General features: G+C 35.1%; 2 protein-coding genes and 2 long non-coding RNA genes across 8 annotated transcripts; 1 reads left to right on the top strand and 3 right to left on the bottom strand.

Annotated features, from left to right (window-relative positions):
* Positions 1 to 54,567: 54,567 nt before the first annotated feature.
* Positions 54,568 to 65,096, bottom strand: LOC126812766 (uncharacterized). The gene is made up of 6 exons (XM_056102087.1): positions 63,334 to 65,096; positions 58,474 to 58,646; positions 55,949 to 56,509; positions 55,322 to 55,386; positions 54,827 to 54,911; positions 54,568 to 54,628 (listed from the first exon to the last, which is right to left on the bottom strand). The coding sequence occupies exons 1-6, from the start codon at positions 65,054 to 65,056 to the stop codon at positions 54,584 to 54,586; spliced, it is 2,652 nt and encodes an 883-aa protein (XP_055958062.1). The 5' UTR covers positions 65,057 to 65,096; the 3' UTR covers positions 54,568 to 54,583.
* Positions 65,097 to 80,988: 15,892 nt separating this feature from the next.
* On the bottom strand, positions 80,989 to 103,076 carry LOC126813025 (flotillin-1). 3 transcript variants are annotated; one of them, XM_056102074.1, is made up of 12 exons: positions 102,930 to 103,076; positions 100,074 to 100,149; positions 97,793 to 97,883; positions 96,609 to 96,752; positions 94,322 to 94,441; positions 91,524 to 91,619; positions 89,540 to 89,692; positions 87,283 to 87,510; positions 85,744 to 85,881; positions 83,464 to 83,628; positions 82,684 to 82,741; positions 80,989 to 82,372 (listed from the first exon to the last, which is right to left on the bottom strand). In XM_056102074.1, the coding sequence occupies exons 1-11, from the start codon at positions 102,973 to 102,975 to the stop codon at positions 82,715 to 82,717; spliced, it is 1,284 nt and encodes a 427-aa protein (XP_055958049.1). In that variant the 5' UTR covers positions 102,976 to 103,076; the 3' UTR covers positions 80,989 to 82,372; positions 82,684 to 82,714. The 3 variants fall into 3 exon arrangements, with proteins under 3 accessions (XP_055958049.1, XP_050395080.1, XP_050395081.1); XM_050539123.2 differs by lacking the exons at positions 80,989 to 82,372; positions 97,793 to 97,883 and adding an exon at positions 98,890 to 98,980 and having other exon boundaries at positions 82,451 to 82,741; XM_050539124.2 differs by lacking the exons at positions 80,989 to 82,372; positions 91,524 to 91,619 and adding an exon at positions 91,875 to 91,970 and having other exon boundaries at positions 82,452 to 82,741.
* Positions 103,077 to 110,875: 7,799 nt separating this feature from the next.
* On the bottom strand, positions 110,876 to 127,553 carry LOC126813199 (uncharacterized). The gene is made up of 6 exons (XR_007676551.2): positions 127,311 to 127,553; positions 123,115 to 123,190; positions 122,676 to 122,769; positions 122,125 to 122,268; positions 120,986 to 121,105; positions 110,876 to 112,113 (listed from the first exon to the last, which is right to left on the bottom strand). It is a non-coding gene; the product is annotated as an uncharacterized LOC126813199 (long non-coding RNA).
* Positions 127,554 to 132,487: 4,934 nt separating this feature from the next.
* On the top strand, positions 132,488 to 143,819 carry LOC126813221 (uncharacterized). Of its 3 annotated transcripts, XR_007676585.1 has the most exons (7): positions 132,488 to 132,634; positions 133,267 to 133,342; positions 135,276 to 135,369; positions 136,322 to 136,465; positions 138,589 to 138,708; positions 139,283 to 139,531; positions 142,877 to 143,819. It is a non-coding gene; the product is annotated as an uncharacterized LOC126813221 (long non-coding RNA). The 3 variants fall into 3 exon arrangements; XR_007676579.1 differs by having other exon boundaries at positions 135,276 to 135,363; positions 139,283 to 143,819; XR_007676573.1 differs by having other exon boundaries at positions 139,283 to 143,819.
* The last annotated feature ends 360 nt before the right edge of the window (positions 143,820 to 144,179 follow it).

Raw genomic sequence — 144,179 nt, 5'->3', positions numbered from 1 at the left:
AACGTATATGTAAAGATAACCGGGCATAAAATTAGCCAAAGCTTCGAATAAGGAAGTGGTTGTAGTTTCCGAAGCATCCCGATTAGGGTTGAATGTGGTTAGAATAAGCCAAGCGACGATAGTATACTCAAGCTACTAGAAGTTGGTAGGGTTCTATAAACCAAACTATTCAAATGAAGTGAAATGGGGTTTAACGTCCTACAGTTCTGCTCCGATTCAAACTACTACATGTACTTAGAAGGATATTGTAGTTTCCGCGCATTGTGCGACTGAGTAGACGGGGCTTGTGGTGTTAGTGGTCGAAATAAGGTTATTCATATGAAAAAGAGTGTGGTATCAAGTAGTCAAAGCTACTCACTGTATGCTTTCTTGGGCGTTTGGTTGCTACGGACATTGTAGTTTTAAAAAAGCGAAAGATACCGTGAAAGGACTGCCTGGTTACGAATCTCTGGAAATCTGCTGCGTTATGTCAGGTAGACCATTAGTATTCAAACCGTATCTGCGATACCACCCTCGCTGGTATTAAAGGTTAAGTCTCACGAACGGTACTCAAAAACTGTACCAACGTATTAATAAAGCATTTGATACCATAATTATAGGGAGTATTTGATTATTAATTCCCTCTATGATAATTAAACGTTGCCACATTTAGCAATACTGGTTTAATTCATTGTATATAGAGTATAAGAAATGTGATATGAGATGTATAATTATCAATTTAAGTATTTAATACGAAATATGAAACATGTTATTTGTATACACAGAATTTACCTCCTGTTAGTAACAAACGTGTTATTAGTATTATTCGTCAAACAATAATTTTAGACAATGTTAGTTTTCGACTAAGTGCTATTTAGTGATAAGTTGAATGTATATGAGATTTTAAAAAATATATATATTTAATGTGTACATTAATGTATAATTTAATAGAGTCTGTACCAAGGTACAGAATTTCCCACAGATCAGTTGACACCTAATACAATTTGCTATTTGGGGTCGTAATCTGTTGGCTGTATACACTAGTTTGGTGCAAAACTGTGGATTAACTAGACCGTGTGCTACATCTGATAATTTCTTATTTTATATACACTGCCTTGGGTTCACAACTGTCTTTTAATACATCATTTGACATAATCTTTTAAAATACTTATCTTGCAAAGCAGCATAGCTGGTATGGCTTACAAAATCATATCTCAGGGTATTTTTTAACTTTTGAGAAATCAAATAATCTTTCAATAGCGTTTTTCGAGGCACATGCCAAGCTTGTCTCTGCTTGGATCTCCTAGTTAGTACCTTGACCGGAAGAGTCCCACTTGGTTGAAATAACTACAACTATTGCAACTATATCAATTAACTATATTACTTCACTGACTGGGGCTAGACATAGGGATGCTGGTACAGTACTTTAAATGAGAGATTTTGTTGTTTAATACAGTGACTTATCCGTCGCGCTAATGTGTTTAAAACACCACATTCTAGCTATATAATTATAGGAAATCTGGTATGCAAAAGAGGCAGAAAGGCGGGAAACAAAAACTGTCCTTAATACCTTCTGTGAAGCTATGTCATTTTTTATTCAACTACGGAGCCTGGGTAAAGTATGATAAAAGTATTTTGAATATTCGATACAGTTCATGTCAGTTTGTGAAAGCGAGGAGGTTACGGTTGCTTAGGCAAGGTCATACGCCACAGACGCAAAATGTCTGGAGTAAGCCTATAATCAGCTCCGATGGTGTACTATATCTTAAGGGTATTTACGGTGTTTTGAACAAAAGACAAGTTCAGCTCGCTTATCGCTCTCGTTTACTGAAGGTAAATTCCGTGTGAATGCGCGAAGAGCTACTCTGAGCAGAATTAGAGCCCTAAATAGAGTATATCTGGGGTTTTGAGGTAGATACACTAGACGAAGGGGCGGGCCATAGATCAAATAGATAAGATCATCGTCGCCGTTACTGAAAAAAGCTGATATTTTTTCGAAATATTGAGCGATTAATTACCCTTTTCGTCATTGTTATAAGTGGAATATGTAGTGCAACCTGATGAGGCTATTAGTAGATTTATACAGCTGTTTTGTCGGTGTTTTGTTAAATATCTACTTACAATACCCACTAAGTGGATAATTATGACCCTTTACCTTAGTCACTCTACTAATATGACTTTTTTGATGTCAATATGTGGTGTTTTATAGGGTATATGTATATATCTTATGCAGCATGTACAGTGAAATATTCCCAATTTTGTGAACATTATGTTTTTTGTGTGATTCCTTTGTTGAGTTGATGGTGGGGGGTAGGTATTATCAACTAAATATGACATTTTTCTACATTTATCAATGCATATTTGTAAAAATAATTCACATTTATTGCACGAATTGGAATGTATGTGCGTACAATATTAGCCAGGGGTGGTATAAAATAGAATATTCATATTTATGTTAGTTCTGCAGCCAAAAATTAGATCTAATGACTTTATAAAGGGGTGTAATTTTTCTGCCCAGTTATGTATCCACGGTTTCTAAAACGTGTATTATGCATTACATGACGGACAGTGTTATTGACATTTTGAGATACCCTACATGTAACTTTTTCACCTTTTTTTAATGACGAAATCCAAGATATTAAGTAATTTGTTTGAGAATGGCTTGCACCTTTTCATTCATATTTTTGTATCGAATTCAAATACTGTCCAAATTAAGAAAGATTTATAAATTTAAGGTTAAGACGAACCTTTATTTTACCAAAGTGGCACACCTACTTAGAGTATCCCCACTTTAGCAGATATTCTTTGATTTTCTTTCAGGGTCATGGAAAGCAAATAAAATGTCTATACATGAATATTTTACCCTATATAGGTCTCAGGCCATCCAAAAGTCCCCTCAATTGTTGTTTCCTTTGTTTATAGTCGTTCATCCACTTTCCAGTTTTATCCCATTTGCATGGCGATATTTGTTGATCTAGAATAGGTGTTTAAAGTAGCTAAATCTCTAACTCAGTATCATCTTCTAAAATCTTCGACATTGAAAACACGAATTATTTGTCAATTTAAATCAACATTGATGGTGTCACCTTACCGGGAAAAGATGGGCTTCTGATATCCAATATTTAAGACAAAATAAACATTTTACCATCGGTACACGAATAGTGTACCATAATGCGTTTCAGTGCCATTTGTAACAAGGGATTCGAAGAACGAGGCTAGACATATTCCACAAGTCATGGTAAACGGTGACGTCATATTCTTAACTGGAGATTATGCACAATAAATACTGTCGGTGTAGACCGGAATAACCAGACGCTAGAGATTGCCATTCGATTGAGACTTCTGGCGTATTTCACCGGACATAATTGATCTGAAATTAGAGTAAAACGGAAACGATTGAATGTAAATCAGTTTACATACATTTATATTACATTATTATATGTGTTACGATCCATTTGTGCCAATTTCTAGGTCCCAAATATTAGCGATTTAGCTCCTTTAATTTATAAATACCATCAAATTTTGGTGAATATACATAATTTTGAGGCGATTAAAGTGCAAATTTCAATCGCCAGTCTTATAAGGTTATGTGGCATGGCGCTCCATCTGTGTTAGAAAGCGTCAAACCCAACAAGACGAGAAGAGACGAGAATTACATTAAAGTCAATGGTGATATGTAGCCAAGTTATCACACCACCACAGACAGCCATTTTCTCATAATTTTCGTCTCCTTTCCCGACTCCCAAAATTTTCGTGGCTAACCAATTTAACGGAATCTTTGGTGGTCTTCATCCTATACAATTTCAATAGGTTTGGCAAGAGTTATCGTTTCTACGACGACCAATTCTTTTGATCGCTTTCCCGTTTGATTAATTGGCGAAAACAAAGAGGAAAATGGCTTTTAATTAACTTAAATTAATTAGCTTTAAACTAAATGCAATAATCGTATGTCTTCTACAAGTTATTATTCGACTATTTTTATTCTGCTAATAGTGAAAGTTATCGGGTGTTATTGAGCTTTGACATGCTAACAATAATTAAAGTTGTTTTCGACCATATGTCATTCCACAGGGGGCCGCACTGTCCCGTCGACGATTTTATCATTGCAATAATGACTTTATTAGCTCTTATAATCATAACATGGATGACTTCTTCATCATGCAATATATTTTATTGCTTTATGAATATTTGATAGAGATAATAATAGTAATATTTATTTTGATGGTAATTTGATAAAGATTCCTTTTATTAGTTTACCGGTACTTTTTATGGTCTTGTCAATAATTCATTTTCGTCGACAGAACGTGTCTCATAATCATAACATGGGTGACGTCTTCTCCATGCAATATATTTAATGTTTTGAATATTTGGTCAAACGTTTCAGTTCATTTGAACATTTGACAGAGATAATAATTGTTATATTTATGTTGATGGGGATTTGATCCAGATTTTTATTTATATTTATTTTTTTTTTATTTCTTTTTTTTATTATTATTTTTTTTTTAATTGGTACTTTTTTTTATATTGTCAAGAGAATTTGTAGGCAAATTGAAGGAAAATATTAGTTATAATGAAATGGATCTGGCCAGACCTGTAATAGAGAATAAGTTTACTCTGACATGAAGATAATTAAATTAATATAAATTTTCGTCAGAATTATATCTACATCTCTATTACTTAAGTTCTATTGAATAGCTAGCAGGGGACCGAGAAATATAATCCGATCTAGAATGGAGCGAAGCGTCAACATGCCTTGCATGGTTATTCCTAATATCCATCTTAAAAGAGTAGTTTTAATATCCACACTATATTTATTTTAGTGTAAATGTTACAAACTTTACGTTTTGTACTCAATTTTAATAAATAAATTGTTGTTATTTAGTTCTAATTCTAAAACTCGTATTCGTTGTACATATAGTGCAAGGTATACAGTAGATTCCTGTACTACTTGTTAAAGGAGCTGATTGGTATGTTTATGCTTGGTTATTACCTTTCTTGTGGTCATTGTTTCAGACACGACCTGCAAGGCACTTAATCATTCAACTCAAAAGAAAATCTTGTCTTTGTGTACCGTTTGTAAGATAATTATTTCGCCAGGATTAACAAATAATCTAGTATTTAAAGTATCATTTTATGCATTGGATTAACCCATCTCATTTATCATGTAGATATTCATCAGGAAAATACTGTTGTTAGGCATATCGTTTAATACAATACACATCATTATATTGGTGAGTCAACTGAAAAGATCCATGTTCTACTGAAGAGTAACTAAATAAATATTAGTCCACAATTCGCCCAAAATTATACTGAGCTTTAATGGTTCATTCCATACTTCCTTATCTGAAATCCAAGTCTTCCATATCTAATTATCTCTGACTTCAAAAACTACAATAACAAATTTTTTAAGTGTGCCAACAGATTACGAGTGAGAAAGGGAATATGGTGTTCTTCCTGAACCAAGACAACCACCCCTACATAAAACGATGGTTTGGGTTGATTTTAAAAGTCAATATTACTATAGCTGATACCATTAGTTTATATGGCCACTAGCTGTTTAAATACAAAAGAATAATAACAACGACAAGGGCGTGTAAAGTAAATAAATTTAAAGTTAAAAATATATTTGTGATATATCCGATGCAAATGTCTCGATGATATATAAAACCAACTTACAATTACCAAACACTGTAGTAGTATTATTCTAAAACCCATCTTCTGAAAAGATATAATAAATCTCCATTTTAAAAAAAATATATGCGAGGCACCGGTCTTCATAAATTACCCCCTTTAAAAGCATACAAATCAGATGCGTTCTAAAACCCAAACCCTTAATTATATCTTAATAGTTATACGCATCTATTCAAAATATCCAACTTGTAAAAATTCCCACCAGTTTGTTAAACCTGAGAAACAATTTAGTAAAATTAAAAATGTATTATGTTGGCATTTTGAGCTTTAAACATGGGTTAATGTGGTTGGGTATTGCGGGCAGTAAATACATGTTGTCGCGACTGACGACCGTCTACCCCGTAATTTGGCCGCGAGTTACAGCCACGAAGCGTTACACTGACGTTTTAACGGCGAGATAGCGAAACCCTCTTAAACCCTTAAAATATGGCTTTTCTTTATCCCTTTATGACAACATCATTTGTCATGTGCGTATACATCTGAGCTCGTTAAAGTACCATTGCCATTGTTGGTTTATAAACACCGTTGAATATTGGAAGATAAAGAAGACGTTGGTACCTTTAAGTGGGTTGGTACGATAACAGACATAACACTGTCACCAGGGTCATAACCGAAGTAGGATATCTTTAGTTGGATGCTAGCGATTAAGCATCACATGAAATTGATAAGTGAAGACTATTTTAATAGTCAGCCAAAGATTTGACTACTCCTTTCCACTTGTCCGGGTCTGCGTTTCCGAAACAATTTCCCAGGACTTGAATATTTAGCTTCTTCTCTGTCTACAAGATAAATTTATCTTTTTTATTACTATTTTACAATATTTCAAAAGATTTTATAGGAAATAATCAAATCGGAAAGAATTACGATTAATAAGAAAGAAGTGTCTTGGATAATATTTACATAATAAACAACACTTAAGATTACAAAACTGATTTACATATCTTCACACATTTGCATAAATTCTGTTAAGGTTATACGGTAATGTTTGTGCACCAAGCGAAATCGTGACCAATTATTCTTGTTTATTGTCACTCACTGATTTATAAAAAAAAACCTTTTGCATTAAACAAAGAGGATAAAAGCATATTTTCTTTGTACCCATACTGTATATTTTCTGCTTTATTTTACCAGCACGCAAGAACAAATCTTAATTGGTCATATAGCGTGACGGCAGGTGATTTTTAATCGGCAATTGAATTAGCCTAAAAGGTAAAAACATATTCCCGCGAGAAAATGAACTCAAGATTGATTGCCTTTCAAATGCCATTTACCAAATAAAATGAATCAGATTGCCCTAAATTTACTGATTACAATTTAATAAGCAATCCTTTTGATTTTTGAGTTCTCAGTTATCCCCCTTAATTAAAGATATACCGTTATTACACACCTCTTTGGAAAGGGTAAGCAAACAAAGCAATATTTCATAGATAAACCACAATTTCTTCTTTGAAAGAAATCTTTATTTAATTGTTAATCAAACACCCAATCTCTGTTTTAATTCAGATATTCAATTTCATATTCAGTTTAAATATTCAAGTTCAATTGTAATTCAAATTTAATTCTTATGTCCAATTTTAAACCACATGCAAATGCTTTCGTTTGAATTCAACCTAACTGTTCAATTTTGAAAATCAAACCAAATATATAATATCAACTTAAATTCAAACGTCTAATATCAAATAATTTCAAATGTTGAACTATCAAGACATTTTATTTATGTTGAAAAACAGTGTTTAATCATCGAAATATAAAAAAATATCGAATTTTTTAAAATTAAAATTCAATACTGAAATCCCAAGTTTAATTCAAAACTGAAATATGAAGATTAATTTAGTACTGACATATCAAGTTTTAAAATTTGATTAAAACGCGTTATATCTGAAATTTAATTCAAACTTTAAATTTAATCCATTGATACATTTGACAATAGCAATATATCATAAGACACTAATCCAGCATCCTCAACATAACTCTGATTTAAGGAAACTTTTTAAAAAAAACAAGTTTAGAGGAGACATGATAATTTTCACGATATAACTATAAGCTTCGCTCTATTACAAACCATCAGTTATAGAGTGACTATAACTGGTATTAGTTACACTATACATCATGGAGTATTGTTTAAACACAAAACAAGAAAAAAGACAGCAACCTAAAATTAATTTAACCCTCTTTCAGAACAACGGAAATATCTCCACGGCGTTAATTGACAATTCTTAGCTAAATCCCAGATAATCTTTTCAATATTTTATAAAAATAACGATTGGCACGGACTCGGGAAACGAATCTAACACCGGAAACCTGTCCCTGAGTTTACCGTGCCATTTCGTCTCCAATTCCGGGACGAAATTTGGCTTTAGCGTCAGAGAGCATTTGATAGAAGTTGCTTTTGTCAACAAAAGAGAAATGAGTCCAGAACAATTGCCGACACAAGGCCGACGATCTTTTGACTTGAGAGTTCTGTGAACTTTGCAATGAAAGACGTGGCCAAACACAAGTTTATGACTTCATACGTAGCTTACTTTAGGCTACCGCTGAGTTTGAGATATCCTAATATTGTGATGGTGTCAATAATTTCAGTTAATCACGTTATTACTGTGTTGATTGCAGAGGTTGTTCCCCGAGTTGTATTTTTTGTCTGCTGTCTGCATTATATTTTTACCTGTAACCATGCAAGAATTAGGAAAATACTTGGATTGAAATGGAATGAAATAGAGTTTAAGGTTCTAATAATTTCAGATGTATGCCGCACATTGAAGCAGAATTCGTGGTTAGAAGATGATAACTAAATTTCTAATTCACACACACACATATATATATATATATATATATATATATATATATATATATATTATTGTATATATTGTTGAAATTCTCCAGTTATCTATACATTTGAAAGTAAAGTCTCTTAATATTAGATGGTTAATCTGTCGGAAGAGCTACCGTTAAGCACGTTCAGTAAACATTAGAGACAGAAGATTTTACTTTGGTCAAGAGGCGTTTTGTTACAGAAGGCCGTCATATCAGTTTCTCTATATTTTACTTACGGGTTTGTCTAAATAGATTGCAATAACAAAATGAACCAAATACATTTTCTAGTCATTTAAACTTTCGGTTATTAACTTACAATATGGAATTATAATGATATGATTATATTACGGAGTATATATGAATCACGGACATTGAATGGAATTCTACATGGTTATGTACTAGGTCAATTCATTTACATTAAAAATAACCGTAGTCGCTTCGATTGTAATTGTATACAAACTAATATAATTATTACCAACGTGAACCTCAAAAGATGGTGTCACCCGATTTGAGTTTCCCTGAGTGCCGAAGCTAATTGATTGATAGCAACCTCAAGGAAATTGCAGTCAGAAGAGTCACCAGATAAAATTAAAGCGGAAACTCTTCACGTCATCTACCAACATAAACATACAACACTTTTATTAAGATGAGAAATTATTAGAGCTCCACGTACAATAACGTACTACTGCAGGGTTGTGTCATTTTTTAATATATTTCTTAAAATCACGGCTGAAGACTTTCTATAAATCTAACAATATACACTTAGATTTCAATGAAAATATCTCTTCAATGGCGCCTGTACGTGTGGTAAGTAGAGTATGTTCAAGGACAAAACAAACTAACTAACGTTTTATTAGATTCACAGTATTAGGAGAAATAACATAAGGCGGTGTGGTCCTCTTGTTTAAACTGACTTCATGTACTCTTGTGATGTCTCCTTTTAATATCAATTTTACTTGTTGAGTGTTTAGGCTTTCTTTCTGTACCATTTAACGATATGAACCAATCCTGCCTTTCAAAGACCACAATTTCTTGTTGACACACGAATAGAGCTTTTAAAGGGTTTAGGGCGTGCGTATTCAACAGGTCTTTCTATTGTAAAATCATTGGACACGACTCTCTGTATTTATTTTTCTTGTAAAATAGACAGTCTTTTCATTAAATAAAAATTTGAACATGAGCATACGCACTGCATAATTCCCATAACCTGCATTATTAACCCATTCAAGTGTTTATGAAAATGGGGTTCGCTTTGAATTTAAATGTAGGACCATGATGGTTGTGGACGATAGGTTTTTATTCTATGCCTATCCGTATTTACTATATACCAATTTACTATATATGTTTTGTTGTATTAATATTAATTCGTGCACGCCTTTGAAAAATTTGATACTGTGCACCTACTGTGCTCTGGTCAAGTATTTGGATAGATACCCAGAAGATTCCCTTGCTGTTGGAGCCATGTCCCAATCTTGAAATGGAAACCACAGTGGATCGACGAGCATGACATTAATTCACAAACCACCGGAATATTCCAGTCTCGTTTCTCCTTGCCAGTGGTCCAGGAAGACAGCCTATCAATAAATAAGGTCCAGTCACTCTGATGGGACAAAAAACAGAGGTCGCGCGTATACCATTGGCAGAACGTTAAAGATCCCCTGACAGTTGGAAATCGATATAAGAGTAGGCCGTATCCGCTATTAGCTCACACTGTCCTTATAGTACACAGTTCCCGTCATTAGCACCGACTGTAGCAGACAGGTAAGTATAAGACATTAAACCGGAATTAGTTTTAATTTGAAATGGGTTTGAAATTAAACTGTATTGTGTTTATCAAAATATCATACTCATTTATGTTTACTGTCGGATGAGATATGAACAGACATTTTCCAAATGATACTAAAAAATACTCCTTCCTCTTCTGAACTTCCGAAGAAATGCCAAACATTGCTGGGAAAGTCAGATAATGCCATTCAGTCGAAATGCTAGCCGAAAAATGTTTGAGCGATTTTAAAGTAAAAGGTCGTATCTGATTTCTGTAAATGAAACGAGAAAACTAGAGATAAGTAACTACAGAAGCGGAACTAACTAGTCACGTGATCACCATATGTTTACCGGGTAATGAATATTGCGCGCAATAATGCATCCAGTGTATTGCTCGTGCATGTGATCGCCTGCACGTGTTGCGCATTGTTCTGGGTTATTTGTGAAGAATCGGTGACTCGTGTGCATGTATTTTCTGTAAACAGTCTTAATTTGGTTTAATTGGCCTTATTCCAGGAGATAATCTGCTCATTTATTCTATCTTGTAAGATCACCATATTTTCCCTGTCCTCTCAACTGCGTTTTATTCAGTACTTTCAATTTGTGCAATGCTCTGAATGAATGGTCGGATTAAACGAAGCGGATGCGCCAAACGGACCATACAGAGCAGCACAAAGTATTTCATAACTGAAATAATATAGTATATGAAGACAAAAAATAATTCTATTTGATTAAATAATATTTCTATGAAAAGAGTAAACGAGATGTTAACATAAAGAAACATATAGACGATAAAAGTCAAAAAGATAAAAGTCAAACAACGTATTTGAGGATTTTCGTTTTTATATTATTAGGTCATAAAATGGAAGCTTTGGATCTTTATAAAAGATACTTTTAACAATGCTGATGAATATGGTTATATTGTTGCTTCTAGTCAGTTTAGTACACAGGTGCATCCACCCGTGTTATTGTTATGACTCTTGTACAATATCCTCAACTTGATTGAAGGATTTAATCGAATTTCTATGATAGATCTTACTTTGTCTTTATTTAGTTTTAAACAGTAATCGTTACAAAAAGGGCCAGGCTGTTGGTGCAATATTAAGTCCATTTAATCATCTTCTGTTTTATCGGGTTAAGAAAGGGCTACATATATTTTCAAAATACAGTAGTTACTTGTTGGTGACTGCCCTTGTTTTGTACATTCGTCGAAAAAAATAATAAATGCAATAGAAATTGTTAAATATGGCAATCGTAAGTGAGAAGTGGTACTCGAGTTCTACAAAGAGTAGGCATAAGCCTTTCCGAACATACTTCTTATGACAATATAGAATTAATTTTAGTTTGTTTGGGTTTATTTTGTTTTGTGGGGTTTTTTTTGGGGGGGGGGGGCAAAAACGAAAAAAGGCAGTGATCAGATTTGTTATTCTCGCTTTCAACGTTTACCATGTGGTTTATGTTCATGTCACTGAATTGTACGTTGGTATAAAACTTGGCTTAATTCTTAGTGCAAACACAAGCTTAAAAACCGCGTCATGAATGGCGCTGCTGGTGTAACTATAGTGTTACTGTATTAATTGGTCATTTTAAACACACAAATATCCCATAAATATTCTCTCAGATAGAATAACAGCTTTAACTTTACGCAACATGGATAGCATATCACCTCTTATTCAATGCCAACATGGTCGTTTGACCTGAAATGAATTGTCTCCCTTTATATAAACCAAATGACAAAAACGTACAAATATTTTTGGACAAGAGATATAGCTCGGTGTTATCTCGAACTGATAGGATTATCGTGTTGACACAACGAGAACACCATAGATTACGTTACGACAATATAGCTCATGTTATTTAATTTGAAATAATAATTAAATATTGTAGAGGGTAGTTTGCAGTCTGGCGTGATATTGTTAGTGAAATGGGCAAGAAGGTTGCTATACTATCCTGTCGTCTGTTATTTTTGTGTAGTTAGCCCTATGAATAAAAAACTGATTGTAATAAACGCTCCGTTCACCCGACTAAAAGGTGAGCGGAGAATAAGATTAGAGTAATTCACCCTTTTCAGACGACAAGTTAACTAAATACAGTGTCAAGTACTGCTGTTTACTCTTCCACTCGGGTTTCCTTGCAAAACGTGCTCATGATGTGATCCTCCGTCCGCCATATGCATGCTTATCTGAATCAAATGATATACCTATGGTTAAATAGGCCTTAAATAAAGGATCTACCTTTAAGTGAAAACTAATCTTCCTTTGTGCTGTGTGGCAGCCCCCCTCATTGACGGGTCAGTCCTGTCTAAAGATTGATATTAAACGAGTAATTGTAATACAACAATCTAACTTCTTTAGAGAATAAATACGGTAGTTATACGGGAGAGGTCTTGACGCCAACTTCTTTTTATATCTTATTATATAAAATTGCAAATGGTTTTTTTTTTTTAAATATCTTTTGTCTGTAACTTTTCGACAAAAAAAATAATATTTAAATAAAGACTATCAAATTTACTTCGATAAAAAAAATTAATACAGTGGCTGTAAAGGAGAGTTCTTGTCGAAAATGTTAATCTTTATTTTATATAATTAATGATTCTAAAATATCAGACAGAAGCCAACGCTATAAAACACGACACTGTCATACACATAACACAATTCTATTGGAATACAGTACCAGTTTGTTACTTCGCGAAGTTTTAAGATTCCTTAGTCTTTATCCTACAGTTGATACAATTAAAAACAAAAATATTAGGAAATACTTAAATACACAGGAAGAGCAAAAATAGTTAATGATGAACAATCAGAGACATGCTACTAATTACCATGAATATCTATTATGACGATTGTTAAAGTTGATGTGCTTATGCCAAACATTTGATAGATACATGTACACAATTTCTGTGAGTGGTGATGGGAATTGTTAAAATTATTTTTTGGGTATAACAGTTTAAGTTATGTTGAACAATACGTAAATCAGTATAGTGATAATGATTTTTTAATCATGTTCTAATAATCGAAACCACCATTCTCAAACCCCTGTCCGTTGAAAGCGGAATGCCCTATACCACGTTTTGAATTCTATTTCACTAATTTTATCTTTTTGTTTTCGGATTTATGCCCTTTTGGTATCGATGATGCTGTATGATTTTGTTGTCTTTGTAGATTCAAAGCCCCTTTGTGTTGTTTTTTGATGTTTTAGAACATATAAAGAGTCGATTTCTTTTAAATGGAGTTTATTTCAAATCCAGCTGAAACATGTGCCGGTATAAACATTTAAAAGGGTTCAAAGAGAAATTTCGTATTTTTACAATGTATTCATTTTAACGACTGAATATTAACACATACAGTTTTTTAAAGACATAAAGTGTGGATATTTTAAATGTTGTGATTTTATCGATAAGCACCATATGGGTACCATAAACTTAATACATATGGTTCACAAACAATATTGTTAACTTATAAACTACAAAACTATATTAATGACTTTTTGTTGATTGGTTAGAGTGCTGATACGAGAAATCAAAAATATTAATATCACGGTAGACAAGCATGTAAGTTTTTATTGTAGTTGACAGAAGGTACATGTATTTATTTATTGTATTTTACTCCGCAAATCCGATTAACTTTTTTTTATGGAATTGCAGTTAGAATAACAAAAGAAAAAATTGATCGGTAGTTAAAAATTTGTAAAGACGTTACATATTTTAAATATTAAATGACAGTGGTGTGGTGTTTGGTTATATATTTGTTTCTGTTATTGATTTATTGGAAATAAAAGAATGACTTTTTGTATGAGTCACTTAATACTTTGCTACACCTATTTTGAAAGTATTTTTACAAAGATTATTCTACTCGCCATAATAGTAAGTACAGGGGGACCACATCACACATAAACAAAGTCGATAAGACAAACACGCGGACAGAACGCACAATAAACACATACATTGCAAGCGACAATCAACAAACGCATATATTAAAGTAAGAGAATGGATCCGGGGGCTATTCCCCTCTCGTTGTATCATTCAAGTATAAGTCATGATCGACTATGAGTTACATGAAACCTAAATATCGACGGTTTATAACTGTTAATGGTTTTAGACAGTAATAGATAGGGAAAGGGTGTGAAAATATATGATTGTTGTGTTAAATACACAAAGTTAGGATATCGGTCCTTATTTGTAAGTTGTGATTGTCCACGTGGTCATGAGTCAAACTTGTATATAATAAGGGGGTTTGGAAGATACCACAATAATCCAATGTATCATTTAAACGTATGTCTGAAAAATTATTATATTTTATTCGAACATTGATTATACAATGATTCAAATATACTTGTTTACCAGTGAAATCTTTTTGATGGGTTTTACCAATTTGCTATAATGTTGCAATAATGGCAATATATTGCAGATTTTTATATCGGGTTTCGCTGTCCACAAGCGAATTATGAAATGTCTAGAAATGACTTTGTATGTATTGAGTATTAAAAATTCTTTTGGTGGTGGGGGGGGATCCCTGCATTGGTTTCCCCTTGTTAGTGGTTCAGTCGTTCGGATGGGACGAAAAACCGAGGTCCCGTGTATACATTGCCGTGCACGTAAAGGAATCTTTGACAGTTGGAATTCGATATAAGAGTAGGCGGGGCAAAATGACCCTCTTTGCTCATGTATGGCGTATAGATAGATATAAATGGGGTTTAACATCCACTCGACACAAACTAGGTCATTTCGGGACTAACACGTGGTTGAATTTTATTTCAATAATTCGCTTGCGCGTAGGGTTCTTTAGCAGTGGGAGGAAACCGGAGGACCCGGAGAAAACCCATGAGGTTGGACAGGCGACCCTATTGCTTGTCACGTACAACCGGGGAATCGAAACCACGCCAGATGACTCAATGACAAACTTTATGATACAGCGCGCACGTTCTAACCATTTTTGTTTGCCTGTCAACAAATACTTTATAAGAAGAAGAATCAAGGGTTATTAATAAAATTATAATTATAATGCTTTGTATAGATATGGTCATTTCGTATGTTATTTGTTTCCCGCCAAAAGTTTACAGGTGAAGTTTTGAGGTATTTTATGTCGCTATTACGTCCTTTCATTGAAGACAAAATGGACGAATTTTTTCTGATTAGCGTAAGTGTCAACTCGCAATATACACTTTTAACTAGCAAACATTTTACATGGCCAGTCTTTTCGCTGAAAATCTTTCGCACAAATTTAAGGCCAATATACAGACCATGATGCTTATTATACATGCGCCTAAAAGACGAGAAGGCGTAAATTTTGACAGGAAATCGTTAAAACCCCAAACATATCTTTTGAATAGTTTGTTTGTTTCGACTAATTTATGTAATGTACTTCTAACCCTAAGCAAAAGGTTGATGGCACCGGGCCCAAATTAGAGGCAGATATACACCCCAGACAATTAGTTCAGCGGATCGATTTTGTCACTGTATGAAATACAGACTGCTTTATTAAAAAATCAACTCTTTTAACGAACAATTTGATAAATATATACTTTCAAAATAACTGAGAAGGCTGTGGCTATCTACAGCATAGAACATTCACTACTTTGAGATCTTAATATCATTTACAACGCCGACGATTAAAAAGGTCAACAGTGTTCTTTGAAATATGAGTACTACAAGGATCTGTACCTTGACCGGTTTTGTTTTCTACATGCACCGCTTCAGTTGCCAATGATATTCATATTTCCCCACAATATTATCTTAAATATTATTCCTAAATATAGCCCATCTAGATGTTCTCACTCTTAAAATAGAAACCTCATAAAAAATTAAATATTGCCCATCTCCGTTTGGTGGAATAAACTGCAAGTGGTATTGATATGAGACGCGCGCCAGACAGGGTATGCTTACTGTGTCTCGGTTGAAATGATGGCTCTCTTATTTGTTTACTCCTATGATCTATTTATTAATGTCTTTATACTGGAAATATATACTCTTAAAAAAAAATGAAACGCATAGTGACATTTCCTCGTCGGTATACCCTCGCTCTACCATTGCCTCATTACAACAGGAACCGCGACTCGTCGCTGAACCAAGCTGTTCTCCAGCGTTGCTGTGGCCATACCCTGTGGGTCGGAACCCATTCAAGTCTGATTTGACGGTGTCGGCGTATTTCAAAACAGCAGCTCTAACGGAACATTTGGTTCGTAACCCGGTTTCACGTAGGCGTTTACGGCTGTCTGGTCCGAGATCCTACGCCGTCCACGAATTGCTGCTGCAGTAGAGGTCGCTGTTGTGAACGGTTTCCGCAAGACGTAACCGGATGGGACGATCCAGGGCAGGTGGACTCACTCTTGTTTGGCCTGAGCTGGGGGTGAGGGGCACGTGTTGAACTTCGCTGTCGGTACCTATCCCAAGGGCGGGAAATGGTACTCTGGGAAACATTCAGCAGCCTGGCTACATCTGTTTTGAATTCCCCTGATTGTAACCGACCGATCCCGTTCAAATAAAATAATATTGAAAAATGGGCTAAGCGGTTTTGGATTTTTTTTTTTTAAGAGTATATATCAAGTAATAAAATCATGTTTTTAAAATGTCTAAAATCTCTGTTAAAATTAGTTTATAATTGAATATGAATATTATATTTATTTTACATATGATTTTAACAGATACCAATATTATATTTTGTGATATTTTGACAGTTATTTTTTATGTATGTAATTTTTATTTTTATTTGTTAAACATTTTGTGAATTTTCCCGAGCGCTATATAAGATAAATGTTACTTTTTTCTGGTACCTTTTTTTAAAAAAAAATGAAAGGAAAACAAATAGTTTTTTCATAAAAACACAATTGTTTTTCATTGTTTAATAATAGAGCAGCTTTTGGTTGGGTTGTTACCTTTTTTCTTTGCGTGATGTAAATGTATAAAATTGCGTTTGATCAACCAGTGGGCAATATTTTTTTTAACGAAGCTGCGCCGAAAATAACTGACTTTAAGGGGCTAACTATCTTCGTGATGAATTCTTTTGTCTTATTACCGACAAAACCAGCGACATGTTAGTTTTTTGTTTCTCCTTATCTATTATTAAAGCTTAATTTGCCTTTTTCCTGGTTTCACCTTCCCTCAAGAATAACGCTCGCGTTGGAAAAACAAGATTTGATACCGCCATGGCGAGAATCGGTTTCAGAAATTAATTACTTCTTCATTAATTATTATTTATCAGTAATTAGCTACCATCTTTAATCTCGATTGCCTCTAAGCACGATCATTGGGTGTTTGTTATAGTTTTTATAGGTCAATTACCTAGTTTTTATCGTTGAAGCTTCTGTTTTTTAAGCTTTTTCCTTCTCGTTCAGATCTTTGCTCGCCATAAAGGATGATATCTTACAGTTGTCGGATTCATTTCTCCAATAAAAATATAATTTAGACAAATAAAATATTCAAGTATTAATAATTAAGGATGAAGACATAAAATTACAACAACAACGAGAAAAAATGTTAACTATTTCAGGGCCGGCGGAAGCAATTCTTGATTGGGGAGTACCATCCTAGGACTTTAGGCGAGGCTGCAGGGGCCGCCTAGGCCCCGGAAGCTCCTGGTGATCTAGATCGTCAGAGACGCTTTCTGGCTAATGAAATTACTCAGCAATGAAGTGAAATTTTAATTCTTTTCTAAATCCCTTACCATCCAAACACAGTCGATGGCGTTTTCCTGCGATGCTGAACTTGACATATATATGCATAATAATACCAAGGTTGTGGACACTCTAGAGGTCACAATTTTTATACGATTTTGGTGAAACTAACAATGTATGTTTGTAGCTAAAGGATCTCGACATTTTTAGCTCGTGGACCCTCTAGACCTCACAGTTTTTATTTGATTGTCAAAACCGTTCAAATATATCCCCGTTACACCATAAATACGGCTGAGTTCAAATTTTGTGAAAATCGGACCGAAACAGCCCGACAAAATGGCCGCTACCCTTAAAAGCATGTAATACCCAGGTTGTGGGTCATCCAGAAGTTCGAATTTTCATCCAATTTTGATATATCCCAAAGGTCTGGGTTCATTTCGATATTGGCGCGTAACTGTCTGGATTATGACCCCTGGTTGTACGAAATATCACGTTTTTAGCTTGTGGTCATCATAACTGATAGTAGTGAATTATTTGATAGATAAGTGACACAGGGAAAAAGTGTGAGAAAAACTCTATCCTGTCGTTTTTGTAAGTACCTAAAATCCTAATAGATACAACGGAAGTGAGATGGGGTTGAAATAAAGATCGACTGCTCAGTTAACTAATCGTGACCCTCGCAACTGGGAGTCTCTTTAAACAAGGATCAGTAGCATAACAGAGCGAGAGAGAGAGAGAGAGAGAGAGAGAGATTTTAACGTCCACTCGACACAAACATATGGTTCAATTTTATTTCAATAATTCGCTTGCGCGTAAGGGTCTTTAGCAGTGGGAGGAAATTGGAGGACCCGGAGAAAACCTGGACAGACGACCCTACTCCTTGTCACGTACAACTGGGGAATCGAAACCATACCAGTTGACTCAATGACAGACGTTATGATACAACGCGCACGCGCTAACCATCCCCCCCCCCCCCCCCGAGCATAACAGGGTTTTCTTCTGAAAGTCTACGTTCTAGAAGTCTCACTTATATGTTAAAATCAGACCTCGTCGTAACTAACGATATAATTACTTGAGTGCAATAACCCGGAGAAAAGAGTACTTGCGGCTAAATTATTCCCCCCACTCCAACTCCGCCGGGCCTGTATTTCAAACAACACGTATGATAACTTATTGCTATTATCTATAAATCCATTAAATTTTTTTAATTGCGAACGTCTGTGTAATATTTTGATCATACTGGAAATGGAAAGAGTCTCACAAAACCCCATGAACATTCAATCTTGAAGCATTATAATTTATGAAGACTGTGGTGTGTACCAAATGAGTGGAATTTTAATCAATTAGCTTTTAATTAATAACTATTTGATCACACTCAAGGGGCGTCGCTTTCAAACTATCAGAAGATATAACTGAAATGGAAGCCGGAGTTGCGCACGATTTGCACTTTAATTACATAAATGAACAATGTCTCCTTGGAGTGATTGGCAGTTACATATCTGTTTTTATACAATTGATTGAAATTAACAATGAATTACTGGGCAATATGGTTTCGATCAGTACATGAAAATGGCGCGATAATCAGCCGATAGCCGACGATAACGTGCCGTTTGGGATGTAAAACAGAGCTAGTCACGATATTGGTAATAATTCGAAGCAAGCAATATCTTCTATGGCGTATATCATAGTCCTTTTAGTATATTGTTTTTATTCTATTCAGTTGGTATTTAATTATGTCCCTTTATAGGCCTTTCCTGACCATGGACCTCCAGAGAATCTGTTAATAAAATATATTACCTCCACAAACCGTTAGTCATCCGGTTACACTTCTTGTTAATTATAAAATAAATGATTATTCTGGTAGATGAGACTAACATGCATGCCTGGTATATACGGAAGCATTCGTAAAGTTGTGTACACATAAGGTCATTGGGGTGCAGCTGTAGGTCTGTTTCAGAAACTGACCAGAACAAAGTACAGTTCGTGTTGCCGTTTTCCCAAGTTAAAAGCAGATGTCAATCTCTATAGGGCATCCCACTACCCACTACACATGCTCAAATCCGCAAAAGACCACCGAATATATATTGATGAACAGATCTGACAGTATAGCCTATCATGTTTTGAACAAGCAAATTTGAAAAGGCATGTTAAAATGCTTTAGAACTCCCCAAATGTTTCTTAATTCCTGGGTTAGGAGGAATGGGGTAAAACAGTATCCCACCCCCGCTTTCCGTCAAAACTGTTCGCCGTTCTTTTATGACATACCCATCAATGCCAATTTGCTTGAGTGACCATTACTCAATCACCCACACATTTTAGCAAGAATGAGAAAGGCAAATGGCTAGTCATAATTGTAAAACAATAGAAGATGTCTCATGGAAATGCATCTAGTTTAAACAGTTCCGACAAATTATTTTCCCAAGGCACAAGATGCCCTACACGTCTGTATAATGTTATTCAAAGCACAGATTGGAGAGTTCCAAAATTGCATAAGAGGTCCTTTATCACGTATACTACGCGTGTTTGTGTTGCAGAAGAAGTACTAGCCAATAATATTAAATTCATTTAAACTGTAATATGGAACAATTCGTGCTGTAATTAATGCTAAGTGTACCGTTAGGTAGCTATTATTCTTCGGAAAAACCCAAGAAATTCTATTATTCGAAATCTTAGAAAGAATTAAACTCTTGAAGACGCTTGGTTCCGCACGTGTATTTTATCCATAATTTAACGGAAACTATAAATATAGGGTTGCAAGATATCTGTGACAAACAAATCGGGCATCTTACAGACAAATGGACTGCTATGGCAAAATTGCAGTTTTAATCAATTCTACGTTTCTGCAATAGAGCATCTGAATAGGCTGTATAGTTTATATCTTAGAATAACAATACCGGATGCTCTCTGTAGTTGGGAACCGTTTGAAAAATTGACATTAAGCAAATTTGATTTTAAGATGTTTCCGATCAGCCACCTCGCATATAGATCTAACCTAATTGTGTTAATGCACAAACAGTCGACAATATTAGCGAGTATATTAGCCACAATTACCCAGTCAATTAAAACCACCTTACACACAAGATGAAATGTGTATTCTGAAATAATACCCGGCAAATTGGATCACTTTAAAACATTTGCATGGACACGCACTTGCCCATAAATCAAAGAATGGAAGGAGAGCCTTGCTAATTACGTTTAAGTTATCTTTAGTCCCGTGAACACCCTTGACGCTACGACTCACAAAGCGAATCTAAACACAGAAATCTCGAAGGCGAGCCGAATGTAAAATTAATATGGCTTTTGCTTTCAGTATCAACACATCTGCTGACGATATAAGGAACAAATCGTGGATAAAGACTCGGCGGGGCCATCAGGTTAAGGCAAGAAGAATGGACAGGACTTTCAATTCCCATCTCGCTTTTATCAGACTATGTTTGATGAACGTGATGTTTCAATGGACTCGACGCCATTGGTAAATTTTGTTATGGTCATTTCTGATAAGCTGGTGTAAATTGATCAAAACTGAGAAAGTTGATTCGTCGAGAAAGAAAACCACTTAATGTATTTAAAGTGGACAATCTAATGTGGTTATTAAATATAAACTAAGTAAGGTAGATACACCATGATTCTTATACTAATATTGATCTTAATATGCAAACGTTACACTTTTCGAAATTGTCTTATATATGTAGGCTAGGTCTTGAATATTGATAGCGTGGTTGTTGGTGAGATTATGAACCGCCATTCAAAACAGAATAACAAAAAAAAATCCAAAACGGAATTCTGCATTGTCATAAAAAGTATGTTCGGAAAGGAGGGGGAGTCCTACCTCCCGAGAAGTTTCGAATGGGCACAAATGCTTGTAACTCTGTAGTATTATTACTGATTCCTCCAAACTACATGTATATTTCGCACTATTATTTATACGGCCATTAATAAGGACGTAGTAAAATTTGTACTGCTGCTGTTTCAAAGAGTCAAAATATAGAATAAGTCCGCAAATTGTGTCTGAAACTTTTGATTCGGATTTGCATGGATCTTCCATATGACCAAATGAAAAATCAACGCAAAGCTGACAAAGAAAACGGCTATAATTGTATACACCTGGAATAGAGGTGAGCACCCCTTAAGAAAATAAACAAAATTATATCTAAATTACTTTCGAGTGTAATATTAATGGTGATTGATCATTCATGAATGATTGCAATGCTTCAATCAACTGCAACATGCCACCCCTACTTTATTTTCAAAATTCAGCATGTATATTGCCCTTAAAAGGTACATATAATACACGTAAAGTCTTTATTGTTTTCTTGTAATATCGGCTCATTGTGAACATGGTGTGAAGTAGATTGTCAGAAACGCAAAGATAACAGGTAATCGGCATGTATTCGGCAGGAATGTACTTCGAAGCTAATGACCATCAACTGGACATCCGTCACACAGTCATTAGCCGCCTGGTTCAGAAACATGAACAAACAAAAAAATGCTAAGAAGGATCAACCACGTTCCGGACGGCCCAAATTGACGCCATGGGAATACGTGGGGCTGATTTGCCTAGTAGGACGGCAGCTCTTTCAACGAATTCCCACCAGAAAGTTGCGAAAAAGCCTAAAATTAGATGGGCTTGCCTCCAGGAGGTTCAACGAACGCAACTTACCTACAAATGGTTACTAAATAATTCGTATATCACGACGGGAATCGATGAAACCACCGATGGACGAATTAGTGTGTGGAGGCACAGAATCGCGGCATGACAACGCCAGACCCCATCGTTCGGGAGCAGTACTGACCTTACGATCAACACAATGCTATAACGACTTTCCCATGACAGGCCACAATTTAACACGCAGTTATTGTTATAGGCGATAATATAAAACTTCATACACAAAGTTCTACTTTGTTAAAAGTTTACCGTCTGTTTTTCACCCTGTTCCCAGTTCTTTTTCCAGCCCGTGTTCGTTTTGAAACACTGATGCCTATTCAAGATTTTGGTACAAAACCCTCGGATTTAGATAATCCTTGGGCTAGTTGGAATTCAAATTTTTCTCGTTGCCAGTATTTTTTGGTGCCCTTAAAACGTTTGGACGTCTTTAAAGGTACGAAACCGACGGAGAAAGAAATCAGGACATATTTTAAGGTTTGTGAAGCCCTGGGTCATAGGGTGGTCACGGTGGCAGAATTGGGGGTGGAGCGGTGAGAGTATATTCCCTCCAGGTGCGAGAAAATTGCTATTCATTGGGATGTAAACGCCCTGGACTTTGTTACAAGCGTATTTCTTCCTAAATATGCCACACCGCTATTTGAATATAGTGTTAGTGTTTAATCAGATATCCCAGCGGGCACGCAACGTTGTTACAACATTGTGACAACGTCAATATTGGTCGTGACGTTGTACAACGTGTTTTCGACCAATATTCGACGTTGTATTTACGTCATATACAGGTTGTTGACACAACGTTGTCACAACGTCATCAAAACGTTATCAAAACGTCATATACAGGTTGTTGTCACATCGTTGTCACAACGTTGCCACAACGTCATTAAAACGTTATTCTAACGTCATATACAGGTTGTTGTCACAACGTTATCAAAACGTCATATACAGGTTGTTGTCACGGCGTTATTACAACGTTGTTACAACGTTGTCACAACGTTGTAACAACGTCTTCAAAACGTTATCAAAACGTCATATACAGGTTGTTGTCACAACGTTGTCACAACGTCATCAAAACGTTATTCAAACGCCATATACAGGTTGTTGTCACAACGTTGTCACAACGTTATCAAAACGTCATATACAGGTTGTTGTCACGGCGTTGTTACAACGTTGTCACAACGTCTTCAAAACGTTATCAAAACGTCATAGGTTGTTGTCACAACGTTGTCACAACGTTATCAAAACGTCATATACAGATTGTTGTGACAACGTTATCAAAACGTCATATACAGGTTGTTGTCACGGCGTTATTACAACGTTGTTACAACGTTGTCACAACGTTGTAACAACGTCTTCAAAACGTTATCAAAACGTCATATACAGGTTGTTGTCACAACGTTGTCACAACGTTGTCACAACGTCATCAAAACGTTATTCAAACGTCATATACAGGTTGTTGTCACAACGTTGTCACAACGTTATCAAAACGTCATATACAGGTTGTTGTCACGGCGTTGTTACAACGTTGTCACAACGTCTTCAAAACGTTATCAAAACGTCATAGGTTGTTGTCACAACGTTGTCACAACGTTATCAAAACGTCATATACAGATTGTTGTGACAACGTTGTTAAAACGTTGTCACAACGTTGTCATAACGTTATCGAAACGTCATATATAGAAGTTCGAACCTTGACCTCTGATTGTCAAACCAAGGTCACCACGAGACTCCCAGGGGTCAATTTAGTTTAAATAGCCACGACCTCAAGGTCGTCGGATCCGATTTGTGATGGGCGAGTTATCTGCCCTTAGACCACACCGCTGTAATACTCAGCTATTTCACTTTCTAGGGAAATTTGCCCAAAAAATGTCTTCCAATCGCCCCGGGATTTGGTGACCCGATAGACTGACCCAACATTTGTTCTTCATTTTTTAAAATCGGCAACCAAAAGTCGTGACCTTGACCCGCTAGGGGCCCCGGAAGTATTTTGGTTTTTGAACCCTAGAGGCCCATCTAATAAAGTCAGGACCACTGGACCTTGACCTTCCAAAATGTCATCTTGGTCCACATGACCACGGTAGGTCAAGGTCATCTGAAAGGGTCAAGGTCACCAAAATATCTACTGAGTCGGATGCTCCCGGGCACATGGTGAGGCCCCGGGTCTGCGCGGCAAATCAAAGGTCATGACCATGGATAGGCAACTCATTGACCTTTCGAATGGGGCCTTGACCTTTGACCTGACCCTTGACCTTGGGATCGAAAAAGTCCCAAAACTTCATGTACCACCCAGACTTTCGCTAATAAATGTCAAGGTCAAAGTCGTGACCCGCACCCGCAAGGTCATTTTTGGGGTTGTAACCTGAGTCAAGGTCATGACATTGCCTGACATTCCCTGTTCCCGGCAGCAATTTAGGTAAAAAGTCACATTCAAAATCCCGAGAGAAAGTGAAAGCGGAACTTTCAGAATGTTATTTGGAAGAAAATATTTTGCTTTCTTGTCAGTAAAATAAAGGGCCCCAAATTCGATGACTTTTAAGTATAATATAACATTTTCACTTTCTTGTCATTGAACACGGCGAATTTGTACTGCATTGATTGCGGATTAAAACATTTCGTCGGGTCCCACTCGGCGGTGTGCGACATCGATCATTTATTTGCTTTATAATTTTTCGGAAATCATAATTTCCTTTAATGCATTAAAGTTATTGGTGTAATAAATAGGCAATACTGGCCTGCTTTCATGTTGCTGAGCACACGGGTTGGGAAAGCAAGAAAAGGCGTTTACGTCCGTCATGTATTATACAAAATGTATTATGAACTGTAAACGAGATGCCTCTCCCGCACCTAAATGTCGCTGTTTTTACATTCGGTGTTTTGCAATTGAAATAATAACACAAAGCACAGAAAATGGTGATTAATGCATATTGTGTAGTGTGCAGCGTTTGCTACACAAATTCAGTGCATAATACGGGCCTAAAACAGGAATTGCAATGCGCTTATCTATAGAAATTGACGTATGATCTTGGGTACAGTTGTATTGGTTAACGACGTAGATCGAGATTGAATAACACAATACAAGCTATAATACATTTTAATTAAGGCTTATTGTAAAACAACTAGAAGCTGACAAATATTCCGGTTAATTCTTCAGTAAATTATCTGGTAACACTAGCGGGTTTTTTTCCCGCGGATACTGATAACGTGACTCTAATGTTGCCGCGAAAGATGCTTCTGGGACGCCATATTGGTTTTTTGGTTCGTGCCGAAGGTAAGTTCTATTATTTTAACTCTCAACTGGGTATGTGGAAGGGATATAAAAATCGTCAATTGCTTCTTCTAAGGCTAATATAAGATCAGATAAAATTATATTGTATCTTAACACCCCATTAGGCTATTAGAGACAGTATACAAACAAAACATTAGGCTACCTACGCTACAGCATTATCATTGGCTATAAAACAACAAAAACACCAACTATATTTACATGTATGTAAAACACGCGCATCTATACATACATCATGTAGTAACAGGGACTATTATTATTAAGTTGAATATGAAAGCCCCTCGAATTTGATTACCGGTAAGGTAGGCATGGACTTCGTTGACGACCGCGGTGTAAGTGGCGACGTTCATTTCAAAACACAGACTCAGACTGCAGCTGTGCCGAGTGAATTTCATATTTTTAAGTTATATTTTTAAGTTACAGAATAATCCTATTATTCCTATAATTCACTACTGCCAGTTGAGAAATTGGCCAAAATATCATTTTCAACTTCAAATTCAAACGTTTGAAGATAGTTTTTCCATGGGGGGGGGGAGAAAAACAAAGGTGGTAATTGTGTTATTATTTCCGGTGTGAATGATTTTATAAGCGTCATAATGATACCTATGATCCTATAATAGTGAGTTGACAGCCTATTGAGCAAAAGATATAGAAATAATTATGTTTTGACTTTCTTAGAAAATATGAAATTCTCGCTTTAACTATTAAAACTAGCTGGACCAGCTGCATGATTGTGTCAGTCCGCTCAGAATACACGAGTCTAGGCCAAGCGACGTAGAATTTAGAACTGACTGACGTGATCTGCACTAGTCTAGGCTAGACATTTGCGTTGATGTGTTGCGCAAGTAGATCTAATCTAAATGAAATCTCTCATCATTAGTTTTTTCATATTACTCATATACATTGCCGTTAAACGAATAATTTTCAACACATAGCAAGCCATTTGATCTATACTACACGTCACTGGGCTATTTGATTTTACGGAGATTTGTTACCCACGGCAAAATCTCGATCGACGCTTGGTAGTTGGTAGACTTAACGCGATTTTATCATTCGGCTTCACTAAACAAATTATTAATAAAAACAGCCGTAGATCGACATCTAATAGTGCTAATGTAAATTTAATAATACTATTCCGGTATAAAAAAAAGAAATGATAATAAAAGAATAATGAAGTTAAGTATTTAAATGATCATTTTAAGTAGATACCGTTATATTACTGAGCGCCATGGAAAACGCATCACTTTTTTTCCCAAATATTTTATTACTAGGTGGTTTTGTATGTATAATATTATGCAATACTATGAACTATTGTTTCACACAATGCTCCCAAACGCAAAAAATTTCGGCCCGTGTGCACAAAAAAAATTGCATAAGATGCACATGAAAAACCCAATATTCACGTGCAGCATTGTGTGTGAGCCCTTTAAAAGCATGTTTTCAAATTAATGTGTTGTACATGAACTGTGAAACATCAATCTGTCGTAATTTGTTGTTGGACGTGTGAAGGAATCGAGCTAGAGATGCCGAGACTTACTGAAAATCAACGGAATGAAGCCATGGGAATGTCCAGGGCTGGCATGTCTACACGTGCTATTATTGCCAGACACTTCAATTGTCATCAGTCCACTATTGTAAGGTTGGTGGAACGTGTTCGAATTACTGGATCAACACGTGACCGTCAACGTCCTGGTCACTCATCTGCGTGACAGATTCCGCCCAGCGACTCGAACAGGTGCAGCAGTCGTCGGAAGACAAGGACCAGTAAGTGCCAACACCGTAAGACGTCGTCTAAGAGAAGTAGGACTCCGTGCACGACGACCTTATGTTGGAGCTATCCTCACCGTGAGCGGCGTTTGATATGGGCTCAAGGACACACCAGACATTGAGAAGAGTAGACTGGCAAAGTGTGCTCTTCAGTGATAAGAGTCGCTTTCATCCTTATCACGCTGATGGCCGTCAACATGTGTGTAGACGTCTTGAGGAACGTCTTGCAGACTGCTGCATCTTCGAAACGAATCGATGGGGTGGGGGGGAAGTGTAATAGTGTGGGGAGGCTTCACATTTCATCACCGGACCGCCCTACACATTTGCAGGGGTCGCGTTAATGCTGTAGCCTACCGTGATGATGTCTTGCAACCAATTGTTGTTCCGATGTTTCGAGCGCACCCACAACTTCAGCGCTTCCAATAGGATGATGCACGTCCGCATACCGCCCGTTTTAGTATGGACTTCCTGGCTGCTAACAACATCAATGTCTTGGACTGGCCAGCCATGTCTACGGACATGGCACCGATAGAACATGTCTGGGATGCGATTGGACGCCGTCTGTATCGGAGACCACAGATGCACACCATTGCTGCTTTAGAAGCTGCTCTTGTCCAAGAATGGAACAATTTGCCCCAGGCCTTCTTTCAAACATTGGTTAATTCCATGCGACGTCGCTGCACAGCGTGCGTAAGAGCCCGCGGAGGACACACATCTGACTTTGTACCGTTGATTACAGATTAAACATCCATGAGTGTACAAATGTGTTGTTATTGATGTGTTCCCATTTGAATATTGTTCACAATAAGAAGCAAAATAAATAAGATATGTTTACAGGATCATTTTGTTATACGAAAAACTAAGTGATGCGTTTTCCATGGCGCTCAGTATATATAAGTGTGAAACCTGGCCATTATTTAATTAATTACAGGTCTAAGTGAATCCCAGCAAGCACAAAATATTTTAAAAACGTTTTTTGTTTTTGTTTTTGTTATTTTTTTTTGTTTCTAAAAGGTTATGTAAAAAAAAAATATTTATCAAACGTTTTTTAAATGTTTTAAGTGTATGTTTTTCAGAAGTTTTCGATAAATATTGATAAAAATGTTTAATATAATATGTTTAGATAACGTTCATAATTGATGTTTTCTTTCAAAATTTTCCATTAAAACGTAGTACCGTAAATATGATTTTTTTTTTTAACGTTTATGAAACGTTTATAAAGAACCCGCAATGAATAGGTAAAAAAAAAATTTTAAAAACATTTATTAAAGGTTTAATACACCTTTAAAACTTAATTACGTTCATAACTTAATTGCAAAATATCTATATTTAATGTACCGGTATATAAAAAAACCCAATAAAGGTCAAGATTAATTATCTTATACATATTTTATTTTAAAACACACCCAAGGTTGACAGTTGGTCCAATCAAATTTAAACATCTTTCCGCCAAAAAGGAATCCTAGCCAAACATGGCTGCTTTATTAGAGCTGTGATAAACTATTGAGTTTTATAAGTTGCTAGAAGGCGTAAAAGTTGAAAATTAGGTATGTTACGATTAATTAACATTTTGTGTCCATTTAGAAATAATTATGATATAAAAGAATTAATTGTTTCGGTAATTGTAGATTATTTTCTACTGGTAGCCGAACTTCTATTGTCATTTCATTGTTGAACCCTCCTTGCAAAGTAAATTGAGTATTTTAAATATGTTTTATTACCTCTTAAATGATTTATTTTAGTTTTGAAACTTTAGTGTTTTTATTTTATAATTGTATTGCATTTTAATCATTTAGTTTTTGGTTAATTGCTATGTCTGGATTTAGAAAGAGCTATTTCAATCTATGTCTGGAATTGGAAGGGGCCATTACAATATTTATAGTATTGTATAATGGACTTTCCCAGTATCTATTATCTTTAAATGTATAGGGTTACCAATTTCATGAAGCTTTGCAGGGAGTGTTAATAGTAATGTAACGTATACAAAACTTGTGATATATTACAAATGACAAGTGATATATGCACTCGTGCTGTATGAACTATTTATATAGTCTTTAGTGAATGAAAACATTTTTGGCTACCATTCCTGGTTTTGAATGTCAAATATGATATGAAAACGAATATCGGTTTGTAATTTTTTTTAACCGTTTTTTTCCCCGGTTGTACGTGACAAGGAGTTGGGTCGCCTGTCCAACCTGGTGGGTTTTCTCCGGGTCCTCAGGTTTCGTCCCACTGCTAAAAAGACCCCCTACGCGCTAGCGAATTATTGAAATAAAATTGAACCATGTGTTAGTCCCGAAATGACCTAGTTTGTGTCAAGTGGACGTTAAACCCCATTTCTCTCTCTCTTCGCGTATTTCGCCGAACATAACTGATTAGACATTACAGTAAAAACAGAAACGATTGAATGTAAATCAGTTAATATACATTCATATTACATTATTATATGCGTTGCAACCCATTTATGTCCATTTCTAGGTGTCAAGGAATGGAAAGTCAAAATTCGTGGTATTGTCAAACGCATAAACAGTATGTCTTTTTATTTTAACAGGTTGATGTCTAATTCCCTAATGGCCCAATTTAATTTAAAGGGAAATAAAGGGAGGCGGTCCATAATGGACTTAGAAATTTACAAAGTTGTCCAAGGTTTGTTTTTATCATACTCAATTTACGAACATATCCTTAAATATCGGATAATCAAACATGGTATGGGCATACAGGAGTTTTTATTACTTCATCGATGAGTATTGATCTTTTTTTTTTGTAATTTACACCCAAGCCTTTCTTACACGTACAAATTCATGGAGAATATGAAAGTTATAACACAAGCGATGTCTCATATAGAATGTGTTATTGGGTCATATATAATATAATTCATATGGGGTTTAACGTCCTACTGTTCTGCTCCGACTAGGCTAATGAAGACGGGCATGAGCCATACCGCGTGCTATGATGGAAATTTTGCCCGGGCAGCGGCACTATGGCCTACTCTTATATCGAATTCCAACTGCCAAAGAGATCTTTTACTTGCACGTCAATGTGTACACGTGGCCTCGGTTTTTCATACCATCCAAACGAATTGTCCTTGTCAGGCCTACTGAACTTTCTCGGCAAATGTAGGGATCGAAAATGCGACCTCCAGACAAGCGAGCCAGCGTTTTACCCAATTAGCCACCTTTGCTCCATAATTCATGGGATGCAGAATTATCTGTTACAGCTTTAAGACGACCTTTTTGATCGGACTCAATTATATAATTTACAAAATTTGACAGAGTAAATATACAGTTTTTTTGTATTCTTCAGATAGTGTAATGATCAGTCAGCCGAGCTGCAAGGAAGCCGAGATAATAACAGCAGTTTCGGCTCATCTAAAATATGCACCCGACAGAAGAGGGACCAATTAAGTACATGTACAGTTTTAATTTGTTTATTACATGTCATATTTTATTATAATCTTTATAAGCCATTTTGAGCAGTGTTTTATATTGGTAACAGGCGCTTTATAAATAAATAAATTTTTATTATTATTACGGTACCAATTGCATTACAATTACTTTCTCATTTTTAGCAATATCATTCATTACCATTACCCATTACATTGAAAGTAAATAATTACATTTTATTACTATTTAAAGATTAGAGCTAATTTAGCATTTAATCAATCAGATTTAAAGACAATAGTTTTACCATGTCTTTAAATCTGATTGATTAAATGCTAAATTAGCACTAATCTTTAAATAGTAATAAAATGTAATAACATTAAATATGTTTCCTTGTTATATTCTTTTAAAACTCTAGTTATCACTGAATGCATAAGAGTATGGTTTTAATATATTTCTGTAAATCCTCTGTTTGATCTTTTATGAATGTATATTTAGTTAATCATGTATAGATCTATGCCTTATTTTCTTTTAAACTGGTTTCAATTATATAGTATAATGTGTATGGTTTCAGTACATCTCAACAATCCTCTGTTTGATCTTTTAATTGTATAATGAGTTAATCCTAGTATATACGATTATTTACCGTTGTTTCATCAATAGCTTGTGATAGCTACTCATGTTCACCTTCCTTGCATACCATTGGATAGTTCCCACTGATGTTTATATATATATTCATATCTTTCTCATTTTATTTATTTGTATATATATGCTTGAAAATGACTTGTGAAATCTTGTTGAAACGTTGCATTGAAATAAACCATAGTAATTGTTATTCCATAAAAGTGTGTTTTTTGATTATGTTCCAATTACTAAATGCCATTCAAAAATGCGCCATTAAATGTAATTGAAATGTAATTGACCATTACATGATTTTCGGAATGTAATTAATTACATTTCCATTACTCATTACTTTTGAAATCTTCCATTACTCATTACATGACCATTACTTAAAATTTAATGATCAGATTCTATTACCTTTACCCATTACTGCAAAGTTATATGACTCTAGCATTAATATTGTCTGTAATATAATCGTTTGAATTGAATGTTTTGAAACTACGTATTGTCCTATTAATTGATACTGATTTTATTCAGAAAGAAGCAATTAGATTGGTTGTGATGGGACACAATAACTTTGATTCTAATTGAGTGAGAGTGTTGAAACTTCGCGTATCGTTTCACTATGTCAAAACCGTGGCCCAAATCTGTCGGGCATTTAAGCCCCCACCCCCCTTCCCCGCACACACACCTAATTTAACTTCCATCCTGCCCGGCCGCCTATTCCCGTCTTCGTTAGTCCAGTAGGGGCAGAACTGTAGGGAGTTCGGATGGGGCTTATACTGGGTTTTATACAACCTCAAAACAACAAATTCTGACGTCGTGACAACTTTTCGCCAACCACCACACAACGTTGCAAAACAACAAATTCTGACGTCGTGACAACTTTTCGTCAACCACCACACAATGTTGTGACAATGCTGCTTGAACGTCCGTACAACGTTGTCACAACTTTTCGTCAACCACCACACAACGTTGTGACAATGTTGCTTTGACGTCCGTACAACGTTGTCACAACTTTTCGTCAACCACCACACAACGTTGTGACAATGTTGCTTTGACGTCCGTACAACGTTGTCACAACTTTTCGTCAACCACCACACAACTTTTCGTCAACCACCACACAACGTTGTGACAATGTTGCTTTGACGTCCGTACAACGTTGTCACAACGTAAGAGTTTGTTGCAAAACAACCTACAGCTGACTTATTTCAGACGTTGTGATACAACCTCTGAAAAACGTTGTCACAACGTTCTGTGCCCGCTGGGATGTTAGCTATTTTACGTTCGGGAAGGTATTCAATCTTCCTGAACTACCACAAGGGAACTCTGAACCAGCAATGCGAGACACGGGATTTAATGTGATTCTGTGGAGTTCAGAAAGAAGAGAGGGAAAATGGGTGAAACCAAGTTCAGAGAACTATGGATGGTACAGGTCAATAGGAAATCCTACAGTTCAGCTCAAAACAGTGAAAAGGGTTATTATTAGATATAGCCTCCGCCAGTCTGGATCAGCTGTTAAACTCTCATGAGGGAGTGAGACGCCGGGTCTGATCCCGGATTTATCTGTTCTATACCTGGTGTCTACCTTATCCAAATCGTCAAGATTCGGCACTGATGGATCTCTCGGCGCACAAAATCAACAATGGCACCCACACGGTGTGGTCTAGCTTTGTCGTCCATGAAGATTGGCCTTGTGAGAAGAGGCTGATTGACAATGACAAAGAGGGGCATTACAAGACTGTCCAGGATCTTTCCTCTGTTACCAGTGGAAGCGTGTAGTCATATTAAAGGCAGGCCCATATTATCATGATTGAACCACCGATTTATGGAACCTGCTAGTCGGACAACCTAATTGTCATTTAACAAAGAAAGGTCGTCTGATGAGTATCTTAGCGCCCATATCCAGCCGATTACGAACAGTTCTGTAGAATAGTGGGTGGTGATGTAACCATTGCCATCTCAACATAATGTTTGGCACGTGCTTGGCGCAAAACTAGTTGTACCTTCTTTTGCAAATGTACTACGATGTCGGTTAGAGATCTGGGTCCTGTTTCACGAAATTTTAACTAAAGATAAAATCCAAATTTTAGTAGATACTTCGATTTTGATTGGCTAAGCACTGAAATCAATCTAATATTATCCAATCATATCCAATCAAGTTTGGTCAAAGGTCAACTTTGTACATGAACCAAATTTTCATCATCCTCTCCCCCAAATTCTTAAACCTAACCTACAATCTCGCCAACAATCAAATGCCCAAACCTTATTTAAATCTCAGCGACCTTGATGAAAATTGAGCTGGCCTTAACAAATAGATTTAGTCCTGCGAGGTCTACTAGAACGTTAACAGCCCTTTACGTCATTAGTCTTTTAATGTTTACGCAATAATTAACTAATGTTCAAGTGACGATGACCCTATATTGTCGTCAATTTCTTCCGGAGCTCATGGTGGCTAAGTGAGTAAGACGCTGGCTCGCTAGCCTGTAGGTCACGTGTTCTATCCCTGCATTGGTCGGTATTTACCGACGTGGTTCCCCCTTGTCAGTGGTGCAGGAGAGAGGGCCTGACAACGACAGCTGTCTAGTCGTTCGGATGGGTCAAACACGTAAAAGATCCCCTGGCAGTTGGAATTCGATATAAGCGTAGGTCATAGTGCCGCTGCCAGGGCAAAATTCCTCCCATAGCACACTGTATGTCGTATGCCCGTCTTCATTAGCCCAGTCGGGGCAGAACAGTAGGACATTGAACCCTATTTCATTTAATTTCATTTTGTCATTCTCTTCCATTGACATCCCAGCATTCTTCATGCCAATAAATGCAATCTTTTAACTGTAGAGAGCTGTCGAGATCCCATTATGAAATACAGCAGTGGAAATTACTTGCCCGAAATTGTAATTATTTTTTGTATTATAATTATTTTGTGGGGTAGTCAACAGTCGCATGTGTCATACCCAATGGTGGGCGCAGAAAAGTACGACGTTGATTCAAAGCCATTTCATTTTTTATTATTTACTCAGCTGTGACAAAACCGACTTTAAGTTCGATCAAGGGGAGATAACTACACTTTTCCCCACATTTAATAGTTCGAGGTTCACGGTTCTATAATATAAAACGAACTTGACAGACAAAAATTCATCAACTTACTAATAATCATGAAAGGGATTTATGTTAACAATATAATTATTTGTCTTCATGCCCCTAAGAAGAGCCTAATCTACGCGCATATCATTAAAGACGACAAAATGGCTCAATTGTGACAAAGTGCTTAATCTTCTATTTTATAATATACGAACTATTTTTTTAGATTCTGTGAACTTATTGACCCCAGCGAGTTTTGATTATAAATGATATCGACTTTTCAACTCTGTATATACTTCTGTTAAGGCACAAACTGGCTATGATCTAATTAAACATGAAATTAATCCCATAGTTCATTCACAAACTACATGTGATCTGTGTTCAAGCTCCGCATAATTTCAAAGGAATACGCACTGGTCAGTAATCATACCATGATGTGATAAATAGACAGTTCCTTGGCAGGAGGACGGAATGGTTGTCTTAATGTAGCATGTTAATGTTATCGTTTATATTCCCGAGATAGTTTAGTTCCTGTTGTATTCATGTAAATGTTTTATATTCTGTTCCTATGTAAATAAACCCTATCTGTACGAAACTGATCTCTGTTATAACTAAGATAGTGTTACAAAATTTTCTACCATTTCAACTATTAAAAACGTGGATTCCGGAGCACAAGCCCCCACCCTCCAGTCAATCCTGTGAAATCAGACATTCACGTTTGATAATTGGGATTGACTGGAAACTTATTGCCACATCTTGCGTCAATGCAGTTGGTCGTCGTTTACATCTTTTGAAAATATCTAATTTAATTTTTACGACTTAATCCACGCTAATAAAAATGTACTTAAATTCAAGAAACGGTAGATACTTACGCGGCTTGAATTCAATCACTTTAAAAAGATTTATTGGTGGCGTTGCTTTGTTTATTTCGCCATCGGATGAAGCAGAATGGTGTGAAATTTTCATTTCATCGCTTCTTTGTAAATGCTGAAAAGAATTGTTCCTTTTTTGGACTAATATTCCGTTTAAAGTTTCAACTTCTACAATATTTTAGAATTTAAAAGGGATTCAAAATCGCTCAAATGACCAGTGTATGTTATAAAATGAATGTTATAATAGATTGGCGTCAAGACTAACAAGAAAACCGTTATCTTCAACTAGATCTTGGCCAACAAGTCTCACAGCAGTTAAATCGTGGTAAATAATTGTACGAGATATGAGATGATTCCAGAATTTTTAGAAACATAATAATGTGATATAAAATAAATCAGACATTTAATATGCCTGCTACCATTCATTACCTGAATATTGCCAAACTGGATGCTTTTTTGTTTGATGTGTTGATAAAGCCCGAGCTTTACTAGTCGTTCGGGGGGGGGGGGGGGCAAAAAGTCGAAGAGGTTTAACCGGAAACGATTAAAATCAGGATTATGAAGCAGATAATGCCCATCATTGCTCAACCTAGTTGATGTATTAAACCTATCTTAACAGTGTTTCATCAATCTCACATCAAAATGCTTATATATCTATACCTAGCCTAAGCAGATAAGCAAGTTTGAACATTCTTTCCTTATTAGGGGGCCTATTGAAACATCTGCTTAGTCCCAGGATAAAATCATCGAACCTAGTCAAGGTATTGATGTAATGAAACTATACACACAGTTTCACTACTCTCGCTAAATTAGAATCAAAGTCATCGTGCTTCAAGGTCTCGACCAAACAAATTGCTTATCAATCTGCTTAACCCGAGCAGAAAATGTTATCGAACTTAATCAGGTTTTCCCTGTGGCGATTTAGTATCTGATCAACACAATTTGGGTCATTTTTAGACAAACATTCGGTAAAATATTATTTCTATACTAAACAGCAAAATAAAAAACACAAAAAAAACATCAGTACGATTTCAAAATCAGAGAGGCACTTTAATCAAATCATTCTAGAAAATGACTTACTAAATGAATCGAAGCAATTTTTTGTGAACAGTATGTTGACATATTAGTGATTACTTCAAATTCATCACAATTTCAAGACATTACGAGAAGGTTTAGAGTCTGTACACAGTCTGTACATCAATATCTGGTGTGTCCACCGCGAGTGTCAATAACAGCAGCGCTGCGTCTGTACATGGAGTGGACCAGAAGATTGATGAACGCCATTGAGACCTGGAACCGGACTCCCAGAAAAGCCTGGCGCAAACCATCGGCTGTGTTTGGTCTAGGTACGACGTTATTAAGTCTCCTCTGAATTTCATCTCAAAGATGCTCAATCGGGTTTAAGTACGGACTAAGGTCTGGCCAGTGCATATAGTGTGGTATGTTATGTCATCAAAACAGCTCCCGTAGGATTTGTATGCTAAAACAGATTTTTTTGTTGTTTTGGGTTGATTAGGGACCAAGCTATCCAAAAATGTTGGGGTTCAATTTTCTGACCCCTTGAGCCCTCTGGGAGGGGCATTTTTGAAATCGGGACCCCTCTGAACGAGAACATGGCCAATAATGGTTGGAATTTCATGATCTGAAGTCCATTATCGTGTTTTTTCATCACGCCGATCCCATCTATGGTACACCTAAAGCGATTGGAAGTAGTTTCCATTGACTTCCGGTGGGGAATACCAATTTCCGGTGTCAAACGCGGATTGATTTCAGCCAATAATCTTTGGATTTTCATGATCTGAAGTTTATTCTGGTTTTTATTTTATCAGGCCGACACCATCTATGATACACTTGAAGCGAATGGAAGTAGTTTCCATTGACTCCCTGTGGTAAATACCAATTTCCGGTGTCAAACTCGGATTTATTTCAGCCAATAATCTTTGCATTTTCAGGATCTGAAGTTCATTCTGGGTGGTTTTGTTCATCATGCCGCCCGCTTGTATGATACACTTCAAGCGAATGGAAGTATTTTGTATTTATTTCCGGTTGGAAATATCAATTTCCGGTGTCAAACTCGGATTGATATCAGTTTAGAGAAATCTATCACGCAGTACCACTTTCTGTGGCTTCTGAGTCGATTCGCATGGTGAATGCCACTTGTAGGTTAGGGAGTTTCTACATGTTTGATGTTTTCTTCATATAAGTACAGCCATAGCATAAATGATAACAACTTTGGGTGGTGTTGTCTGTGCTGTATCAACCAGGCTAGCATATGGCACTGGTTGAGCCTTTGCCCCTTCAACAGCATATCCTAGCCTGTTTGATACAGCAAAGGCTACACCATACAGGGTTTTCATCATTGAGATCTTGCATCTGTAGCTGACAGTTACTGGCGGGAAGCACGTGTTTGGTCACGTGATGCCGATGCCCTCACAATTCTCATGGACCTTGTCTCCCGGGGTCGTCTCGGAATTCGCAGTCATCTCAAGTTTGTATCCGAGAAGGCCACAAAACACAAGGGATCTAGAGATAGATGTGATCGAGCGCATGGGTGTCATTGGAAGTCATAAGTCTCAAGGTCTGATTGCACTTCGCAGCTTCTCTGGTGCTTACTAGAGAGGTAAACTTGTGGGCATCACAAAGAAAACAAGGGCTGTTGCATACATGAAGCTTGATGGTGATGACCCCGTTATCATCCATTTCAAGAAGTTTGGAGAAGGGTGACATGCCTTCGCAGGTCAAGGAATTGGAGAGATCTGCCGGTCAAGTCTACTCTTCATCTGTTCCATTAAACCTACCGTCACTTAGATGGCAATTGTTCAGCTCAGAAAACGTGGGAGAGAGAGATGCTTTCACTGACTCGTGCTGCATTGTCGCCCCATATCACAGGAACAAGTCGTACCTAACCCGATCCCTGAACCTTCCTGCCATTTAACGACAGCGGCTGGCAGTTGGACAGGAGGACGAGGATGATGAATGATTGATATATTTATTTCCAAGATAGGATCTTTTTGTTTCGTTTCTGGCGACTTCTGGCTTGTTAAGATTCTTTTTGTTTTTGATATTAAACCTGTTTACTTGTTACAAATGTCACAATGTCTTGAATCTCATTACAGAACATTCCATTCACCCAAAACTGACCATATTAATCATTTTACCATGCTTCAAAATCCACAAAACTTGGTAGGCTGCGACACCGGAAATTGGTATTCCCCACCGGAATTCAATGAAAACTCCGCCCATTGCGGCATGATGGCAAAACCCCAGAATGAACTTGAAATTGCAATGGACTCGGTCAGAGGGGCTCGGATTTTAAAAAGGCCCCTCCCAGAGGGGTCAAGGGTCGAAGCCCTAGAATGGGGTCAGCATGTTTAACAAACCCCAGAATGAAGTTCAGATCATGAAAATCCGAAGATTATGGGCTGAAATCTATCCGAGTTTGACACCGGAAATTGGCATTTCCCACCGGAAGTCAATGGAAACTTCTTCCATTCGCTTTAAGTGTATCATAGATAGGGTCAGCCTGATGAAACAAAACCAGAATAAACTTCAGATCATGACAATCTACAAACTATTGGCTGAAATCAATCCGAATTTGACACCGGAAATTGGTATTCCCCACCAGAAGTCAATGAAAACTACTTCCAATCGCTTTAAGTGTATGATAGATGAGGTCGGGATGATGAAAAAACACGAGAATGAACTTCAGATCATGAAAATCCAACCATTATTGGCGGAGATAGCCATGTCCTCGTTCATAGGGGTCCCGATTTAAAAAATGCCTCTCCCAGGGGGGTTAAGGGGTCGGAAAATTTGAACCCCAACATTTTTGGATAGTTTGGTCCAAGACCAACCCAAAACAACAAATAAATCAATTTTAGCATACAAATCCTACGGGATGACATGTTATACCACACTAATAACGTTGACACCGCTCTGCTGTAGACAGTCCCGAGTAACTCTAGCGGTGTGGGCACGGGCGCTGTCTTGCTGGAAAATGTGGATGGACGTGGGGTCTGAGAGCTTGATCGATGTAGCGCACTGCTGTGATGCCGCCGCCTCTCCCTGGACCAAGATTTTGGAACACCACAGGACCCACTCTCTGGTTCAAGCCGATTCCAGCCCCAAACCATTATGTTTGGACCTCCCTATGAGTCGCGTCCCATGACACATTAGTCAGAATAACGCTGGCCACGTCGACGCCATATTCTGGTCCTGTCATCTGCAGTTGATACGCAATACCGAGTCTCATCTGTGAACAGAACAGCTCTCCATTGCCTGTGTGACCAGTTCTGGTGTTGTTGGGCAAACTGTAGACGTTCACGTCGATGGCGAGTGGTGATGATCGGTCCACGGTAAGGTCTACGGCAATGGATGTTCTCTCTGGTAAGACGTCGGCGCACTGTATCGGTATTGATGGGTCTTCCGTGTGTTCCCATTGTCTGACGTGCTGTCTCAGATGCATGTGTGAAGGGATTCTTCACGTGATGTCCCACAACATGGCGGTCTTGTCGCCTTGTGGTTACCCTTGGTCTACCAGTTCGGGGGCGATCATCCGTGGTATTGGTGGCCCGAAAGCGTTACTGAATCCTGTCGAACACTGACCAAGTGATTGGCAACGACTTGGGCAGTGTGGCCAGCGTGGAGTCTTCCAAGCGCCTGGTTCCTCTGAGCTGTCGTGAGTCGTGGCTGCTGCTGACGTTGTAGTGTGGATGATTCAACTAGGTATGGGGGTGCATTTTATAGGGCTGGTCCCGGTGAACAGCACGTGCAGTATGACTTACATGAAAATCACGGAGAACAAGGTTGCGTTTTTGAAAACATTTCCTGGGTTCAATTCTGTGTTTTGGAAGGAACCTTATTGCTCAGGTAAAGTTGAAGATCTGGTCACAAATATACAATAAAAACATTTGGCAAGTTTTATGAAATGCGTCTATTCAGAGTAACATACCAATCTGGCGTTTCTTTTGCTGCTCAGTGTATATAGTATATAGGAAGGATAATTTTACCCGGAGAGCCAACTCTTCTTTAACTTCCTAATGTGCCAGGTTGTTATGGTTGTTATACGTACATGCCAATGTAAACACTGGTTCAATTCGAACGAATTGGCACTTTGCTGATCAGAGCCACCGGCACCACCCCTGACAAGTAAATCGGGTTTGAATTCGGAACATTCGTGTCTAGAGTCCACATCCCCCACCTTTCGACCATTACGGCCTCCGAATGACAATGCCAATAGTAAAGGAATAACAAGAAATAGCAAGTTCATAATAGGAATAAAAACAACATGACATTGGGAACGATAGAGACCCATTAAACGAGTGACAAAAAGAATAAATGTAGCGCTATCGCTAATGAACCGTTGCCATTCTCGGCAATACTATATACCGGAAAACACCGGAAAACAACCGGAAAACACCATTTTATACTGAATACCGGAAAACACCGGAAAACACTAAATACCGGAAAACACGCTAAATACCGGAAAACACCCTAAATAGGTAACCCGGAGCCTGGTCCTCTGTGTGCGGTTTTGGACCAAGTGAGCGCCGATGAAGGAAGGTCACGGTCATTACGATGTTCGTTTTACAAATAGCCCCCCACCCCACCCCCCAAAAAAAATTTCCGATTTTTTTTTCTCCAAAATTTTTTTGACGAAATAAATTTTCTGTCACATAAAAAAAATTCGAATTTTTCCGAAAAATTGGTTTTACAAAAAAAAACATTCCGTAGAAAATAATTTTACAGAGAAAAATACTGGAAATAAATTTGAATTTTTCTTTTGAATTTTTCTTTGACCGTAGGCGATCGCTCGCTTGTATGTTAATGAACTTATTTCATCAGCGCTCACCTGGTCCAAAACCACACACGAGGACCAAACTCCAGGTTATTAAATAGCTACCGGAAAAATTAGAAGAGTAAACTGTGCCCGAGATTTTTTTTAGAGAGCGCGCCGCGCCGCGCCGGTCCGGGAGGGAACATCGTCAGGGTGGGACGGGGGTTGAATTGTCCAGTCACGTGACGACCATACATCTTTCGTTCCTCAACCCATATTATTTCCACAGTCATTGTATTTAATCACAAATTACGGGATGATATACGAAAATGCAGGTTTACTTTGAAATAGTGCAAATGATACTTTTCCATCTACAATCTTCAGATCAAAGGATGCAAGTTCTTACACAGTGCAGCATAATTTCGGCAACAGAAGACATCTCAAATATCGATTGTCTGAAAAAACATTTTCTCGGGGACATGTTTTTCCGAATACGCATTCGGTGTAAGTCTTCAGCCACCAGGAAGTGGTTAACATAGTAATGTTTTATTACGATAGTAGTACATAAAACAAATTGGTTGCCTGAGGTTCTCGAGGGGGGGGGGGGCGTAGTCCTCTGTTTCACAAACCATAACAACAATTGCTTCCTTGAAAATTTATCGATCAACCCTTTTCACAGACGTCCAGCTTACCACTTCCCGTCAATGCAGTAAGATAGAATATGTAGTTTTCTCATGGACAATTGGGCGAAAGTTGGAGTTTTCTCAAGGAAAACTGGTCAACAAGTTGGGGAAAAAAGCTCGAAAAAATCCTGTGTGCGGCCCTCGGAATATGATGGAATATGTTGAATATTATTATGGTTCAAGTGATTATATTTGACACTGGAATGAAAGTAAGCCCAGAAACAAGTAGATTTTTAGCCCTTCCAACGAGATGGATAGCTCTTGGAAAGGATAGACACTTTTCAGATTACAGCCTGTCCGAGAATTGCGTAGCATCCATTTCGTTTGGTGATTAGGACACATAGCGGTTAAACCCGGAACTTCAACTCGAACTATTCAGAGATTTATTAACTTGCTGTTTTATGATGCGATTTTTTGTTACCTAGGGAGGGGTTGGCCTAGTCGTGCCTTCCACAACGCTGATGCCAGCGTTACTGGTAAGAATCAGGAGACCGGCGCAACCGGCATATAATGGGGCCCTCCGAGGGCAGTGTTTAATCTACTGAAATACTGAAACACTGAAATCTACTGAAATTTACTGAAAACTAAAATTAAAATACAAAATAAAATATGGTCAATGATGGAGGTAGGCTGATTGCGTCTTTTAAAACATTCAAAACATAATAGGCATCAACAAAATTTTGGAGAAAAAAAATCGGAATTTTTTTATTTATTTTTTTTGGGGGGGGGGGGATATTTGTAAAACGAACATCGTAATGACCTTGACCTTCCTTCATCGGCGCTCACTTGGTCTAAAACCGCACACAGAGGACCAGGCTCCGGGTTACCTATTTAGGGTGTTTTCCGGTATTTAAGATGTTTTCCGGTATTTAGTGTTTTTCCGGTGTTTTCCGGTATTCAGTATAAAATGGTTTTTTCCGGGTTGTTTTCCGGTATATAGTATGGCCCGCCATTCTTTATCATTTATCTAGTGAAGCTCGGTCATTCGTCTTGTCAAATTCCACGATTCCTTTTGTCATTAGTCCAATCCCACTTTATCTATTGAATCCCTGTTATTTACTTTGTAAGTCTTCTAATCGGTCTCTGTCATTCTACACATTTGGCATTCCCGTTATTAGTATGTCATTCTCTCTGACATTCCTGTAGTAGGGCTCTTGGGTGTTATGCTTTACATCAGACACTTTTATGCCCGAATTTTTTTAAATAAATTATAATTTTCTAATGAAATTGTCGCTCATCTGGTATGGCATATATTATCCCGTTTACTATAAATTTTCGTTGTTAAAAAAAAGTCAGAACAAGTCCTAAATATATTCATGTTTTTTTTTACCAATGACCAATAATCATTATGATCTTTGCACAATAATTTGATATATACATTTTAAATAAATTTAACTTAATAAGGTACTGTGTTATATATACTGTATACATATATGTGGTATTGTAGCCTACATTAATAATACAAACTTTGTGAAATACCAGCTCTAAAATGATTTGCACACTCAACTTTAATTTATTTGAATTCGACATACTATTCCACTTCCTGAGTCAACCCATGTCTAAACTACACTATCTTTGGTAAATTTTTTGGAGACTTGATGCTAGGCCTTTATGTTAAGATAGGTTGCCAGACAATGAAACATACGCCCACAGTCCATAGCAGCTAATGGTGGGATTTACAAGACAATTTCATACAGATCAGATTATAATTTTCCTCGTTTGAGGGTTCACTGAAACAAGGGCTTTATCTCTGGAAGTATTTTACAACAATTGTTGAAGTTCGACAGGCTTTTCCATTTTACTAATTTAAATAAGGCTTATCAATTTTATACAGATTTGATAAGGGCCATAAGTAAAACAAGGGCCATAACACTAGAAGCAATGGACAGAAATTGCTGAAATTCAAAAGGCTTCTTCTTCGTTAAATGATGCATATAAATTTCATATAGATCCAATGATAACTTTTGTCATTAGAGCGTTCACAAGGTGCAACAACTTGAAACAAGGGCCAAAACTCCAGAATAAATTAACGGAAATTAAATAGGATTATCCATCTCACTAATGTATGCAACATATATCAATTTCAAAACAATCATATGATTAATGTAGTCTGTAGAGTGTTCACAAGAAATGTGGGCGTATAAAAATGAAAATATGCATATATCTTGAATTGCATAATACCTTGCAGATTAAAAACAAGTCACTTGCAAACTACAATATTGTGAAAGTTAAATCTATAAAAGGAGCATCAGTCCAAATATTGTTTATTTTAATGGGCCCAGGAGATTATCTACTGTTGATATCTTGATTTTTCTCTTAATTACATGTTAATCAATCAATTTGAATACTGCAACAAGATTTAGGGTTATGTGACCAGATCTTTGCATAAATCATTTTATCTGTAGATATAATATCATTATACAACAATAATACATTTTTTCAAGTTTATTATATATACAATTCAATCTAATTTCATTTTTGTTTAAAATAAATGCACTATAAAATACAATAGAAAGTTTGATTTATTAACGTGATTATTAATGGACATCCATTTAATGAAATTTCCATTTCATGGATGCAAGTAAATGCATATTTTGGTATCCTATTCTTCATGATCACATACATATAAATATATTATTAGCTTTCTTCTTATCAAAAACAATAAAAGATAAACAATACTGTAATGTTATATTATCTTTTACATGGTCTATTATAACAAAACAAGAGACAGCTGTATAAAATATATGAGCTTTGGACGGATTATGTCAAGAGTAATTATTTCAGCCATCCAATCTGTATGGGGCTATAACCGTCATATTGATGCTGTAGTCAGTATATTGGCTTCACTGGGAGGTTTCATTGACATTGAGTACTGAAAATGATAATCAGTTGTCCCTGACCAGATGTACCACTATTGATTACAGAGTTTAGTTGTTAAAAGATCCTTCCCAAAAGGTAGGAAATGAATTATTATGTAGAATGATTGGAAAGGCAGAATCATATTCCAGAAGCAGTGGTAACATCCATTATACATCATTCAAACAAGCAGACATGGATTAAGTTTTTCCAAAATGTATAGTTCATTTTAATAGCAGATAAAATTGTGAGTTCAAGCTGAAGTAATAGTACAGGGGATGTGGACCTGGTTCCTAGAGAATGTATGTCTTTATGTTTAACAAGTCCACATACAAAACCAAACGCAAGGAAAGATAATTGAACAGGAACACCAAGATACCATGGTTAATGAACTGATAAAAGCTTGTAACCATTGTTTCTGCAATTCTTAGCTGTAAACAGTTATCACAGATACAGAAATTGTTACATTAAAGGCCCATTACTGAGTTTCTATTAATAAAAAAGAATCTCATTTTATCTCGTGTTCCACTAATGACATATTTGGATGAAAATTCGTTAACAGATAATATTTGGGACTGACAGAAATTATAAGATTCATTCAAATCCAAATCCAATTGATTCAGATGAGTCATGATTAATATATTTCACTAAATTAAGCATCAGATTCACATCTTAGACCAATTTTGACTATTCTTAAAATATACTGAGTTGCAATGAAAATGCAGAACTTTTTATAAATGGATGATCGTAAATTTCGTTTGAAAGATACACTTCAATCATGCAATTCTAAATTTGGATTTTTAGCCATTGTGCTTAAATTTCACTATAAAGTTAAGTTGTTATGGCCTCTGTTGGTTGTTGCTGATTTTCCTGTGTATTATGTCATGCAGTCACTGTGCATTTTCATTGTGTCTCAGTACAATACCCCCGCTTCCCGATAAAACTTCATGTACAAAAAAAAAATGCATAGATAGATATATCACAGATAACAATTATTGTAGTTATAATATTGGTAAATAAATTATGCTAAGAATAAGATGAGATATACATATATATATATTGTATAATAGATAAAATATATATTCTTGTTTATTCTTTTTAAAACAGAAATTAAGGATCATTCATGAAAATACTGATGAATGATTCTCCGACAAATCATTGTTATTGAAAAAATGAGCTATTCTTACTTTTTATACATATTATATCATTTTCACAATTGGGACATAAGTTTGATTGATATAAAATGTAAACACCAGTGACATTTAAGGAAAATAACATTAAACAGCACATAGACGCACATACTGTGTTAAAAGACAGAAGAGGATTAGCCAACTTCTGTTTGGATGTATATATAGATATGTTAAACCTCAAGGGACAGTTTTTATCTATCCCAGAAGTATGCTGAAAATGATGTGCCTCTGTTATTTATTTCTTGAATCTAGACTGGTACTTTATAATACAGTTCAGGGAATTCCATCTCTTTGTTACAGTACAAGAAACCAATGTAACACCAACAAAACAAATAACAACAATAAGCCTGACCAGTTATGTCCTAAGAAGATGCATAGTCTTTGGCCTAGTTACATGAATGATTCCGTTTAGAAATTAATAGTCCACTTATCTATAATTTTTAAATCTAGAATGTTATAGCATATAGCCATGTCCTGTTTAACACAAACAGCTGTCAGTTATACGGCAGATTGTTTTTTATTTCACTTTGGTACCAAATACAACATTATGTCTTGTATATCACAGTAAGCTAAATCAATAAATCATTATAGTGAAAACACAAGTTTCACCAGTCAGAGGATCCAAAGTCTTTTCGTCGATGTAGCCCATGTTTTCTGATTTCCCCCACAACTTCCTTTTTCATCTTTTTAGTAAGTTTCTTTATTTCTCCTGACAATCTCAGTGATTCGTTTAAATCTGTACTCTCATCAGATGTATTACTCTATAGAAAAAAAAGTTTGATTTAGATATCCTAACCATGCCATGTCTCTTTACCAGTTCTTTACTAGTTACAAATTTGCCGATCATTGTAGACCACCTGGATTAGTAATGGGGAAAGGGAGTAGCAGGTCTCATGGGGGTACCAATAGTTCAAAATCTTCACTTGCACTTTCTATTTATGAAAATTACAGTTCTTGTAACATTTTCTTGGAAACCAAATTCTAAAAAATTATCTTTTGAACCCTTTATTATATATTTTTCTAACCAGAGGCTGCCAGGCAGGATACGCATACATTTTGCAAGAGATGGATAGAGAACAAGTTAAAAACAAAAACAATTTTTTTTTATAATTAGGGACCATAATCCAGAAATGTGCAAATATCAAAAGGGACTAAAATTTTTGGAATATAAGGACATGTTTTAAGTTGCATCAAAATCGGATAAAAATTGTGACCTCTAGAGGTCCATAACCTTTGTATTACATGTACATACTTATACACAATTTGTGTACAAAGAGTGGCCATTTTGTCGGGCACTTTCATTTTGGTTTACCCGAAATTTCAATTCAATCTTCATTACAGTAGAATGGTGATATATCTAAACGTTTTTTAAAATCGAAAAACAAAATGCGACCTCTAGAGAATAAACAAGCTAAAATTGCAATTTTTCGACCAATCAGGGGCCATAATCCAGGTAGTTACGTTCGGATATGTGTGATTATCAAACGGAACCAAGATCTTTATGATAACAACATATATTTAAAGTTTCATCCAAATCGGATAAAAAAAACTGTGGCCTCTAAAGGGTCCACAACCTTGATATACCATATTTTACACTATTTGTGTACAAGAGGCGGCCATTTTGTCTGGCAGTTTTGGTCCAATTTTCACGAAATTATAACTCAACCATCATTAGGGCCCGGTGTAACGGTGTTATACTAAAAACATTTTTTTTAAATCGAGTTAAAATTGTCACCTCTAGAGGGAGCACAAGCTAAAAACAAGATTTTTCGTACAATCAGGGGCCATAATTCAGGAAGTTTCGATCCTATATGCGCGAATATCGAAAGAAAACAAGATATTTGGGTTATAAACATGCATTTCAAGTTCCATCAAAATCGGATCAAAATAGTGACTTCTAGAGTGTCCACAATCTAAAAACATGATTTTTCATACAATCAGGGGCCATAATCCATGAAGTAATGGTCCGATACATGCCAATATCGAAAGGAACCGAGATCTTTGGGAGATTGACCTATATTTCAAGTTTCGTCAAAATCGGATAAATATTGTGACCTGTAGAGTGTCCACAAACAAATTATTAACATTAGGAGACTATAAGAATATATTCATCTTCATGACTGTATAGCTACATGTATAATAGGGAATGATTTGAATTGGTCAGACCTACTCGAAAGTGTCATTCATGTGCACAACCAATTTGTACACAAAGAAACATTTGCACATCCAAACAACTACAAAACTTTCCTTTGTAGCGTTGCAGACTACTGTCTGAATAGTAGAAATTGGTTCGATAAATTTCAACGGTTCTTCTAAGAGAAATATTAAACTAACCTCATCATCACTATATTCTCTACGTCTACTTTTAGATCTGTATTTTCTAGATGTTGTGAAACTCTGACTTCTGAAAATACAGGAAAATAAGTATTCCAATTTATTAACAGGAATAAAGTAAAACCCCATTCTACATACCTTCTTATTTTCTAATCAGCTTTTCTTTTTTATGAATCATAATTAAAGGTATATTTTTAAACTTGATGTAATTCAACAGGAAAACAACTGTATGCATAGGTATTACTAAACCGATATCGTCTTCATTGGTTTAATATTCTGCCAAAAATGTATTCAAAGGTTAGCAGAATATTGGAACTTTGTGAGAGACTTATATTGACAAGTTGTTTCGTGTCCCAACAAATACAAAATATTTACATCTTATTACAGTGGCCATCGAAGTATATATATCTGATATACTATAGACTGTTGCTATTTATAGTAACAATATAATAATTGTGCAGTTCAGAACAAGACTTATATCCTTTAAAAAAACTTATTGAATTTATTCACAGCTAAATTAACACTGACCTTTGTCTAGGAGAAAGGATTTCTTCTTCTGAATCGGTATCCGATAAATCACTGATATCTTTATTATAATATTCTGAACGTTTTCTATCTTGTCGTGGAGAACTATGTCTAGGTACGGAACGTGATCTTGTTCTAGATGCAGATCTTCGTCTTGTTCTAAAAAATATTTATTTATCGCATTATTTATATAACAAGTGTATTATTGGCCTTTTGGGTGACCTTTAATTGTCAACAAGCTCAAATCATGATCGATCAGACTGGTAAAAAGTAATTTCAAATTAATCACTGTTGTTTATCTGTCAGAATAATAAAACTGCAAAGAACCATTCCCAATAGTTCGATATATAAGTCTTAAATCAAAACATGAAAGAGTTGTGGATATGTCAGGTTTTCTATAAAACGGATACCACATTTTAGTTTTGTATTTATATTAAAAGAAATTTAAACATCATGAAAGTAGGTTAATGATAAGAGTATTGAAATTGATGTTCTTATGTCTTTTTGCCATTTTAACAGACAATTAGCAAATGGTTATTAATCACTGGTGAAAGGCCATATTTAAATTACTTTTTAAAGATTCAAAAGTTAACCCTACCTAGAAGTGTGTCTGTATGAGTTTCTTAAAATATATTCTTGATTTTCTGGAGAATGAGTGTGTTCACCTGTTCCACCACACATAACACAAACTGATGTTTTTGTAGGATATGGAGGTGGTCTTCTCCTAGGTTGGGACTCAACACCAATGTCTGAATAATATTGTTCACGAGTGACATCCTGTACACGCTGAGAATGATGTCTAGGTGTTGATGCTATTGGACGTCTGGAATGAGGTAAAGAATTAACTCGTGGTCTATAGCTATTCTCAGAAACATAACCATTGTGCATAACAACATGAGGTCTTTCATTTCTTTGATGAGCCCGCAAAAACTCAGCACTGTATGGAATTCCTGCAAAATCACTTTGATGTTCTCTCGGACGAGTACCAGAGTGGATATTATGTGTTTTTTCTGAAGTGTAAATTTTGGCCCCTGATGGTGTCCTAAAGTATCCTTGAGACTGTAACTGTAAACGCATACCAGTGGTACTATATCGTGAGGGGCTTTGTATATGTTGAGGTAATCTCGATTGTTCATGATTTCTGTGAAAAAATTCTGGGGTCATTGGAGTATGTGCAGACGGGATATTTAATGAGGGATCAGAACCATAGCCATTTCTAATAAGAGGAACTTTAACTTCTTCTTCTGAATGTCTCCTAGCCCTGTCCATATTTCTTTGATGGATTCGAGTTCGGACTGGGTTATTTGGGGAGGGTGGAGCATTTTCAGCATATGCATCTGCAGCAGCATATCCAAGTGGCAAATCATCTTGTTGGCCTCTTAACGGTAATGTCCAATAATCATCAAAATCACGACCACCACGCCCCGAAAAAGAATTAGCTCGTCTACGTGGCATACGCATAAATCCATAGGGGTCATCAAAAGGGTCGTAGTATTCTGGTTCTTCACGATTCTGTGGAGCTGGGGGTGGGGGTATCCTGTTTTCATGAACCATTGCCACAGTTTCTCTTAATCTGTCTAATTGGTCCTGAAGAGCTTGGAGGCGGCTACTGTATATAAAGAAAATAAACATGTCAAGTAGATGATTTCTTTTCTGTACAATGTTAAACCTAAGACAAGATCATCATTAACCTATAATAGGATGTAGGCAACCATTAAGATTACAAAAATCGTAATATATCAAACAGTATAGATTTGTAGAAAAACAAGCCAACAGCGAGGCTGATGTTCCCCGCCGAAATCCCAAAATAAATAGATGACACATATTAATTAATCGCACATTTTTTTTTTCAACAGTATCAACTATACACTAAGTTACATCACTCTCTATCAGATAGAATCAAAGTTATCTTGTCCCAAAGCTTCTACCTCAATTAAAAGCAGAGTTGTTATGTTCCAAAGTCTTGACCAATCAAATTGCTTATCTATCCTTAGCCTAAGCAGAAAATTATCATCATCAAACTTAGTCAAGGTAATGATATAATGAATCTATACTCTTAGTTTCATCACTCTCACTTAATTAAAATCAAAGTTATTCGCCCCAAATGATCAACCAATCAGATTGCTTATCTCTGCTTACCCTAACCAGAAAATGCTCATCTTCGAACTCCATCAAGGCATTTGTCTAATCAACACCAACACCAAGTTTGAACGCCTAGCTCAATTAGACGGAGGGTTATTGTGTTCCAAAGTCTCGACCAATCAAATTGCTTATCTCTCTGCTTACCCTGAGCAGAAAATGCTCATTATCGAACTTAGTCAAGGTTATGATGTAATGAAACTATACACCAAGTTTCATCACTCTCACTTAATTAGAACTAAAGTTATCGTGTCTCAAAGCATCAACCAATCAAATTGCTTATCTCTGCTTACCCTAAGCAGGAAATGCTCATCTTCAAACTCCATCAAGGCATTGACCTAATAAACACCTACACCAAGTTTGAACATTCTAGCTCAATTAGAAAGAGAGTTATTGTGTCGTGTGTCCCAAAAAGTGTGACGGACAGACAGACAGATGGACGGACAGACAGACAGACGGACAAACCCAAAAACCTGGGAATAGACATCAAGATCATCAAATTTGAGTCAATAGTTATGGATGTGCATTGTGCGGTCATTTGGAGGTGTTGGTTGCCATTTTTGATGCCATATTGGATTTTTGTGTTACATAATAGGCCAACATCATTTTGTATGATCTTAGTGTGTTCTTCGTCCCAAAAAACCTAGGGATAGACACCAAGATCATCAAATTTGAGTTGATACTTTCATAGTTATGATCTTAAGACATTTTATGGCTGCTATCTTGAAAACACACTTTTCCGCCGGTCCTACTTTGGTAAACTTTTAGTATGTTAAAAAGTACACTAAAAACTACCAGAATCAGTTGAGAAACCTTCCGTAGCAATTTTTTGAGGGTTAAACTGTATTTCGACCTGACTATCTGTAGTTTCTTCTCTTGGTAATTATATCCCCTTTATAGTTTATTAGAATTATGTGCAGCTAGCTTACCTGCGTGTAGAAGAGCCACGGGTTGTGTCAGATTCAGTTCCCGCTACTTCCCGGCCAGATTGGACACCTAGAGTGGTAAGATTTCTAAAACCTCGAGCATTTTCTCTTTGTGTCTTCATTGTATTTGAAGAATTCACTTTTTGTTGACTAGTTTGTCTTGAAGCTGTCCTTAATTTTTGGGGAGAAAATTGTTGAGGTAACATTTCTCTCTCCATATTGTCTATGCTGTGTCTGGCATATATCACACCTTGATTTGGTGGTGTAGCTCTGAGAGTTGTTTCCACTGATGAATAAGAATCTCTTGTCCTCGGTAGTTTGGTGGATCTGGGTTTCTCTTGATTTCTGATTTCTGTTTCTTGTTGTCTTTGTTGTGGTTTTGATTTCATTTGCTGTTTTGGTCGTGGTGTGACATCTGTGTCCTCTATAAAAACATAAAATAAAACATCTTTAAAATCAAATTTTCAATACCCGATCTATACAAGAATTCTATTTCAATATTTGCAATGAAGGAAGTGATTGAGGTCCCTGTCTTGTCAATATAATAATTCAGTAATTTTTATATTATTAAATAAGTGGGAGCAGATTGGCTAATCACTTTTTAGTCTAGTCTTTTGCCTTTTAAATTCCAACTGCCATATGAGCTTGTATGTACACTACAGTTTATATATAGGACCTTGATGGTCAGTCCTAATCTCAGTGAAGAGGAGCCAAGAAACTTTCATCAGTCTTGAAATGACATTAATCTTATCAGTAAGAATAATATGGCATCATTAATCAGCCTATAAACATACTACTTGCTAAACATGCATTTAAATTTGTAAATTTATGAGAAAATGATTGAAGTTACCAGATACTGTAAGCTATATATGGATTTATAACAATATTGGTACTTTAAAATCCGAAAGAGAAATATGTCAATAGTTACCATCTTCTGTATCTACCACAGTAGAGCTGTGTTGCTTCTGAGTCTGTTTTGGTTTGTTACCTCTCTGAGCATGTATAGACACATCACTAAGGTCACTATCTTCTTCATATAAATCTGATGCATCACCGGATTCATCGTATAGAAATCTATCTGAGGATGACCTTCTGCTACCATGTGATGATGCAGGTCTATTAGTTTGTAAATTTTTATTGCGAGCACCAGGCTGCTGCTGTGCACTTTGTCTTGAAGAAGGTCTAAGATATTACCAATGGTTAAAAGAAAAGAGCATTAATTGAGGAAACAAAAGTTTCTATCATTTAAATCAGTTAGTACAACACTTTCAAAAGTTGAGTTACATGTACCAATATTGTTCTAAAATATATATATCCTTAGGTCTTATTAAATTTTTGTTTACAAAGAGGTTGCTTCGAGTTAGAAAAGGTAATCTACACAGATATCCAAAGATAATATTTTAATCAATGTTATATTGTGCATCTACAATGCTAAATTTCCAATTATTAGAAGGACTGCAATGACATTTTGGTTCTGTGTTTTTTTTTAGGTAGGTGGGATGTATTGTCTAACTGGTAAATATATTCTCACCTCTCCTGAATGTCTGTTGGTTGACGTAGTCGTAATGTTTCTTGCTGTTGTTCTTGTTGCTGTTGTTGTTGACCTGGTCCTACAACAGATCCTACAAAACCACTATCAACATCATCAGCACCTTGTTGTTTAGTCATTTGTTTAAATTTACCAGGACCAGGTAGTTTAGATAATGCTGTAGCTCCTTCTTCCTGATCAGATATACCACTATCATCTGGTAGACTAGTTCTACTACCTCCTCCAACACCATTCTGTAATATATATAATATTAACAGATATACTACCTCGCAACATCATATATAACATTAACAGATATACTACCCTGTATCATAACATATGTGTGATTAAATTGGCATTTTACCTTTTTAAGCTTCCTATCCTGGAAGTCATGATCATGTCGTCTGGGTCTTTGAACTCTGCCAGCTCCAGAATTTCTTGAACTATGGGAAGAATTAGAATCTCTATCAGAGTGGCTATCTCTGCCACTTCTAGGCAACCCTGGTAAATTTCTAGGTGATAATCTTTGTCTTGGTGATGGTACTCGTCCTTGATCACCATTATCTCTTCCACTACCTTTTAAGTAACAATAATTAAATAAGTTCTCTATAATTGCTTTAAAATGGAAGCAGTTGAGATATTGATATTACTGAAGCAGTGGGAGAAAATTAGAGTACCCAGCGAAAATCCCTTTAGGTTACATGTGTGGCCCTTCTTCTGGTCATGCACGTTCTTTCAAAATCACCAGTACCATAATTGTGGGCACTTACCTGGAGGAAATCGAGGAGCTGAATTAAAGTTCAGATTAGAACTTTCTATCATTCCGACATCTTCACCATTAACACCATGCAACTTAAAATAAAAATACAACCAAGCATGATGTCAAATGTGCAACTAATCTGGACCAAACAGCTATTCCTTTAATCCTTGAGTGCACTTTAGCGACTGAGCACAATAAGAATACATCACAATTTATATGGAATACAATCACTGGCTTGTTACGCATGTAGTACAACATTTTGACAAGTGCTCTCTTATCATTCTCAAGCTATAAAGCTGCTCCTTTAGTTCATTATTTTGAGACTATCATCCCCTCATACAGGTATTCCTTAGATCAGCCTCAGCAGTTCTGTATGTTTTTCTACACTGAAAAACTGGATAAGAGATGGCAAGGGTTTTTATACGGATATCTTTAGTTTTTACTTTTGACTGGGAGTGAACTAGAAACTTTGCCTTTGTATCATATATTTTCATCCCGGGTGACAATCTGATAATCATAAATAAGTCTTTCACAATAATAATATGAGATGTCACTCCAAAAAATCAAAATTAAATTATTGAATGTTTCCTACCTGTCCATTGACAAGTTCTGCTACTGTATTTTGGGATTTAACTCGATTTTTGGCTTCTTGGTCTTTTTTATTTAATCGTTCCATTCTTTTAAAGAAGAAAGATTTTAAGTAGACAAAATGAAAGGAAACAAGTTATAAGTTTTTAACATCTGATCAATAAAATATTTTATTTATACTTCTAGGATTATCTTTGCCATGCACCGAGAACGTTTTACACCACTGCACTGTATTGCATGTCTAAAAACAATTTTGCTTCCTAATGAAAAGTATTTAACTATCAGCCTCAACATGTGATTTTATGACTTTGTTCTCCTCATTAGCTTGGCAACTTGGTCTTTTCTACATTGGTTTCCTGATTTTGGGGATTCCTGCATTTTATTTCAAAGATAGGTTGCCAGGCAACAAAACATACGATCACAGCAGCTAAATCGTCCGAGCAAAGTGACAGAGATAGAACATACATTTAAAATTATTTGTATTGTTAGGTTAGCTCACCTTTCTTCTAGTTCTGGTGGTAAATGAAATATCTGTGGTGCTTCATCGCAGATTACCTTTAATTTCTGAACAAATACAAAAATATATAAAGTTACATAGAGCTTGCTATTTATCATAATTTATGAGCTCACTGCTTTCTAGGTCTTTTAAATCAAGCTATATACAGGTTATTAGCAATACAAATATAGGAATAGCAAATATTTTCTCAGCAAGATTTTGCCATAGGCAATAATGAACCAGCTTGTAGACAGCATTCATATAAACAGCATAAATTCTAAATCCTCACACTGACTAAACTAAAAAGCTTTGGTAAAATATGAAATGAAGTTTGTATAAGAACAGCTATCAGTGATAAAAAAGATCAAAAATAATATCTATATTATGTCTCATCTTAGCTTTCATTATGTTTGACAAGCTATTACAGTTGTATTACTAGAATATGGAGACTAAACACCATGTCAATATTTTGATTAGAAACTCTGAACTTATGGACTTATATACCAATCAAATATTGAGTTTGGTCATTACAAACATTACAACTTCATCTTTAACAAGGGCAATGTATTGATCTGTGGGGAAGCCCAAGATGTATAAAAACGTCAACTATAGTAAAATAACTCTTCTTACTCTAACAAGGTTATCGATTTCTTTATCACGATTAGGTGTCTTGGCCATTTGTTTTAATCGTCTGTATCTGTCCATCAAAGCATTATATTCATCATGCAACCTTCTAAGTTTCCCTTCAAACTCAGGCTCTAATTTTGGATGGATCATGTCATTGCCAGCATTTGGATCACGAATCTGCTTTTTTAATTGGTCAACAGCATGAGCCGTTTCAGATGCATCACTATGGTTACCATCCTCTCCATCAATTTCATCAGCCAATCGTTGTGACTGAAATGGTTGGCGTTGTTCTTTACCTTCTTGTAAATGAGAATCAATCTGTTCATGCATTACATCAAATTTCATTCCAAGCTTGAATAGTTCTCCTTCCAATTCTTTATCATCATCAAAATTAGCTTCTGTTGCCGTGGTTGCTCCCGATCTACGCATCACGTTATAGTCCTCCTTTGATTGTAAGTACTGTCTCCGTAATTTCTCGTGATCTGTTCGTATTTTATCAAATACTTGTTCTTTATCTTCTAAGGACAATTGTTTGTTTTCTACCAGATTTTCAAAAGATTGAATCTGAAATATTGACAGGGTATAATATATTCATCAAGGTGGGGTTATGTAAATTAGCAGCAAACGAATGTCTATATAACAGGAAATGAATTTGGTGATACAGTACATCAATCACTTTCCATCTCGAAGAGTTAGACATGCACAAGTTATCAGATTAAAGTTACTATATTAGAAACATGTTTTCTGCTAAATTGTGCATCAAATTCAATCCAGCTCAGCATTTCACCAGAATATTATTCATACCTTATGCAAGAGCTAAATCTGCCTATTGCAGGTCTTTCTTTAGGCCTGAAATGTTATCTAAATTATTAATTAGACATTAATTAACTTATCCAGATCATAATCAACTCTCGATGTCATCGCTAGCCTGCAATGTTTATTGGATTAGGTTCCGATCTGCTGTTCGACTTCCAACTTCCATTCATAATTTAATCATGAAATGGATAATTGAGACTATGTTTTTTATCGTACCGACTTTAGTAATGATGATCGAGGTTAGGCCAAAATTCAATCGCTAAAATCCTGATTCAGAGTGGATCCATTTGACTGAAATTTTCAGCAAATTCCTTTTACATTTTCTCGTTTTTAACAATTATAGTGAGAACTGCCAGCTCTTTATCTAATTACCCATAATGTATCTTTAAATACAAAACTAAATGGAAAAGACCAAGCTACTTGAGAAACAAAAAACCTTCAAATGTTACATCTGACAGGGAAGTTATTGAAAGAATAGTTTCTACACGTTTTCAAAAGTAGCATATCTTGAAGTGTGACTTTAGTTGCTTAGGGTACAAATAAATGTTTTATTTTAGAATGCTTTGCTAAATAGTTTTCTAATTTGTAGGCTAGCTTTAATTATAGTAGTAAGCGAATTCTTCTATTATAGAAACAGTACATAATCCTTTATGTATTATAAAACTATAACATAGGTTGTCTATATATCTTTATACTTATACGATCCAGACAATAGACAAGTTACAGCATGTTACTACTTACTTACCATTTAATCTACATGTACTAAATTACTTACTGATATCAAAATATACACTAGGCATTAACCAAGGTGAAGTCATGTCCCCCTTATTAATTCATATACCAATACTTGACATTTGATACCAATCCTTATATTATATTCAACAACTCGTTTACTATAGAGGGTAAATATTTTCAATTTTAGACAATGACATTCTATATGTAAGGAACAATACAAACATATGTATATATATTATTGATTTGATCCTAGATAATATCTATTGTTTAACAGTGACCTAACCCTAAAGATAAATATGTACCATACATTTACAAAACAATATTGGATTCTAAAGCTATTTTCTGTACCAATTTTTCAATTAAGATAATTGTAATTTTCAGGTCAACAAGAAAATATTTTCTTTACTCAATACATTGTTTTTGTTCTACACAAAAGCACAACAGAAACTGTTAGCTATGTGAACTATTGATATAAATAAGGGCTGGTATTATGTTTTCCAGCATAACCTGTCTCCTGCACAACACCTTTATTAACTATGTACTAATAGACAGGTCTTGGATTTAGGAAGCACATCTCATCAACAAAATGAAATGAAATGGGGTTTAACGTCCTACTGTTCTGCTCCGACTGGGCTAATGAAGACAGGCATACCCCATACAGTGTGTTATGGGGGAAATTGTGCCTGGACAGTGGTGCTACAATCTACTCTCATATCGAATTCCAACTACTATGTCTGTCTTTCACAATATTACCTCCACAGATACTGCTAGTGATCAGATACATATATACAATTTTGTGTTCAACTGTCAACATAGTAAGCCAAACATTAAACCAAATGACAAAAAATGGATCGTATAGAATAGAGTTTACACCATCACTAATCGAAAAAACAAAAAACATGGAGACTTAACGGGTAGTTCTTTTAAATCAAAATTCTAAATAAATGATTTTAATTACAGTATAGTCAATTACTTACCCGTTGATCTAAGAGTTTTGTCTGTACTAAAAGACTTGCTTTAACTTGGTCAGCACCAGATGGTGTTTTTAGCATTCTATCATCTGAGTCCCTTCCTAAGAGCTTGTCAGCTGTAGAAGCTAATTTGTTGTTCTCACTAGCTAAGGAAGAACTGTTGAAGGCATCACTGACATCTGAAAACATTTAAATTTTTTATAAAAGCCCTGATATTCCAAAAATTGTTATCATTACTTCTCTACAGTATATCCACATTCTTTCAGTCGAATCGCGAGTGAAAGGAATGGCACTAAGGGCAAAATCAAATTACTGCAACATGCATGTTTGCTTTTGTCTACATAGTTCTTTTCCAATCTTGAATTAGGCCGGTTTCATCTACACGTACCATTATCAGTTTTTATGGATAATAATTAAAAAAGGATATCCTTAGCAATCGTCCACCTATTGAGTGCATAACATCGTGCTGTACATTTATCTGTAAATCTTAATCAACTAAATACATTACACATCAAAACAGATGACTTTAACCCTAACACAGATGAGTTCATTATATTGGTTATGAAAACATCAATTCATAGGAATACCTGAAGATTTTTCCATTGGATGCACTGTCATAACTATATAAACTGTCCAAGGATCAACCTATCCTTAAATTTATCTTCGTCTATCAGGAAACATGTCAACAGTTATGTAAACAAAGGTAACTATCTTGAAGGATATCAATTGTAAAATATTTTATCACGTATGCAATATGAAATACACACAACAAAAATATGTTGGCTATATTATACTTTTATATGCATTTAAGTTGATAGAGATATGATTCAATTTAATAAAGGTTTTATGGTCAAATAAATCATATAATCAGAAATCCTTCAACCAAAACATTCTTACAGCATACACATGAATACATAACACGTAACAGTTTGGAAATGGATTTATGTTAAAGATTGTAAAATTGACATTTATTGGCAAAGCTGAGAGAGGTTTACTCATCACCAACAAGGTTATCTCTGATATATTTTTATATTTCAATGCCTTCTAGAGCTTCAGAATCTTGGTAGGTTGGAGATAACTAGACTATTCAGAACCAAAAAATTGGTTAGGTGTTGGACCCTAGCTGTGATTAAATAAATGACTTACAACTAGCCTCTGATCTACAGCGCGTGCATTAGAACACACAGTCTGAGAATGAATAAAACTTCAAATAATTATACTGAACTAAAATTAGGTCATTTTACACACAGGATTTCCTGAATTAGAGGTATATAGTACCAGATACATAGTTTTACATTTTTGTCATAAAGAAATGAAAGAAGCCAACGTTTGATCATTCAATTAATATACCTATAAAATAGATCGAGTCATAATCACATAATAAAAGAACATGAACATTCTTTTAACTCTTAGTTCAGTTTCTATAATTCCTTTTTGATTTAGTTGGGTAGAAGCCAAATATTTAACATTTTATACCATCCTACAATCTTATACTATGACAATAATTTCTGGTAGATATTGATATGCAAAAGGAGACTCATTCTGATCTATCAAATATATATAACTATTATTTTTTTACATTACACAGATGGCCAGAAGGATGACCGACAAAACTGACATAAGTAGTTTTCATGCAATTCCTTACTTTATCAACATATGTTGTCGTATAGGTATTTGATATACAAAAAAATATATGTATCACCATTTTCTTTATTACCCAAGATTTTGTCATTAATACCATATGGTTCAAAGGTTTTCAATCTAATGATCCACTGAAGTTCTATGGTACGTCTATTTATAGTAGATTTGGGGAGGTCAGGATTCATACCCAATTGTTTAATTATTTGATAGTGCCACCACTGCCACCTACTTCGACACATCAGAGAAAGACACCTTTCTCGAGTGTGGGGAATGTGGAAAACAGTTGCTCAGAAAAGAATACCTTAAAAAAAAAACACTGCAAAGGAACCCAACCCGCTGAGGAAGTGAACAAAATTGCCTATGGTAACAGACAAATCTTAACAGATAACACCATAGAAGATTTAGAAAACTCCACCCAACTACCACTGCTCAGCTATCACCATCACAGCCACTGAGGCTTCACCTTTTCACCACAGCACACCTGATGAAGCCTCACCCAGCACGAGCCAGAGCCACAACACCATTATGGACACCCCATCCCAGCTTTCTGCGACTGGGACCATTATACCTCCCCGAGCCTAATCGGTGCGGAAACATGGAACACCATTGCTCCAGTAGAAGCGATATCTGGAAGGATAGAGACCCAGAAGTAGACTTTCTCTTCAGGTTCCCTATCCAAACTAAACTATTAGATGCGATCCAGGAGGACCTCTCACTAGAATCCCAGCTTTCGAATACAGATTTTTATCATCCCTCATTTATTTCTGGCTTTTTTTCTGGATAATACAACTATTTAATCATCTATCTTCCTATGTTTTCTTCTATTCCTGCGCTTTCTCCCTCACCAGTTCGACATTCCTCTTACTGGGACCTTCACTATTATTTTCTTCACTCTGGAAATATGTCCCTTTTATCTCGTTTTGGCACACAGGGATACTTTGCTTTGATCCCCACCCCGATTTCTTAGGCTACACATAAACCCTGCCAGATTCCGAACCCCAGTACCAGGCAAACTTGTGAACCCCGGTAAAATACCAAACCCCGGTAATAGCAAGCCCAATAACCGTGACCAAACTGAAACCCCGGTGAAATTCTACTGGGGTCCCAACACAGTATGTAAGAAACTCACAAAGTGAGATTAATCTGTCTGAAGAGTTCACTATGAACGAAACTAGTAACTGCTAATTAGGGATAACTGGTCAAATTGACCATTTTTATCTACTCCAATATTATTTTTAAATTGATAAGCAAAGACCTGAAATCAGAGTTACCAATCAAAAATGAATTAAAGCAATATCTCCATAGATATTCTTTAGTACCAAATGGCCAGTGCATAAATGGGTGAAACAAATATATATCCTTAAAAGTACTTACAAATTATAAGCACTTCTGTTTTCAAGAAAGAAGGAAACACATGTTAATCCGGAGGCAATGATATTTTTATACCAAAAAGATGAAATGTGTTCATTCATGTCCATATCAGACTCATTAAATGATTTATGTCCTTTGTTCATTATGGTCAGTTCATTATGGTCATTATATAAATGGATGTCCTATAATCTCATGCAAAATGTCTCCTTTCTTGAATTTCAATCGTTCATAAATAACAATTACTGGCCTATGCTACATGACATATGTGCCAATTCAATTAGGTAGAAATATTATTGTTTTATCAATTTAAATGAAATTAAAACAAACTTTAAGGGGAAAACCTATAAAGCATGTGACCTATGAAATAAGGGTCAATCCCAACTTGTACAGTATTGGAACTATGAAACGTCATTATTGTATAGATATAGTGGTCAATATTACATTGTCAGAACTTGCAATCTTCATATTTAATTAATTCTTGAAGTTTATACCCTCCTCTAACCTATATAATAATTTCAATTTAACTTCTAAAGATCCATCTCTGCCTCTCCACACCCCCCCTTGTGTTACAAGAAACGTGGTATGCCATATCTATATACTATGTATAGGCCTAACTATACCAAACGCTCCCTATAAATAACTAGAATCGAACAAATTTGCGAGCACAAATATATTTCATGTCCTATAAATACCAATAATCTGTCTGTAAGGATTAAATCATCTGTTAAATGACAATACAGCTTTAATGTTTAATCCTATCTAATCTCTGTGGCTATAGAACCTTAATACATATCTTTTGCTCTAGCTATAAATGTCAATGCCTATACTGAAAAGTAATTTGTCAAGCAGAAATAACTAGGTTGAGACAGGTACAAGAAAATAAAGCTTTTATGGTAGGCCTATATACTCTATCTTGTTATTAGTAAACATTTACTTCATTGTGATATTTCGCTACTGACATGGATATTTTTTTTCATTAAAATGTCATATCCGAAAGGACACTTCAAAAGTTAATCATCATACCGAATTCCATCAGAATTCATTGCAGCAAAGAAGGTCAACTACAGTAGACCCTGCATATAACAGACGTGCATACAACGGACAATCGCTTATAACGGACACAACAGTTTGGTCCCGATTTTTATAATAGAAATTTCTTATTTTCAAAGTCTTTTATAGCGGACACTGTATAACGGACAATCGTTTATAACGGGCAATTTTCATCCGTACCTAATCGACAAATCAATGTAAAAGTCCATTTTTATAACGGACTCTCGAATAAGCAGAACAAAATGATGATATTACTGATTTTCTTCGTGTTTCTGGCAGATTCAAGCAGACCTGCATTACAGACTTTTTCAAATAAGCCTGTTTATTTTGAACATCCATAATATGTGAATACATACACGACTTTTATGTAAATACCTGTATGTTCTGTAGATTCTGCATATGATAAATGTTGTTATTTCATGGATGGTGTTACCTTCTGGTCGCTAATTCAGGGTCGATAGCAGATTTTTTGCATAATGGACACCGTTTATAACAGACGATTTCTTCCGGTCCCGATGTGTCCATTATATGCGAAGTCTACAGTATTTGAATTAGATTACATGAACTGATCCAATATTAAATCCCAGTAGATATTTTTCACACTAGATCCTACATCCTACATGTATTCAGGAGACAAAGAAGAATCCAAGAGATAACTTTGGCAAAACTGAGTAATAAGTTGAATATCCATATCAGATCATTTCTTATAACTGGATACAATACTATGAAATTAATACATGTATCAAAATTTCAAAGCTTTCTTGATAATGTATGAAATAGATTAAAATAAAATTATAAACATACCTAAACTTGGACTGAGGTATCTGTTGTTTATAGCTGGTGAAGAAGATAAAACTGCTCGTCCAGATACACCACCAAGATTAATGGACTGGATAGATTGAGGTACAGCCAGTGACCCCATCGGAATTTGATTAGGTATCGGAGAGTCTGTATGGAGGTTAATCTTAGCACCAAGTCTCATCTGATCAATTGTCAGTTCTGCTAGAGCATATTTGGACAGAAGACTATCATAATCTTTTTGAAGCTGTTGAACCAAAACGGTTGCTTGTTTTCGTTTTACAAATTCTTGTTTTAATTTAGTTGAGAGTTCTACATGTTCACCCTTAGGTTTGCTACCATCTTTGTTGTCATCTTCAGTATCATCCATAGTGATACGGGTGATTTCAGAGATGGTCATGTGAGTGGGTTTCACAGGACCGGATCGCCCATAAATATTTGTTGTGCTTTTACTCTTACTCTTGATTTTATATTCACCATCTTCACTGGTGTTTGGTTTTGGTAACATTCGCTTTGGCATTTTGTCAGACTTCGGTTTTTCGAAGAAACTTTCTTGCGATACAGCTTTGGGTAATTTTTTACCAGTACCAGATCGTGAAGTATGGTTTCCAGATTCTGAGGACAGAGATCTATGTGATTCTGGAGGGGAAGCTGTTTCTGGTCTTGTGGGTATTTCAATTTGTAAATCCTCTCTGTTTAAGCTGGTATCTCCTTCGTCGTTGTATGCACTGTTATCGTGTTGCCACACCTCTCTACTGTAAGGCGTTTGTGGTCGACTGCTTCTATGACTAGTTGAACTAGCTGGCCGAGTACTTGTGGTAGACTGATTAGGAGATATGGAATGTGATGTTCGGTTGTTTATTTTAGATGATGGTATTCGACTCGTAATGAAGAATATTTCATCATCGTCATCTTTGGAGTTGGTTGGGAAAAAGTCAAATGCTGATTTTTTGTCCACATATTTGTAAGTTTTGTTTTCGTACAACTCTTCTGCTTCTTCTGGTGTGATTTCAGGAAATGATTGACTGCTAATTGTTGAACTTGATCTTGTTTCTGGCTGACATCTAGCATTCTGCCCTATATTTCTAGCAACATGTTCTTCATGAGAGATACTTGGAGTTGTCTTAATGTCTCTTTCGCTATCATATAGATTTTCTTGAAAGTAGTGTTGATCAAATTCTCTGGAGTTTAATAAAGAATTATTTTGATTGTCATCAAAATCAGCACTGTCTACTAAAACACCCAAATCCCGAAGCCCTTGATAATATTCTTCGGTAAAAATATCACTTTTATTTGAATTCGATTTTGTAGGGTTTCTATTCTCCTTCGAATATTCAGCTTTTAATCTTCGCGGACTTTCAAAACTATGTCTAACCCCCAAGTTCCATTCCCTGTCCAAACTACCAGAAAATGATCCTCTGTCAATGTCTATGTCATCTTTTGAAGCCTCTAACTCACTTATATTTATACTACGATCATCATCATCATGAAATGACTCGTTAAAGCTATTGTTTGTTTGTAATAACGTTGACTGACTCGACTGTCGATCTCCTCCAAATCCAGAATCTGTCCAATGACCTCCAATTTTATTATAGGGATCAAATTCATCTCTCAAGATACCATTATCATCTAAGTGGAAACCAGCATCTGCAATAGAATAAAAAAAAACAGAATCTGAGAATTCTTTGAATACTTCATGAATGATGTAAAGGTTACGATAAATGTTCATAGTTTGAATGAAAGAGTATAATGTATTTATGCACCAGGCACATATTATATACTATGATCTATTTTTCCAAAAATATAAACAAAGATATCTCAATGATGCCACCCTGTCATTTGCTAAAAATTAACATTCTAGTAATGACTTTATCTCTTAATACCAATGAAAAGACAATCCAGGTTAAATAATATTCTTTATCCTTTTATATAAACTTTCGATAAAAAAAATAACTAAGAATAAGTTGTTAACTAAACAATTGGACGTCTGCTTCACTCAATATATTGAGCTAACCAATGACTAAAATACTGATCTGTGTATATATACATGTAATTAGGGTACGATCATGATAATATTATATAGAATGTCAACAAGGTCAATTTTCAAGTGTTGTCCTTAATCAAACTCTCTTATAACACAAAGTCTTATAACTTAACAAGCTTTACCAATAGTCATAAACTAATGAAATCATATAGACTGTGGACATTACTGGTACATATTTTAAAGACTATTTCACTTTTAGATCAAAAACAACTATAACAAAAAAGAGAGACAAACTACTCAAGTCAAATAGATTTTTAACTTCATTAGAATTCAAGAGTAATCAACCTGTACCAAAATATCCAGTGAAATCACTAGTTCCATGAACCATTTTATTTATTCTGACTGAAACCCTCAAATGAGAAATAGTGTCAGATATTGTAGAAAGTGTAAACATGCCGTATTGTTTTAATACAAGAACCAAAGTGCTTAACAATATTGCTCAACAAATAATCTAAAAGAATCACATGATACAAAAATATAACAAAATTATATTGCTGATACTAAGATATACTTGTTCAGGGTTTCCATGATCAAATACAAGATAAAATAGAAACTACATACTGTATATTATTAGTTACCAATAAATTTTTGTTAACATCTTAAATATTTGTCTCTCTTTGGATACTAAACTGGTGTGGTTTCGATTCCCTGGTTGTACATGACAAGGAGTAGGGTCGCCTGTCCAACCTCATGGGTTTTCTCTGGGTCCTCCGGTTTCCTCCCACTGCTAAAGACCCCTACGCGCAAGCAAATTATTGAAATAAAATTGAACCATATGTTAAGTCCCGAAATGACCTAGTTTTGTGTCGAGTGGACGTTAAACCCTCTCTCTCTCACTCTCTCTCTATAATTTAAAAGCAAAATCAGATTCTAAACCAGTGATCAAAATACAAGTCATGTTGACAAATTTGGCAAAATCATTTATAAGAAAACATGACTTCAATTAGTCATTATCAATAAGGAGAGTAAATTACAGAATAAATTAACAGTTGCCTTTCTTTTTATACACTAATTAAAATATGAATTGTTATCCCATTATCATACTCAATATACTGTACCGCGTATTCAAGCCACACAATAAATCATCCATGTGTACCAACCATATTTAAATAAATCTGGTTCATAATCCATTTACAATCTTCCACTGCTTAAAAGTAAAGTCTTGTTTATTTGTAACAACTTATTCAAGTTTTCATAAAAGACATCACAAACCAAAATTATTCAAAATTCCAAAACCAGACGTAACAGGATAAACTGTTGCAAACAGGATAAACCTCACCAGCACTGTTACAACACTGAGTAAATTAATTACATCAATTTCCTATAGGTCACCATGTTAGCGTGCGTTAACACAATATTCAAACTATACTCTTACCAGTTTTATGTTGTATCTCTATGTGACATTTTATGTATTGAATACAATATAAGTACTATTACTTATATATAAGTATAATTACACACTATTGTCCAGTCACACAATATACAAATACCTGACTTTCTTTCAATGTGACTTTTGTCCTCAATATGATTAGAAAGAAAAAATAACTAACTAAACTTTGATTTTTCTTGTGTACCACAAAACACCTGATTTTAATTTTCGATAGCAGGAAAGTATGTGTTTTATATGTTATGTTTTTCAATTACGACACAATATCTACTCTAGCATACAGGTACCGGGGAAATTATTTTTCAAGGTAGCACCATTCCTGGAATAACTGAAATCACCAAAAAAAGTCTGTTAAGTGCATTACGGCTTAATCAGAATTTCTTGGAATATAAATTTCTTACTTGAATGTGATGAAGCACAGTATACTACACCACTTCATCCACATTGTTTCAAACAGATCAAAATGTCAGTAGGCTTGAAAACATTGAGAGAATATATTGATACATCACTTTTTCAAATAAATCAGCAATTGTTCTTCCATAAGTATATGTTATATAGTTCATTACTCTATCCAGTTACTAAATGCCTGTAAAAGATTACTACTCTCTTTCCAAGCTATTTGATGGCCATATTCATAGTTGACAGGCAGGAGAGATTCAGAATGTTAAATCCCTGGGGGGTTTTCTCATTTTTTCAAACCTTCAACAGTTCAGAAGTTTTTGATTGACAAATTGGGTTTTTTTTAATTTTGAAAGATATATCTTGGACCTTTCTACCACTTACATGCTAAAAGTTACATCCAAAACAATACCATGATATCAAAAAATAAACAGTAGAAAGTTTGGGATGTATCTTTGAGAAATCAACAAATTTCCTTTTTTAACCATATCAAAGAGATCTTATCCTATTATATCACCAATTTAGACCAATTTACATGTACATGCATACTAGGTATTCTCCAATGCAAGTAACTCACAGTGAATACACACATTTATAATACACAAAGTTTTAAAGTGTTAATTACATAGTGTACTCTGTGTATTGTACTCTGTGTATTCCCCAATCACTCACAGTGATATAGCTACATCTATGAATATAAAATAAATCATGCTTTGTAATATACAAAATTAGAGGCAAAATTTTATTGTCTCCTAGTTTCTCAATGATCAGGGGCCAGTATTCTATTTGCTTTTTTTAAAAAAAAACAAAAAAACATTTCTCTCTCTGTCCCTCTCCAATCACATTCAAAATCTTGTTTTAAACTAACTATTTTTGATCCAAATATAATCTTTTATGAAAACTGATATATATGATTTTATAAAAAAAATGCTATGTAACTAGATACTTTATTAAACTAAACTGTTTTATCAATAAAACAACTCTAAGTGATCTGATCTACATTCTTGACAAATAGCCAATCAATATGTGAATAATGAACAATTCATTAATTTATCAACTTTACTTAGTGGTATGATAAAAATTCATGTTAAAATCATTAAAATTCAATATCTTAAAAATCATTACCCAAACACAATGTTTATGATAAAATTACAGTGTGTGTGTGAGTTGAGGCAACCCTTAAATTCTAGTACATGTAGTTTAAATGGAAACCAAGTATCACTTTTCAGATGCAAATTTTATTGGTGCCAGATCTAAACCTGATTTGGTACACATTATCAGGGTATAATGTTGATGGTCAGACACAGAGACAAATATAGACTCTCAGTCCATACACAATTTGAATTAAGATTGAAATATAATGATTTTTAATGTTCTTCATTTCTACACCAACTGGGTTAATATGAAGATGTGCATAGACCATGCAGTATGCTAAGTGAGAAATTTTGCCCGGATGTCTACCCCTACCGCCTACTCTTATTTTGAATTCTTACTGTCTCTGGTTCTTTTATGTCTGTGCCAATGTGTACATAGGGCCTCAGCTTTTGTCTGATCCGAATGACTAGACAATGTTACTGTTACACTGTCCTGCACTACTGACAAGGGGAAACCCACGCCGGGAGCAAAACCTAGACCCATTTGGTCTTCCATACATGTCATGTACTTACTTGTCGAGTCTCTAAGAATGCCATCATCATCTAGATCAAAATCGGAGCTGACGGACATGTAAGCCATCTTAATTCCAGTTAAAGCTACTGTTCTACCATTTCAATAATCTGAAAAACATAAAAAAATCCAAATGATTGCAACATTATTTATTTACTCTTGCTTAAGTATTTTTTTTTTTTTTGTACAGATCAGTTTTTATTGCAGTTTCGTGATCTTGGTCGTTTAGCTCAATTTCTCAGCCTCGGATAGGATTTAATCACAGCTGGAAATTTGGACGGAATTAAGAATGTCCTATCATTGCAAGGATCAGCAGAAAGCTTTAAATTACAGTAAGTTCTTTTGACTAACATCTATCCAAAAAATATTAAGCTATGACTGCCAAAAACCAGATAAAAAGCAAAAAAAACCCTCAAAATATAAGGTATTATATAGATAAATTATCTACCTGGTTCACCAATTGATCATAGAACAGGTAAATAAATATATTATAAATCTGACACTAGTGCTATCTGGGATTGGTAAACATTCAGCTAAACAAATTAATCGCATTAAGATTAGGATTAACCTAAATAGAATCAGTTAATTAGCAGGTGAGAGACAGATGACCATTAAAAAGGTTTTGGCTAATCAATCAACAGTATTATGTAAACATCAATCTAATCAACACTTAATTGTTATAACAACACCACAATTAGCAATATTCAGGACTATATTTGGTTTGTTAATCGGCCATATTGTAGGAAATAATACATGTAAATCTCTATATGGAGGAAAAGCATAATAACCAAACTAGACGTTAAATAAACAACAACAACAACCAAACTAGAAGACAGCATATTATTGTGGGACAACAATTAACTTCCTATCAGATCACATTTTTATATGACAAATGTTTGGTCTTTGGTGAGAGTAGACAGTATTGGTGGAGGCTGTATGAGCTTATTTAAATCCATAGAATTGTGTCCTGTTATATTCAAAAGTTGTGTAGATAGCTGTTCACTGATCACCATTCTGTTACAATGACAACTAAAATAAAAATCAATGACACTGCCATTTGAAGCATAAATTAAGACACAACTATCGTTTCCCAAAAATTAAAAATAACTGTACAATAGAGATGAATTAGAGCATTAACCCTTTAAGCAGTCAATTAATTTCAGTTTACGTCCATAGATCATCTCTGAGTGTAGATAGATGTAAACATAATGTGAGCTACTGTACGTTTGTCACTGGAAACCAAAGTTTAGTAAAGTATACTATCATTACTAGACACCAGTATTATCATCTTGATCAGACTATTAAGATAAATGTTGCCAAGCGAAATACTCTGCTGAACGTGAGCTTGATACATCTTTAAAACCAATCTGATTAAAATACAGACCTATATTTCATTTCGTTTTTTATACTTTCGGTTGTAGTAAAAGGTCGCATCAGAGGTCGTATGAACGGCTTTTGACCCTATGATGTCAGACATTGATTAATCAGCATTGACGTTTCTAGTGGTTTACCCACAGTTCCATGCACCACACACCTAGAAGTCTCTGTAAAAGATGGTTTCATTGGCTAATCCCTTAATGCCTTCCAGAATGAAGGTTATATAACAACTTTTCCAGATCCTAGTGTAGTAGACAAATAAAACGAAATTTTGAACTATAAAAAAACGAAACCAAATAGGATCTGTCTTTTAATCAGATTGCTTTAAAGCCTACAGTTATGACCAGAAACGCTCCCTGAAGATTAAAGATTTATATCAATTTTCTCTTTAATTTCCATTATCTCTGAATTCACAATTCCTTGAATGTAAGATTTAGATTAAAGAGCTGGCCATTCTTGTTATAATAGTTTAAAAATAGATAACCATAAATGAATATATTGATAATTGCAGTCAAAATACTTTTTTTTGTTCGAGTTATAAGTGTTTGAAGTTTTCACAATTTAGTCTCTCTTATCCAGTACCATTACTAAGATAAGAAGAAAGTCTCCATTTGTGCTTTAATCCATTCAAAATCACAACCATCTGATGATTTAGAGAGTTGAGTATGGGCTTCTCATGTGAATAAATGCCTAATTTATAATTAATATAACATTTTATGCCCCCCGCCCTCAACAGACCTGAAATAGATAGATTTAGCTCAATTACATAATGCATCTTTATAGTAAAAGTCAAACATAGTTTTATTATTCAAAATTATGATAACAAACATTTAACATATTTACATACTTGTCCTGTAATATTTCAACTTGAACCTAGTCACATTATTCAGTTGCCTAGTATAAGCATGGCTAGCATACCTGTTCTGATAACCTGTCTAACAATTTAAAATTGAAATAACAATAAATACAATAAATCGTCATCTTCTTTAATGATACATGGTACTACAGCGGATGAAATCATTTTTTTCATTAAAGGCTATGACTGAAGGCAAATAAAAATGTTTTTTTAATTATGGACAAATAAGGGCTAAAAAGTAAAAGGTACAGTATGATTAATGGAGTGGGTTTTAATGTCGTATTGACACGTAGGTCATTTTAATAATAACATTATGTAACTTAAATTTCTATACCAGAGGGGTAATTTAGTTCAGCTCAAGGATCGCCACCCCAGTTGGCATAAATGCTAGCTATGCCAAAGATTGATATGCACTAGATTTTATATCTGTGGTTACATGATGTCCATGGGAGAGACTTCTATGTATCTACCAGTATTTTTGAAGAAAAGAAATAAATCAACAAATATTTCACACATGCCACAAGTACGAGTCTTACCTACCAGTACATGCTCGGATATTAAAATTCAACTAGAAAAGAGAATATTGTGGTCTTAAATCAAAATTACATCTAAAATGAACAGCAGAACAAACTTTAGAACATGTTTCAACAGTAGCACTGTCATAGTCAGTCAATGTAGTCAGTCATGGTGTATTAATTGAAAGCCAGTTAATCCTATTATGGAGATTACACAATCCATAATCCCTCCAACATATTTATTATGTTCTTCTAATTGACACTAAAGGTCTCTATAAACTTGTATTTAAGAAACAGAGAACTTCCTCAAATCTATGCAGGGTTGTATGGCCGAATGGTTAGCATGTGTGCGCTGTATCATAAGGTCTGTCATTGGGCCAATTGGCATGGTTTCGAATCCCCGGTTGTACGTGACAAGGAGTAGGGTCGCCTGTCCAACCTCTGGATTTTCTCCAGGTCCTCTGGTTTTCTCCCACTGCTAAAGAGCCCTATGCGCAAACAAATTATTGAAAAAAAAAAAGAACCATGTGTTAGTCCCAAAATGACCTAATTTGTGTTGAGTGGACGTTAAACCCCATTTCTCTCTCTCTCTCTCTCTCCCAGGGGCGCCGGAACAGCGTGAGGGCCAGGGTACCAAAAGTTAGGGTGGGTCCGGGGGGTGGGTCTCTCCCCCCAGCCTCTAGACAATTTTGAAATTTGTAAATTCTGAGAACGCTGTTTAGAGCACCTCTAGCATTCCAAATTCCAACATAAAACCCTTTAAAATACATGATAATGAAAGAGAAAAAAGCCTGATTATTCACAATTTTTGTATCATGAGCAATTCATCTCATGAACTCGATTAACCACTTATAGACATCTGGCCAAGGCATGCACTGATAGCTGATAATGAGAGTGCGAGAGCTGGTTTGCGACCGACCAGAGAGCAATTACATATCTATCATTTAAAAATGAATTACATATCTACCATTTAAAAATGAATAGACTAATAAAAAGGTTGAAAACTTTCATCATTAGGGCATGGGTATACATGTATACCCAAGAAAAGGGCAGGGTACCATTTGCATACCCTGATACCCGGGTTCCAGCACCTCTGCTCTCTCCTCAAATCTAAAGCCCACAAAATTGTCAAATATTCAGATTCAAAAGTTTTCAAAGTTATTCAAACTGATTTTTTACTATTTCTTAAGCAATGTCAGTTAAAACTAATGCAAGTTGATCTATTTAAGATTTCTTTGAAATAATTAGTGACATCGATTTAATAAAATCAACTAATATTCAAAAATAAACAAATAGATAAAAGAAAATATATTGATTTCAAAGAATCTGAAAATGCCTTAAAAACTGGCCAAAAATGTATCATTTCAATTGAATAGCATTAAAATTTTTGATTAGTCAGTAATTGATGGGAGCCACGGTGGCTAGGTGGTTAAGACGCTGGCTCGCTAGCCTGGAGGTCGGGTGTTCGATCCCTGCATTGGCCGAGAAAGTTCATCTGGATTTTCCGACGTGGTTTTCCCTTGTCAGTGGTGCAGAACGGAGGGCCTGACAAGGACAGCTGTCTAGTCCTTCGGATGATACGAAAAACCGAGGCCCCGTGTATACATTAGAATGCACGTAAAAGATCCCTTGGCAGTTGGAATTCGATATAAGAGTAGGCGATAGTGCCGCTGCCCGGGCAAAATTTCCCTCACAGCACACTGTATGGCGTATGCCCATCTTCATTAGCCCAGTATAGGAGCAGAACAGTAGGACGTTAAACCCCATTTCCTTTCATTTCATTTCATTTCAGTAATTGATGTTACCACTGCAAACTTCAAATGCACTCTGCACAGGCCTATAGGAAGTTCATGATCCTTTATAATTTTGTTCTTATATTATCACAAATTACACAAAATTACAAATGAATTACTGTTTCTAAAAGCCATAGTCTCTATCCAGCCCAATTTGATCCCTGATCTGACTACAATGACAATTGATCTGGACAAAATAGCCTCAATTTTCATATAGGATTGATTGGGTGGATTAACCCTTGACAGTTGGAATTCGAAATAAGAGAAGGCCGAAGTGCAGCTGTCTGGGTTAAGTTTAACTCATAGCACACTATATGGCGTTATGCCCACCTTTATTAGCCCAGTCGTTGCATAAAGTTAGGACATTAAACCCCATTTCATTTTATATACAATTTATGCTATTTTCTTCAGACCAATATTCCTTTAGATTAGGCTGGATTGATCAAGACTAAAACTAAAAACAAGTGCCATCACACTACAGCACAACACCCAGATTCCCCCTCAGATTAAACATGCATTATGCAAGAACTAAATCTGCCTATTGCAGGTCTTTCTTTATGCCTTAAATGTTATATAAATCATTAGACATTAATTAAATTACCAGGACCATAATCAACCCTTGATGCCATCGGATACTCTAGATTTTCAATAAATTTAAATACAATTTGCGGTTGATGATTTAACGTAAAAAGACTTTGTTTATTATCGTAACAACAGTAGCAAAGACAATTGTGGCTATACGCAGCTCAGATTGAAGTAAATTGAAAGAAATTTTCAACATATTCCCATTTCATTATCTATTTTTTAAATTATTATAGTGAAAACTGTCAGCTCTTTATCTAATCTTACATAATACCTCTTCACTCACCATTCCTATCTAGATAACTTATTCTAACTTGAGGTTATTAAAATATTTTAGACCATTGTACCATATATATCTTGTTATTGAAATCTATTCCACATCCGCTACTATCTTCTATAAAAAATCTTGTACCTTCTATCCTGTATCCTGTGTTGCTGTTTATTTACAAATTTTGTATACTATTTTGTATATATCTTGTACCGGTACTGTATACAAAGGTATATAATGGAATATTATTACCACCTCATATATTTAGTATATTAGGCTTTAACTTTTGCATGGCAATTATACAAAGAGATATCTGTGATCCAGATGACCTGATAAGAAAGACAGATTGTATATAGGCTTTTAATTCCTATTCCCTTATCTGAGGATTTCAATAAAATAATGTTTATAAAATAAATACAAATCCAGATAATGTATAATAAACAAAATTGTGTGCAAAAGTAATGTATTTATGACTGAGTTTAAAATATAATAATAATAGAAAATTGATCAGGAATTTCAAAATAAAATATAACAAAATGTTAAACTTAGCATCATTTAATTCATGTATTAATTTTCTTAATATACGTGAAAAAAAAACAATTTAACCGGTAGCGTGATACATTTCAGAGGTGTATTTTTCGGCCGAAACTCAGTGAAAACGCGGTGGTTCAGTTGCCATCGATACGGCGTCGATAGTTACCCAAAATAGGTCAAATTGACAGGTAAAAGTAATATATTATGGGGAAATTGAGATAATTCCAATTAGCAATAATATAGACATTATAGGATAACTTACCTAAATCATTTTTTCCCCATCTGTTTCTAAAAAAGGATCGTTATTTATCCAAGAATGTCAATATTCATTGAAAGGCTCCAACATATTTCAGGCATAACCTGTACACAAGTTTATCTGTTTACAAACCATTTACATGTACACACCTGTCCAGTAAACTAAAAATTAAACGTGGTTAACAGGCGAAACGAAATAGTGTAAAGCGAAACGAAATAATTTCGCCGTTACATTATGCTTGATTATTATTACAATACTTGCCACTAACAATAAAACTGATGTAGCGGGAGCCCAGCTGTGTCAACCTAGCTGAAAAGTGTACCAATTCTCTCCTATTTGGTATCAGTCAGTGTATGTATATCTGGTATCACTAGGGTATCTGGTGGTGCAGAAGCGGATTATCCCATAGACAGTGTAGGCAGCTGCCTAAGCCCCCACACCCCACCCCCACCCCCCAAAAATAGGGCCCATAAATTTTTTGAAGAGCTTGTTAAATTTGATGTTTTACATTAATTAATTAACTGGACTACGCTTCCGACGAAACTCACTCGGTTGTGTCGGCGTGGGTGTTGCTGTGAGGGTTGTGATTCTGGGCGCGAATTATTTTTGGACTAGATTAGCTCAAAATTGTACCACATGAAAATCGTACAGCAGTGTACCGTATACAACCGCGGGGGGGGGGGGGGGGATGTGATTATGTTGACATAAATGATGATCATGTTATTAATAAAACATAAATTTCTAGAACTGTCCATCTCTAAATAGGTGTTTATGATGTCCCTGGCCAACTGTTTTGATTTTTTTTTTTTTGGGGGGGGGGGGGGCGGGAAATGAGTTCACGTTGATTTAAATGACGATTTTCTTAGAGCTTGATGAAACATCTCTAAATGTATATAAGTTTCCAGTGTGTGTGTGTGGGGGGGGGGGGGAGGGCAACATGTATTTTTGGGGACAGAAATCATTTGGTTCAATGACCATAAAAGTGGCTTCTCGTTAGCTTTTTCGTTTAGTAGGCTAACAATTTCGTCATTCAAAACATTAGATTATAATGGTACTTTTTAGGAGATCTTTAAATGTAAATCAAAAACACAGTAAATCAGTGATATGTTTAGATATTTTTTTATTCTTAGTCTTCATCAGAAGATTCAAAATTAAAGTTCATAATATATCTTCTTGGTTGCTAAACAACAGGTCCATATACTTTTGATATGCGCCAGATACCCAATCGCATTGTAAATCTTCATTCTAGCCATGTATTGCAGGGTCATCTTGTTCGATCATTAGTGGTCCTTTGCTGCGCATTAAACGCAGCATTTATGGTGCAACAATATAGAGACAAGCTGGAAAATCAATGATCGAACAAGATGACTCTGCCATCCATGGCTGGAATGAAGATTTACAATGTGGTTGGGTATCTGAAGCATATCCAAATGTGAGCTGTTGATCAGCTCATATTATGATCTTTGTTTTTGAATCTTCTGATGAAGACTATAATATAAGAATAAACTAATATCTGAACATGTCTCTTTTTTAAAGTGGTTTTTTTATTGACATTTCCAGATCTCTTGAAAAGTACCATTATAATTTAATAGGCTAATCTAGCCTAGTTGGGGGCGTGGCATTTTGAGATGTGTCTGATAGGGGTAACCTACCGCACAAACTGTCTGGCAATGGTCATTCATGATTCCTGTGGTGGGGCTAAACAACCCCAATACTGTTTTAAGTAGTACAGATTTCAGCTAATTTAGCCTAGCTGTGGTCTGGAAATTAAACAACTCTTGTCAGGGGTACCTCACCACTAGAAATGTCTGTCCAGGTGTTTTTGTAATACTTGAAGATGTACGGTACACTGCTGTTCGATTTTCATGCGATACACTTTTGAGCTAATCTAACCCAAGAATTCACACCCAGAATCACAACCCTACCTCAAAGCCATACTCACCACCAGATACTCAGTAGACTTACATTCTGATGATAAACATGCATTGATACCATTAGGAGAAAACTGGTACACTTGTCGGCTAGGCCGACCCCCTGGGCTCCTGGTCTATGAGAGAGAGAGGGGGGGGGGCTAATGTCCACTCGACACAAACTATGTCATTTCGGCACTGGAAACCGGAAGACCCAGAGAAAACCCACGAGATTGGACAGGCGACCCTACTCCTTGTTACGTACAACCGGGAAATCGAAACCACGCCAGTTGACTCCATGACAGACCTTATGATACAACCATTCGGCCATCCAACCCCCCCTCCTGATCTACGACTACATGCATGTAAAACTCACGTTGAATAATATACGATCTATAAAGATGATAAATACATGACATAAATCATGCCATTGTATTTTCTTCTCATGACTCGCGTTTTAACTATGATACTTTTACCTTCTACCCAAAATACCATCATAAGCAAACTTTTTGATCTGTCCTACCAAAGATATTGATGGCAAATGGCTAATAAATCCATGACATAAATCATACCATTGGCATTGTATTTTCTTCTCATGACTAGTGTTCCAACTCTGGTGCTTTTACCATCCACAACAAAATACCATAATAAGAAAACCTTTTGATCTGTCAGGTGGCGGGGGAAGGCTGGGACTGGGGCTCTGTAAGCCTCCTCCAGGTCAAAGGCGCAGAGTGGTGGTATTGGTCAATTCAATTCTTTATTTCTTTAAGGCTACTGACTCATCAGATAACACATATACAAACATTATAATTGCATACAAACGATATATACATGGCAAGTAAATACAAATATTATAATTACATACACACAAACAATATATACATGGCAATTAAATACAAACAGACAACAAACAAAAGGTATGGGGTGGGATGTAAATAAATTGTGTTAAATTGCTAGTCTAAATAGGATACACAAATTTAAACACGACGGAAAGAATCAGTAATTATTATAAACTTCATAAAATCACCCGTTAATTTGTTTTTCTTTTCAATCTTCTAAAATGACCTTTAAAACAGGAAAAATAAAATTGATTATTACCATAGTAATGACCATGTAACAGTCAAATCAAAGTGTGTGTGTGTGTGGTGGGGGGGGGGGGATTACATTCTAGTCAGGTCAGGTAATGTGTCAAGTTTAATTATTATTTAATAGAGTGGCTCTTTCCTTATCTGCAGAAATGAGAAATTTGGCCAGGTTTCGTAGTTCGGATATTGAAGTTGTATTTAATAATTGAATTAATTTAAATATATTAGGTTTTCGTAAAAAGTATGGTTTGATGAATTGATGACGCAATTTATTATAACAAGGATAGCTTAAAATAAAATGAAATTCGTCTTCTATATAGTTCAGGTTACAAAGTGTGCATTTTCTTTCACCACGTTCTATTTTATTGTATCGGCCTACTTCTATATTTAAATTATGCGCGGATATTCGGGATTTGCTAATAGTTTTAAGGAATGTGTGAAATAGCTTTTTATATGCTTGTATTTTCTCGTGGACGTATATTGTCGTCGCCCCTGCCCGTCCGTCTGTCCGTCCACGATTGTTTGTGGACAATCTACAGGTCACAATTCGTATCAGATTTTGACGAAACTTGAAATATATGTTTATCTCCAAAGGATCTCGACTCCTGTCGATATTGGCATGGTATCGGATCGAAATTTCATGGATTATGGCCCCTGATTGTATGAAAAATCACGTTTTTAGCCTGTGGGCATTCTAGCGGTCACACTTTTCATCTAACGTTGATGAAACTTGAAATCCATGTTTATAACCCAAAGATCTTGGTTCCTTTATGGCCCATGATTGTACGAAAAATGCGTTTTTAGCTTGTGGTCCCTCTAGAGGTTACAATTATTATTTTAAAAAAACAACTTTCGAATATATCACCGTTACATCGTAATGACGGTTGAATTAGAATTTCGGAAAAATTGGACCAAAACTGCCGGACAAAATGGTCGCCCCTCGTACTCAAAAAATGTAAATATATGGTATATCAAGGCTGTAGACCTGAGAGGCCACAATTTTGATCCGAATATGATGAAACTTGAAATACATGTTTATAACCCAAAGATATTTGCGCATATCGGATCGTAACTTCCTGAATTATAGCCTTTAATTGTACGAAAAATCACGTTATCACCGTTACACCCTAAGTATGGTTGAGTTCAAATTTCGTGAAAATTGAACCGAAACTGCCCGCTCCTTACACGCAAATTGTGTACAAGTATGTAATAAGAAGGTTGTGGACCCTATAGCGGTCATAATTTTTGTCCGATTTTGATTAAACTTAAAATATATCTTTATATCCTAAAGATCACAGACCCTTTCTATATTCGCGCATTTCAAACCATAACTTCTTGGGCTATGGCCCCCGTTTGTACGAAAAATCGTGGTTTTGTTTTTTTGAGCTTGTTCTCTATCCATCTCTTGCAAAATGCGGGCGCATCTTGTCTGCCAGCCGCTGGTTTTTAAATAACTCTGCAGCCTAAAGTTAATAGTTAAATGTTGATAAACTATCCCTTTGGAGGACTATTTTATTAATATTCCATATCAGATAAAAAATTTGACCTCTACAGTGTTTACAAGCTAAAAATGTGATTTTTCGTACAATCAGGGGCCATAATCCATGAAGTTACAGTCGGATACATGCCAATATCGAAAGGAACCGAGATCTTAGGGTGATAAACCTATATTTCAAGTTTCATTGAAATCGGATAAAAATTGTGACCTGTAGACTGTTCACAAACAATTGTGGATGGACGGACGGACGGACAGGGGCGACGACAATATACGTCCACATGAAAATGTGGGCGTATAAAAATCCCACATTTTCTATCTAAAATTAAAGGGCATCTACCGAGTTCATTATAGATATACTACTACAAGTTGTTTTTCGGACGCCAAGTAATTGTTTGCAAAAGAATAAATGTAATTTTTCAATATCGCTAGCAGAACGTATGCCCCAAATCATGGCACCGTAATTTAAAATACTTTTGACTATGTATGAAGACTGATAATTTTGTTTCAAAGATGAAATGATTTTTATTACAGGTATTTGTTAAGCTAAAAAGAGCTTTACGCCCTTGGTCCGTTATGAGTTTCTGCGTAATATTAAATTTACCATCATAATTTAAAAGTATACCTAAGTAGTTAAACCCATTAACAGTTTCTAAAACAATATTTTTTATAGTACCAAATTTCGTTTTCTCTTATTTTACCAGCATTTCTAAAGATCATAATTTTAGTCTTTTCAATGTTTACGGTCGAATGCTGTACATACAAGGAAATTGGTAATCCGCTTTGAACCTGCGTTATGCTGTTAAACTTGTTTCCAATTCCAGGTATCAGATGCATCTTGGAAGAAAACTTTGCATAAATAGCATGCAGAAGGGATATACCTTTTCTACATACAAGTAGCACAAAATTTAAATTACGTTTAAATACATGTATGTTAAAGATACCTTATGTAATATTTACATAAAGAGCTGGTCGTTCTTCTATAATAGTTTAAAAAGAGATAGTTCAAAATTAATATATTAAAATTGTTTTCAAATTACTCTATTTTAAGCGACCATATCAAAGTTTTTACAGGTTAAGCAACGCCACTTGACGATGTGTTTGTTTCTTAGGGGCATTCCAACTATTGGTACTTCCACTAGTAAATTAGTAAAATGGAAAAGCTGAAGAAAGGTGAGACACCCATTGAGCTTAAATTGCATTTAAGGATGATGTGTGTCAGTTTGGCACACATCAATTTGTCGTCCAGGCCACCAAGTTTGATGTCATCAAAACCATCAGTTTTGGTACTCACGCCTTCTTGAATTATGGATTTAAGGATGATTGTGTCATTTGAAAGGTTAGGTTGGCAAATATCAAAGTATTTGTTCTGATGGTCAGTTGTCTAGGAATGGGTATACGTGTACTTATTTTCACAATCATTTGCCTACTCACAACCTAAGAGTAGACTACTGGTCCAAACATTCAGACTATAAATACAACAGGACAACATAAGTAATTTTAAGGAGCTTATATTTTAATGTACTAACATGAACTTATACAAATATGACAATTGGTTATTAAAAATGCTTAGGTTGTAAAATAATAACCAAATATTAACAACTAAAATATGATGTTAATAATACTGAAGATATAGAACATAAAATAGTTTTACACAATAATTAAATCAATTACAGCCTAATATATCTTTATAATCTCTAAGTCTAATACAGGCAGAGTTTTAAAAAGGTAATTATTGCAAAAAAAAAATCATGGCAAGAGTATGCTATCAGATTTTCTTTGCAGCGAATTGGATTATTCAGATACTGAGTATGTGACCAAAAGTACAATAAAGATATGATTTATAAAAGTTACAGTAAGGTATATTCTGAACAGCATACAACTTATCGAAGCAGATGGTGCACCTTTTTTGTGTTAAAGTAGATGTCAAAAGTGTAACACCACCCTGCCCATCTCTTTCTGCTTAGCCTCCTTTGGAACTCAAAACTTTGTATCATGGCTTATTTCAATTTAAGAATCTTATAAAGAATTACGGTGAAATATACCTGTATTCTCCACGACAGAACAAACAACGTTTTCAAAAAATTCTTACTGAGCATAAAAGTGTTTGATAAATTTGAAGCATATAAAATTATGAGCTGAAGTAAAACATAAATTAAAATAATAAAAAAAAATATGAACAAATGTACAAATTAATAATAATAATGTATGAATAATCAATAATTTGATGTTGTGTTTTAAAAGAAAAATACTTGATAATGATTATAGGAAAAATTTGTAATTTCGGCAAAGACAGCTAGAGCTTTGATTGTCGTAAACTTTTGAAATGAGATAAAGAAATTTGTATGGAAACAATTTACATTTTCCAACAACTTGTGTAAAAGTTGTGTTTAACTGATCATTATCCAAATCTGATTTTTTTTTTTTTAATGACATTCCACAAATTATGCTTTAGACTAGTGGCACTGTTCATCACATTATACATTAAATTCCTATAATGAAAAATCAGAGATTGCATTGACGAGATGACCAGAAATAATTTGAGCATAAGGCAAATTTAAAAACTAACCCAGGGTCAAATTCACTTATTGTGTATCATCCTTTTTGAGAGAATGCAAGAACAGACTGACTAAATTAATGACAAGATGAGAACACTAGATCTATACTAATGAAAATATGAATATCATTCACAACACATTTTATATACAATAGAAAACACTACAGGACAATTTAAACATTTGATTAGAACCACTGTATAAAAATGAAGAAAAAATACCATTATTTTTAAAGTTATAAAACACCATGAGAGATAAATATTCGAACATAAAATCTCAATATACAAGAACATATGGTTAAATGTTTTAAGTTTAAAAAAATCAAAGTTGTTTTTAATGAACTGAAGTTACATGTATAATTTAGTTAAATGTTTTAAAGTTTAAAATTTCAAAGTTGATTTTAATGATTTGAATATACATGTACAATTTGGTTAAATGTTTTTAATTTTAAATTTCATAGTTGATTTTAATGAGCTGAATATATATGTATAATTTGTGTTGTCAATTTTTTTTATAAAAATTACTATGGTTTATAAAAACTGTTTCACTTTGTTCATTTCACAAAATGTATTTATAACATTTATTGGTATTTGATGATATAAAATTTCATATTTGAAGGATTTATTTTTGAATTATTTTCTTGTATAAAAGTGGTAGACATACATGTTAATGTCTTTGTGAGATTTTCATCGTCTGAAAAAGAAATTAAAATACAGTTAATTAACTTTGGTAACGCTTATTTACTAAGAAATCTATATAATACTTGTAGATAGGTCTGCAACTGCTGTGCTTTGTTTTGAGGTAAAGAAAGAGACAAATGGTTAAATTACGGCATTTCATATAAAAGATAGGTTGCCAGGCAACGAAACATACACCCACAGCAGCTAAGTCATCCATGTATCAACAAGGGTTGTCACATTTTTTTTTTTGTTGTTGTTAGAAATGAAAACATTTACAACACACCAAGTAACAACCCATTTCGGTTCTATCAATATCAATTTCCATAATCATTGGAAATCGTTGAAAATTGACAGGCTTATTCATCTCATGAACTTAAACACTGTATATAAATCTAAAGTCAATCAGTTATTAACTTTAGACTCTAAAGCTTCTACACGATTTTTCAAAGAGGTCAACGGCCATAACACTGGCAGTAATTATTGGAAATAGTTAAAAATCAATAGAGTAGACTGAAGTGCCATTGTCCAAGCAAAATTTACTTCAAAGCACACTGCATGGCAAATGCCCGTCTTAATTAACTTTGGTCAATCAGTCCCATAAATTAGAATACTAAACCCAATTTCATTTCATATTTCTTTGCAATGGCAGCTTTGCCAGTACTGTTTTCAATAGAGACCCAAACTTTGATCTGGATCCATAGCTAACTCTCTACTGTCAGGAATTAAAATACTCACTTTCTGAATGTTGATTCCTGTTAGATTCTCAACAACACTTGGTAGTTTCTCCATAATCGTCATCACTTCATTGGTTAATTTCAATGCTCCGACCTCTCCTTTACCACTGGACACCATGGTAACCTTTTTGCAATTGGTCAATGGACCAGAAATCTCGGAAGCAACCTGTAACAATCACAGAAAATAATGTTTTTGCAAACTGTCTAATTTTATGTTTTCAAACACAAATCTCAATCTTTGACAATGCAACTTTTTTTTCTTTTAATTCTTGTTAAAACTGAGGTAACACTGAGATTATATAGAAGTCACACAACATAACTTGTGAAACCTTCTTGAAAAGTCAGTTTAATAAACCACAGAAATTTTTATCCACAAATAGTGTTCTATGTTACAATTACTAAATGCAATTCACAGAATAAGTTTCAAATAATATATTATTCATTTTTAAAAGTAATAATGTTTCAGCATAGTTCAGCAGAGGAAGTTTTAATGTGTGAATTCATCTAATTCTTCCCCTTTCAAGTACCCCCTCTCCTCTCCCCCTCCCCAAATCCTATGGGGCTGATCGAATTTATATTTCAACAGGGTTCTTCCTTAAAACCAAAATGAACACTCTCTGCAGTTCTAAAGATAGGTTGCCAGGCAACGAAACATATGCCCACAGCAGCTAAGTCGTCCGGGCAGTCAACAAGTGTTGTCATATATTTTTTATTTTTTCAGAAATGAGAACATTTACAACACATGAAAATCTGATTATAATTAATAACCCATGAAGTAATTATCAGAAAACATTAGAATTTGTTTCGATTGTTTGCCTCGTGACCTTAAACAAATAATATTAACTTTAGCCTCTAGAGGGTCCACAAGATATTTCAAAGTGTTCAAGGGCCATAAGTTTGGCAGTAATTATCGGATATCGCTGAGAATCAATAGGATTCTTCATCGCATGACCTTAAATACTGTGTATAAATTTAACGACAATCAGATATTAACTTTAGCTTCTAGAGGGTCCACAAGATTTTTCAAAGTGTTCAAGGGCCTGACCTTAAATACTGTGTATAGATTTAAAGACAATCAGATATTAACTATAGCCTCTAGAGCTTCCAAAAGCAATTGTGGACTCAGGCCTGACGGGCGCAACGACAATATATGACCACATTTCAATGTGGGCATATAACCAGCGGCTGCCAGGCAGGATACGCCCACATTTTCGAGAGATGGATAGAGAACAAGCTAACAAGAAAGTGATTTTTCCTACAATCAAGGGCCATAATTCAGGAAATTACAATTCGATATGCGCATATATCGAAAGGAACTGAACGAACGGCAGCCATTTTGTCTGTCAATTTTGGGCCGATTTTCACGAAATTCGAATTCAGTCGTCCCTAGGGTGTAACGGTGATATAATACGTTTTTTTAAATCGGGTAAAAATTATGAATTCTATAGGGTCCACAAGCTAAAAACGTGATTTTTCGTACAATCAGGGGTCATAATTCAGGAAGTTACGGTCCGATATGCACGAATATCGAAAGGAACCGAGATCTTTGGGTTATAAACTTACATTTCAAGTTTAAACAAAATCGGATAAAAATTGTGACCCCTATAGGGTCCACAACCTTGATATACCATATTCTTACGCTATTTTGGAACGAATGGCAGCCATTTTGTCTGTCAATTTTGGGCCGATTTTCACGAAATTCGAACTCAGTCATCCTTAGGGTGTAACGGTGATATAATAGAACGTTTTTTTAAATCGGATAAAAATTATGACTTCTATAGGGTCCACAAGCTAAAAACGTGATTTTTCGTACAATCAGGGGCCATAATTCAGGAAGTTACGGTCCTATATGCACGAATATCGAAAGGAACCGAGATCTTTGGGTTATAAACTTACATTTCAAGTTTCAACAAAATCGGATAAAAATTGTGACCCCTATAGGGTCCACAAGCTAAAAATGTGATTTTTCGTACAAACAGGGGCCATAATCCATGAAGTTTCGATCCAATACATGCCAATATCGAAAGCAGCCAAGATCTTTTGGGGATAAACCTATATTTCAAATTTCGTCGAAATCGGATAAGAATTGTGACCTGTAGAGAGTCCACAAACAATTGTGGACGTCTGGACGGACAGGGGCGACGGCATAATACGTCCACATGAAAATGTGGGCGTATAAAAAGAATTGTAGTGTGTAGAGTGTTCACTAGAAAAGTTTAACAGCCCCCTAGACATAGGTGACGAGATTAAATGTGGGCATATAAAAATATGTAAATGGTACCTTAGGCAGTGTTTCTAAAACCATATCAATCATAGCAGCATCTTGGTAATCCTTCCAGGCATCGGCCTTCTTTGCCATCTGTTCAGCTTCAGCTTTAGCTTTTGCTTCAATAGCATAGGCTTCAGCTTCACCTTTCAACTAGAGTATAAAGAAAGTAGAAATTGTCATATTCAAAATCCATACATTTGTCCATTTACCATGTTGAACAAAAACCCCAACATGCAGTGGCTTAGACAGGAACATGGTAATCACTGTATATAGGTAAAATCAATTATGTGGCATGTAATTCTTTATATATAAGCACTATGCAATCAACATTATGTATTCTTAATCATCACCTTAAATTTGAAGGCAGATTACCAGAGGGAAAGATGCACGACATTTGTCAGGGCTGGACAATAATTTCAATAAATAAAATAGCAATATGTAAATTTTATTGATAATATTTTTTTACCAGTAAAAATACCGCAATAGTCCAATCTATATTATGGCCATTCCTCCAATAGAGAGAAAGAAATGGGGTTTTTACGTCCACTCAACACAAACTAGGTCATCTTGGGACTAACACATGTTTTAATCTAATTTCAATAATTCGCTTGAGTGTAGGGATCTTTAGCAGTGGGAGGAAACCGGAGGACCTGGAGAAAACCCACGAGGCTTGACAGGCGATCCTACTCCTTGTCACCAGTGGCTGCGCCAGCCGTCAGTGATTGGAGGGGCAAAGCTGGGGCAAAGTCCAAGGTGAAGGGGGCAAAGGCACGAGCTTTAACTAGGGGTAGGGGGCCTCCCCCAGAAAATTTTTAAAAACAGGTTGCCGGAAATGCAGCCTGGCAGTATTTCAGGCACTGATCGGTGAGGTAAAGTGTCAAACGAACGGACTTGCGAATCACGACGAAGCCTACTCAAGAGCGTCAAAGTAGGGAGTCCTCCCCCAGAAAATTTTGAAAAATAGAATGCCGGAAATGCTGTCTTACAGGCACCAATCGCCGAGATAAATAGATCTGACCAGATACCGTCCATCGCCCGATCACTAGTTTATCCGACTAGAGAACAAAATGTCAAACGAACGGACTTGCGAACCTCAACGAATTCCCCTTGTGAGCGCCAAAGTAGCGAGTCCATTGGGGACCTCGCCACAAAAATTTTGAAAAATAGACTGTCGGAAATGCTCTACAACATGCAAGTTTATGACTGAGTGAGGATGTGGGATTTATTCACCGTAGAAGGTATTAATTACCGAAACGTATCACAAATACTTTTTTTTATTTTCTAAAAATATTTTTTAAAACAGAGGGCAGACCAGATTAATGGGGGGGCAAATGACAATAAATTTTGGATACTGCAATAATCCAATATATTGCTTGACTCTATATCTCTTTTTCCCTAATAATATTCTCTGGAGTAAGATTATATTATATTGAAACATATGTAAGCTTGAACTCACAATGATTTAAATTTACATGCTTTTCATTGAAATCTGCTTGAAGGATTTATCACCTCTTTTCTAGTCTTTTGTCTTGAAGCAGTATAATATTTTACCTGAATAGCCTCCGCTTCAGCCTGAGCCTCCATAACAATTTTAGCTCGGTTAGCCTCGGCAATTTTTTCCATGCGGTATTTTTCTGCTTCGGCAGGCTTGCGAACTTGAGCTTCCAATTCCCTTTCACGTCTAACAATTTCTTGATCCTGTACTTGAATCATCTGAGTTCTTTCAACGACGGTAATTTGCATCTGTTCTTCTTGAATTTTTTGTTTAGTTTTAGCAGCCTACATGAAATAAAGATAATATTATATTATTTAAGTAAAAATGCAAGATGTAAATTATCTGCATGCTGATGGACCATAACATAGAGAGAGAGAGAGAAATGGAGTTTAACGTCCACTCGACACAAACTGGGTCATTTCGGGACTAACATATGGTTTAATTTTATTTCAATAATTCGCTTGCGGGTAGGGGTCTTTAGCTGTGGGAGGAAACCGGAGGACCCGGAGAAAACCCACGAGGTTGGACTGGCGACCCTACTCCTTGTCACGTACAACCGGGGATTCGAAACCACGCCAGTTGACTCAATGACAGGCTTTATGATACAGCACGCACGTGCTAACCATTCGGCCACCCAACCTCCCCGGACCATAACATATAATATATGGACTTTCCAACGAGCCAATTTTACATATGACGGTTAATTTGAGATTAACAATATTAAGTACCACAATTGACTTTAACTCATCGACACATCCAGTAACAAACTGTACGAACAGGTGCACCATCCGTATAGCAACAATAAAGTAAATGTGAGTTACTGTTTTTGTTATAAAATCTACATCATAAAAAACATTAAAATCTATTTTTCAATATATCATTATTGGCTAAAAAAACTATCCACATATTCTTAACACACTCGTATGGATTCTACAGAATAACCATTAGTAGGGTGCCCTGAGCTGAAAAAATCTCGAAAACTATTTACAGTTATGGCACTACATCTACAACAACCCTAGATAATCCCTTTATCACAAACTATCAAGAAACTGTATCTGCATGCTATATTTCCTAAGATATATCCATTTGAATGTCTGTTAAAATGCACTGCTTTTGTGTACGCGCGGCCGACATATTTGATTTGGGTTGTCAATGTTAACGGAGTTATGTTTTTTTTGGTCATCTAAAATTTGTGATTTCTTTTCCGAAAAGAATGAACCACCACTAACATTCAGGAATATTCGTTTAAATCGTGATTTGCTATTGGACCAAATCTGCTCAATAATTTCATTGAATTTCAGATCACCGAGCATGTGCAACGCAGCTCTGTTTTGGATCAGCCATTCCCGTGTGCTTAATGTGTGCAGCCCAATTTAAATTTAGACGCCATTTTGAATTTCTCAAAAAGCTCACGGGTGACCAAGGTTCACCTGGCAGATTCTGAAAGAGGACACTCTAGGCTACTAAAATCAATCATAAAAAATACTTTGTATACTATTTTCAGGTTCAGCCCATCCTCGGTTACCCAGTGTACTCATTCCGTTCTACTCCACTATACCCTGGGTTAATCTATGGGGGAGACACGTTTTCAAGTTATCCGCCCTTGATGATTGTGCTATTGATATCGACCAATCCCATAAATTGTTATTTGAAAAGAAATTGGCAAAGGGAAGTAACTCTCATCGGGCAATGTTAGGAGTTGGCCTATTCTAAATGCTTAATTATTAACAACCAATTTTATATTATGTTAATGAAGTCCAGACATTCATATAATAATGTAGGGTCATTAGTTTTATCAAGAATTGTTCGTTCATTCCCGGAATTTTATGTCCACGTTATATCGTACCGTTATTGTGAATCAAATTGCCAAGTATAAGTTCAATAATAATAAACATAACAGAATGACATATTTCAGACAAAGAACGAATAGTAATAATAATAACAAAAGTCAAACATATAGATGTTATACATATTTGAAATCAACAATACATACTACAGATTTTGATAATACAATTAAATATAAATAAATTATAAATATATAGATTATTTACATCAATCATTCAGTAAATGGGCATGAATATGGTTATCTACCCTTATAAAAACGAAGGCGAAACGATTGGTTTGTAAACTGTTTTCTGATTGGTTCGTAGACTGTAGCTACATTCTAGGCCAGGGCACATAATTTGAAATCGTGGAAACCCTATGGATTAACCCAGGGTATAGTGGAGTAGAATGGAATGAGTACACTGGGTTCAGCCATACTTCTGCCAGACCACATACAGCATTTAGTGATTTACTTTTATTTAATCCTACCTGTAGTTCATAGGCCATTTCAGCAGATGCTTTCATAGTGTGTACTTCCTGATCATAAGCAGCTTTTTTTAAGTGGAAATCTCTCTGGGCTTTAGCAATCTCAATATCATTGGCATAACGTGCAGCCATACGTTTCTCCTCAGCTATGGCTTCCTATTAATATTATACAAAATAAAATGCTATAAAACATGCAATGTATTTTGTTATTTCTATCATTTTGTTTCCAATATTGAGTTACAGAATATCAAATAATAATAATATAAGCTTTGGTACTGAATTTTAAGTCTTTAATTTGAATGTTTAATAGGCATTTGAATGAGTATTAATTTGAGCCATTACAATGGCTCAAAAAATCTACCAGTACGTATTTTTAAGAAACAAAAAAAACCAAAAAACAAACAAACAGGGAATATAAAGCATTTATTGCTATAACTGGTAAGATAAAAAAATGTAGATATTAATGGAAAGATGAGGAAAATGAGGAGGAACGTCATAGTAACAGTCAAATAATATCACATTATTTTAGCACCCTTTTAATTCAAAATGGTTCCGAGATTCCATTATTTCAAAATAGTGGATAACCTTTCTCAAAACAGTGAAGAGACCAGCATTATTTCAATTCAAATGGTAGAGACGTTCGTTCTTTTAAGACACGTTTTCTCTTCTCATTAGTCATGAAACCCACAGAGCTTTTGTAAAGTGGAAAATCTTTTAAAAATAAAATTAAGCTGTGTATAACACTTGAAAGAGATTTTCCATTTTACAGGCCCTTGTGATTTAATTTATTGCATATCGCAGGACTGTTCTATTGCATTTTTTGTCAGAATTAAAAATTAAATTCACAGAACAGTAATAAAAGTTTCAATCAGTTGAAATGGTTAAATATCATCATGACTTATGTGACAGGCAGGATTTGATCATAAGGAACAATGACTTAAAATTAGTTGACATTTCCTCATAATTTGTATTGGTGTAAAGAAAAGTTTGAGAGTTAGTAATAACTAAAACTGTACAAATAAAGGAATGACTTTAGGGTTAAAATTTGTAGTTTGAAGTTCCAAAATTCAAAGAAATCTTTTTTTTTGTATTTTGAAGTAGTAGTTTTCAGTAATCCAATTACAAAATCACTATTACATGTACATTGTATGTGTAATACTTTACACTGGTCTTTATGGAGATAAGATACAATATTTAGCAATATGAGCTTCTGATAAAACCATTAATTATTGCCAGTGAGCAAGGTTCACAGGACAAGGCCTGTCCTATGACAACCCTAGGGCTTTTAGATTTGTTCAAACCATGTATAAATAACAACTTGTTATTATATCTTATTTTGAATACAAATTAATCTAAAAGAAAAATAATATCTTCAAATTCAACTTCCATCACATTGCAAAGATCAGCCAACCTGAGCATAAGTTACATGTAGATAGCAATAATGTAATGTTAACATTTATACACACACCATGCAATAATTTCTAATCAACATATTACAAACTGACAAGAAAGGAGCATGTGCCCCGCCCAAAATTAACAACATAAATTATTTAATATTCCTGATATCAGTCATCTTGCGAACTAAGCTGAAAACATGTATGCAAGAAAACTCATAATTAATTTTTATTTTTGAAAATTTCCGAGTAAGGTATATATTTTATTATAAATGCAGTGGAATTATTATCTGACATTAACAGATCAGTTGGCAGTTAGTATCTTATTAAATAAGCGCAAAATTAGAATCTTTTCAAGTCATTCAAGATAATGTCAAAGCAGTCAAATAGATGACTAGCAAGTTCCATTAAAAGTCTCAAAGTAACATGAAGTTAAGCTTCTTTAGATGGACAGACAAGTTCAATGAAAAAACCTTACTCCTTTCCAAGGGCGGGGTACAAAAACATACGACCATAGAATAAGATACTATGTTTAAACTCGATCTCATTGTATAGCCACATGTTTAATTCCTTTTAAGGAACTTCAATTTCACCTTAATACCAGAATCCTTACGGGCCTCTGCTTCACCTATTCTGGCATCTCTTTTAACTTGGGCAGTACGAGCCATACCCAAAGATTTAAGATATCCCTAATTTAAAAAGAAATGTCATGGTTGAGGTTAGTCCAGAGGAGATTATAAACAGATGATATGAATTGAGCATGTTTTTTGTAATCATCACAGCAACTGAGTAATTTCTTAATTCAAATTCATGGGAAATTTCACGTCCCTACAATTACATGTAAAGTAGTACAACCAAAATCAGAGCCGGATGAAGAAAAAAAAACATGGTCAAAATGAGACCTATGACCCCAGAGGATAGTTATCTGATATGGGTGTTATCACCTTTATACCCGATTCACATCGAGCCTCAGCTTCCCCTATTCTAGCATTACATTTAACTTGAGCAGTTCGAGTCATACCTAATGCTTGTAAATAGCCCTGAAACAAAGGTCTAGCTTAGTAATTGATTATAAATAATCTTAAAGTATCTTTTTTTTGTTTCATTCAAGATTTCAAAAATATGAACAAAATTGACACTTCTAAAAGTTCCTTCAGTATATCTGCTTTTTTTTTAAAAAATAGATCTAAACAAAAATATTGTACTTTATCTAATACATGTAGCGGAGTATTTAATCTTATATACCACAAGGAAAGAATTAGCTTAATGAAATATGATAACAAAAATATGATGGTACACACATTAAGTTAGCTTGTATACTTTAGCTTACGTATTGTCAAAGGGATTCTATAACTTGTAAGTTTATTAAAGTACATAAAAATCTATGCACATTCTATCAAAATATCGCGGTAACATTAATAATTCTGATTGAAAAACGTCAATTTGCACATTGATAATGAATAAACATCAACAATTTCTTGTAACATATCTGGCAACTAGCATTAATATTTTTTCTCTCAGAATTGATACATATACACAGTTATAGAACCCTGACAATGCATCACTTCCCACATGAATACAGATATTCTTAATTACAAATTATCTTATTAATTATATTTCAAGATAGGTTGCCAGGCAACAAAACATACGCCCACAGCAGCTAAATCGTCCGAGCAGTCGATAAGGGTTGTCACATATTTATTCTTTTGTAGGTAATTAGGGGAATTTAATAGACAATTTCATACAGATGACATTATAATTTCCGTTGTTTGAAGGTTCACAAGGTTCTAAAATCTAAAACAAGGGCCGTAACTCTGGAAGCAATCTACAGAAATTGTTCAAATTCGACAGGCTTTTTTCGTTTTAATAATTCAAATAATGCATATGAATTTCATCCAGATCGGATGATAACTTTTGTTGTTCGAAAGTTCACAATGTTCAACAAAGTAAATCAAGGGCCATAACTCTAGACGTAATTGATGGAAATTGCTGACATTCAATAGGCTTGTTTGTCTTCATTTCACTAATTTAGGTGATAACTGAAACTCAATAGGCTTGTTCGTTTTACTAATTCAAATGATACATATAAATTTCATACAGATCGGATAATAACTTTTGTCATTAGAGCGTTCACAAGATTCAACAAAGTGAAACAAGGGCCATAACTCTAGATGTAATTTACGGAAATTGCTGAAATTCAATAGGCTTCTTTGTTTTACTAATTTAAATGATGCATATAAATTTCATACAGGTCGGTTGATAACTTTTGTCGTTAGAGCGTTCACAAGGTGCAACAAAGTGAAACAAGGGCAATAACTCCAGAAGAAATTAATGGAAATTGCTGAAATTCAATAGGCTTCTTCCTTTCACTAATTTAAATGATGCATATCAATTTCATACAGATCGGTTGATAACTTTTGTCATTAGAGCGTTCACAACATTCAACAAAGTGAAACAAGGGCCATAACTCTAAATGTAATTAACGGAAATTGCTGAAATTCAATAGGCTTCTTTGTTTTACTAATTTAAATGATGCATGTAAATTTCATACAGATCGGTTGATAACTTCTGTCGTTAGAGCGTTCACAAGGTGCAACAAAGTGAAACAAGGGCCATAACTCCAGAAGAAATTAACAGAAGTTATTGAAATTAAATAGGCTTCTTCATCTCACTAATGCAAACAACATATATCAATTTCAAAACAATCGGTTGATAAATGTAGTCTGTAGAGTGTTCACAAGAAATTGTGGACGATGGACGGACGGACGGACGGGGGCGACGGCAATATACGACCACATTTCGATGTGGGCGTATAAAAAGGGATACATGCAATCCAATGTATACTTACTAAAAATATATGGCTACATATTATTCAAATCAATCAGTAGCTACCTTTATAGCAATAATAATTAAAGCCAGCACTTTCTTTTTGAAAGTTTTGTTTTAATACCTTAGTGTGTTAAAAATAAACGCCTTAACAATAAATTGCATTTAAATTTTGTTTTGTTTTGTTATGAAATTGATCTTTTTCTGGAGTTATCTCCCTACATTCACTTACATTCTTGCATGTAATCAAAAGGGGTATTATTTCACGGTACTTCCAGTTGGCATAACAGCTTCATAAATTAGATACTAATGGGTAATATACTATTATATCGCAGTATCAGCTGGGGTTTTAAATAAAATGGTTTGATCTTATGAAACTTATTATTCGCTTATATTCTTTACCAATTTAAATTTTTAACGTTTGTTGCCAAAGCTCTATTTCATCCCCAAATATTGGAATAGTTTGATTATTATCCCTGGTGTACTCATGTGGGTGTGAATACTGATCGTCAAAACATATCATGAAATAAAAAATTAGTTTTAACACAAGATAAAATTCTCCAACCTCCTCATCACGGATATCCTTTAATGTGTAACTGACAACAGTTATACCCATATTAACCAAATCTGATGATGCAACTTCAAATACAGCCTTTGAGAACTTCTTTCTATCTTTATAGATTTCCTTCAGGAAGAAAACAAGTGCATTTAGTGTATTGATACGACCATATTCAAATGCATTTATGTAATGAATGATAAGATAAGACCATATTCTGACATTACTACTCAGGGTAGAGCTTGGAAAGGAGGCACCACAAATTCTCATAAAAGTTGACCCTAGTAGCTTAAACATCTTGCTTTGCTTGCTCTTCCCAAAAGCTCCTGGCTACAAATCACTAAGTTTTGAAATTGAGAAAAAAATATTTTAATCTTAATTCAAATTGATTTGCAAATTTGCATAAATGTAAAGCATAGTGCACAAGACTACATTCATAACAGTCAGTTAATTTGAAATTGTTTGTGGTAATGGTCTCCATTACCATAGATTATTAAAGATACATTAGTTAAGAGTTTAATATAGAGTTAGTCATTCTTGCTAAAAGAATCACTGATTGTTTGATTGAAAACGATAACTCTACCCACGCATTCTCGATTATCAAGTAACATTCTCAATGGCTACAGTCAATCTGTTTTCCAGAGGCTTCTAATACCTCCGTAAATAACGGCTCCTTTCAATATTTGACGTTACTGGTCCAGGCAGAATGGTGCCTTTTACTCATTTTACATACCCATTTACACTAAATAGGAAATATTTTTTACCTACATATACCCCAAACACCTTTATTTTTCCAATGCTTAAAAAGATAGATTGCCAGGCAACGAAACATACGCCTACAGCAGCTAACTCATCCGAGCGGTCGACAAGGGTTGTCGCATATTTATTCCTTTGTAGGTAATTAGGGGCCTTTACAAGACAGTTCCATACAGATCAGATTATAATTTTTGCCGTTTGAGGGTTCACAAGGTTCTACAAACTGAAACAAGGGTCTCAACTCTAGAAGTAATCTACAGAAATTGTTGAAATTTGACAGGCTTTTTCGTTTTACTAATTAATTTAAATAATGCATATAAATTTCATACAGATCAGATGATCACTTTTGTCATACAAATGTTCACAAGGTTCACAACCGCCATAACTCTAGAAATTATTGACGGAAATTGCTGAAATTCAATAGACCTCTGTTTCACAAATTTAAATGATGCATATAAATTTCATACATATCGGATGACAACTTTCGTCAATCGAGCATTAACAAGGTTGAACAAAGTGAAACAAGGGCCATAACTCTAGAAGTAATAAACAGAAATTGCTGAAATTCAATAGGATTCTTCTCTTTACTAATTTAAATGATGCAAGTAAATTTCATAGAGATCGGCAGATAACTTTTGATGTTAGAGCATTCACAAGGTTCAATAAAGTGAAACAAGGGCCATAACTCTAGACGTAATAAACGGAAATTGCTGAAATTCAATAGGCTTCTTCGTTTCCCTAATTTAAATATTGCATATAAATTTCACAAAGATCAGATGTTAACTTTTGGCATTAGAGCGTTCACAAGGATTAACAAGGCAAAACAAGGGCCATAACTCTAGACGTAATAAACAGAAATTATTGAAATTAAATTGGCTTCTTCATCTCACTAATGTAAACAACATATATCCAATTTAAAACAATTGAATGATAACTTTTGGCGTTAGAGCGTTCACAAGAAATTGTGGACAATGGACGGAGACAACAGCAATATACGTCCACATTTCCATGTGGGCATATAAAAAATTTCTAGAATTTAATTTGCATAAGAACAAAAGTTAATATTGAGGGCTCATTAAGTCACACTGATGTCATCCCTATCAGTGATTGTAGCGGCCTAGCAAATATTCACTGCTGATCAGTGTGGGCTACGGCACCTTCGATTAGCAGACCTTTCATCGGCAGTCTCCCGTAGTGACGTCAGTTATTACGGTAAACGTTAGCTTGGTCAGCTATTTATTGATTTAATTATGAAATGTTTAAATCCAAGCTGTATCCAAGCCATCCAAGGGTCTACAGAGTAGATTTTGAGCTTGGCATGTAAATAAAGGTCTAATTAATAATTTTTATAACATCTGGAGCCTAAAAAAGACTTGCAATAGAGAGATTTAGCTCATAACTAATGTATCTTTAAAGGACATGAAGAACCTTTATTAAAGTCTATTTATCTTTCACCTCCCAAGACTTTAGTCTAATCTACCTAAATATTTCACCATGGTTACAAGATACATATTATTATATAATAAGGCTTAATACTAACTTCTACGGTCATGTTACCCATCATGGCTCTTTGATGACCTTCTAATGTTTCTTGAGCAATTTTCTGTATTTCAGATTCGGATTTGCCCAAGAAAAGTTCACAAGCAGAGCGCAGCATTTCATCGTTGGATCCTTGTATTCTTACCTGATGAGCACAATAAAATTAAAAAAAACGAAATTATTATGTCAGAAATTATGAAAATAAATTGTGAAACATTGGTATTGAACTGTTAATTTGTGTGACAATTATCTTAAAATCATAAATAGTATTACATGTTGATACTTGATAGACTTGTATATCTATTCATTACTGGGATATACAATTGATTTAAAGTTATTATAAAATGAAATGACAGTTAAATAGTATTGACTAAATTTTACTCTAGCTAGATACATGCATTCAATGACTATAAATGGTAGACCGACATTAAATATGTGCTAACTGGTTAGGGTTAAAATTTCTACCTTTTTAAAATTTATGTGCTCAAAACATACACGTACATGTTTTAATCAGTGCAAATAGACACTATTTGGGATGAATACATTTGTATCTTAGCATATTTGCTCTAGTTGATGGAAAAATAGTGATAAGACAGTTGCTTTTAAAATTAAAATTTAATCAAATTAATAATTACTAATGTAATATTTAAAATTTTGATTATTCTGCAAAACTTTTATAAAAGGTAAAAATGATGCCTGAAAACAGTTCTGTACATTATAAAATTAAAAAAAAAAAGAAAGATATTCTAACCAAGTGTATTTGGTTTCAGTCGATCATTAAAAAAGAAAATAATGCAACTAACCATGTCTTTAATTTAATAGACAAGAAGTGAATCTCTGACATACCAAGTCATGCAATTGTGCCATGCAACTATATTCGGCATAACAATTCATACCGTGATTGGTTATTAGAAATAAAACATTAAGATTTGATAAAAAGATTGGTTATAAGAAATTTAACATTTACATTTGATAAAAAGATTAGATAAGGGGAACATTATCTTAGGCATAACATTAGGATCTTTATTGATCATGGGTATGGAATGATCATAGACAATTCAGGCACATTTGATATGGTTCTAATGAGTAAAAATAAGCCGAAAATTTTATGTACTACATACAGACTTATAAGTAATAGTTACTAATAGAGACACCAAATAAAAGTTGTCATATATTGTATCTCACCTGTGCTATGCCAGTAACAGATATTGCTACCCCTAACTGTGTGTATACATGAGCACTTTCAATAACTAAGGTCAGCACATTTAACGATAATCTGAAAATTATACCAGTATACAGAAACAAAAAAATAAAACTCAACAAAAAAAAATACATGTAGACTGAAGGCAAATTTGGGAACTGGCACACAGCTAATACAGATTTACCAGAAAATAAGATATAAACGTAAACAGCTTGCTTAACTGAAATTGTGCCAAGCTGGTGTTTCCATTTTAAAGATAAGTTTCTGGGACCATAATTGGGTCTCGTTTCTTTATTTTTCCAATCCACTTAATTTTTTCCTTGTAGTACTAGTAGGGATATTTTTCCCCAAATGATGCTCAAAGTATTCAAATGGTGATTATGGAGGAAACAAAACCAGAAGTTAACCACTTGATTATCAGTCCTTAAAATGCACTAAAATCCCTGGAATTGAGAGAATTTTTGAAAACATCCAGTATTTAAACGGATGCATAAAGAAATGGATGGTAAGTAGATTTCTCACTTAAAGAATGTTAGTTTTTAAAATATGAACTATATTTCATTTTTCTTTGCAACAAATTGAAGAATGATAATCAAGTAAATCATATGTTATTAAACTTTTTACTGTAATGGTACAAAGTATTATCCATTTTATAATATTAAATCAGAATAAAATCTTATTTTTTGACAAATCAAAAAGCTATCACCACAACACTTATTATAAAATATGATTGTAAAGATATTTTTATCAACATAAATTACATTACATCTATAAAAAAGTAAAGTATTCTTCATTATTGTGAAATTTTAGAGATCACATAAAACAAAATCAGTCAGTCTTATTTACAAGAATAAGAATGAAATCAAATGGAAGTCTAAAACGTAACATAATGAGACTGCTTATTACTAGTCATCAATTTACTATGGAATGAATATAACTGATAAGCAATCTGATTTTGTGGATAAAAACATCTTGGTTAATGTAGCAAAAGTAATATGTGTTCTTTAAACATGCCTGTCTAGCACTAAAACTATTGACTGGGTAAACCAAACACATGTATTTCACCTAAGGATTGCCTTACCTGGGCTATACCAGTGACAGATATAGCCACACCTTCTTTAGTGTAAACCTGGGGACTTGTGATTGTTAGGGTCAAAGTATTTAAACTCATCCTAATAATTGTGCAACAGAGAGCAGAAATAGAAAAATATATCAATTATTAAATAAATCACTACTGGCATTAAGATCATAATTCAATAATCAAAATTTGGAATGGAATTGGTGTCTTGATGTCTTTTACCTAGTTTTAAAAAGGAACGCATTTTTGTCTTACAATTTTGACATTTAGCACAAAATCGGTTTGATCTCAACGTTATCAATGTACATGTATAACGAATTTTTAACATAGTCATTCCAAAATACAATTAAAAACACATTAAATTCAATAAAATCAACAGTTTTATTTTGACTAGGACAATTGGGGGAGTGTCATTTTAAATTGTATGTGTGACGTGTTTAAAGAAATGTTAATTTGCAGATGTTGAGCCAAATAATTGCGATCTTTAATCAATTTTTAAGGGTTTTATTGAATGAAAAAATTCAATTGAACATTTATTTTTTTTACATTAAAACTTTTCTTTATTGCCTAACGAAAAACATACACCCACATAAGCTAAGTTGTCGAGTCGTGTCAAATTTGACACTTCAAGGAAGGGTTGATGAAAAATGCTGTGTGCTGGTTTATCTATCCATTTTTGCTTTCCTATAAGTTCTTGCATAAGATTTACTGTTTAGCGTATCTTTGCTTTAGTGTGTTACGTTTAATTTGATCGGGAGATGTGTTCATTGACGTCAACCGACAACACTGCAAGAATTGGCTGTGGCACTGCAAGAGAAATGGGCCAGATTGCCCCAAATCGTGATTGGACGGTTGATTAGGAGCATGCCACGACAAATTGCTGAATGTCTGAGGATTGGTGGAGCAATTACTCATTATGAAGACAAAAATCAAAAACGTCCATTTTCACTTTTGACAGGGAATCTCTTTGCGAGTGAAATGGGGCCGTCAGATAAGCCCCCCATATGAACTGTTTATGTTCATGTATAGGCAATTTGCCTGTTATTAACATACACTACATGTAGTTACCTCTAATAAAAACAGCAGTGCATTTCCGCAGTTTTGTATTGTTTCTGAATATCCCCTACTTTTTTTGAAGAGTAGATATGTATACAGAGTTTAAAGATTACATTTCTGTACTAATTTACCTTTGTAATTTCTGGATCATTGGCCATACGAAAACTCTGCCACCAGGAATAAACACAGATCGTGCATGGCAACATCCTGCAAGAAAGTATTGTTGAAAGATGTTAGTTTAATTCAACAGATGGTTACATATCAATTTTCTTTGCTTTTCGCACACATTAATTTTCTTTGCTTTTCGCACACATTAATTTTCTTTGCTTTTCGCACATATTAATTATTATTGCAATTTGCAAAACAGAATTCTATTTCCTCATTGTAATTGTATATAAAGCTTTTTTTGTTTGCAAATTGAAAAATATTCAACCAATAAACTTGTGTTTCTTATAATTCTGCAATGATTACGAAACTTGCGCAAAGGCAGTCTTAGAACCATCCACTACAGTGGCTGGGGGCAAGACATTAGTAAGAAACCATTTCGAATAAAGGTGTAGACTTGCTGACAATACAGTACAGTAAAGATAGGTTGCCAGGCAATGAAACATACGCCCACAGCAGCTAAATCGTCCTTGCAGGCAACAAGAGTTGTTGCATACTTTTACTTTTTTTTGGTAATGAAACATTTATAATACATTAAAATCTGATTAAGAGTAACAACTCATTAAGTAATTATCAGAAAACCATTAGAATTTGTTTGGTTTTTATAAAGTCCTGCCCCATGCTAACATTTAGTATATGAAACTTTTAACATTATGGATTTAGCTGTTCAAGTTATAAAAATTCATTGAAAATCAATATACTTGTTCGTCTCAAGACCTTAAACTCTGTGTATCAATCTGAAGTCAATCGGATGATAACTTTAGCCTCTAGAGCGTCACAAGATTTTTCAAATTGATCAAGGGCCATAACTCTTCATCTCCTGACCTTAAACACTGTGTATAAATTTAAAGTCAATCGGATATTAACTTTGACCTCTAGAGCGCCCACAAGTTGTTTTGAAGTGATCAAGGGTCATAACTCTGGCAGTAATTATTGGAAATTGCTGAAAATAAATAGGCTTCTTCATCTCATGACCTTAAACACTGTGTATAAATTTAAAGTCAATCGGATATTAACTTTAGCCTCTAGAGCGTCCACAAGCAATTGTGGACGGACGGGGGCGACGACAATATACGACCACATTTCAATGTGGGCGTATAAAAACTATTAAAAAAAATCCTACTCAACAATTGGCTTATTAATATTAGTACCTATTAATATTGCTACTTTATGACGCATAAATTATGCCCCCAGATCCATTCATTGGATTTGATATATATGTATATTATATAGTTATTGTTTGAAATGCCTGTGTATCACTGTATAATATATTGACTGTGTGTAAAAAAATGTTTGTGACTTGTCCTTGGCAAGGCTTGGGGTTGTCTTCTGAAATTGCGTATCAAATCCTTCTACACTTACTTTTTAGATCAGTTTTAAATTGAAAGAAAGGCCACTCTTGTCTACTTGTTCAAAATTCGAACCTTCTGGCTTAAGGCTTAAAGTACAATTTCCAGAATCCATAATTTAAAAAATTTATTCTAGTAATAGTATAAAAATGCCAGATCCAAATTCCATCTTGCTTTGTTTTTTATGTTATTTTACTAAAGAGCATCTTGCCACATTACTGTGTAGAAGTTGAGCTAAATAAATACGGTGCCCAAGTAGCAATGCAAAAGCTCGCTAGGGGCGCCACTGATACTATTTTTTATCATGGTCGAAAAATCTGACCTTAGAATGAGCCATTTTTGTTCTGCGACTTTAAGAACGTGTATGAACACAAACATCGATGATTTTACACTTTTCGTGAAGGAGACAAAATGGGGTTTGTGTCGAGCATGGTTTGGACGCCCAGAAAGGTGTTTACAACATATTTTTTATATTCTAAAAAATTAAAATTATCAGGAGAACGTAAAAACGGCACTCGTCACTGGAAGTAAACTTATTTTCTCATAGAATGACCACTTCTCATGTCATATTGACCCATACATTTCATTCACCAACCTATGGAATTAGTGCCAGAATGTGGGTAAACAAACCATATGGAAGAAAAGGAAAAATAACTCCACCCGATTTTAATAAGAAGAAAGTGGTTAAAATGATCTACTTAATTTTTCACGATACTGACAAAAGTGACGAAGCCCTTATGGAATTGGAAAAAATTGAAATCGCTCTCCTGGAATTGATGACAGGATAGGAGAATGACACATGCAATCATATGTAATGCTGTTTATTTGAAGAATAAAACACTGTATTGCTATTATTATATTTCTTTTATATTTATAATAAAAAAGTAAAATAGATGCACCTCTATAAATTACTATATTTAATTCCTGTACCGGCTTAAGTTCATGTCAATAATATTCCCCAATAATTACTGCCTTCGTTTGGTTGTGAGAGAGAGAGAGAGAAATGGGGTTTAATGTCAACTCAACACAAACTAGGTCATTGAGAGTTAGAATGCTAGTAAATATTCAGTTTTAGTCAAATTCACATTTATACAAAAAAAAAACTTTTGCATTGTTACCCATAGATCTACACCATCTACTAACATCAGACAATCAGTCAGACCTTGACCTTTTTTGCTGCAAAATGGAATATCTGTGGAATTCCAAACCCGTTTAAATGCAGTCAAACCTTTAAATCCCCAATAAGTAGGAAACTCCCGCATAGCATCAACTCATCGTTTTACATGACATGGGATATATTATTATTTTTGGTTTGGACTGAAAATCTACCAAATAAACCAGGTCCGTGTGGATTGCGCAAGGTGTTTGGCTTGGCTTCTTGTCTTGCCAAATTAACACAACGACTCAACGAGTACGACTGCAGAAAGCTTTACATACGTCTTGAGTATTTTACTCAAGAATATATATACAAACCACTCAAAACCATCACTTCGTTTGGCCCACATGTTACGAAACCCATGGTGTCTTTTCTGGTCGGTTACTGCAACATAAATTACAACCACAACACTTTTGCTTGTCGGAGATCTAGGCCGACTACAAAATAATGTCGGCAGTGTGGAGTTATCTCTTCACTGATTGGCTGAAATGGAATATTTACCGGACGATATCAACATAGACATTGCAATATCAAGTTGCGAAATAATTTGGGAAATATACCCGTATTGCATAAGCCGTATTATAAATTTCTTAATAATCTGGCAGTGAAACATCAATGGCTTAGGTTATGTCATTTCCAATGCGAATCCTATCTGTTCGCAATTATATGCACATGTCATATTCTTATAATTTATTACAAATTGTACATTATTTTCATATGTATGCAGGAAATATAAAGCCCTCATTCATAATTCATGTCGATATAATGTATATAAAAATTGTTTTGTAAATTTTTTGCAGAGGTTTGTTTTCTTACTTTTGAAAATCATTGCATGGATTAGGACTACAGTGACTGAGGGGAGGAGGGGTAAGGCCTCCACTTTCTCTTCAGCACTGTTGATTTTCAACTTTCGCAACAATAACTCAAACAGTTCATGTTATCACCTGATTTACCAGTTACATATTCCATAGTAGAGTAAATAGTTTTTTCTATAATTATGCTAAAACATATAAATTTCATGATTCTATATCTCACCCACTGCGGGGTTAAGGACAATTCTATTAATAATGGAAGTTAGAACTACATACTAATATTTGGTTTTGACAAAATGACTGGAATAAAATAAAACCAAGTACGAACATTTCTTTCATATTAAATTTGATGGTCGAACTTGAAGAAAATGACTTCATTTCTGACATCATTTTTCCAATAAAATCATTCATTGCCTGGATTATTAGGCCTGATAATGCTCCATGGAACTGCCTTCCAGCAACCCTGTGTAGCTCTAAAGTATGCCCGACCACACCCTAAAATGGGGCTTTTTATATGGTCATAAGTTACATGGCTGAAGCTTATCAGAAACAAGGATCCACACTTGGTAAATACAATTTTCAAAAATCTAACCAAAAATTTGGGGGCTTTTCCCAAGTCAGATCGCTCTAAAGTATGTCCAACCACACCCTAAAAATGGGACTTTTTATATGGTCATCAGTTACATGGATGAAACTTACCAGAAACAAAGATCCATATTTGGAAAACATATTTTTTAAAAATCTAACCAAAAATGTTGGGGCTTTCCTCAAGTCAGATCTTCCTAAAGCCCACCTGGCCACGCCCCAAAAGTGGGACTTTTTATATGGTCATCAGTTACATGGCTGAAACTTACCAGAAATATTGTTCAATGCATGAAAAATGTAATTTTCAAAAATCTAACCATAAATGTGGGGGCTTTCCTCAAGTCAGACGGGCCTTAAAATTGCAGCCCCACCCACCCCCTCTATATAAAGCTTATAATAATGTAATATCAATAATACATTGTTGAACCGCATCAAAAACAAAATTATAGCACAAAAATAGAACAAATGTTTATTAGCTATGTGAAATCCTTAAATGAGCAATGGTATCAAGTGTTGTAGGAAGCGTAAGCATGTCATACCCCATTCACGACACGTCATGAATAGATAGTTAGGACTAATGTTAAATTTATGTCTTCAAACGTTCTGTATTCCATCACAACAACCCATTCAACAATGATTCAGAATGTTATCCAATATCTTATAACAAAGTGGAAAATTCAAACAAATATTTCGCAAGTATTTATTGGATTAATAAGTTGTTTGGTTTGAATTCGATAGTTTTTGCTTTTCCCGATCTTCGATAATGAATAACAACCTAATGAATTTTTAAAAAATTTTAGTCAGTGATGAATTACTGAAATTATGAAATCTATTTATAGTTTCAATACACATAACTTTAGTTATCCTTCCTCCTCATTGGCAAATATTTGTTCCGCATAACATTTTAATGATTTAAAATAAGCGAGTCAGCCTAAGTGTGGCTGGGTGATGCCAATAGTTAATATGTCACACTTTCATCATCACTACGCTGAATTGTTTGATTCGTCATCGGGGTCCTTGCTTTCTTGGCCACTATCTTCATCACTCTCAACTGACACGGGAGCAACATCACCATCGAACCACTTTAATTCATACATCCCATCATCATTTAAAACCCACCCTCTATTCTCTGGATGGAAATTGGGGAGATTATTCTTTGACGCATTTATCCAGACACTACAAATATAATTCGCTCTCTTGATTTTCAAAGTTAATACCCGTGAGCATGGCGGCAAAGGGCTTGCTTCTATGCCTTTAATACCAGAAAGACATCCATTTTTAGGCATCCCATAGATACTACAAACAAATCCTTCAATAACTATTTACTCCAGAAGAAATGGATTCACTTTTACCGAGAGAAAACAAGGCTTTCTGGACATAAATAGCCTTTTCTAATAATTTTAAACGCCGGGCTTTCCCTTTCCTATTAAACGATGCAGTATGATCAAAGCCAGTGAGTGCATGTATGCTTCAAATCTCCTCCTTTTACGGCTTATTGGTTTATATGCATTTATTGGTGATTGGTTGTCAGTCTCAACGAAATCCTGAATGCCTACTGTATCATGAAGAGTGTCTTTACCAGAAAGAATTTCAACAAATCTATCGTAGTTTTTAAAAGCAACCCCAGTTGATAGGTGTGGTGACACCATCATGCCAATGGGTGTTTCTTGGTTGCGCTCAGTGGATGTAAATGTCAATTCTGTTTCAGAGTTCCTCAATGCTATTGTAACTTAATGCATGTCCCAAACTATTAAGAATCCCAATAACCTTTTTGCTGCCTGTAAGGCTTTTCATTGAAAGACCCAGTTGTCGGTGTTTTGATGGCTTAGTCCTACCCCAGGTTAAAGAATAAATGACATGCTGACTAATGGAATGAATTCTCTTGACTTTGTTTTATCCACAATTAGAGTATGGACCAACTAGTAGATCTGTAAAGAAAGCGGAGACCATGTCTGGTACTGCTATTTCACCATTTATGATATGTTGTATGGTTAAATTTTCAGGCAGTTTAATTTTCTTTGTACTGAATATTTCTCATCGGAGTAAGAAAGTGACACCCTGAACTGTATGTTCAGTTTCTCTTACATTGTCAGATGCCTTGCGAACAGCGTCATCAACATTTAAACCTTTTCTGAAGACAACCACATCCTTTTTTTTCCACTGTCAATTGAAATATTCTCACCAAAGAATTTAACCAGCTTGTTCTGTAAATCGCTGGGCAAAATACCTAACTCTGTATAGTTTCCGCCCCCAAATTATAATAAACATGACTGATAGTATTGCAGTAAGCTATTTAACAGGTAGACCTCTTGTTTTTTCAGAATAATGTCAGTCACAAAACTACATAAAGCATCAAATGCCTTGGTATATTTCTAGCATCATGTCATTCACTTTTATTATCATATGATGCGCTTATTTCTCGCATCTTTTCAGCCCTGCGTTTATATTCTATTCTTCCCATTGCATGATAATGAATGTCTTTGCCAATGAAATCTATATCTTGGATGTTCTTAAGCATATTTTCATCCTGAAGAATTGTTGCATATTCTTGAATATTTTTTTCGATTGTCTTTGTGACACAGGTTATTACTTTCTGTTTGTGACCTTGATGTTTTCTGTTTGATTTTCTGCAAAACAGGCAGACCTTCTCGAACACACCTGAACTGGATGCAGAAGTCAATGTTAAACATGATCTCATTAATTTTGGATTGGAATTTGGATTGTCATTTTCTTGTACTTCATCATTCTGTTTCTTTTGAATTTTAGATAGCTCCGTAAATCTTCTATAACATTCCATGTGAAATCCCGTTAACTCGTATACAACTTTGGGGAGCATAATTTCAGCATACTTCAAACGTGACTTTTCCGGATTTCTAAAATTTGTTGACAGTTTTGTAGTGTATCTTTCTTAAAAACAAGAATCCGACCGACATCGGCACCATTGCGATATGATGTATACCAGAATAAAGAAGTAAGGGTGGTTGATTTTTCCAACTTTACGTATTTGTATTTTTGTATGTATTTATCTACCGTAAATATGGACATATATATTAAAGGCTCGATACCACTCTTGTTGTAACTGAATAATATGTCCCAATCTTTATTCTGGTCAACAAATTGTACTATTTTACAATATTCCAATTAATTGATGATTCCAATTAATTTCATCTTAACACACCTAATTTAAAAAATTGGAAAAATTCAACTAAATGATTTGAAAAGCCTGACGTAAAGTTTTTCAAATGTGACTTGGATTTAAAAATATCTTTTAACCCTCTGGACATGTAAAATAGGATTTAATGGATAATTTACACAACAGGTAGGACACTAACACATCTAGTACTAAGAATAAGGCTATTTTTTATTTTCTGGAGCTGTCAAGCCAGCAAGAAATTTATTGTCCCTTTAAACTGCTTGACTTTATGCCTTAATTCAGAATATTTGGAAATTTCAGTTATATTACCAATTGGAATTGGATTGATTTTACAATCGTCTTTTTCAATTTCCATGTTGTAATGAGTTCTTAGGCTTCAACTTGCAAAATGAATGAAATTTGTTCCGACTGTAAAAATTACATACCTGTTGTGTAGAAGAAAACAAAATAATTGTACTCTATGAGACTGTAACTGAAGACTAATATACATTACATGTACACCTATAGAATATTATATTGTACAAAATATATATTATGAGATAAAAAAAAAGTTCATTGTTGGCGGCACAGAGATAAACTGTTCTAATGATCACCATGGGAACTGCCAAACCCAAGCTATAAAACATACAACACTGTTATTTAATTTCAAACTTTTTAAAATGTAAATATCTTTAGATGATTTATATAGAGGGGGTGGGTGGGGCTGCAATTTTAAGGCCCTTCTTACTTGGGGAAAGCCCCCACATTTATGGTTAGATTTTTGAAAAATACATTTTTCATGCATGGACAATAGTTCCGGTAAGTTGCAGCCATGTAACCGATGACCATATAAAAAGTCCCACTTTTAGGGCTTGGCCAGATGGGCTTTAGGACGATCTGACTTGAGGAAAACCCCAACATTTTTGGTTAGATTTTTTAAAAATATGTTTTCCAAGTATGGATCTTTGTTTCCAGTAAGTTTCAGCCATGTAACTTATGACCATATAAAAAGCCCCATTTTTATTGTGTGGTTGGACATACTTTGGAGCGATCTGACTCGGGGGGGGGGGGGGGGGACCCCAAATTTTTGGTTAGATTTTTGAAAATTGTATTTACTAAGTGTGGTTCTTTGTTTCTGGTAAGTTTCAGCCATGTAACTTATGACCATATAAAAAGCCCCATTTTTAGGGTGTGGTCGGACATACTTTAGAGCGATCTGACTTAAGGAAAGCCCCCAAATTTTTAGTTAGATTTTTGAAAATTGTATTTACCAAGTGTGGATCTTTGTTTCTGGTAAGTTTCAGCCATGTAACTTATGACCATATAAAAAGCCCCATTTGTAGGGTGTGGTCGGAGATACTGTAGAGCGATCTGACTTGAGGAAAGCCCCCAAAGTTTTAGTTAGATTTTTGAAAATTGTATTTACCAAGTGTGGATCTTTGTTTCTGGTAAGTTTGAGCCATGTAACTGATGACCATATTATTAGCCCCGTGAGGCAATATTGGGGAAAGCCCCGGAAATTTTGGTTAGATTTGTGGAATATTTATTCCGACTATGGATACCATTGTCCCTACAAATATTCAGCCATGTAACTTATGACCTAATTTTAGGCCCCCTGGGGGCTACTTTAAGGTGCTGCTGCGGCTATACGCCCCAGCAGTGCCCGATCTGGCCAACTGATTTTTACTCTTACGGACACCTGCTACAAATTTGGGGGGTCAAACCTTTTGTAACTGATGACCATATTATTTTGTCATTAGCTCCTGGACTATAAACAGTTCATATGGGTGGATTATCTGACGGCCCCATTTCACTCACAAAGAGATACACCGTCAAAAGTGAAAAAGTCCCATTTTTAGGGTGTGGTTGGACATACTTTAGAGCGATCTGACTTGGGAAAAGCGCCCAAATTTTTGGTTAGATTTTTGAAAATTGTATTTACCAAGTGTGGATCTTTGTTTCTGGTAAGTTTCAGCCATGTAACTTATGACCATATAAAAAGCCCCATTTTTAGGGTGTGGTCGGAGATACTGCAGAGCGATCTGACTTGGGGAAAGCCCCGAAAATTTTAGTTAGATTTTTGAAAATTGTATTTACCAAGTGTGGATCTTTGTTTCTGGTAAGTTTGAGCCATGTAACTGATGACCATATTATTAGCCCCGTGAGGCAATATTGGGGAAAGCCCCGGAAATTTTGGTTAGATTTGTGGAATATTTACTCCGACTATGGATACCATTGTCCCTACAAAGTTTCAGCCATGTAACTTATGACCTAATTTTAGGCCCCCTGGGGGCTACTTTAAGGTGCTGCTGCGGCTATACGCCCCAGCAGTGCCCGATCTGGCCAACTGATTTTTACTCTTACGGACACCTGCTACAAATTTGGGGGGTCAAACCTTTTGTAACTGATGACCATATTATTTTGTCATTAGCTCCTGGACTATAAACAGTTCATATGGGTGGCTTATCTGACGGCCCCATTTCACTCGCAAAGAGATACACCGTCAAAAGTGAAAATGGACGTTTTTGATTTTTGTCTTAATAATGAGTAATTGCTCCACCAATTATACTCAGACATTCAGCAATTCGTCCTGGCATGCTCCTAATCAACCGTCCAATCACGATTTGGGGCAATCTGAGCCACTCTTGCAGTGCCACGGCCAATTCTTGCAGTGTTGTCGGTTGACGTAACACACTAAAGCAAAGATACGCTAAACAGTAAATCTTATGCAAGAACCGATAGGAAAGCAAACATGGGTAGGATAAATCAGCACGGGGCAGTTTTCATCAACCCTTCCTTGAAGTGTCAAATTTGATAATTAACCCCTTCCACGTGTATGGTGTTATTGCATGTTGCATGTGCAGCTCAGTGGTTCTGTTGGAGCGATAAGTTCTTCATCTGTGACCATACTCTCAAAGCATGTCAAGTGTCCATGACTATTTATCATATCACAACCTGCATAGGTATTTGCATTTCAGTATCCCCTACTTTTTTTGAAGAGTATATTTGTTTTTGTCTTTTTGAAATATCACTTGATTTGTTTGTCAAGTATAGGCAGATGTATATGACAACTATGCTAGTTTTTTACGATTTGCTGTTCAAAAATTCATCTTCCTTCTACTAGATCATGTGATTATATCGCCGAATTAATAAAATGTTGAAAATTAGCTTAGATAGATTAAATATATTTACCAAGAACAGCTCTTTTGGCATTTACAGTAAATTAAGCTTTTCAAACTTCATCGTTTAAAAATTTTAACGGTGTAATTGTGAGCTCAGTTTTCATGATTAGGTACTTATTAGACAGATAATATAGTTGTACCCCATAATTGAAAAATGGCCCAAAAAATGATGATTTTTTGGGCTTTTTTCGGTCTTAAAATTTCAAATTTTTTTCTACACTCTAAAAATGGTTTGATTGATCTAAAATTGTGGCAGTGGTGTTTATAGGGGTTACCCATCATACATAAACAAAATGCCGGTCCCTGCATGGTTCTCTCGCAAATGCATTTCTTAAATGCCATTTTATAATTATACACTTTTTCTTAAATTAGTTTACGGGCCAACATATAACATCTGGAGACTGAAAACAGGGATAGATAGGTCTTCTAATTAAGGTGAATAAGGTATTTAAGTATAAATTATAGATTCTCCTCCCTTCATTTATACTCCCAGATATATGCATTAATAAAAGACATCAAACATTGGATAAAAATATTCAGAACGAAAATAATAGAGATTCATTTTATTATGAGCATGTATATGATTGAAAAATAGCACATAAACATATTTGTGGGTTAAATTAATTTACAACAAATAACACAGTTCAAGTTATGATAAAAAATCATTTGCATGTACAAAGATTAACTTTAAAATAAAAATCATGTATATAGCTTAATCTAAAATATAAATAAATCGTGACCATATAGTTTAAGTATAAAAATATACTTTAATCTGACATATAAATAAAACGTGTAAAAACGAAATAGGATCTGTGTTTTAATCAGATTGATCATGCACAAAGATTAATCTAAAATAGAAGCTAGTACAAAGAAATTTACGTAAAGCGGTGGACACACTAGCCGAATGATTCAGCCGAATAATTCCACCTAATCAATTGACGCCGACAGTCGTCTTAGTGTATTCACTGACATTCAGCTGAATTTCTATTCGGCCGAATTATGTTCAATATTTTTGCCTAGTATGTTCGCTTCGCCGAAGCATTCGCCCGATTGTAGAATTCATTAGCCAATCACCACTCATATCGAGAAGTTAAGTGATTGTTTGAAGACATGGTCACTGTCATGTTTAATCCTGTGACGTGAAAGATGGCGCAATCCCCTGGTGAATCAACCGAAGGATTTGCCAAGTGTGTCCACTCATTCGGCTGCGTTTCTGCGCCAATGGATTAGGCTGAACGATTTGGGCGAATCATTCCACTAGTGTGTCCACCGCTTTACAAATCCTGTACAAAATTTAATGCATTGACAAACGTCTATATGGCAGTCCCCTCTTCACACAGCTGACTAAAGCTCTTATCCATAGATTTGTATCTACAAAATAGTACTACAAGAAAATGTATATCTACTTGACAGGTTTAATCAGATTTCTTGGATACTTATATGGCAAGCAAGAATCTTATTTTCACACATATTTATTGTCAGCTGCACTCCAATCATAACCTTTGTACAAATCTCCTGTATTGTCCGTTTGTGAAAATGTGTATGTTGTTTCCACTCGGTTTTCTGTTTCCTTTTCTTTTGATGAGCCTGAATCTTTGGTTGCACTAGAAAATTCTAACTCTATTCCATGTAGATTCTTTTTTTCTGGAGATGATGTTTTACTTTTGTTAGCTTCGAATTCTTTTCTTTTTTCATCAAATCTGGCAACAAACGAATCGTGATTCCCTAAGACTTCCTGCTCACTTCTAGCTTTTTGTATTCTATCGATCCTTAAATTGTGATAAAATCCCTGAAAGATAAAGTATATACCAATGATTATGATTTGCAATAATATATTTTTAAGCTTTCATATTTCATATGAAAGCTTATTGTTTTTGTTAACATTATTAAGCTTTCATATTTTCCCATAAATCTTATATCTCAGAATCTAACTATGGGATCATTCTGAAACTTTGACCTCCCCCTGTAAGAATGGGTGGTGATTATGGAATAAAACCATTTTCAAAGCGTTTTACGAATTTAAAATCACCGAATTTTACCAACAAAAAAAAACTAACAATGTATATTTTACTAATCTTTTTTCTTTGAGTACCTTGACGAAATTCATTTTCACTTGCAATTTTAGATTTTGAATTTCGAAAAAAAAATCGCTGTGATTTCGTTCCGGAGGTTGAGACCAACTTGACAATTTCTTTAATATCTGCACGATTTTCATGAAATTTGTAAGTAGATCTTATGCGACTTGAAAGATGCCATTAGAAATTTCATAACTTATCTCCCCTTGAAGAAATTAAGGATCAAATTTTTCAAAAGAATCGACAAAAAATGGATTAGATTGTCTTGAATTTTGTTCTGTACCAGCCAAGACATTGCTGATGTGTGCACAAAATTTGATGTCTATCGATCGAATTGAAAGTGCCACTATCTTAAAACATGAAAATCCCTAAGGCTTTTGTGACATGGGAGTTACATTTTCTGAATCCTTGAAGGAATGCCTAAAATACGTTCAGAGCAGAATTTTGATTTAGGTCAACTGATGGTCACCATTTTGAATTGAATATGAACCAGCGGCTGCCAGGCAGGATACGCCCATATTTTGCATGCGATGGATAGAGAACAAGCTAAAAACAAAAAGGATTTTTTGTACAATCAGGGGCCATAATCCAGAAAGTTATGGTCTTAAATGCGCAAATATCAAAAGGGACTGAGATTTTTGGAATATAAAGATATGTTTTAAGTTTCATAAAAATTGGATAGGCAGTGATATTTCATGCAATCAAAGGCCATAATTCAGGAAGATACGATATGCGCGAATATCGACAGGAACCAAGATCTTTGGGATATAGAGATATATTTCAAGTTTCATCAAAATCGGATCAAAACTGTGACTTCTAGAGGGTCCACAAACTTGATATACCATATATTTACCCTATTTGCGTACAAGAGGCGGCCATTTCGTCTGGCAGTTTTGGTCTGATTTTCGGATCATAATTGTGATTTTTCGTACAATCAAGAGCCATAATTCAGGAAGTTATGATCTGAATGCACGAATTTTGAAAGGAATATACAAACATGTATATCAAGTTTCATAAAAATTATGACCTCTAGAGGGTCCACAACCTTGATATACTATATTTTTACACTATTTGCGTATGAGGGGAGGCCATTTTCTCTGGCAGTTTTGGTCCAATTTTCACGAAATTCGAACTCAAGCGTCTTTACAGTGTAACGGTGATATATTCAAACAGGTTTTTAAATTGAATAATAATTGTGACCTCTAGAAGGACAAGCTAAAAACGTGATTTCTCGTACAATATGCGCAAATATCGAAAGGAACCAAGATCTTTAGGTTATAAACAAGCATTTCAAGTTTCATCAAAATCAGATGAAAATTGTAACCTCTAGAGTGTCCACAAGCTAAAAACGTGATTTTTTGTACAATCAATGAATCAGGGGACGTAATCCATGAAGTAATGGTCCGATATATGCCAATATCGAAAGGAACCAAGATCTTTGGGAGACAGACGTATATTTTAAGTTGTCAAAATTGAACCCGGTTGAAATGTTTCTCTTTATGACTCAGCGACTTTTTAGCCGAGTTTAATAATTCTTGACAACATCAGTAACATCTGAAGTGAAGTGATGCCTGGTTGAAATATTTCTTGTTATAACTCAGTCAGTTGTTGGCCAATTTGTTTATTTAAAGTGACATCATTGATATTTTTTTTTTTTTTTAAAATGCAGAACTTTTAAATCAGGCCAAATGTTGATCGCAAACGATTAAGATGGTCAGTGGGAGCTTATTTGTAAAGTTTTGTCGAAATCTGTTGTTAACCAGAGGTTCTGTGCACTTTTAAAATGTTAAAACAGGATATTTTGCCCAGTTGAAATGTTTACCGTTAAAATTTAGTTAATAATACTTTCCTCTTTAAGATTTTTGATGAAATCAGTAACACCTGACGTGATGTGATGGCTGGTTGAAACATTTCCTGTTTTAACTCAGTAAGATTTTGGTTATTATTTTTTTTATTAAAGTCATGTTATTCAATTTAATTTTTTTAAAAACTGCAGAAATTTGAAATCAGATCAAATGATCGTGAACGATTTAGTTAGACATTAGGTGCTTATTTTGAAAGTTTTATCAAAATCGGTTGGTAACCAAAGGTTCTATGCAACTTATAAAATGTTAAAATGGAAAATTTTGCCTGGTTGAGATGTTTCTCATTATAACTCGGCGACATTTTGGCCGATTTTAATAATTCCTTTTTCTTTTTAAGCTTCTTGACAACATCGCGAACATCTGACGTGAAGTGATGCCTGGTTGAAATATCTCGTTATGACCCAGCCAGTTGTTGGCCAATTTGTTTTTTTAAGTGATGTCATTAAATTTAGTTGTTTTTTTTAAAAGCGCAGAGCTATCAAATCTGGTCGAATTTTGATCGCAAACGTTTAATTCAGCCAGTGGGAGCTTATTTTTAAAGTTTTGTCAAAATCGGTTGGTAACCAAAGGTACTGTGCAACTTAAACTTTTAAAACAGAAAATATTGCCCGGTTGAAATGTTTACCCTGATAACATAGTTAATAATTCTGTTCTCTTTAAGATTGTTGACAAAATCAATAACATATGATGGGAAGTGATACCTGTTCGTTATAACTTAGGCAGTTTTTGACTGATTTAATTCATAACAAATAACACTAAATTTAGCCCGGTTTAAATGTTTCTCGTTATAGCTCAGTGAATTTTGTGCCGATTTTAATAATTCTTTTTCTTTTTTTAGATTCTTTATATAACCCATGACATGTGACAGGAAGTGACCATGAATATGAAAGCTCTCATATCTGCCTGGCAGATCAAGTTTTTATTTATATCCCTAATTAATTTTTATTATACACCCTAACTGAAATGTTTTCTTAAATTGTCGCCTCCAAAGTCCGTTCGTTAGTCTGATAATTACGACCAGAGTTATGTCCCTTGATCACTTTGAAAAATCTTGTGGTTGCTCTAGAGGCAAGAATTAATATTCAATTGACTTTAAATTTATACTCAATGTTTAAGCTCATAAGACGAAGAAGCATATTGATTTTCAATGATTTCAGATAATTACTGCCAGAGTTATGGTCCTTGATCACTTTGAAATATCTTGTGGACATTCTAGAGGCTAAAGTTAATATCCAATTGATTTTAAATTTACACACAGTATTTAAGGTCATGAGAAGCCTATTTGTTTTCAACCATTTCCGGTTATTACTGCCAGAGTTAAGGCACTTGATCACTTTGAACCAGCTGTTGCCAGGCAAGATACGCCCACATTTTGCAAGAGATAGATAGAGAACAAGCTAAATAACCAGTGGCTGCCAGGCAGGATACCCCCACATTTTCGAGAGATGGATAGAGAACAAGCTAACAAGAAAGTGATTTTTCCTACAATCAAGGGCCATAATTCAGGAAATTACAATTCGATATGCGCAAACATCGACAGGAACTGAGATCTTTGTGTTATAAACTTACATTTCAAGTTTCAACAAAATCGGATAAAAATTGTGACCTCTATAGGGTCCACAACCTTGATATACCATATTTTTACGCTATTTGAGGACGAACGGCAGCCATTTTGTCTGTCAATTTTGGGCCGATTTTCACGAAATTCGAACTCAGTCGTCCTTAGGGTGTAATGGTGATATAATAATACAGTTTTTTAAATCGGATAAAAATTATGACCTCTATAGGGTCCACAAGCTAAAAACTCGATTTTTCGTACAATCAGGGGCCATAATTCAGGAAGTTACGGTCCGATATGCGCGAATATCGAAAGGATCCGAGATCTTTGGGTTATAAACTTACATTTCAAGTTTCAACAAAATCGGATAAAAATTGTGACCTCTATAGGGTCCACAACCTTGATATACCATATTCTTACGCTATTTGAGAACGAACAGCGGCCATTTTGTCTGTCAATTTTCAAGAAATTCGAACTCAGTCGCCCTTAGGGTGCAACGGTGATATAATAATACGTTTTTTTAAATCAGATAAAAATTATGACCTCTATAGGGTCCACAAGCTAAAAACTCGATTTTTCGTACAATCAGGGGCCATAATTCAGGAAGTTACGGTCCGATATGTGCGAATATCGAAAGGAACCAAGATCTTTGGGTTATAAACTTACATTTCAAGTTTCAACAAAATCGGATAAAAATTGTGACCTCTATAGGGTCCACAACCTTGATATACCATATTCTTACACTATTTGAGAACGAACGGCGGCCATTTTGTCTGTCAATTTAGGGCCGATTTCACGAAATTCGAATTCAGCCATCATTAGGGTGTTCAGGTAATATAATAATACGTTTTTTTAAATCGGATAAAAATTTTGACCTCTATAGGGTCCACAAGCTAAAAACGTGATTTTTCGTACAATCAGGAGCCATAATTCAGGAAGTTACGGTCCGATATGTGCGAATATCGAAAGGAACCAAAATCTTTGGGTTATAAACTTACATTTCAAGTTTCAACAAAATCGGATAAAAATTGTGACCTCTATAGGGTCCACAACCTTGATATACCATATTCTTACGCTATTTGAGAACGAACGGCGTCCATTTTGTCTGTCAATTAAATTATGACGGATAAAAATTATGACCTCTATAGGGTCCACAAGCTAAAAAGGTGATTTTTCGTACAATCAGGGGCCATAATTCAGGAAGTTACGGTCCGATATGTGCGAATATCGAAAGGAATTAAGATCTTTGGGTTATAAACTTACATTTCAAGTTTCAACAAAATCAGATAAAAATTGTGACCTCTATAGGGTCCACAACTTTGATATACCATATTCTTCGCTATTTGAGAACGAACGGCGGCCATTTTGTCTGTCAATTTTGGGCCGATTTTCACGAAATTCGAACTCAGTCGTCCTTAGGGTGTAACGGTGACATAATAATACGTTTTTTTTAAATCGGATAAAAATTATGACCTCTATAGGGTCCACAAGCTAAAAACGCGATTTTTAGTACAATCAGGGGCCATAATTCAGGAAGTTACAGTCCGATATGCGCGAATATCGAAAGGAACCGAGATCTTTGGGTTATAAACTTACATTTCAAGTTTCAACAAAATTGGATAAAAATTGTGACCTCTATAGGGTCCACAACCTTGATATACCATATTCTTACGCTATTTGAGAACGAACGGCGTCCATTTTGTCTGTCAATTTAGGGCCTATTTTCACAAAATTCCAACTCAGCCGTCCTTAGGGTGTAACGGTGACATAATAATATGTTTTTTTTAAATCGGAAAAAAATATGACCTCTATAGGGTCCACAAGCTAAAAAGGTGATTTTTTGTACAATCAGGGGCCATAATTCAGGAAGTTACGGTCCGATATGTGCGAATATCGAAAGAAATTAAGATCTTTGGGTTATAAACTTACATTTCAAGTTTCAACAAAATCGGATAAAAATTGTGACCTCTATAGGGTCCACAACTTTGATATACCATATTCTTATGCTATTTGAGAACGAACGGCGGCCATTTTGTCTGTCAATTTTGGGCCGATTTTCACGAAATTCGAACTCAGCCATCCTTAGGGTGTAACGGTGATATAATAATACGGTTTTTTAAATCGGATAAAAATTATGACCTCTATAGGGTCCACAAGCTAAAAACGCGATTTTTCGTACAATCAGGGCCATAATTCAGGAAGTTACGGTCCGATATGCGCGAATATCGAAAGGAACCAAGATCTATGGGTTATAAACTTACATTTCAAGTTTCAACAAAATCGGATAAAAATTGTGACCTCTATAGGGTCCACAAGATAAAAACGTGATTTTTCGTACAAACAGGGGCCATAATACATGAATATCGAAAGCCAATATCGAAAGCAGCCGAGATCTTTTGGAGATAAACCTATATTTCAAGTTTTGTCAAAATCGGATAAGAATTGTGACCTGTAGAGAGTCCACAAACAAATTGTGGACGGACGACGGCATAATACGTCCACATGAAAATGTGGGCGTATAAAAAAGTGATTTTTTGTACAATCCGGGGCCATATTCCAGGAAGTAATGGTCTGAAATGCGTGAACATTCAAATATATTGAGATATTTGGGATATAAAGATATATTTTAAGTTTCATCAAAATTGGATAAAAATTGTGACTTATAGAGAGTCGACAACCTTGGTATTACATACTTTTACACTATTTGCGTACAAGGAGGGCCATCTTGTCAAGCAGTTTCGGTCCGATTTTCACGAAATATAAACTCAACTGTCATTTGGGTGTAGCAGAGAGAGAGAGAGAGAAATGTTGTTTAACATCCACTCGAAACTAGGTCATTTTGGGACTAACACGTGGTTCAATTTTATTTCAATAATTCACTTGTGCGTAGGGGTCTTTAGCAGTGGGACAGGTGACCCTACACCTTGTCACGTACAACCGGGGATTCGAAACCACGCCAGTTGACTCAATAACAGACCTTATGATACAGTGTGCATGTGCAAACCATTCGGCCATCCAACCCCTCTTGTACGGTAGAAAAAGAAATACTTGTAGTTCGTAACGTCTAAACATTGTTTACATTCTTTATAAAAAAATAGTATTCTGAAATTCATCGATAGCTAAAATCAATCATCGAAAGACATAGCAATCGACCTCCACTTATTATCAGGTCTTGTTTGTTATTCACGCTCATGTCAAGTTTTTGCGCCAAAATTAACCATTTTACTATTAGCATGTGCTAACCATTCGGCCATCCGCGTGAATATTGAGAGGAACCAAGTTCTTTGGGTTATAAACATGCCTTTTAAGTTTCATCAAAATCAGATGAAAATTGTGACCTCATTTTTCGTACAATCAGGGGCCATAATCCATAGTTTCAATCCGATACATGCCAATATCTAAAGGAACCAAGATCTTTTGGACATAAACCTATATTTCAAGTTTCGTCAAAATCTGGTAAGTATTGGGCGTATAAAAATCTTGTAGAAGCTCTAGACCTGATTGACTATAAATTGATACACAGTGTTTATGATCATAAGATTTTCCAATAATTACCGCCTGAGTTATGGCCCTTGTCCTCTTTGAGAAATCTAGTGATGCTATAAAGAACAAAGTTCATCCAATTGACTTTAAATTTATACACAGTGTTTAACGTCATGAGTCGAAGAGGCCGATATCTGATAATTACTGCCAGAGTTATAGTCCTTGACCTCTTTGAATATTCTTGTTCACGCTCTACAGAGCAAAGTTATCATCTGATTGACTTTAAATTTATAAATAGTGTATATGGTCTTGAAACGACGAATGTTATTGATTTTTTTTTTTAACAATTCCTGATAATTATTGCTAGATGCTCTCGAGACCACAACTTGACATTAAATTGATGCACGGTGTTTAAAGGGACAATAACATTCTTGCTGGCTTGAAAGCTCCAGAAAATAAATAATATCTCTATCTAAGTACTAGATGTTTAAGTGTCCTACCTGTTGTGTAAATTATCCATTACATCCTATTTTACTTGTCCAGAGGGTTCGAAAATATTTTTAAATCGAAGTTTCATTTGAAAAGGTTTACGTTAGACGTTTCAAACCATTATGTTGAATTTTTCAAAATTTTTAAATAAGGTGTGTTAAGATGAAATTTTTATCATCAATTAATTGAAATATTCTAAAATAATACAATTTGTTGACCAGAATAAAGATTGGGATATATTATTCAGTTACAACAAGAGTGGTATTGAGCCTTTAAGGTCATGTGACGACAAAATCTATTGCTTTTCAATGACTTCCTATAATTTGAACAGCTAAATTCATGATAGTTAATGTTTTGTTAGTAAATGTTAGCATTTGGCAGAACTGGGAAGCCAAACAAATTATGATTTCAGATAATTACTTAATGGGTTGTTATGCTTAATCAGATTTTAGTTTGTTGTAAATGTTTTCATTATCGACGAAAGAAAAAACACGAACACCCCTTAGCTGCTGTGGGCGCATGTTTTGTTGCTTGGCAACCTATCTTTTGTTTAAAGAGCACATAAAAGAAACACATAGATTGGCATATGCTTGAAGCTAATTTGATTAGATACACTATACATGAATTCCACACAAATATCAGATCCTTTATGTGTCAATGCTCATAAGCATTTATAAATTTTTCAATAACAATACCGGTAAAATAAAAGGAAATAGTTGACAGGTAGTGAGGCGAAATCTGTGCAATTGTTGAAAGTATAGTTTCTTCAGTAAAATTTCTACACTATATGAAAATATTGTTCTGTAAAATAATGTAATATTTTCTTACAAACCCCAAAATTTCCAGAAGATATAAAATCAGTACACCAAAATCAAGTCAAAGAATAGCAGTTTCAAAACATGCGAAATGGTACCCCGATTCAAAAAGCCATGTATCTCAGTCAAAATTAATGCTAGTCATACAAATTTGCAGTTTTACATACCGGTAAGTTTGTATGTAATTTAACATATTTTTTCATAATATTCTGAGGGGGTCACCTAACAAGCACTAGTCCAAGTGACATGGAATGACCCAGCAACTTGGACAAGGATTTTAAAGAGTCGTTCACACAATATTAACCGATTCTAGTCAATAACCTCTGAGAATGCCACATTAAAGTTGACTTTGAGAGAGAAGAAATAAAATACTTACATGGTCATCAGAAACTTCAAGAACATTAATACTTATAACTGATACACCCATCAGAACACACTCAGCAGAAAGAGCTTCATATGCTCTTTTGGAAAATTTTCTTTTATCAAACATTATATCCTAGAAAATAAACAGTAAAATAATAAATTGGTATTGTAAGTAAGTTAAAGTTCTCACACAAATGAAGATGAAACAAAATCTTCTAAGAACATTTTGGGTGTACTTAACAATTATGCATCAATACCAAACCGGGGGTGTACCATTAATTTATGATCCAATATCAAAAACATGGAAATTCAAGATTTTTATGTTTATATAATTTACATAATCAATTCTAATACTTTGATTATCATAAAATCACATCCTTTAGGAGCAACCGCATGACTGTTCATAGCTTCTATAACCTGCATTTTAATAGTTTTTTAGTACTCCCCTAATTACGTATACTCTCCACTTCATTCATTCAAGGGAGATAACAGGTTAATATTAATGCTAGAGTCATATAACTATGCAGTTTAACATAAGTTTGCATGGAAAATAACATATTTTTTTTCATAATTTTTTGAGGGGGTCACCTGAGAAGACACTTTGCCAGGTGATGAAACATACACTCACAGCAGCTAAGTCGTCAAAGTGGCCCACAAAAGTTGTTGCATCTATACTTTTGTAGATTAAGAAAACATCTAAAAAGACACTAAAAACTGATCAAGAGTAATAACAATAACACATGGAATAATTATCAGAAATAATTAAAATTGGATTGGCGTCTAGTTCAAATCGTTTAAAATCATTAGACTGTTTTGTCTCATAAACATAAGCACTGTTTATAAATTTCAAATCAATCAGATAATAAGTTTGTCCACCAGAGGGTCCACATGATTTTTAAAAGTGATCAAGGGCAAGAATTATTTAGGTGATGACCATATATAGCCACATTTCAATGTAGGGGTCTAGCAAAAATGCAATCAGATAATATAAATAAGTTTGGCCATCAGAGGGTCCACATGATTTTTAAAGTGATCAAGGGCAAGAACTGTGACATTAATTATTGGGGTGATGACAGTATACAGCGACATTCCAATGTGGGGTATAGCAAAAATGCAAGCTTTTCTTCATTATTAGTTTATTATCCACTTTACCTCTGCACTCATCAGTCCAATAACACTACCAAAAGTTGCCTCAATAGTTTCTTTTAGTGTTTCTTTCATTTCATCTTCAGTTTTTGACAAAAATTTTGCTACTGCGTATTGCACCATCTCATCATTCTTTGAATTTATTTTCATCTGTAAGATTAATTAATTAAACCGTTGGCAGCAACAATAAAATTATTAGTTACAGTCTAAAAGTTTGTGTTATAAATAGACCTAATTTGATCACTTGTCTAGCCAATAATAAACGCCTTGTCTTTGGAAAGGATAAAAACATGACTAACAGTTACTTCTGACAAACAAAATAAACAAACTCGGCCAATTTATTTAAAATATCACCATTTTATACATTTGGAGATACCATATTGAAAGATCTGGTAGAATTGATTGCGTCACTAATACATTCTTTAATTAAGAGTAGCAATTGAATTTTTCGGAAAGTTGATCAGAGTAGCTGTCAACATTATCCATTTTTGTAAGCATCTGACGTACCATATCCCTTAATAACTATTTTATATTATGTGATGATCAATCATGCTTACCACTGCTCCTGCTTTCAGGTTTATTGATATTGTTTGTTCGGCTGTTGGCTGATTCTTGAGTTCTACTACAATGGTGAAATTACTGGTGGACAATCTAGAAATAATAAATAATGTACTATTTATATAATACATTCTAAAAAGAATAACATATCAAAAAGTTATGTAAATTTTTTATAATTTTTTTTAACAAAACTTTAAACATGTTATTGTAGTTTGCAGGGGATCAAAAATCTGTGAAATGATGATCAGAGACTTAAATATTACAGTCAATTTTTGTGAGATAAAAAAAACTTATAAAATTTCAATAGTTTTAATTCACACAGAATGACAGAAACCAAAATATAAGTTGAAATAGCCTTGAAAAACTATTCAAATTACATAAAAACTATTCAATTTTAATTCCATCATTCGAATATTGTTTGAACACTAAAGATAATACCTCTGTACTTTTTGAAGTCCTGGTAAAACAAAAGTTGATCCATCTGTCACAATGCTTGGCTCAGATTTAAAACAGCCTGTAATAAAAACATTCATGAAATTATAGGCATAAAAGAACTTTTAACAAGAAAATTGTATATTGCTGGCATATCAAAATAATCGGAAACTCATCAATTGGTCATCTAGATAGACCTAATGACCATATTTAGCGCTATTGCTGGCATATCAAAATAATCGGAAACTCATCAAATTATTGGTCTTCTAGATAGACCTTATGACCGTATTATTAGCGCAATCAATTTTGATAAGCATCAGCTGATTTGTTTAAAAATCTGTATTATTATATACGGTATACAGACTATTATGTGCAAGGTCATTGAGATTCTACATAAAAACAGGGCCTCAAGTTACTGACCTCAGATAGCTTTTTAATGGTCGACTTGAGGAGATATTTCTGACTAAATTATATAAATGTATTTTGATGAATTGTAAAACATCTCCATGATGAATTGGTAGAATATAGTCTCAATTAGAAATTAAGAATAATCCCAATGTAGCTTTACAGTCCAAGGCAAAACTGCCAGTGAAGGATAATACATTACATGTATTGTTAAAGTTATTTCTAAAAAGAATCAGTCCAAAAATGGGTTCTTATTAAAACTGGTTATTTTTTTGTTTTTTTTATACTGCTGTTCTGATCAAAAGTTATTGCTGTTCTGACTAAATTTTTGGACCGTTTTGCTTTATGACCGTTTCATCTACAATGAATAAAACCAATAAACAGTTCTGTACCTTCAGCTAAAATTATTGTAGGACTCATCTTTTGAAGAGCCTCTTTTTAATCTGAATAAATCTAAGCCAAAATATTATCCACCCATTAGTATTTTGATTTTTAATCAAATGTTAAATAATTAAAATATAGAATACAACCATAGGCTACATTTTTAGGATTGACATCTTATCATATAGGCCTATCAGAAAAATGCAATAATATTAGGTTCGAATGCTATTAGTGGGCTACTACTGTCTGAACCATCGTAAATTTAAAATGGATTTCTTCAATTATTAACAAACTACTTAACTTTGGTTATTATAAACTTACCTGTGTGTTTGAATTCAACTCCTGTTAAATAAAAACCATTGCACAACTAATTATCCCAACGAATAAAAAAGTTCTCTATTGAAAAATTGAAATCCCAAAAACTTTTGACACAGAAAAATAGCACTATGGAAGCTGATTACGTCACTCTTCGTATAAGGGTTGACAGCATAGTAAATTGAAACGGTTTTCGGTACTTTTACGACAATTCAAGTTTAGTTTAAGAATAAGCTATGAGTCTCGGCTCAGCACTGAGTTTGAGCGTTCACACACAACTGTCCATATTCTTTTATTTTGTTACCGTCTTTTACATTCTAGTAAAATCTCTGCAAATTTTATAACTTTACCTTTTGAAATATTTTGTTTTAAATATTTGATTAGCGACTCGGGTGGGATAATTGTCTTTTGAACACACATGCGGCACAAAAACAATTACTTTCATTTTAGTTTTATATATGACTTTATTTTTAAGAGTATCCATGCAATCAATGATATTTTCATTGTGAATAAAATTTGATAGACAGGCGATCAACGGTTTCAATATAAATCGCCCAAACTCAAGCGATCGTAATGATCGCGCTTTGTTTTCATTGCAACACGTGGTTGTCAAACTATCTGTCAAAAATCCCCCCCCCCTCCTGCAACAGCTGCATTGGTTTCGCCCACCATGTGACGAAAGAAAGAGAGAAATGGGCTTTAACGTCCACTCGACACAAACTAGGTCATATCGGGACTAACATAATATGGTTTAATTTTATTTATATAATTTGCTTGCGCGTAGGGGTCTTTAGCAGTAGGAGGAAACCGGAGGACCCGGAGAAAACCCACGAGGTTGGACAGACGACCCTACTCTTTGTCACGTACAACCGGGGTATCGAAACCACTCCAGCTGACTCAATGACAGACTTTATGATACAGCGCGCACGCTAACCATTCAGCCATCCGACCCCCCATCCACTCAGTCAAAAATACAAGTAAATAGTCAAATTTGCCAAGAGAGAACTTTTTTATTTGTTGGAATATTTAATTTTGCAATGGATTTTATTAAACAGGATTTGATTTCAAACACACGGGTAAGTTTATAATAACCAAAGTTAAATAGTTTGTTCATAATCGAAGAAATCTGTTTAAAATTTACGATGTTCAGATAGTAGTAGGCTACCACTATTACTCACAAAATCATATCATTTATAAGATTAGCTCAAAAGTGTACCACATGAAAATCGCACAGCAATGTACCGTACATCTTCAGGTATTACAAAAACACTCTGACAGACATTTCTAGTGGTGGGGTACCCCTGACAGAGCTATGTAATTGCCAGACATTTGTAGTGATGGAGCTAGGCTAGATTAGCTCAAATCTGTACCACCTAAAACAGCTTTGGAGTTGTTCAGTACCACCAAAGGAATCATGAATGACCACTGCCAGACAGTTGTGCGGTGGATTGTCCCTAACAGACACGCCCAAAATAACACAACGGTCCCCAACTAGGATAGATTAGTCGGCACTGTTCCTGTGGTCCAAAAAATTAAAAATTGTGCCAGGATGCATAGAATACTAATACTTAGCACATATGGAAGAGGCGATAAACTGCGGTTGTAGGAACAATGTTTTTTGCCCCAAAATCAATTTCTTGCAATCGCAGTTTATCGCCTCTTCCATACGTGCTAGGTATTAGTATCCTACGCATCCTGGCTAAAAATCTAATTGTTTAGAACACGGGAACAGTGCCTGCGAAGCTAGCCTAGTTGGGGCGTGGCAATTTTGGGCGTGTCTGTTAGGGGTAACCCACCGCATAAACTGTCTGGCAGTGGTCATTCATGACTCCTGTGGTGGTATATAACAACTCCAAAGCTGTTTTAGGTGGTACAGATTTCAGCTAATCTAGCCTAGCTTTTGTCTAAATATTAGATAACTCTTGTCAGGGATCCTCCACCACTACAAATTTCTGGCAATTACATAGCTTTGCAGGGGTACCCTGCCACTAGAAATGTCTGTCAGAATGTTTTTGTAATACCTGAAGATGTACGGTAGGCTACACTGCAGTAAGATTTTTGTGTGGTACACTTTTGAGCTAATCTAGCCTAGTTGGGGATCATGGCATTTGGGGCGTGGAATACCACACCCACCACCAGAAACCCGGCAGACTTACATTCTGATGATAGCCCCCGGATCCATTCACTTTTTTTGAATTGTCTGTATGTTTGTGTTTTCCTGAGTATGTCTTGTCTGTGTATTTGTCTTTGTGTAAATTTTGTGTGGTGCAGTCATCCTGCACTTACTATATATATAGGAGAAAATTGGTACACTTTTCAGCTAGGTTGACCCCTAGAAATGGTTCCACTACTGATGTCTTCCGCCTTACTCCAGCCACAGTAGTGGCTCGTCCTACAGGAGTTCCTTTGCGCAAGTTTTTTTTAGTGAAATCACTACAAAAAGGTTACTGGCCTATAGCTCACATAAACTGACCCAAAACAGTACTGCACCTAGCTTAACTTATAATAAATCAATTCCTATTGAAATAAAGGTGAAGCCTTACAGCATAATTATATGATTTGATGAAACCCAACCGCTACGCGAAATTTCAACCGGCTGGTGTCATGGCGGCTTGTGTAATACGTCATTACAAGAAACATCACTATGCAAATGTAGGACGCATAACCATAAAGAAAATCTGTTCGGTAACTATTTTAGTGGTCCAGTCTTCAATATTTGTCATAGAATTACTTATTCCAATACAAACTGTAATGATATGTGTTGACAATTGTGCGTTTGAACCTATTTGAACTTGCGTAAGGATTCTTAGACTGTATCAATTGTAACGTTAAACTGTGTGTTTAACGTTACAAGTATAGTGACTAGGTTGAACCCCTGGGCTCCCGGTCTATGTCTCCGTGTATTAGACAAGTGACACAATACACATTCATCGAATTTCGTAGTCTACCGGCCTACTACTAGTTACTTTAGTAACGAAAATATGAGAGCCTTACCTGCTTTCTTAGGTAGGGCTCTCCTATTTTCGTTACTAAAGTAACTAGCCTACTACTTATCCACCGAACCCCATTCTCCCTAACTTATCACCCTCAGATCAACTCACCTGACACGACCAGTATCTCATTCGCACGACAAACGACAAATCCTGACATCTTTTATATAATTGTACCTCAGCTTCAGTTAAATCAAAGAACACCATTTGACTACCGTACTAATGTGTTAGACAACCATCGTCAGAACACCAACAACTTCTATACTTTCTTTTTCTTTTTACATTTATTGTGACAAATTCTGTGCTGGGTATGTTTTGCTCACAAGGTCAAGGCCAAGGTAGCACCAGGATTATGGAGCGGAATTCACGACATAATTGTAATAACTTGACTGTAACAGCTGATGAACTACATAATAATACGCAGTCTTTTCTAAGTTTATGCTTGTGCTTCTTTCATACATTTAACTCATCCCAAACTTAGACTGCCTGTCTACAGCTAGCTCCGCCTGAGATGGACGTAGATGGATCGCTGCGTGCAGATGGACCTTATAAATACAGTATTATAAGGTCCATGGTATGACTTATTTCTTAAGTATTGTTTGAATTTATACTATTCAAAAAAAGTAGGGGATATTTGATTTTGGGGGCATAATACTAAAATATGCAAATGACTACGAAAAAAGTCACTATAGAACCTAACAGAAGAAACATTTCCAGTTACATGTGACGCCCAAACGCACCAATAGCTACCGCATGGAATGCAGGTGATGCTTGGGATCATCATGGGGGTCCAACCCAAGATTTGCACGACTCTGACTTTGAATGTTACAGTCATTGTGGCATTGAATTCCAGGGTGGAAACATCAGTTTAATTGTTTTAGTGACCAGAAAACAAATTTTGATATGCGTCGGCTTACCCAAAATTAAATGAAAGGTTACGTGCCCTTGGCATGCTACAGATCGGCACAACACAGGCGGTTGTGGCGCGGACGATGAATGTTTCTCAGTCTGTCATAAGCAGGCTATGGTCCAGATACCGTGATACACAATCTGTACAGGACAGACCACGCTCAGGTCGACCAAGGGCGACAACTCAAGCCCAGGATCGATTTATCCGTACCTTGGCCTTGAGAAATCGTGTCATCACAGCAAATCAGATCAGCGCTCGTCTTCAAACAGACACTGGTGTGAGAGTGAGTGGCCAGACGATTCGGAATCGACTGCATAGGGGTCACCTTCGCGCCCGACGTCCTCGCGTGATCCCTTGTTTGAGAGATCATCACATTCAGGCAAGACGTCGTTGGTGTAGGGATCGTCAACACTGGGATAATCGACGCTGGAGCAATGTGATGTTTTCAGATGAGTCAAGGTTCACTGTTGATTTTTTGGACAGACGTAGGAGGGTGTGGCGTTGTCGAAACGAGCGGTTCCAAGACGTTAACGTCATCAGACATGATCGATTTGGGGTGGTTCTGTTATGGTGTGGGGAGGCATCACTGTTGCTGGAAGAACGGCTTTACATGTTGTTGCAGGGCGTGTTACAGGCCAGTACTACCGGAAAACATCTTGTTAGTCCATGTTGTGCCGTTCGCACGACGTCATGGCCGCCGTTTCATCTTCCAGGATGACAACGCAAGATGTCACAGGGCCAGGATCGTTACAGGTTACCTCCAACAACAGAACATCACCACATTACCTTGGCCAGCACTGAGTCCCAACCTCTCCCCCATCGAGCATGTCTGGGACATGCTTGGACAGAGGTTACGTCAACGTCAACAACGTCCTGCCAATGTCCAAGAACTTGCTGCTGCGTTGCAACAGGAATAGGACAATCTGGACCAAAATGACCTTAGACGTCTCATTAGGAGTATGCCACGTCGGACCAATGCTTGTTTGGCAAACAGAGGAGGATTTACCCGTTACTGACTTGGTTGTGATGCTGTGGTAACTTTGCTGTTTGACCCAGGGTATCATTTTACCCTTATAATGGTCAGTCTGTGCCTTACTTAGTCTAACGATCATTTGGAATAAATCGATGAATGTGAACTTCATTTCATTTTGTCATTTGTTTCTTCGTCAGTTTCATTAGGTGACTTTAATAACACTTAAAAATCAAATATCCCCTACTTTTTTTGAATAGTATATATTTTACTCTATTTCCATTATATAACAGGCCTACTTTTAATTTACTGATGTATTTTTAAAAATATTAATGAAGTTAGGCTTGAATTTGTTATTTCAAGCCTGGCAGATTGTAGCCTAGCTAGCTGTTTAGTTTCGCAATCATATTACACGGTAAAATTGACATCATTCCAACCTCCTTTACCGTAACGGATATCTGTGTTTAAAAATTATATGGTGGCTGATATAGTGGCCATGTTAAAAGCATGCAGATAACTTATATAATCCGCGCTACATTTCAACGTCTGCCTATTCTAATTTCTTTTAAAGGTATCAGACGAAGTGCTAATTTCAAGATGTTTTGTCAACTTCTAGAATATCTATTTTCTTTTTAAAATGCAAATGATCTTATTATTTTCTTTTCAGATAAATTCATGATGGTAATTATTGCTGGTATAGCTGTTTTATTTATTTTTTTAAATTATGAAGGTCTTTATATTTTTCTATACTAATCTAGCACAGCGGATCCCCATGAAATTGCAGTTATTTGAGAAATATCTGTTAATGTTGATACAGATTTAAGCTAAAAATCTTTTATAACTAACAAATCCTTTAACAACAAAACTTGGCTATCCAAGGTCACATGGGGCATAGGGTCGAATTTCGGTGTATACGGGCGGTAGGCCTATTATTTTTCGCCGACGACCACCGAGAAGTTATTTTTCACCACCATAATAACAATCTTGATAAAAAAAAAAATGTATATTAATCAGCAGGAACATGGGCGCAGATCCCTCTGGGGTCACCGGGACGCGTCCCCACCAATATTTTTAGTGGTGGGGACATGATATACTGTGTCCCCACCACTTATTTCCGATGTTTTTGCTTACTGTTTATTTTTTGAAACTGAAATCATTCCAGAGCTTTTATTGACATTTCAGAAAGTGTAGAGTTGGTCCCAGGCACTTGAAGCCAGGGCCCTTGAAGTTGTACAGCTGCACCCGGTGACCGATTTTTATTTAACAGGGAATAAGTGATAATGTAGAAAAAAAGCACACGAAATATGAGCAAAAACCCACAACACGTGGCTAAGAAGTTCACGCTCGGAATGAAACTGGATGTCCGCGCCTTCTCACATGGTTTTGGAGTGACGTAACTATGATGATGTAGAATTCATATTATAACAGTAAATAATTAAAATATTCCATAGGGATTATAATAATATATGTATATCATGTAGGTGTGCATATCTGATACGCTGGGTATTGAAGGGTTAAGGAATAACTGAGATTTTGTTTTTATCTGGTATCACCTAACTAAAGGATTTAGTATGTATATTAGGGGAACCCTTCATTGCTAGATTTGCTGTCATACTAAATAAGCGTATTTTTAAAGGCTGGTTTCTATCTCTCTCTCTGGAATATAGGCAATTAAATCTAAAATTTAAGACTCGAAGCCTGTATTTTTTTGAGTACAGTAAGCTGAGCCAAGAATCGTGTACTTATTATTACAAGTAAGTGAAATTTTTTTGCTGTTTTGAAGATGGTTTAGAAATTTAGGAAATTTATCGGAAAAGACATTTTTTAAAACCTGTCATGGGCCGTCCAGAAAGAAGAAAACGGGAAAAGAAACGGGCAGAGTGGATATAAGTGTACTGTACTTTAGATTTAAATATATTAAACACTTTATTGGAATTTTTTTTCGATTAAAAAATTTCTCTCTGAACTATTTTGTTATTGGTAAAAACTCCTCAGAATCGCTGAGAATGCATATTTAGACACCATTTTGTAACAAAAATTCAAAAAATTGTAAAAGCCCCCCCCCCCCCCCACGAACCTCTAGCAGCTCACGCCAGCGGCGTTCGGTTATATTTCGTTTCGTTTGCTGCCAGAAAATGGTGCATGAAAATACCCACAGAGTGCGTTTTAGAGCGTCTAGTTTTCAAAAAAATCGGGGGAGGACCCCCCCCCCCAACCCCCTCTTTACCAATAGTCGCCCACGCATGGACTGTCCCCACCACTAATTTTTGGCGATCTGCGCCCCTGAGCAGGAATATATTGACAATAATACATAAAACATTTATGAGACGAGTATTTTAAGGTACCAACTTGCAAAAATGGCATTTAACAAAAATGCTCAAGAAAAGATGTGTTTAGTATGGGCGAAATTAATTACGATGACAAAATTATATTTCTTGCATAAATCTTTCATTTATTTCCGTTTTTATTTACAGAACTTTTATAAAAAAAAAGAGTAAAAGTTTAGGGAATTGTTAATCATCTAAGAAAGAAAAAAACAATAAAAATGTGTTGTTCTATTCGAAATACAGGTTGTTTTTGGTAGTTTTGGGTTGTTTTGGGTAAATCTATGGACCCCGCAAATGTGGGTCTTGAAAGAGATAAGGTCGTTTATCACCCATACATTCTACAGTAGATATCGCTTGTGTGATATATTTCATAATCTACTGCTTTACATGAATTTGATTGGTCAGTTGAAAAGGAAGTACTTTTTTTTATTTTCAAAGAACAGTTCATTTCTTATTAAAAGTAACTCTTTTTTTTTATTAAAAATGAACTATTGTTGATCAATTGACCTTGATGGAAACACTGGGTCAATATAAAGGACTTTGCAATGGTTGAATTGCTGTCAAAAAATGACGTATCACTACGCCGTAATGTTCAGTAGAAGTGAAATCTACAGCAAAGAATTATATTTATCTATTTGTGCATGTAAGAAGGGATTGAGTGATAAATAAAATCTCCTACTCGTCTTTTTTGATATCAAAAAATATCAATACTCGTTGATAAAGTAAAAAAAACAAAAAAAACAAAAAACTCGGCAGAGTCTCGTTTTTTGTTACTTAATCAACTTGTGTTGATATTTTTTGATATCAGAAAAGACTGGTTGGAGATTCTCTATATATATCCACATTGTTTGTGTAAATTATCACTGAACACGGATCGAGTAGTTGTAATTTTCCGGATTCTTCGACAACTAACTACGCAGCAAACTCGCACGTAACTGTGGCTAGGCCATAGATTTTTTATAACTCTATATGGGCTAGGCCATAGATTTTATAACTCTATGTCTATGGGCTAGGCCTAATGCGTGTTGAAAACGAAAGTAGTAAATATCTTGTTTGATTGGCGTAGACTTTTGGGGTCAAGTAAACAGAGTTGTGGTTGTATTGCGAAATGAATAAAATGTAAGGTACCCGGTAATAGTTAATCTATGAAACGCTGCAAAATCTGAACGATCAATAGTAATGCCGGTAATTGTTGCATGCCATGAGAATGAAATACTCGTTGTTTCAGGTTAGTTGGTGGTTAATCTTTAGAAATCTGGATTTGTTGATTTTCCGAAGCCCTTGTATAAACAAATAAATTGTGGGGAGAATGGGGATAACAGGGTGGGAAAAATCACGGCGCTAATTCACTTCGTAATTGCTATAACCAATTAATTACTAATTAGTACACAATATTACTATGTGAACCATTATCCAATTAATTGGTTAAAAAATTATAGCCTTTTTGTTAAAAAATCAGACCTTAGTTTCAGGCTTGGTCGGTAGCCATATGGATGGAAGGGACATAACTTGTGTATAATTTTGTAGGGGTTCATACCACAGTTATTTATTTATTAGGGACCTTTCCTCTAATACACGCAGTTTCGCAATCTACCATAATAGCTAAGTATATTGTATTTGAGCACATTCTACACACTCTATAGCCTACACAATCAACAATATACCAACAATATTGAAACCTCTGTACTGGTTGTTCGAAGCTAAGCCTGGCCTCTCCATTTTTATTTAAATCAAAATATGGCTGACCCTTCTAATCTACTTAAAGAAATGAAATGGGGTTTAACAGCCTACTGTCCCGCTCTGACTGGGCTAATGAAGACCGGCATACACCATACGTGTTTAATTTTTTTGTCTTTTAAGGTTGTTGTCTTCATGAGCCAAAAATAGTAAAAGATGGAGTAACTTTCGTATGGCCAGTACTTCAGACAGGGGACAGGTATGTATAATGTATTAAAAACTAATAACATTTATTAACTCGCATTAGCATTAATTCCATTTAGTAAATTATGAACTACTGTAGCCCTAAGACCTCTTGCATATTGCACTGGTCTGCTAGACTATATCTATGTTAGTAATAATTGAGATTACACACCACATGGCACATGCCAACAGTTTCATAAGACCATCCCATGGTACTTCTGAAGACAATCAAATGTCTATCTCCAATACGTAACTGGCTGAAATAGATCGAGTGAGTGTCCAAGAAACATGTCTATAGACCTACTAGCTGTAGGCTAATATATTTTTGTCCCCCACCTTTCGAAGAAAGCAGGGGACTATTTAAATGGGCCCGTCCGTCACACTTTTGGGGATACATTAACTCTCCTTATTGAGCTAAAATGTTCAAACTTGGTGTAGGCGTTCATTAGGTGAATGCCTTGATGGAGTTCGAAGATGAGCATTTTCTGCTTGAGTAACCAGAGATAAGTAATTTGATTGGTTAATGCTTTTGGGCATGATAACTTCGGTTATAATTAAGTGAGAGTGATGAAATTTGGTGTATAGTTTCATCACATAAATACCTTGACTTAGTTCGATAATAAGCTTTTTTTGCTCTGGGTAAGCAGAGTGATAAGCAATGTGATTGGCCAAAACTTTGGAGCTCAACATCTTTGGTTCTAATTGGGTTCGAGTATAGATTCATTATATCATTACCTTGACTAAGTTTGATGATGAGAATTTTCTGCTTAGGCTAAGTAACGATAAGCAATTTGATTGAAACGTAATAACTCTGCTTTTAATTCAGGTAGAATGCTTGAACTTGATGTAGCTGTTCATTGGGTGAATGTCTTGACTTACATGTATATAGATTAATTACATGTACATAGATTTTTTTCTCGTTTGGTTATATCTATTCTTGGCAGGGACGATGGGTGAAAAACAATAGGTCGAGATACATGTGGTCGGGCCAGAAATCTTTACTTCAACTTTAGTTTTCTCAATTGCCAAATCAATAAGCATGTAAAATATTAATAACTCACAAGAAATCAACAATGTAGGCCTACTTACGTGTAAATGTACATGGTTTCAATGAATATAAATAAAATATAGGTTTGAGTATGTTTGAAACCTCAAAATCTCATTTAGATGAGGGGACCAACTCGCTGTGGGTCTTTTAGAGAGTATTTTTTAGATTTTTACATACATGTAGTTCAATGATTAACATTTCTGGCTAAAGCTAAACAGAGCTAAGCATTTTGATTGGTAGATGCTTTGGGACAAGATAACTTTAATTCTAACTGATGTAGAGTGATGAAACTTAGTGTATAGTTGATAATCAGTTTGAATAGTTTGATTGCTCGATACTTTTGAAAAAGATAAATGTGCAATTAATTAATATGTGTAATCTATTTATTTTGTTTTTTGGCGGGAGACATCAGCCTCACTGTTGGCTTGTTGTTATAATACAATGGATTCGGTTTAGTATTTGTAGAGAGAGAGAGAGAACTGGGGTTTAACATCCACTTGACACAAAGTAGGTCATTTTGGGACTAACACATGGTTCAATTTTATTTCTATAATACGCTTGCGTGTAGAAGTCTTTAGCAGTGGGAGGAAACCGGAGGACCCGGAGAAAACCCACGATGTTGGACAGGCGACCCTACTCCTTGTCACGTACAACTGGGGATTCGAAACCACGCCAGTTGACTCAATGACAGGTCTTGTGATACAGCACGCACATGCTAACCATTCGGCCATCCCCCCCCCCCCCTACTAATTGTAGATTCTATATATTTTACAATTATGATGCAAAAAATTTAACTGAATTTTTATATATTCTCTATTGAAAAATAATTTTATTTTTGAACATCACTGTGCTGCTTAGCATTCAAATTACATTAATATGATCGCTATTTTGTTTCTTGTAGATTGTGCACCAAACCTTTTGTTATAAAAGTAGACCTCAAGAATCAGCCAACCCAAAACGTCACAGTATTTGTAAATCTAAAGGCCGAGGTTTCTGTAAATATTGTTTGTATTGTTGAGGTTTTATATGCCCAGATTTTCATGTGGACTTATATTGTTGTCAACCCTGTCCGTCCAGACGTCCGTGTGGACACTCTACAGGTCACAATTTTTTACCAAATATTGACAAAACTTGAAATTTATATCCCAAAGATCTCGGTTCTTTTTCATATTGGCATGTATCTGACCATAACATGGATTATGTCCCCTAATTGTACGGAACATCATTTTTATACGCCCATATTTTCATGTGGAGGTATATTGTCATCGCCCCTGTCCATCTAGAAGTCCATCCACAATTTGTTTGTTGACAGTCTAGTCACAATTTTTATCCGATTTTGACATGTTTTTAGCCTCTAAGAGGTCACGATTTTAAAAACAGTTCAAATATATCATTACTCTATAATAACGGTAGGGTTCAAAATAGCCACCGTAACTTCAAGGATTATGTCCCCTTACTGTACGAAAAATCGTGTCTTTAGCTTGTGAACACTTTAGAGGTCACAATTTTTATCCATTTTGATAAAACTTAAAATATATGTTTATAGCTAAAAGATTTCGGTTCGAGATTGACGCATATCAGACTGCAACTTCCTGGATTATGCCCCCTGATTGTACAAGAAATCTTGTTATTTGCTTGTTCCCTGTCCATCTTTTGCAAAATGTGGGTGTATCTTGCATGGCAACTGCTTGTTCATGATCCCAGTCATTGAAAGATAATATTTATTCTTATCATGTTTTTATTTTGCAAAACTCAAATATTTTTCATGTATATTTAGCCAGGTGTGCCACTATTTTTCATGTGTTCCAAGGTGTACTGTTGACAAAAAAGATTAAGAACCACTGGTGATACTATCTTTTGCAATCAGCCCTTTATTACCGACTTATGATAACTTGACAAGACAAAATAAGAGGCTAAAGAAAATGTTTTTGGTGGGTTTTTTTCTAGATGGGAATTGCAGTGGATCATGATGAGCTTTTACGTGAAGCAATTAGTTCATTTCTGTCTAAATCACAAGATCAAATACAAAAGGCTTTACAAGGAACTGTTGAAGGTATTCTGAGTACTGTTTTAGGAGCAGTGCTTCCAGAGGTATATTTTTAAAATGTTTTAATTTAATTCTTTCAGTGGCGTATACAATTGGGGTGGGGGAAGGGGATGTGGAGGTTCTGGCAGCTGTAACCTCCTACTTTCTTCAGAAAATACAGTTTTCAAAAAGCTTTCTCTGTGTGATACCTTTAAACACTATTGAATGAACTTTGCATGTCCATTTCAAAATGACCTGAAAGAAGTTAAAAATGTGACTTTCTCAATATGAGCGCTATACATATATATATACTCTTCAAAAAAAAAGTAGGAGAAATTCAGATGCAAATACCTATGCAGGTTGTGATATAATAAATAGTCATGGACACTTGACATGCTTTGAGAGTATGTTCACAGATGAAGAACTTATCGCCCCAACAGAACCTCAGAGCTGCACATGCGACACGCAATTGCGCCATACACGTGGGAGGTGTTCATTGTCAAATTTGACACTTCAAGGAAGGGTTGATGAAAACTGCCACGTGCTGGTTTATCCTATCCATGTTTGCTTTCCTATCGGTTCTTGCATAAGATTTACTATTTAGCGTATCTTTGCTTTAGTGTGTTACGTTTAATTTGAAATGAAACGTCTTCAACATGATGAACATCTACGTGCTATTGGCATGCTTCTGCACAGCAAGCAGTAGCCAACATGCTTAATGTGTCCCAGTCTGTAATCAGCAGACTATGGAACCGGTACCAACAAACACACAATGCTGATGATAGACCTCGTTCAGGTCGTCCTAGAGCCACTACACAAGCCCAGGATCGATACATTCGTACACTGGTCCTGCGAAATCAAGGACAAACGGACAATCAGCATTCTGTAAACTTGTACCAAGTTACAGGAATTCAAGTTGCATATTGTTCAAGGAAGGGTCACTGGTGTGAACTAGCGTGACCAGATCCTGGCACCAATAGTTCTGCCCTTTGGCCAACATGCAGGTCGACGTTTCATGTTTCAAGATGATAATGGCCGTGCCCAGCTCGCTTGTGTCGTGAATGACTACCTCCAGTGTCACCATATTGTCCATATGCCTAGGCCAGCCATGAGTCCTGACCTTTCCCCTATAGAGCATGTCTTGGACATGATCGGGAGACGTGTTCGTCGACGTCAACGTCAACCGACAACACTGCAAGAATTGGCCGTGTCACTGCAAGAGGAGTGGGTCAGATTGCCCCAAATCGTGATTGGACGGTTGATTAGGAGCATGTCACGACGAATTGTTGAATGTCTAAGGGTTGATGGAGCAATTACTCATTATTAAGACAAAAATCAAAAACGTCCAGTTTCAATTTTGACAGTGTATCTCTTTGCGAGTGAAATGGGGCCATCAGATAAGCCGCCCATATGAACTGTTTATGTTCATGTGTAGGCAATTGGCCTGTTATTAACATACACTGGTTACCTCTAATAAAAACAGCAGTGCATTTCCGCAGTTTTGTATTGTTTCTGAATATCCCCTACTTTTTTTGAAGAGTATATTTCACTAATTCTACGAAATAAAATCAGTTAAGTGTATAAATTAAATACCAAAATGTGAAATAAGAGCCCATTGGCATTTTTCAAAAGTTTCATTTCAAAATATTGAGCCATTTGGAAATGATCACCAGTGGGGTTACATACCCCCCCCCCCTCCTATTCAGAATTGAAAGATCTGATTAATGTAACTATTTGATATCGTTTGTAAATTTTGCATAGACGTAATTATATTAGATTATATTGCTGACAATAAAACACTGACAGTAAGCACCAGATTTAAAAGCAGGTCATGGTTCTTGACAGGGTTTTGCATTGTTCATTTGGTTTTCTTGATTTCATCAAATTTTATATATTGATTTGCATTTTGGGGTGACAATATGTCTTAATTTTAAAAACTTACGTCCAAAATAAAGTCAACCTACAAAACAATAAATATATGGCAACCACTCAGCAGCTGAGGGTGGGCATATGTTTGATTGCCTGGCAACCTATCTTTATACTTGGATGTAATATCAACTGTCTTTACAGTAAATTAAAACATATTTTTAAATTTTGAAATATATATGAAAGATCAAGATTATTGTGCCTTTAAATAATGGAAGGTGTTATTTAGGTATCTTGCAGTTTTTTCCTGTATATTTTGAAGGACTTGAAGACTAAGGCAGAAGCTTGTAAAAGAGGAGTATTTGAAAGTCTCGCTTCTGAGTGTATAAATATGGGCATCTGTGTTAAAAGTATCAATGATTTTGAGGTTTCTAATGACCATGTAAATATTTAAAGCATTGTAATCACATCATCCTTTGTCTTTATAATCCATTATATGGTGGAGTGTATCAGCTAGTCTTTAACACCTTAAAATGTGTTCACTATTAACTGTCCACTATTAAAAAGCTGTTCATTATATTTGGCTCATTTTGGACAGTTCTTCAGTGTAGCAGGAACTTCTGAATTGAAGGCAGGTGATAGCTTGTCAATCTGTAAGCTGTGACCACATGATGTAATTTTGCAATTTCAGCCTAACCAGCTGCAGATAAAATTTTCATAGCTGAACAATTGTTGAAAAATCCATCCACTAATAATTAATGTCTTCATAAGATTTCCAATTCATTTTGATTGATCAAAGAAAAACAACAGGGTATAATTGAAAATTTCTGTCTGTAAATGAATGAATTGCTTAAGTGGCAGATTAACTAACTGCTGGTGGTCTAGAATTGCACCACACATAACAACCAGCAAGAAACCTACAAGACAAGCACATAAACAATAAGAAAACTATCAAGTGAATAGGTCCAAGGCTCCAACAAAGATATATATCAATTTTTTTTTGCTTCTTTTTGCAGGGGTTTTATAAAAATTTGGAAACGAAATAAATGAAACTAAAGCCAAGGAAAATGATGAATTTAAATTAAAATATGACTAAAATAAACCTGTTTGTACTAATGCATAAAATTTGGCTTGGTGTATGAAAAAATGGACAATTTGTAAAAATTTTACAAATGAAATTCAGTAGACGATAAATATTTATATTATATGTATAGTTGTGAGAGAAGAGATGTCAGTCTAATTGAGTGAGAGTGATGAAACTTGAGGTATAGTTTCATTATATCAATACTACGACCAAGTGATAAGCAATTTGATTGCCCAATGCTTTATGAAAAGATAAATGTGCAAGCAATTTTCTATGACTTATTTCATTTCCAAGTATATGCGTTGGATGTTTTTTGTCTAGTAAAACCCAGTTTCTAATAAATTTCAAAAATTGAATGCAATAAATCGGTTCAGTAGATGTTGAGAAAAATGCATTTTTTATACAAAGATACCATATAATTCGTTCTATATTGGTATCATTTGTAATCGCTTGAGTCAATTCAAGTCCTGGGTTAAGGTGGTGTAGTGTTTAACACCAGTTAGATCAGTGTAGCACTAGTGTAATGCTGGGCTTACTCAACCTCTGTATTTGAAATCAATCCTAGTTTTGTGCAACATTATCTCCAGTTACGTAAAAATTTGTTAGATAATAATAGCTTGATAAAAGATATTATTTTGTTAAAAATAACTCTAGCACTAACCCGTAGTTGTTAAAATCTAAGTACAAGTCATTTATTACAACACTGGTGTGAAACAGCAGATGGCAAAAAGGGAATGTCTTTTAAGGCTTTTAGATTTAGTTTTAAGGCTTAAAATGATTTTAACCCATATATGGACAAAACATAAGACAAAGAAATGTTGGTCGCAGACCTGCTGGTTTACGAGAATTTCAGATGGGAAATTTCGACTAAATAATGATCAAATGAGACAACAACCAGCGACTACCAGGCAGGATACGCCCACATTTTGCAAGAGATGGATAGAGAACTAGCTAAAAACAAACCAGATTTTTTGTACAATCAGGGGCAATAATCCAGAAAGTTATGGTCTGAAATGCGCAAATATCAAAAGGGACTGAGATCTTTGAGATATAAAGATAAGTTTTAAGTTTCATCAAAATCGCATAAAAATTGTGACCTCTAGAGGGTCCACAACCTTCATATTGCATACTTTTACACAATGTGCTTATAAAGAGCGGCCATTTTGTCAGGCAGTTTCATTTCGATTTTCCCGAAATTCGAATTCAACCTTCATTATGGTGGAATGGTGATATATTTAAACGGTTTTTAAAATCAGAAGAAAAAAATTGTGCAAGCTAAAAATGCGATTTTTTGAACAATCAGGAGCCATAATCCAGGAAGTTACGTTCGGATATTATCACAAGGAACCACGATCTTAGTGTGTAATGGTGATGTATTCACATGTTTTGTTTTTTTTAAATCGGATAAAAATTGTGAACTCTAAAGGGACCACAAGCTAAAAACGTACAATCAGGGGCCATAATTCAGGAAGTTACGATCCGATATGTGCGAATATCAAAAGGAACCTAGATATTTGGGTTATAAACATGTATTTCAAGTTTCATCCAAATCGGATCAAAATTGTGAACTCGAGAGGGTCCACAACTTTGATATACCAGATGCATGTTTAGACTAATTAGTGTACGAGGGGTGGCCATTTTGTCCGGCAATTTTCGTCCGATTTTCACGAAATTCGAATTCAACCAAAATTACGGTGTAACGGTGATATATTTGAACGGTTTTTTTTTTAAATCGGATTTTTCGTACAATCAGGAGCCATAATTCAGGAAGTTACGATCAGATATGCGCGAATATCGTTAGGAACCAAGATCTTTGGGTTATAAACTTACATTTCAAGTTTCATTAAAGAAGAAAATTGTGGCCATTTTGTCTGGTTTTTGTCCGATTTTTACGAAATTCGATCTCAACCATCCTTAGGGTGTAACGGTGACATGTTCAAACGGTTTTTTAAATCGGATAAAGATTCGTACAATCAAGAGCCATAATTCAGGAAGTTACGGTCCGATATATGGCTTATCCCTCATTTCAGCCAAAACGCCGATACAACTCTTCTAGATCCTAGTGTAGTAAATATAAAAGGCAAGTAAAACGAAATTTTGAACAATAAAAAACGAAATGAAATAGGATCTGTGTTTAATCAGGTTGGTGTTAAACACTACACCACCATAGACTTGAATGAACTCAATCTATATTATTATTAATTAAACTCAAGCTGTGCCCAGCTAATACATATTTTTAAATGATGGAAATAATTTCAATTGTTTTAAATGGTGCCCCTAGAATATTTTTATTACTGATGAATATGTAATGATATTTTTAATTATTTATAAGTTGTTATACGCCCACATTCCACATTTCCATGTGGACATATTATGTCGTCGCCCATATTAATTATACTCAAGTTGTGCCCATAACTAATATATCTTTTTAAATGATGGAAATATTTTCAGTTGTTTTAAATGGTGCCCCTAGTATATTTTTATTACTGATAAATATATTATGTAATGATGTTTTTAATTATTTATAAATTGTTATACGCCCACATTCCACATTTTCATATGGATGTATTATGTCGTCGCCCCTGTCAGTCTTGATTCATTTTGATATTGTTATGTATCGGATCAAAACTTCATGAATCATGGCCCTAGATTGTACGAAAAATCACATTTTTAGCTTGTAGACACTCTAGAGGTCACAATTTTTAACCGATTTAGATGAAACTTGAAATGTATGTTTATAACCAAAAGACCTTGGCCCCTTTCGATATTCCCGCATATCGGAAAGCAACTTTCTAGATTATGGCTCCTGATATATGAAAAATCTCGTTTTTAACTTGTCCCCCCCCCCCCCGAGGTCACAATTTTTACCTGATTTAAAAACAACGTTCAAATATATCACCATTACACCATGATGATCGTTGAGTTTGAGTTTCGTTAAATCGGACCAAAATTGCTGTACGCAATGGCCACTTCTCTATGCAAATGGTGTAATTTTTATCCGATTTTGATGAAACTTAAAATGCAAAAATGTGGGTTCCTTTCGATACATGCGCATATCGGATGGTAACTTCCTGAATTTTGGCCCCTGATTGTATGAAAAATCTTTTTTTTTAGCTTCAGGAACCTGCAGGTCACAATTTTTATTTGATTTAAAAAAAACGTTTAAATATATCACCGTACCCCACCTTTTTCCGGTCTTGATGAAACTTAAAATATATGTTTCTATCCAAAAGATCTTGGTTCCTTTTGATATTCGTGCATATCGAACCGTAATTTCCTGGATTATGGTCCCTGATTGTACCAAAAGTTGAATATTTTTTTTAGCTTGTTCTCTATCCATCTCTCGCAATATGTGGGCGTATATTGCATGGAAACTGCTTGTTTTGAATTGTTTTATTATTCTTGTATGATTAGTCTCTTCCTAAGATGTATATATTTTAAACTAAGTATTGTCTATGTTTTATATTCTATAAACTTACATATTATGTACCTATTATTCACTCTAATTTAAAATAATGCATTTTAGAAAAACTAAAATAGTTGGCAGGGAGGAAGATACTGAGAAATGTATTGAGATATTAATGAAGTGTGGTTCACATTGAGCCTGGATTTGTCTGTGCTGGTGGTGCTGTCTGTGCTGCAGGTACCGTGTCCCAAAATGATTTTTCAGAATGTGCTTGTATCTGGTGAATTATAAGGTTATCTCCGAAGATTGAAAGATCCAAATGACAATGTGATCATTTTTGGACACTAAATATCCCAAGTTGAAAATTGCATAGGTAACACAATTTGGCTACCGATATTTTAGTATTTTTATTTTTCATTTTCAAAATATCTTAGTGATGTATTATTTGTCATGCTTACACATCGTTATATCTGTGACACAAAGTTTGGGCAATGGATGGCCATATCAAATGTCAACACCCTCATAGACTTTGGTATGATATATATTAGTTTTACCCAAACTGTTCACCAGCCTTTTGGAAGCCATGGTGGCTCAGTGAGTAAGATGTTGGCTCGCTAACCTAGCGGTTCCGTGTTCTATCAGTGCATTGGCTGAAAATGTTCATCAGGATTTTTTGGCGTGACTCCCCCCTGTCAGTGGTGCAGGACAGAGGGCCTTGCAAGGGACAACATATGGAAACAAAAACTAAGGTCCCTGTGTACACATTGGCATGCGCATAAAAGATCCCTTGGCAGTTGGAATTCATATAAGAATAGGCTGTAGCGATGTTGTCTGGGCAAAATTTCCCTCATGGCACACTGTATGGCTTATGACGTTAAACCCAATTCATTTTATTTCCACCAGCCTTTTACATTTAAACACTATATTTTTCTACTATCTGCTAGCTGTATCATATTTAATTCATAATTTTGATCTATAATTGTTTTATGAAGTTTATATTGCATATTAAATCTACAATTTAGTTTATAATTTTATACAAAATAATAAAATCTATTGAAATGCGTCTTGATTTTTTTTATTAAGGATAGACGGTGACACTGGCTCCATAGTTTCAGTTTATCATATTGCAACAAAGGATCTGTCTGATCTAAAGTGTTGACAGGGAACAATATAAAATAACAAACCCCGATATATTATGAATTCAAATCAAAATTCGCAAACATTGAACTGGAATATTTCGCATGTAGAGTTTTTCAAAAAGTATCTTTCTTAAACCTGGTCATTGAATCCTGAATTAAAAGCATTGAATTTGCAGCACCTCTAACAATGAGTGATTGAATCTGATTGTGTTCTTTCCACTCAAGCCACCGTTTCTTTGATATACACATTAATATAATGCTGGGAGAAATCGCATTGAGAGCAT

This window comes from Patella vulgata, chromosome 1, assembly GCF_932274485.2.
Source record: "Patella vulgata chromosome 1, xgPatVulg1.2, whole genome shotgun sequence".
Lineage (NCBI taxonomy): Eukaryota > Metazoa > Mollusca > Gastropoda > Patellidae > Patella > Patella vulgata.
The sequence above is the reverse complement of the archived record's forward strand: the minus strand, read 5'-3'. Positions and strand labels throughout refer to the sequence as shown.

Coding starts and splice junctions, on each gene's coding strand:
- LOC126813025 (XM_056102074.1), bottom strand. CDS start 102,975: ATGGGTTTCGTAACATGTGGGCCAAACGAAGTGATGGTTTTGAGTG. Junction 100,150..102,929: donor CGAAGTGATGGTTTTGAGTG/GTTTGTATATAT, acceptor ACTTTCTTGCAG/GATGTTGCCATGCACGATCT. Junction 83,629..85,743: donor TTTTAGAAACACTGCCTAAG/GTACCATTTACA, acceptor TGATTGTTACAG/GTTGCTTCCGAGATTTCTGG.
- LOC126812766 (XM_056102087.1), bottom strand. CDS start 65,056: ATGAACATTTATCGTAACCTTTACATCATTCATGAAGTATTCAAAGAA. Junction 54,912..55,321: donor CCACCAGAACTAGAAGAAAG/GTGAGCTAACCT, acceptor CTTCTTTAAAAG/AATGGAACGATTAAATAAAA. Junction 54,629..54,826: donor CAGAACTTGTCAATGGACAG/GTAGGAAACATT, acceptor TCTCTTATCCAG/TTTTTCAGTGTAGAAAAACA.